Source organism: Genypterus blacodes, unplaced genomic scaffold (assembly GCF_046128005.1).
Source record: "Genypterus blacodes isolate CSIRO-AG114 ecotype Tasmania unplaced genomic scaffold, CSIRO-AGI_Gbla_v1 ptg000054l_1, whole genome shotgun sequence".
NCBI lineage: Eukaryota > Metazoa > Chordata > Actinopteri > Ophidiiformes > Ophidiidae > Genypterus > Genypterus blacodes.
Window position 1 is genome coordinate 2,952,066 of NW_027466866.1, and position 142,045 is coordinate 3,094,110.

A 142,045-nucleotide genomic window follows, 5' to 3' on the forward strand; every position below is an offset into this window, starting at 1 on the left:
GATGGACGGTGTTGGGTGATGGCTTCAGGGTCAACTTGAGCCGCGTGAGGAATTCAGCTGGAGAGATCACAGTAGAGAAACGTGGGTGAATTCACACGTCAACGCCACATATGCATCCTGAATAGGACTTCACATCCTGTCTGCAGTTTGTACATACGTGTTGTGCAGTTTGGTCCGTAGAATCCAGTCCGTGTGCAGTCACACTCATACGTGTCCGAGGCCATAGCTGTACACACACCCCGGTTCTGACATGGCTCCGAGCAACATGGGTTAGCTGGGAGAGAGAAGGTACAGTCAGGACTCACATTCACTAGACATGTGCAGTAACAGGAGGGAAATCAGTTGCTATTATCTTGACTTGTTTGCCCATAAAACTTAAAATCTACACAAAAAAAGCCAGAAATGTCTCACAACAAAAATCACATTAGTGCACCTGAGCTTTAACTTTTAGACTTCACTACAACATCTTTATAACCACAATAAAGCGCTACGATATAAAGCTTTACAGATGAAGACTCTTTCTTACCTCCTTCGCAGATTAGAAAGCGCAGTGCCAAACAGAAGAGCGCCGCAGTGTTTCTATTCATACTCCTCAGCCTGTTGTGTCCTCTAGTCGCTCGTCTTCTCGTGTCCTCTGCGCCTGAAGGCTGGAGTTCTTCTGAAAACCTGCGTGCGCCTGCTGCACCTTTTATTACGGCGGACCGGACCCTGCGGTGACGTCACCGTGTGTCAGCCCTCTTGGCTCGCCTCCTGCCGCGCATCTTTGCATCAATGGACTGACACACACACAGAACCAACGGACCAGCGGAACCTGACGGAGTGGAATGTTTTCTCTTACACAATCTACTTATATGAGTTTATATGAGCACCAATGCCAAACGTAAATGAAAAAAATAATAAAATTCTTCTTTTTATCGTTCTTGCGTTCTTTCTTTCTTTCTTTCTTTCTTTATCTTTTACACATGTTACATCTACATTATATGACATATTTGCATTTCAGTGAGAACGAACGAACTTTAAACTAATTGGATTGCCATGATTGACGCGATTTAATGAACATAAGAGCAACAGGATCCGATAACACACACAAATATACCGTGATGTTATGTCATTATGATTTTCGGTTGATTTGTAGGTTTAGGTGATTTTGGTGACATTACGACTTGCATATACACATGAACCTTAACAAACACAATGGAATGATGGTTAGTTTGTGTTCCTCACAGTTTAAAGCAGTTAAAGTGATTTCTATCTGGGAAATATTTGATTTGTTAATCAGAACAGATGACGTCATTCCTCAAATTGGAATTCACTCTCAATTTTACACAGAGAACACAGAGCTGCCAGTCTGCTGCAGTTAGACATGCTGCTTCCCTACTTTGATCCTTGATCATGTCTTGTTGTAAACATTAATAATAACTAAGAATAACTGGAGAGGAAATGACATGTCGTAGAGTTTCGGTCCTGTGTAAATTGAGGAGGACCAGACGGACTATGTGACCGTTTCGCCTCTTGTTGTCTCGGTGTGCTCGCGGTGTGACGCGCTAAACTCGCTCATGCGCCCCCTGGTGGCTGCGCTGCGCTGTGCTCTGGTGCGTAGTTGGAGAGGTGGGACGCGTTCGGCTCTAGGTTCGCTTTCCTCACTTTTCCACCACTCGATCTTCCCCTTAAAGCGTCTCTGTGCCGATCCTAACACACAGACACACACACACACACACTCTCTCCCTCTCTCTCTCTCTCTCTCTCTCTCTCTCTCTCTCTCTCTCTCTCTCTCTCTCTCTCTCTCTGACTGCCGGGTGTGTGCGCGCAAGTCTGCACAAACTCGTAGCACCTCCTCCATCTTCTTCGGTGGAACGATATTTTCCAACAGTATGACACATTTTTCAGGATAAGAGAGTTGATATCACTCCTCTGTCAGGTATGTACACACTTCTCTCTATTTCACTGCAGTTTGGGTCAAATACAGGCCGGGGGTAGCTAAAGACAGACTTGAGAGCTGCGGGGATTCCACTGCTTTACTTTGCGCAACTTTAGAGAACGAGGAAATTCACATCGTGTTATATCGGTTATTACATATTAATAACACTTCATTGAGCGATTTGACCTGTAATCGAAGTGAAATCTGATCAATGTGAGCAGCAGGGCAGGATTTAGTGAGCAAAGGGTTAATAAAGGTTCCATAGCTTTTGTATCACGGTGCTTTGTGTCAGATGATATAGTAGCGTTCGTCACATCGCTACACGCTACACACACCGGCCTGCAATTACTGAGATCCGACTCGCAGCTTCATTGTGTTTATTATTACACATAATGCGCCCATAACTCTCATGTGTCAGGTGGGACTTTATTCTTCTCAGCCAATCAGGAGCAAGCATAACCTGTTTCACTGTGACCCAATGACACGCTTTGTTTCAACCATTACATGTTACACTTCTCTAGAAACAATCACCACGTTCATTAATGTGACTCTTCATCGTTTATGTCTCAGGCAAGTGAGCACGTTTTCAGTGTTTACTTGTCTGATTCACATGGGGAAGAACTTTGATGTGGTTATCTAAGGAGACTGACAGCTGCAGTGATGCATCAACACACAAGAGGCTGCACTGTAGTTACACTGTGAGCTGCAGGAAAGAGGTCACATCCAGGGTCTATCCAGGGAGAGAGAGGGAGGATGGAGAGGGGGGGGGGGGGGGGTCGAGGAAGTGAAAGAGAGAGGGAGAGAGAGGGGGAGGGAGAGAGAGAGAGAGCGATTGTAACATTTGGGAAAATTGGACAACTGATGCAAACTACGTGACCAGAGCTGCGAACACACACACTACGTGCTCCCAGGCCACCCTGTCCACTCTGTGATGATACGCTTTGGTGAACAACTGAGAAAAGCCTCACTGACCTTGAGACACACACACACACACACACACACACACACACACACACACACACACACACACACACACAGCATATGCAAATATCTTATCAGCTCTATTGTCTCAGTGCTTCTGTTGAATTTACAACATTACTATCTTTGTCCTTGCACGTACTTAACCCCCCTACACACACACAGACACTTATCATATGGCATTTGCCACAGTCCTATCATGTGTTTGGGCTCTGCACACTTCCCCTAAACGCTCTCTAGATACTAAGGGCCTTCCTGATATCGCTTAGTCAACTTTTCTGTCTTCGGTAAGGTGATGGCAGTGGCCCTACAATGGGAAACACAGTACAAAAACCTCACTCAGAGTAACTTTACAATGCTATCATGCTCATTTCATGTCTTTTTTTTAAATTTATGAACATCACATGTGGTTTGTCTGTACCATTGCACTGATGTTACACAGTGTGTTTCCTCCTTCAGGCTCTTAATGGTTCCATTACTGACTGAAATGTTTTCCTGACTTCACATCCTGACAAAGACTTTCCCAAGAATCACTCTGCTGGCAGCTCAGCATGGCTTCCATAGATCCATATCAGTATATCATCGTGAGTATTGACTTGTATGTTTGTTCTTGTTCTTTGTATATAATAATAATTTGTAAAGCGTTTCTCTATTCAATGATTTTATAGAGTGCTTGTAGACATCGTGTCATGTACTGACCACTTCTCCGTGTTCTTGGGATCCTCCTTTGAATCAGCCTTTACAAGTCCACTTGAGTTAACTCTGGTCTGTGTTCTGTTGTGTTGCAGGTGGAACAACAGTTTTCTCACAAATTTAACGTGACTGTGGTCCGAGCAGAGGGCGTCACTAAAGGAGCTCTGGGTGACCTGTGTGAGTGTTGTTTTGATGTGATTTCTAGAAAAGTGTGCAGTACTCGCTACAGCTTTAACCCTCATGCATTTCCACAGTGACTAAGTTAAGTTATTGTCAGTTACTTTACTTGAAACCGTTAAAATCCCTTTCAAAACTTCTCATCTGGACAAATTGCCCTGTGTCTGCAGTGGACACTCCTGATCCGTATGTGGAGCTGTTCGTCCCCACAGCCCCAGAGAGCAGGAAGAAGACCCGACACATAGACAACAACATCAACCCAAAATGGAACGAGACGTTTCACTTCATACTGGACCCAAACCAGCAGAACACTCTGGAGGTCAGAGATGCATAAAGTATACAAGCACAGGCTGATGAGCAGGGATGCAGTGGAGCAAAAAGCAAAAGAAACACAACTAACCTGTCCAAATTCATATTACTAAACAATATATTCTGTTTCTATTGTTATTCTTATTGTTAAGATGTATCCAAAATATTAAGTTAGGGTCACTGGAGGTTTCCTGAATGTTTTAATGTGTTAAATTGTTGTTTAGTGTTATGACAAGATGAAACTTCAATGGACTTACACTGCTTATGTGTATTCCAATCAGTTAACATTAATGGACGCCAATTATGTGATGGATGAGACACTCGGGACGGCATCGTACGACATCTCCAAACTCAAAGTCGGCCAGCCAGAGACGGAGGTCTTCCTCATTGGCAAAGTAAGACATCCTCAATGCAGGGAAATATGAACAAAAGGTGTAAATGTTTATATTTTCCACAAAAACTGCACATTTTTCCTCCTCCTACTGGATGCACTTTGACATCCCTTGTGTTTAGCCACTGACAGCATTAACAACCTCACTCAACGGCATCTTTCCTGTACAATAACCACATACCTCCATGTTTTGACAGGCAACCAAAGTGCACTTAGAGATGTCCCTGGAGGTGTGGTAAGTATTTCCTTCAAAGCAACTTGTTTAAGTAATCTTAGCGCCGTTTACATCCGTATAGGACAATAATAGCTAAATTACAGAGGGAGCTTGACAAATGGATCAGCGACAGGCAAAGAATGAGCAGGAATTCACCTGCAGCAGAGGAGGAGGTTACAGCAGAATGCCTCTCCATTAACGCAGCAAGGTTAGAAGGCAGCACAAGTCCCATTGCATCATCAGTCAGTGGACATGCCAAGCATTTCTGACCCATCAGTAAGATTGGAAAAGGTTAGCGGTAAATGGTTGGAGGTCACGACTGTGTTTGTGTAAGAATGTTCACCGCAGACTGGACCTCCCTGAAAATACAGAAAAGGAGCGGAGACGGTCTGCAGTGAGATATGAGTAGTTGTGGCCGTGACTTATTAAGGCATGTTAAGGAGATAAATAAGGGATAAATTAGATATGCGTCATGTTATTGGGGTATGTCTTACCACCTTAAATGCATGATCAAAACAAAGACTTGTCAGAAGAGCTTGTGTACTTCATTAGTACACCAGAGGATCATCTGCAAACCTGCAACCAGGACCCCGTTTATGGCTGTGCCCAATATTGCATTAGTATTGTGTCCTGTGATTTATGGCCACGACTTAATGATCTGGTTCTCACACTTCCACAAGGTGTGGCCACGCATTATTTTTAGTAACACAGGATTTAACCTCTTACATATGAAACAGGTCTGCAGAAAAAGAAAAATATAGAATGAATCCAAATGTGTTTACAGTGACATCGTTCCTGTGTTCCTGTGTTTGTCCCCACAGTTCTAACTTGGACCTGCGGTTCAGTCTGGCTCTGTGTGATAAAGAGAAGATGTTCCGACAGACCCGCAGAGAGCGAGTGATGCTGGGCATCAAGAAGCTGCTGGACATGGAGAAGCCTCGCTTCCTCCCCAGCTCTCCACACGAGGTGAGAGCAGCGGATGCAAGGGAAAGTTTAACACAATATCTCTCTCTCTCTCTCTCTCTCTCTCTCTCCCTCTCTCTCTCTCTCACACACACACACATATAATGGTAAAGGTGTGTTGTGTGTATTAGCAACAAGAGTTGTATCTGATTGTTCGATAATTGTCTGAGTCACAATACTGTAGCTCGAATGATGGGAGTGATGCCAGTGTGTGTGTGTGTGTGTGTGTGTGTGTGTGTGTGTGTGTGTGTGTGTGTGTGTGTGTGTGTTAATGTTGCAGTAAGGATTCACTCTCATAAATAAGCAGTAGGATTTGTTTTATAAGGTGAAATTGTTACTATTAGGTGACGTGGCCACGAGTTCAGGACTTCCTGGAAAAGTATGGAATTTTATCGTCAGGTTGTGAGGGTCGATGTGAACATGACAAATTGTGAGCTGTGCAACAAGCTGTGCAAGGTTCCAACTTAGGTTCCAACTTCTGCTCTGTTTCTGTAAACCGAGCACACATCTGGTTTCTCACTCTGTGCATTCTTTGACAGAATCCCTTCGTCTGAGGCTGTAATTTTGATTTAGGCCCACTAATGTTTTTGTAACTAATGTTTTTACTCATGGAGTGGAAGCCTCAGATACTGAGCTACTGGCAGGTTGATTTAGTTTTGGAGTAACTCACTCTCCAGAATGAGTCTCAGATGGGGAAAACACTCAGATGTAGAGACTCCGAAATTGTCAGATTCCTCTGCTGGACTTCAGGAGAGATGGAATGTTGCTTCATGAAAATTGCGAAATAGTAGAAAATCTAAAAGCGCAAGTTGAAAAATGTTGCAAAAGTGTGACGCAACTGGCACAGCGCTTTAACAGTGTGTGTGTGGAGGCACAGGAGGGAAGTTGCTCAAGCTGAAAGAATGAGACGGCATGAATGTGAGACTCAGCTCCGACTAAACTGTGTATAATCCTGAAGTAATCATTTATGACACAGAACACAATTATGTGATTATAATTCTTCTCCACTCCTTTTTTTTGTATCACCTAAATCTAAATCTGCCTTTGCATGTGTGTGTGTGTGTGTGTGTGTTCCAGGTGCCAGTGATCGCCATTGTGGGCTCTGGAGGAGGATTCCGTGCCATGGTTGGCTTCTCAGGCGTGATGAAGGCTCTGTATGAGTCTGGGGTCCTGGACTGTGCCACCTATGTCGCCGGCCTCTCTGGCTCCACATGGTCAGCTCAGTTGACTTCTTCTCTTCTAATTCTCTTCTAAATCTCCTTCTAATAATACTTGCACACTTCTACTGTAATCCGCTTCTAATAATATTTGTGCGCTTCTTATCTTCCTCTTTCTCGTCAATACCATATTTCTTCTTCAGTCTTTTTGGTTCTAACCCCTCCCTGTGCTGAGGAGCTCTGCCTTCCTGCGCTGGTATGAAGCTGTCATCATGCGAGTATCTCTGGCTTGTTTCAGTCTCAGTTTTAATGTTTGTGGTTTTGCTTCCTGAATTCAATTCCCTTCCAAGTAGCTCCTGCATAAACCTTAACACCCTCTTCATCTGTGAAAGATGAATGCTTAATCCCTGTTAAGTATCATGGGACAACCATTTATCTTGCATCCAGATCCGTACCATACACACTCTCTCTCTCTTTCCTTTTCCCTTTAGGTACATGTCCACTCTCTACTCTCACCCTGAGTTTCCAAATAAAGGCCCGAAGGACATCAACATGGAGCTGATGAAGAGCGTTAGCAGCAATCCATTGAGGCTGCTAATGCCTTCACACATAACAAACTACATCCAGGCCCTGTGGACGAAGAAGGCTTCAGGCCAGCCGGTGACATTCACTGACATCTTCGGCATGCTCATAGGAGAGACGCTTATGCCAGCAGTAAGAGAGCAGATGTTTGTCTCCCTGTCTCTCTGTCTCCCTGTGTGCTTTAGGACACTTTTTCTGTCTCACCAACACTCAATTAACACAACAAACCAACATAAAGTTGTCCATTGTCTCCCACAGAGGATGGACACCAAGCTATCTGAGATTCAGGAGAAAGTGAACGAGGCCCAGTGCCCTCTTCCCCTCTTCACATGTCTGCATGTCAAGCCTGATGTGTCCGAGCTCATGTTTGCAGGTGAGCCTGTGTGCACGTTTGTGTGTTTATACTCTATATGTGTGTTTGTGTGCAGCCTTACTTTCTGGTTCACACAGGGTTTTTTTTTTTTAGAACTCGTTTGCATGTGTAATGTGCGACTAGATACATATGAGCTCAACCACATGTAAAACATATTTCCATAGAAAGCTGTACATTTACCACAGAGGGGCTGTCAAGATGAGGCAGCTCTATCAAGGAAGTGGCCATGTTGAACTCTGGGTTAGTCCCATATTGTACTGTACTTCCTCATTGTAGATTGATGAAAGTACTGTAAGTGACACAGCAGCTGCTCAGCTACATTTCACTGGAATTGATATTTGAATAGAAAATTCCCGATGTAGCAATGGACTTTGATTGTGTCGACAGGGTGGATTAGTGGTTAGAACTGTTTCCTGTCAACAAGGAGTTGACATGTCTGCACTACTACAGTCCAAAGACATCCAGGTGATGTCAGCTGGATAACCAGAATTACAGTGATTATTGTGGAATAAACTATGACATGGCGATTAGGTCAGTGTCACTTATCACCCTGACATTATATCTCAATTATTATACAAAAACTTACCAAAAAAGCCTCTCAGAATACAAAATTAATGTATTACTAATTACAAGCTTTCACTGCAAAAATAGCCCCATTGCTGTGCTTTGTTTGCTTTGTGCTAGCATAGCAACTCTCTTGCTATATAAACAAACGTGTGAACGGTGCTCATTAACAAGCCAGCCATTTCCAGCAATAAAACTCTGATACTAGGCACAAAGAAAGAGAGTCGAGCACTTTGCAAATGAAAGACCAAGAGTTGGTGGGGGACAAAAGAGCTGGAAGCAGGATTTTGTGTTCATCAGGTGGTTGTAATGTGGCTCCAGTCTGATGCTAAAGCTATAGCGAGTGTGGTGTGAGTCAGCGATTTCTTTGCGGTTATCTGTAACAACTTGATGCTATTCAAGTGGCCAAAACTTAATTAATTTAGATTTTAATGCACTAATCAAAGGTAGCCAGACTCAAAGAATAACTAACAAAGAAATTAAAGCAACAATGACGAATATACATGAAAACTAATTATAAATCTAAATGGTCCGATTACAAATCCTTGTAGGCGCATATATGAACTGGTCCATTGTTAACTGTGGTCCAAACAACAATAGTTTCAACAGCAAAGTGACAATAAGCATTTTATTTGTTATTTTTAGCGGCTGAATTGTTGGCAAGTTGCCTCTTATTGTTGACTGGGGTGTCATGTGTTGCGTGGATGTTTCTCAGGGCGAGGCTAACCTTTTCCTTCACCTAACATTTAGTGGTTCGCTATTGTTAGCTCTCACAATCACACATGGACAAAGACAACACACAGATGATACCTGACTGCTACGACATTTGGCCAGGTACTAAAATAGATGAGACATGTTCCTCCTCCTCCTCTTACGCTTACGGGCCTCTGTTTCGTTTCAACCTACTTAATGGAAAATACCTCACTGTCAAAAGAACGCTAAAGCTAGGAAATTATGGGCTTATTTTAGAGGCAGTTACGAGCTAAAGAGTGACAGAAATCCGAGCTAATGATTCCAAACTGACCTGTGTGTGTGTCTGTTTGTGTAACTATTGCCATTGCACATTTGAGTGTTCTTTTACAGCACATACCTATCTGAAATTCTGCCTGTCTATGTAGGGTTACAGTACAGTTTGTAACATTTTAAAGACACATTTTTGCCATTTGCGTGTCCCCTGTTCTGGGGTGCGGCAGGTAGGAAGGTCTCCACCCGGTTCACAGTGTTGTTGTACAGATCTTGATGTTTTGTCACGCTCAGAATAGACACAAAATACTAAAGAATGAAAGGTCTAAAATTCGGCAGTGAAAACGTGGACATATTTCTATTATTCAAGATCTTGTTACATCTCATAATTAGCTTTTTTTAAATTACCTTTTCCCTGAATGAAGGCTTTGTTTAGTTCAATGTGGGCACAAGATTCAGAGGCATATGATTATGCTTTTAATCAGCTTTGTTTACAGTTTGTCAGCTTTCAAATAGTGTCAGGGGCTGACTGAACAGATTTCTTTGATTGTCCATCCATCAATCCATCCATAGGTACTGTACATGCTTATCCTGTTCAGGGTTCATGGTGGGATGCAGCCTGTCCCAGAGTTCAATGGGTGAGCAGCAGGTTACCCACTATACCTGTTAAAGAGCCTAACACACAGACATAAACACACAGACATCCAGTTTAGTTTCCCCTGACTTAACATTTGTGTCCCTATAGACACACGGACGACACGTACTGTACAAAGGCTACACAAAAAATACTTCAGTTGGATTTGACGCCAGGACCTTTTGTTAAAACATCCTGTCACATTTCTCTTATCTGTCTTCCCGCAGACTGGGTAGAGTTCAGTCCGTATGAAATCGGGATGGCAAAGTATGGCACCTTCATGACCCCGGACTTGTTTGGGAGCAAGTTTTTCATGGGCACTGTGGTGAAGAAATATGAGGAAAACCCAATCCATTTTCTCATGGGTGAGACTGACGCATTCCTATATATGCAAACGCACAGCCTCCTACACACGCACTTAACAACCTACACTCAGACGTTCTGACATTATATTGCTGATTGATTGATTGCTGTGTCAGGTGTGTGGGGCAGCGCCTTCTCCATTCTGTTCAACAGAGTTCTGGGGGTCAAAGACATGGCAGGTGGCAGCACAATGGAGGAGGAGTTAGGTAAGACTTGTATTTTGCTTTCTTTGTGTTTTGATACAATAACATCAGTTGATAGAATGGCGAAAGATAATATGTTAAGGATGATTTCAATCTGTGTCAGGGCCTTGAAACTTATTCTTCTGTATCTGATTGAACATGATCCAATTTAAATGCCAACTAACAAACACACACAAAATGTCCTACAATTGACCTTTCTGTTATTGCAAATGGCCATATTCATTGCATGAATTATGTTATGGTATCTTATTATATTGTTCCATTGATTGAACAAGTCCTTCAAGGTGGATCAAGTTCTCAGTTTCTGTGACATTCCATTTTGTCTACTCAAGTTCCAGTTATTGGTGTCTTCTCTTTGACTGAAGAATAACTTTCTCCCAGCTACACTTGTAGTTATATCATCACATGAAATAGCTGGCCTAGAAACGCCACCAGACTTTGAATGTGTGTGAACGAGAAACCATCTTCCTGTGTTGGCTCTGACTGCTCATCGGATATTCATTTTGCCTCATTTGACCTCTTCCTGTAATATTGAACAGTCATTGCCTTTCAATGTGTGAAAGTCTGAACGTGTCTCCACCCAGTTAAACAATGCATTAGTGTATTGTGTAATATGCTCAGGTAATCGCACCAAATCTCTTTGATGGTTTATAGCCGAATTAAGGTAAGCAGTCTCTTCCTAAGTTGGATTTCGATGAGTAAAGCCGTCTCATGTCTTTCTTACAGAACAGATCAAGCCACAGCACATTGTTGGTGAAGACAGTTTAGACAATGATGAAGAGCCGCGCAAAGGTGAGACATCCACCCATCGCCACTTCGGTTAAAGTGCAATTTTAATGTGTGAGCTTCCGAAGTAGTGGGCAAACTTGGTTGTCACACTGGGAAACGCCTTAACACTTCTGTTATGTGGGAACACTAACATGCATCTGAAGGTGTGAATGGGCCGTATCACTGTCTATGAGAATAGCTGCTGTGGTTAGTACCCAAGTATGAAGAAATGCTGAACATCAAGGTGTCACTGCCAAGTTTTGAGTTCCTACATTCAGCTTTCTAGTTTACCGTCTCCATTCATCTTCATGGTTGGAGTTGGTAATTGCTTTTACTTTACACTGTGAGCCTTAGCTGTGAGTGGAAGAACAAGAGATGAAAGAAAGTAAAAGAGGAAAAGTGAGAAACATAGATAGAGGTGGGAGGAGGGTTGAAAATATAAAGTACGCATTTCCTGTCCTTACACACAGATTTTGCTCTCATGCATATCCTGTTCAAAACATGCCCAATAGTATCTAATGGTCACCTCTGTCTCGTTCAGGTGGCACAGAGAACCAGGAGGCAGAGGACGAGTTCCACCGCCATGCTCAGGCCAGCTGGGTGCAACGAATGTTCACCTCGCTCTTTGGTGAATCTGCATTGTTCAACACGAGAGAGGGCCGGGCAGGGAAGGTACATAATGTAACTGAATATGTTCACTGAAATCTCGGGCCTGATCGAACATCCATCTTAATATGGATCACGGCCCATAATAGGAATGTTAGAAAGTACAAATCCAGTGGGATACTGTGCATAGTATGATGACAGTGCTTCAATCATACAGTTTATTATAAAACATTTCCAATAAGCATTTTTTTCTCTCCATCTGATGCCTTAACATTACTAGGTGCATAATTTCATGTTGGGCCTGAACCTGAGCGCCAGCATCCCCTTCTCCCCCTTCAGTGACTACATGTGCCACTCAACTGCGCCTGAGGATGAGGTGGATGCTGTCACAGGTAAGAACTCAAACAAAATAATTATTAAAAAGAAAAGAAAAATGGCCCCAGAATGAGCCCTTGGGGCACACCAGAGTAAATGTGCTACTATCTGTTAGGCGTGTAACTTCATGTTCATTCATATTCATATACAGTATGAATATGAAAATAGTGCAAACAAATGTACTGTGATTAAGTGCTGCACTCTGCACATTGTATCAGTCAGTGAAGCAACACCATGCATGTGCGATAGGTTCTACAGAAACAATACTGATGGCAAAAAAGGAGTAGAATTGGAATGAAATTTTAAAATGCTTTTCAGACCCAGATGAGTTTGACCGCATCTACGAGCCTCTGGATGTGAAGAGCAAGAAGATCCATGTTGTGGACAGTGGTCTGACCTATAACCTCCCTTACCCTCTCATCCTGCGGCCGCAAAGAGGGGTCGACCTCATCATCTCTTTTGACTTCTCTGCACGACCCAGCGACTCGAGCCCCCCGTTTAAGGTCAGAGCCCTGCTGAGGGTCCAGTGCTTGGTCATTCTTTTGGCCGGTCATCTCAGATGGTTATCACCTCGCACAGAGAGTGCAGAAGAGACAGAAGTGTTTTGCTTGGACGATTGCTTTACTACAGGATGCGGAAAGAAAATTGTAGAGACTTGCTCAAGCATTATCAAAGTAGTGTAGGTGTGTTACTGATAGCTCAGGACTGTATAAGTGGTGTATCTATAATACATAATCCATCTTTGCACACAGGAAGTTGTTTTCTAATGTATTGTTGTAATTTACATCTCAGGAGCTTCTGCTAGCAGAAAAGTGGGCTCGGATGAACAAGCTCCCGTTCCCCAAGATCGACCCCAAAGTGTTTGACCGTGAGGGCCTGAAGGAATGTTACGTCTTCAAACCCAAAAAAGGCGAAAAGAACTGTCCCACCATCATCCACTTTGTCCTGGTCAACATCAACTTCAGGAAGTTCAAAGCGCCGGGTAAGTATGTACACGTGTGAGGGGGGAAAATATGCCACGGCCTTTTGTAAAAATGTTATTATGCCATTTTACCATCATGGACTATGAGGCATGATTTCCTCGAAGCAGCATTTGCGGTCAGTGGAGCCCTTTGTTAGTGTTTCAGGCTGCGTCACATGTTAGGACCCCCGTTCATCTGACTGACCTGTATACTTTCCCTGTGGTTTGGTGGTGGTGGAACTTTTGCGTCTCTGTTTCAGCATACCTGCATTTTACTGTGTATAGTTGTGTGTGTTTGTGTGTGTTCCTGCACAGACACGACTGCAGCGTGCGTGTTCAGTGTTTTATGAGCTGCTTTGGTGAATTATGGCCCGTTGAGGAGCCAGGTGTCTGGGGGAATCTCTCACGCCAGTGGGAGCGATCTGTGTGTAAACAAGCCATACATCAGCCATACAGAGAGATTAACCCTCAGCTCCTCCGCTGCACGAGGCAGAAACTTATTCTTTACATTCAGCAGCCCAAATACTTCCTCACTCTGTTTATGAATGTTACATAAACTTCAGGCGGAATTATACCAAAAATGGACTTCCTTTTAGGAAAAAAGGCATGAAAAGCTGCAGAGTCAGCTTTGTGTGGAAGCTTCAGTTTCATGAGCTGTTACTCCATGGAGTTTGTCTGCACTGCTTTGATAACCCAGGAGGGGAAACAAATCGGATACCTAACTGACTTTCTGGTCGCCTATGATCATCCTCATCACTGTACATTTAACTGCAGTATGGTTGCATCCTGGGTGGCTTATCATGCACCAGGGTCATTATTTTAATGGATTTTTAATGTCTTTGTTGGTGTATCTGGTTGTTTCCAGGTGTTGCCAGAGAGACCGAGGAGGAGAAGGAGGTGGCAGATTTCGACATATTCGATGACCCCGAGACGCCATACTCCACGTTTAACTTCCAGTACTCCAACGAGGCCTACATGAGGCTGCATGACCTCATGGAGTTCAACACTCTAAACAACCTCGAGGTTAGTGGAGATTTTTAATTTGGATACAAATTTTCCACCGAAAATGATTGTAGACCTGCATCATTGGAAACATTCATTGCGATTTTCTTTTTAATTTGAACATTCTTCAGAACGGAATCAATTGTGCAATATTGAAAACTTAAATTTTGCGCAATTGAGTCGCCTTGAAGAATGTTAAAATTAAAAAGAAAATCCCAATGATTGAGTTGAACGATTTTAACATTGTTTTTAACATTCTTCAGAACTGAATCAATTGCGCAATATTAAAAACTTCAAAAGTTGAGTCGAGTACATGTCCGGTCTAGTGTAGGTGTGTCACTGTGTGTGTGTGTGAGTGACTTTCACTGATTCACATCCCCGCTGACTAAAGATGGAAATATGATGCAGTGTATTTGTTTACAGTGAAAGGGCAGCTCATTCACTAAAGTCCTGCTTTGTCAATGAAGGTGTTATTTGGTAAACCTCACAGTCGAGTGCAGCCTGTAGCTCCAGGCATGGAAGCATCGCTCAGTGTCATTAACCTGACATGGAAGTAACCAGGGCTCATTTAGGTAGCAGTTACATGTTGGAAACCACATTCCAGTCTAAAGCTTGCGTCAGTCAAAAGGCATTAATGATCCTAGAGTTACTAATTTTACATTCCTCCCAGCCAGAAACCTACAACAAAAGCCTGCATGCTATATGGACACATCTTAAATTACGACCTTTGTGTGACGCTCCACTGCTGATGCGGCGGCGTCACTCCTCTTTTGTTTTTGTGGGGAAAATTGGCTGCAAAGCTGTATCATTTTTCCGGTCAAGTGCTTCTTTTCTATGCGAGCACTATACTAGGCTGTGTGTGTGTGTGTGTGCGTGAACATGTTTCAACATTCAGGCCAAAACAATACCAAACAAAGAAAAGGAGAAACTGAAACATAGAAAATAAATGGATCCTCCCTAAAACCTGAGCCAAATAAGTGACCAGCACATAATTTAACACAACAACACAAAAACAATAACTACTACTGTCCCAAAAACAACCACACAACACCAAAGCTCAGGCTGGAAGCTTTGTGCATGGCTGATCACAAACTCTCCTCAGGTGTTCAGCTCCAACGTCTACCAATCACAGACAACGCAGCTGCTTTCAGCTGTTGTGATTAAACTCATTAAGTCTTCGGCAATTAAACCATTAAGTTTAATAGTATGAATAATTAAGTATGAAATATTAGCCTGCATAAGACAAATAAATCATTAAAAAAACATGGACGTTGGCACAGGACTTCCACACTGGCACACTCTTACACTCACACAAGTGTCAGAGCTCCAGCACCACCCGAGAACAATCAGCAATACCAAACACATGATGGATTTGGAAAATTTCTGGATTTCTCCCAGGTTATGTTAATTTCTAACATTTTGTGTCAAAGGAGGAAAAATGTCTTAAATCCTTGTGAATAATTCAGAGTGCGAGTGGAAGATTTCCTCTCTTTCCCTAAACAGAACCACATGCTGTCAGATTCCCAACTATGAGTAAATTGAGTCATTCTTCACTTCCCAGAAATGTTAAATTATACAACAGTACAATATTTTTCTCTACGACGTTCATTGTGTGTTAACATTTCCCCATTATAATGATTAAGATGGGAAGATTGTAAAACTAAACTAAATATTCCACAACTACTCTATAGAAATGTAACTGATTTTGCATTTTAGGTGTATATAAAGGAGATCATGAAACTAATGCATTGTTATTATTTGTCCACATTTCTGTCCCTTCAGGTGATCAAAGATGCCATCAAGGACAGCATTGTGTACCGTAAAGATAATCCCTCGCGCTGTGCGATGCCGTTGGCCCTCAGTGAGATCCAGAAGAAGAAGTTTATCAAGCGGGACCTAAGGTCCAAACCCGGGAAGTGACGACCAGAACATCAATCTGACTTTAAGACTGTAAAGAAGTTGGACTCTAGTGATTTTTGAGCATTTTCTTTTTGGAAAATGCTGTCATGTTATTTTCTGTTTTACTTCAATCAATAGGTAATATCAAAATGTGGATTTATGGTAAGAAAAAATTACAAAAGGCCCTAAAGTTAGTTCATGATATGCTCAACCGCAAAATAATTTATAATGTGGTTTCATCTGTGTGAATCTGATTACTGGAACATATGTGTTACTCTCTTTTACCCAAAGCAGCTCAGCTAATGGCTGCTGGGTCGACTGTCATGGAAGCTTCATGGATGCTTGAGTGGAGAAGTGGAATTCTACAAGTAGAAAAGGACAAATTAATAAACGATCTGCTCCTGCTTCAACTTTGGAGAAATTTTTCACTTTGTGCCTGTTGGAAATCCTGATTTTCATCTGCATTCTGTTTACTGGATTATGTTAATTTCCAAAACAAACCTCTTCATCTCAGTTCAAGCGTTTGCCTTGTATGCATCCCTCCCGTCTCTAAATTTCGCTCTGACTTGTTTAAAGAAGTCTTGCCCTTGCTGAGCTTCCTCCATATCAAGGTGGCCGCGCAACGTGAGAACGGCGCGTCCGAACATGTAAAACCCATTTTGAAAACATGGAAGAGACGCTTGTAACCATTGGTTTTGTTTGATAGCAACTCCTAAATGGCCCCCAGCCAGGAGCAGCCCCTCTGGATACCTTAAACACCTCCGCTGTGTTTACCCGCCCCCAGGGAAGGGGCACTCCCTGCTCCCCTGAAGGGCGTGCCTCTGATTAAAGCCACCATTTTGGAAAAACAGAACTTGACACCATAGAAACGACCCCGCACCTTCTCCTCACGCACGTTCCTCTCTCCCTGTTAGGGTAAAGGTGTGTTTACTTTCCTGACCATGTTGTTTCAGGCCTTCCCCTCAGATACTGGCACGGCTTGTTTTTTCCCAGAGCCGCTTCCCCCTCCCATATGATAAGTGAGGGATTTATCTGATGTACGCTGGGCTGAGATTTGGGTGGAGGGATGACTGCGTGGCACAGGGCAGAGGAGCCACACGCAGCTTAACAGTGGCTCTCAGCGGCACTCAGTGGAATTTTACACACTACACCTACACCTGCAGCACTGGAAGCCTGGAATCTGACACGCTACACCTATACCTGCGGGGGCTGCACAGGGACGAGTGGAATTTTACACCCAAGCACTTCAGACTCCCATGTTGAGTTTCTGCCTGTGGCAAAAGTAGTTTTGCAGGATTTTGAGGTTTTTTGTGTCATTTTAAGCTGATTATTTGTGATTTGTGTTTTTGGTTGTTGTAAGATGATTGATAAGTTATGAGCCTGACAATAAGAAACTAATGAGAGTCACAATGATACACTTACACCTACAACATGAACAAACATGGTTAGCGTGCAGTGACTATGTACCTTCTCACTGGATCACCCGCATCACAATTTCACCTCTTACCAAACCTGAGAAAGGTTTTATCAGATTTCAAGCATGCGAAGAAAATTCTGTTGAAATCACCAGTGCATCACCTGTGGAGGTAGAGCGCTCTGTGTTGGGCTTAGAACTTATCATTCAACCAGAACTCAAAGCTGTGTACAACAAAACAAGCAGTGGTCAATCTATGTAAAATAAAACTCTGAGTTTCATTTTATGAATATAGAGTAGAAAATGTCTTTTTTTTGTTATATTATAATTATATGATCTCTGTTAATTGTTTACAAATGTATTGGACGTTAAAGTGAATCTATGGGACCAAGCTGTGTACAAACACATGATGATGATGAGCATGGACTCTTTGTGTTGTGACTGGTAAAGAAAGGCATGTGCAGGTTAAACGGAAATGATTAAATAGAGGAAATGTTCATGCGTCCTTTCTTTTAAAGACATTGGTAAGATAAAGACATCAGTTCCATTTCCTTCAGTGAATAATCACACACATTGTGCCTCAGTGTGTATTCAGCTGTATCATTGCAGTTGGACTGAGCAGGGGAGATGTGAGAAAGGAAATTCCTCCTGCTGCTCTTCCTGGCAGTCTGGCCTTAGGTGTCCTCATATTAGTTTCATGGGACTGATTCTGCCCTGAGAGATTTGATCTCATCATAACTGAGAGTGAAAAGCACAAGTTAAACTCTTCACCCCTAAGATTTGATATGAACTTTCAGCTCGTTTCCTTACAGACAGAAATGAAATGCCTCCAATCTCTATGAGAGTCTATATTCTACAGCTCTCAGACTCTTACAGATAATTTTATACACATTTTACACACATTCCAAATTCAGCCTAACGTGTATTGTATCTATTAATCATCTATCAGCTGTGGTGTCCTGCACAATATTGGCAGCAGGAAACTCATCAGCCAAAGCAAAAAGCAAAAATTTTGCAGAATCAAGCGTGTGTGTGAACAGGATTGAATCAAGATTTGTGAAAAGATTACTAGTAAGGGTAAACAATTTTAACATTATCTAATTAATATGAATAAATATTTTCTAATAGTTGTGCAATAAAAGCAATAATTTTTACACTGATAGAATAATTTAACTCTATAATTTGTTTGCCTTTGGATGACAGTTTGTACTTATAAGATGATTTTTCTTTATGATTTGATATAATCACGTCAAGCTGTAACATGCTTGTAAATAAATCTCAGAGCTTTGATCTGAGTTATGACTCTCTAAACCTGCCCAACATAAAGTCGGCGTGATATCAGCACACACCACAGCAGCCACCCACAGTCTTTCCCAGCCTGAAGTGAAGAGCTGCTTTCACGCAACACCTGGTAAATCATTACATTCCCCAATTAAATCCTCATCCAGGAGCAATATGCCCTTCATATGAGAGCATTAATTATGTGCTTAGGATGCTTTGCTATGGTGTCAGTCCTTGTCTCCTGCACGGAAACATCTGGCCCGACGCCCTGCAGATTTGCAGGCGTTCAAAGCTGTGGACCTCAGCCGCCTTGATGCTTCATCAGTTTCATCTCCAGTGCAGTGCCGGTGTGTCTCGGTGCAGGCGGGGGTGGGAATGGGGAGGGGAGGGTGGGGGTTGGGGTGCGCTCTCCATACTGAAGCTCTCTGGGGCTTGTTAATTGCACACTCACGTGAAGGTCATGTATGTGCCTGTACCTTTGCCTTTTGATGTGTTGAGTCATGCACATAGCAGAGACGGGCTGGGACACTACACAAAGCCCACAAAGAGGAGGACGCCTTTGACCACTGCACGCAAGGGGAGAGAGAGTGTGTGTGTGTAGGTTTAAGTATCTGTGTGTGTGTGTGTGTGAGAGAGAGAGAGAGAGAGAGAAAGAGAGAGAGAGAAAGAGAGAATGTTCACTATATTGATTGCCTGCAGGGTTACAAGGCTGTCTTCTGTGTGTGTGTGTGTGTCGTGTGTGTGTGTGTGTGTTATTTCAACTACAGGAACCTTATATTCCAGGAACCTTATAAGAGCTTCCTTTCCAGTTTCCGGGCACACATGCCCTGTACTTACTGTATCTACATCCCAAAACTAGAAAAAAAAAACTGCCTGGAATAAAATTGCAGTTGAAAAAAAATCAAATCCTTGTTTGTACTGATTCATACATTTCCCATCCATGGCTGAAAAAAATATCCCAATTTGAAGATTATGACGATTGGCACCATCAAATGCAAACCATAGGAGTTACGTGTCAGAGTGTGTGTGTGTGTGTGTGTGTGTGTGTGTGTGTGTGTGTGTGTGTACTCAGACCACACAGCTCCTCTGTCTCACAGTCTCACCAGCCTGCTATTCCGCTTGCGTTATTCCAGCCTCACAGTCACACAGCCTGGTCCACAGTGGGCAGTACTTCCTTGCACTGTTGAAAGACACGTGGACCAGGAGATATGAACCGAGTCTGTGGGTCTGCTGGGAAACAAGTGGATCAGTGGTACGGCTCTCCTCCCCTCCGAGCCAGAGCGTCAACAGTCTAGACAAGGCCGATGAGGAAATTAAAAATTCCACTTATAACATCAATAACATAAATATCAGACGTGTCCAGAAAAGGTTCATTGCTCACTCGTAACAGGGGCCTGGAGATCTGAAGGGTCCTTCATTTAGAACCATTTGTGTTTGAAGGTTTTATCTCTTAATGCTTCAGCCAAATAGTTTCAGTGATTAAAATAAAGATCTAGTGAAGCAGTCAAATGGAAAGTTTGCTTTGTTTCTTGAGAAGTGCACTTATAACACAAACTGACGCTTTGCATCATGGACGCAAAGACCATCAAGTTGGTAAAATAAACTCCCACCATGGCCATTAAATGGGTAGTAAATGCTGTGAGTGAACACACACACACACACTTTGGCTTTGGTCTCCATTTGTTTGGATTCCAGCAGACATTACCTAGATTTCCTCATTCGAGTGGATCCACCTGGGACTCATCATATTATCTGTGTATATAATCCTGCAGAATGACAGAATGACTGATTAATTATACAAAACACACACACACACACACACACACACACACACACACACACACACACACACCACAGAATGTCTCATTGTTTGTGTGATGTCACTGAAGATGATCACAAGTTTTAGGATGGACGTCCCCCTAGTGGTTTGTAGGGGATACGACTCCAAACCAACTTCTTTCAAAACTAGCTTTTTTATGTACAATTATTTATATTTATTTATATTGGTCACATAAATATGCACATGAAAAATAGAAAATGTAGTATTTGTCTTTGCTTTATTATTTTTTATTATTATTATTATTATTATTATTATTATTATTATTTAAGAGATTTTTATATATCCTGCACAATCTTTATTTATTGTTTATCATTATATAATACATCTATGTTTCTATGGAAAGTGGGATGACTGAAGACTGATATTAACAATAAACTGCACAAATGTTCTGTTAATAATTTGAATCAATTGCCGAAATGATTCAAAGTTATGTTACCTCTATTACTTAACGTTTAAAGTTATACATTCAGACCTCTGATATGATATGAAACACTGCCCCCTTCTGGAAAGACGCACGTAAAGCAACCTACAAATTCACATTTTGACCACTACGGGGCGATGGCGTGCATGCGGAAGTAAAGCCACGCATAGAGGAAAGGGGAGGAAGCCCGGAAGCAGACTGACAGGCGTAGCAGAGAGAAAAAAAGGGGTGCAAAAAGCCTCGATTTGACTGTTTCTACCTTAAATCAGACACCGAATCCCTCAAGAAAATGTCGAAGAGTACAGACATGGGCCGTTTCAGGCGAGTGGACGTGGATGAATACGACGAGAACAAATTCGTAGACGAGGAGGACGGAGGGGAAAACCAGCTGGGTCCCGACGAGGCAGAGGTGGACTCCCTCATCAGGCAATATCCTTTGAATGAGCGAACCTCCGATTTGCAAGTGGAGCAATCTGCAGATATCACTTTTTTAGCGTTTTAGATTTAGTTTTAAACGCGTTGTTGCATAGGGGCGTTGAGCCCGTAGGCCGGGCACTGTCCAGACTTGCCTGGCAGCCACATTCCAGGGATCACTGCTCCACAGACTCAATGTTCTCCGGCTAAACTAACACTTAACACTTATTAAACTACGATCGCATCTATTGATAACATTCTTCTTCTGCATTCACACATAATTATGACCCGTGACCTGATCGCGACGCCGCATCTCTCAGGTTAGTTTGTATGAGCTGCACTCCTTTAACGCGCTTTAGGTTTAAACTGTCTATAAACAGGATTCTGCTGTGCTAGGAGTTGTTGCAGTATAAGCCTGTAACCAGCTGAGGATTTGGTTTCTGTGCTCCAGACCTTATAAGGCATCATCCTGCAGCACTTCCTCATTGAATCCTAATAGTGCACACAGTTATCTGACTGCAAGTGACTGTAATACAGCAGTTATACTTACCAGTGTGCATGATAGTGATGCTCCACTGTGGTGATGAGGGTAGGCTGGTGTCTGTGTTTACACCCTTAACCCTCCTGGCTGCACAGGAAACCTCATGGAGGCTTTACAAGCAGTTCTGAAGAACCCGCCAATCAACACAAAGAACCAGAACGTCAAGGTGGGTTGGTACTGTTTCCCGGTGGTTGTGTGTTTGGATTGACTCACCTGGGCTGTAGGCTGTGTTTTGGTGTTGACATGTCTCTGTTTCTGTCTCCAGGATCGTGCTGAGGCTCTGGTGCTGAAGGTGCTCAGCGCCTTCAAGAGCAGCGACATCGAGAAGGGCGTGCAGTCGCTGGACAAGAACGGCGTGGACCTGCTGATGAAGTACATCTACAAAGGCTTCGAGAGGCCGTCGGAGAACAGCAGCGCTGTCCTACTGCAGTGGCACGAAAAGGTAAAACGTTCAGAGAGACTCCGTTTTTGTTTGTTTGTTTGTATTGTGTTTGTTTGGTTTAGTTTGAGCTTTTACAAAGACGAGAAGTGCATGACAATATGTGAGATAAGAAAAGTAGGTGTAGTGCCTTCAGAGACGATAAAGAGATGGTATAGGTGGACAGATGGGGAAACAGATGTCAGAGGCCATAAATCTCCACACAGACTGAAGCATCCAGGCCTAACGCACATGTGTCCTCTCTCCCCTCTCTCTCTTTCTCGCTCTCTCTGTCTTTTTCGCTCTCTATCTCTCTCCTTCTATGTGTCTCTCTCTCTCTCTCTCTCTCTCTCTCTCTCTCTCTCTCTCTCTCTCTCTCTCTCTCTCTCTCTCTCTCTCTCTCTCCAGGCTCTCTCTGCAGGCGGGGTGGGCAGCATCGTCAGGGTACTAACGGCCAGGAAGACGGTCTAACTGAAGAGCCGAGGAGCCACTCACTCCGACGCTGACACAGACAGACAGACAGAGGGTGTTTTGTACGTTTAACGTAATCAGCTGGCATAGGGACTTAAAGGGAAAAGAACATTTTTTTTTAACCCAGCGGGATCCATTTTGATTTCAGGTTTGACCTGAAACCAAAACAAAATCAAATCTGGGTCACATTCGGTTAAAAAATAGCATTCCCTCTTTTCTTCCCGTGCTCGTTCAAATCTACTAACTGGTATTCCTCACAGGGGGCTGCATATCAGATCACCTCACCCAGGTGGCCCCCTGATCTGTGGTCCCCCCCCTGCACACATACACACACACACACACACAAACACACATCCATTTCATCCACACACACACACACACACACACACACTCCTTCCTGTTTGTACACCATCGACACAAATCGTTTCGGCTTTGTTTCTCTCAGGAAGATTCTCCCTCACGGACAGTATTTGTTTCCCATCATTCTCTTTTTATTTGTTTTTGTTTTGTACACTTAAAGTCCTGAACAGAATGATGGAATAAAAACAAAAAAAAATAAAAGATTCTCTCTCTCTCTCTCTTAATCCTCTCATTGTCTCCATGAGGCTTTAGCAGCAGGAGTCTGGTGAAAAGCACAGTCACAGATGGAGCTGACAGATCTGCTGGTGTCTCCATCCTTCCTCGTTGTCCTCCCTTGTTATTAAGGATTATTACCCACAATGCAGCACATGCGGGTTGGCTCCGTCGCTCTTTTTAATCCCGCTCTGCCCTTTCTCATGTCTCTGAGCATCGTCTGCCTCTGCTGTCACTGTGCTTTTCTCGACTTTGTCTGATTTTCGTTAATTTTGGTATTAAACATAAAATTGTGACCTCTGCTTTTTACACACTCTTTTTTTAAGAATTACTTTTTTAATAAATATAAATCCTTCCCGAAATTTATGTGGTAGAATTGTCTCCATGAACACGTCGTCTTGCAGCAGGACATGATGTTACTTCCCCATATAAATGCATCATTCCCTTTAGTTAAATAAGAAAGAAATCTGTAAATCTGTCAGGAAAATGTTGTTATACCAAATGAACAAAGAAGGCCATGCTGCATCTCCTGCTGTATCTCCTCAAGGAAGAAGGGATTCTGGTACGCTGGCATTCCGGCTAGTATTCCCAACATTCAACAAGAATGTTTTTTTCCTGTCGACCTTGTTGTTATGGCGACACTTAATCTGTCTAGCTGTAAGATAGAGGAGTGCTGCTAGAATGGAGTACCGATGGGCATACTTTGTCGTATGAGGAGGGGCATTTTCCCTATAAGTATCTATGGAGTAGGTGTCGAAGATCAGTCGACTCAGAATGCAATTGATATCTGTATCATTGTAACTGACTGGACTCCTTGCAAGAATAAAGCTGTTTTCCTTCAACCAAGCCTGACCAATCTGAGTCCATCTAAAGACTTTCCCTAACAAAATCTCATAACTTCAATCTGTCGTGTCAGAACACTTTTGTTGCTTGACTTTGATATAAACATGAAAACAAAGTGTGTTTCCATTCCAATTGCTTCATAAAGTGAATTCCACTGTTCCAACTTCTGAAGGGATGTTGCTTAAAATAAAACAGTTATGTTTCCAACACAAGTTTAGGATCTGCAGTTCCGGGACATTAGATATGTTGCTATGGCAAAAAGAGGAACATCAAACGGTGAAAGGCTGCGTGTTTCTGTCTCCTTTCCATCAGCCAGAGGAGGAGGCCGATGGACAAACAGCCCTACACACACATAACACTTAAGATGTTTGAGTTTCTGACAAAAACAAATAAAAGGTGTGAATGTGAATCACAAGTGGCATCGTCTCACATCTTTGTATATTTGTTGTTTTATTACATTTTTTATAAAAAGGATACAATAAGTACAATATGGCAATACATTATGAGAAACAACACTTATGTACAAATGGTCAAAATAGAATACATCTTGCTTATCAAGGAGCATTATGGCACATAATGATGTCATCAGTGTAACAGTTAACATGGTTTCGATATGCTGCGTTTGTGCAAAGCTGTTATGTGTTGGTATGATACCTGAGGACGTGTTTGACAGTCAAGTTTCCTTTAGGTCAAACTAAGCACCACATCTGATCGATAAGGAGAACAGAGCTGCACTGCACAGTCACAAAGATGGGAACCGCCCCTCTTTCATGTTCAAGCACTTCCCAATAAGTTAACGATAGGTAGATGTAAATATAGGCTAGCTGAGATGATTGTGTGAGGAGGGGGTCGAGGCCCAAAATGCTGAACCAGTGGCGGACGTACCGGTGGCGGAGAGTCAACCGAGTCAGACGGGTGAGGACTCCTGGGATTTAGAGCCTCCAGGCCTAAAGTCGACCATCTGTGGAGTTTACCAGGCCTGCGTTTCATCCACGTTCAACCTACTTCACTGCTGTTTGCACTCACCGGCCCCTCACACACTCACACACAAGTCTTTCCTCCAGTCTATTTACTCATGTGGCTGCTTTCCAAAGCCACACCCACTCCCTCATAGTCACACTCCCCGCGGTGCAGCATGTGGAGGACACAAGTCGCGGCTGCACCCGCCCGCCTCTGCTGGTTAAAGTGCTCTCAGTAGGGGTAGGCAGAGACGGCGATGTAGACAATGAAGGTGGTCTGGTACTCGATGCCTCCGTCTTGGCTGTAGGACAGAGCTCGGACCTTCATGCGGTACGTGTGGGGCTCTCGCAGCGCCCGCGTGGTGAACAGCACCCCCTTCAGGTTCTCGTCTCGCAGGGCAAAAGGTAGCGTGACGTCCTCGTCCACCACCAGGAAAGTGGTCCTGGGGTGCATCACGCCGTCCTGCGTGTAGGCCACCAGCCGGATCAGGTCCTGGTTGGCGGCGATGCCGAAGGGAAGGGACAGCAGTTTGTACTCCAGGGCGTAAGGGCTCAGCGCACACTCCAGATCGTTGGGTGGGCAGTTCTTTAGGCAGAAACTACAACAAAGCAGGAGAAAATGTGGAAAAATCACTTTAATTACATCGTAAGTGATGAACTACATGTTACTGTGAGTCTTATATTCTGGGCTGAGGTCAAACATGGAGGGGAACATGAGGAACAGCAGGTTTCCACTCAGCTACTTAATGAACCTGGTATTCCAACATGGCAGGAGAGAAAACCAAGGTTACAAGGGGGGTGAAGGTAGAGTGACATGTTACTCTGCCCTCCAAACTCCAACATACAAAGCAAACACCAGCACTAAATTATGACGATGAAGATGATTAAGACCTCCCTGTAGCTGAACCTGAACCTGAACCTGAACCTGAACCTGAACCTGAACCAGACCTGCTGTATCTGAAGCAAAGTCCAGCTGGCTTTGATATCAAAACTTAATTGCTTTCACCTGCTTTGATCTCAGGTTAATGAGAGCAGATTGGGAACAGCAGGTGAAAGCAATCAAACACATGGCAGCATAGAAAATCTGCTGGAGTGGAACCTGCTGAACAAGTCCAATGATAGGAAAGTGTAGAACCTTGTCGAAATCATAACCTTAATACGACCATCAGAGAGTTACTGTATCACAGGTTAATGTTGGAGTCTTTACCCTGTGGCTGGATCCCTCTGGTAGTTTGGTGGACAGGGTGTGTCTATACACTGGTAGCTTCCCCTCATGTTGAAGCACATTCGATTGGCTCCACACTGGATATTCTGCTCCAGACACTCGTCGATATCTGCAGACACAACAAACAAGACGGGTCGGGACACGGAGGGGACACAGCAGGGGACACGGAGGGGACACAGGAGGGGAAGCGTCGTCGGTAGTTGTTGACATTGTGGACGGCGCAGAGAGCAGACGGAGAGTCTCACCTTGACACGTCTTGCCGTTGGTCATGAGGCGGTAACCAGCGGGACAGAGGCACCTGTGGCTCCCCGGAGTGTTCATGCACTCGTGCTGACACGCGTCTCTCACCTCACACTCGTTGATATCTGTTGATGTCACAGATATACGCAGAAAATTACACAACAACAACCGCAAGATTCAAACTTTCCATATTCATAACAAACCCTGGGGCGTCTGCGCTCGGCCTCTCTCTCACTCGACCCTGCCTGTCCCTTGATAATTACCTAAGCAGCGTCCACCCCTGGACACAAACCCCTGCTGACAAGAGAAGACGCCGCGCTGTGAGGTCTCTCTGCGGCTACGGCCCCTATAGCGCCCCACTGAGGCGGCCTCGTAGGAGTTGTAGCTGTGAGAGGCCATGTTGTGGTACAGGCGCTGGTTGGAGCTCCAGTCGGGAGACGACTGAGAGGTGCGGTAGCCGTACGAGTAACTCTCGTAGGTGGGCAGCCTCTCCAGCCCGGCACAGGACTTGCCGTCGCCCAGCAGGAGGCGCCCCGGCGGGCAGGTGCACTTGAAGCTGCCGGGGGTGTTGAGGCACCGGTGGGCGCAGGGCTGAGGAAGCCGCTCACACTCATTTATGTCTGCCCTCAGCGTGAAGAAGAGAGACCAGCACCAGGAAAAGGAGGGACAGAGTGATAGAAGAGGAGGTCGGAGAGGAAGAGGTGCAGTGAAGGAGTGTCGTTGAAGGAATAGGTAAGATTAACGGTGAATATAAGAAGAGATTGGGTACAAAAAAGAGGGAAAAAAGGGGATATGTCAATGACCCCACTGAACAACAATACATGTTCATGTCCCTAAGACAGAAATGTATTGAGACTGTACATATGTGACTAATTTGAATGAGAGATCGTCATTACCTCTCATATCAAATGTTGGTTTGGAGAGAATTATTTAACGTCAGGGGTTTAAATTCAGATGACAGAACACTGAGTCTCTAATTCACATTGTATCTGGCAGAATGATATCAAATACAAGCTGCGTCTGATACCGGGTACAACACCCGGTTGAAGGCAGGTATAGGACAGACATCAGCGTCCAATGTTAATGATGCACAGCGACCCCAGGAGGTAGCCAGACCCAAACGTAAACAAGGACGTGAGTAGATAAGTGGAAGAGAGTGAATGGTGACAGAGGAAAGAGTGACAGAGCAGTGAGGAGATGGTGCTGGTCTCACCCCTCAAAGAAACCATTCATCTTCAGCTTTCCTTCCATTGAAGTCCTCTCTCTCTCTCTCTCTCTCCCTTTCTCTTCTACTCCGATTTGACAATGTAAGAAGGAAGAATTAGCAACGGCATAGAGCTTTAGAGGACCTCACACCATGCAGCAGACTGTCTGAAAAGAAGAAGAGGATCTCTGCGCCTGACGTTACAGGAGTTAGTCAGCAGTCTGAACTCTGTGGCAGACGGCAGCAGAAACATCAGAGTTTAAACAGCGCAAACAAGAGAAGTGAGCCAGGAGGAAGCTGCTGGTAAGTGGAAGTTAAACAAGGACATGTGCAGAAAGAAAAAAGGACCTCAGCGAAGCAAAAGGACACATCACTTGCCTGCTCGGTGCAAAAAGTGCTCGTTTGTTTGTCTTAAAATACTGATATAGCGTTGAGATGTGCAGCTCATGCCTGGTGAGGAGTTAGGAGGGAGGAGGGAGGACACATACCTACGCAGGGCCGTCCAACACCCTGAGACCGGTAACCACGGGGACAGGTGCAGTGGTAGCTTCCTCGGGTGTTCTCGCAGATCTGGTTGTATCTGCACTGATGGGTCCCGTCTCTGCACTCGTCCATGTCTACAGGAGGCCGGCGACATTCAGATCAAGAGTCAGAGAGACAGACTGAAATGTGTCTCAATGTCTATCCATCAGTGTATTTACACCTCATTGACGCTCCCACTTACCCACACACGTCCCGTTGCCTCCTTTGGTCATGCCACTGGCACACAGGTCAATACAGGTGTAACCACCCCGAGTGTTCTTACATTGTTGATCTGATCGACAAACTCTCTGTCTGCACTCGTTAATATCTGGAGTGACAAAGACGGAGAAAGAGGAAGATGAAGCGAACGATAAACAAATGGCAGCGAGAGAGGGCCGAGAGGGACGTTGTCTCACCTATACAGCGTCTGTTTCTGAGCTGAAAGCCAGGCTCACAGGCACAGCGGTAGCTTCCGATGGTGTTCAAGCAGTGCTGATTGCAAGGATTGGACTCCTGGCATTCATTCACATCTGAGCAAAAACAAAGAACGCAGATGTAAAAACACGGAAATGAGCCTCTACACGTCCAATGCTTCGTTGGTCAATACACCATGTGGTACCTGTGCAGCTCAGGCCATCAGCCGTCCTCTTGAAGCCACGCCCACATCGCATAACACACCGGTAAGAGCCAATGGTGTTCTCACAGTCCTGCCCGTCGTGACACATGATGCCCCCCAGTGAGCACTCATCGATGTCTGAGAGGAGGAAGAGGAGCAACGGAATAAGAAAATACTGGTGAATCAGCAGGGTGTGTGTGCGTGTGAGTGTATGTGTTTGTACCCTGGCAGGTCCGGCCGTCAGCTGCGATGGTGAGGCCCCTGGGACAGGAGCAGTAGTAGGTGCCCATGGCGTTGTGGCAGTTGTGAGAGCAGGGGTTTCCCACCTCACACTCGTTCTCATCTGCAGGACGTGAACAAGCATGTTAAACCGCATGCAGTGAGCGAGTCTGAAACAAGTTTAATACATCGCTTATTACCTGCACAATACGGCCCAGCAGACACCAAAGTGAAACCATGAGGACACTGGTTACTACGTTCACCTGGAGGCATGAAGAAGAGCGTATAAGACTACCAGGATCACTGTGCCACAACTATTTTATGATCCTATAAAGCCAGTAAAGTTCTTATCCATGTAGCCTCACCCTTTGCTATATTAGCATTGATGACGTACTCCAACACCTCCTCCAGGGGGCTGTAGCGAGCGCTGATGGCTGTGGCGTGCAGCATCTCCACCAGGTACGGCATCTTGCCCTTGGCCAGGTCGTAGGTGATGGTGTGGTTCCAGGAGTAAGGCACGCTCTCCCTGTCGATGCTGAACATGCGTGTGGACAGAGCGTACAGCTGGCCCGGGCCCGTCTGGATGTAGTCCTCCGTGTAGTCCTGAGCGGATCACAGCCATACGTCCCTCAGGTCTCACTTCACAACTTTAACGTCACAATAAATCTTGTCTTTTGTGGTTTCTATACCTTGATGCTGATGTCGGCGTGGGAGGGAAGCTGCAGGATGTGTCCGTTCACTACAATGTCCAACAGCAACGCACCGTCTGAGTCCAGGCCCCTGGCAATGTGAGTCATTCTCAGGATCTCACCTAGCAACAGCCAATCACAACAACATCTGTCACACATGTCATATCTGTTTCCAAAGAAACATACGTCTTCTTGCTCGTTCTTACCTGTGGCGAACTCCACCTGCGTCTCCCGCCTGAAGACGCCTCCCGTTAGCGAGAAACCATTGATGGCCTCGCCTACTTCCTGCGCCGTGGTCCAGTAGACGGGGTTCAGGATGGAGATGAGCTTCCTCATGGCAGGACCTGAATTGAAAGGCAGGAAAAGGAAGTCTTTGATCGATCATAACACAAAGAAAACTGAACTTAACCTATTACTACAAATCGAAGCTATACAGATAAGAAACATGTGGAAAACTGACCTAATGTTCTCGGTATATTGGAAATCGTGGCCTGGATCACTCTGCTGCCGGTCGTGCTGTCTGAGATGGTGGCGTTGAGGATTGCGATGCCAAACTCAATGTCGTTAATGTTCCCAATTATGCTGCCTCGAGCCTTCTGAGGGCCACCTGACAGAGGGAGGAGGGCGCTTATGAATGAATTAAGACCTTAATGCTGTACACACACACACACACACACACACACACACACACACACACACACACACACACACACACACAAACACACGTATATACTGTATATATACCTGGGCATGCCTGATTGCTACACCTGGACAGTTGGGAGGAGTCCCCTGGACACTGCCGTCCACCGTTGCTAGGAGACGGGCTATTACAGAGCCTGGCACGTGTTCTCTGCCCACCCCCACAGGAGGCTGAGCATTCTCCCCAGGGCTGCCATGAACCCCAGTTACCATCAACTACAAAGACACACACATTGAACAGCATGAAGAGCAGACAGTTGTTTGTAACCGTCGTTTAAAACTATATTCTTTGCTTCTTGTTTCTTTTGAAGATGCTGACTCACCAGGACAAATGGCCGTGCTGCACCTCTGGATCTGTGTGTCTGCACCTGCACAGGCTCTGCCACCGTTAGCAGGTCTGGGGTTGTCACACGTCCTGTAACGCCTCATCTGACCACCGTTGCATGTTTTGCTGCAGCTGCCCCAGCTGTTCCATGGACCCCAGTTACCATTAACTGATGGGTGAGGATTAAAATGGGAAAAATGTTAGATTCCGAAAAGGAAGGTGCGATGCATTTGTGAAGCCAAGGCTGCTTTAAGATCGTGTTTAAAGTGACTCACTGGGGCAGGGGTCGCTGTTACAGAAGTCAATGTGCACGTCGTTGCCTTCACACTGCCTGCCACCATGCTGAGGGGCGGGGCTGGCACAGAGGCGTGTCCTCTGTCTGGTCCCGCCCCCACAGGAAACACTGCAGGCTCCCCAGCTTACCCATGATGACCACTTCCCATCCACTAGAGGAGGCATGAAGAGAAGAAATGGAAGATACAGCCACTTAGTCGCTCATAGGGTCAAAGTTATGGTCATGGTTTCTGTGGTGAAGCCCTCACCTGGACAGGTTCTCTCTTTGCACACTTGTGTCTGAGTATCTGTGCCCTCACACTGAGGTCCATCAAATGCCGGAGGAGGGTTGTTGCACAGCCGGATTCTGGACTGCATACCCTTACCACAGGTCTCACTGCACTGGCTCCAAGGCAGCCAAGACCCCCAGTTACCTGCAACTGTATGAGTAGAAGCACACGGAGGCCTGTAAGTCTCATACACACATGTGCAATGGATGCTTTGAAAATTTCCTTCCTTGAAATCCTCCTCACCTGGACATGGTCTGACGCTGCACATGATGACCTCCACTGCCTTCCCCTCACACGGGCGGCCCCCATGCTGAGCTGGAGGGTTACTGCAGGTCCGGACCCTGGTTCTGTTTCCTTGACCGCAGGAGCGTGAGCACTCCTCCCAACGGGACCAGTCTGACCAGCTACCATCCACTGCAGATGGAGAAAGAAGAGTACTACTGTCACATACACTCGATGTGTGTAAGTTGACAGGAGAGGACAAATTCTCCTTTGGATCACTCTTACCTGGACAAGGTTTCCCCTGGCAGTTGCGTGTCTCTGTGTCTGACCCTGTACAGTGATGACCTCCATTGGCAGGCAGAGGATTGTTGCACTGCCTCAGTCTTTTTTGGGTACCAATACCACAGGACACGCTGCAGGGACCCCACTCCACCCACTCAGAGTAGCCGCCATGGACTGAGAAACAAACACACGTGCAGTTAAATGTGACACTTCCTTGGATACTTCTTGGAACATGATATCACAAAAACAAACAATGGTCTCCTCACCTCGTACAGTGAGAGTGACCCTGGCGAGCACTGATCCCAGGAGGTTTCTGGCCACACATTCATACTCAGATGTGTCCTCCTTCTGGGCGCTGCTGATCCTCAGGGAACCGTTGGACAAGACAGAGAACCGGTCATTGCCCAACAGAGGGCGCCCTTGCCGGGACCATTCGATTACTGGCGTGGGCTCGCCCTCTGCCTGGCATTTCAACACTAATGTGGTTCCAGCATCCACCACCGTATCCACAGGCTCCACGATGATGGTGGGAGAACCTGGAAGAAGAGGAACGCCCATGTGATCTAACACCTTTAGGAATACTTTATATTATATTTGATGAGAGGTAGGATTGGTGTAGGCACTTACGCTGCAAGGTGAGTGTGACGCTCCTTTCCACCACCCCAGCATCGTTTGTTGCCACACACATGTAACTACCTGCATCTTCACTCTTTAAATAATAAAATAAAACATATTTCACTGCAATTCCTCTCCCAGGATGCTCATTACACGTACATTTTCTCATTTGCTGTCTTACCACTGTGCCGTAGATGGCCAGAGAGCCGTTGTCCAGCTGGCGGATGCGGTTGCTAATGTGGATATTTATCCCATTTTTGCTCCATTGAATTGTGGGTAGCGGGTCTCCACGGACCTCACAGTTCAGGATGGCATTACCGCCCAGAGGCTCAATGCGGTTGGAGTGGAGGTCCCCGTCGATGATAGGAGGCTCTGGATGAAGACAGGGAGAGCAGAATGAGACAGTATTGATCCAGAGTTCTATCTTGCTCTAGGCGTGTGGTCTTACCTTTCACATAGACAAAGGCCAGAGACTTGATGGCTCCTACGCTGTTTTCTGCCACACAGGAGTACGTTCCGGAATCATCCTTACTCACTCTGTCGATCACCAGCTCACTGTGGCCGTTCATGTGGTCGTAGTGAACTGCAAGATCAATAAGGCAGCAAAAGAGGGAAGTTAAAACACTCCTGTGGTGAATCCTGTCATCAGACGTCAATGGTTGCCACATACCCGGGATAATATTATTGTTGAAGGCCCAAGTAATTCTGGGTGTGGGGATGCCGTTGACCCCGCAGGCCAGCAGGAGGCGCTCCCCTTTGTTGAGGGCCACATCGCCAAGCAGCTCGGTGAAGACGGGGTGTGTGTGGACAGACAGGGTGACGGTGTGGCTGTCCTGACCGACCGTGTTGGTGGCAACGCAGGTGTAGCTGCCGGCATCCTCAGGCTGGTACAGAATGAGGGCAGAGCACATCAACTCTACTTCATTTACCTCCAAGGTCAGAAACGTTTGAAAGGAACTAATAAGATACTCACCCAAATGGAGTAAAAGATACAATAATAAGTCACATAATGCTTTAAAATGGTAAATATCTCTTTTTAGCTTTCAAATCTAGGGTATTCTTAGTACAAATCTACAAATGAACAACTTACATAACGAAAGAAAGTATCAAAGTACATCAGTTAGTTTACCAAGCCCTAACTGTAGGTGATTATCAATCAACAGGGCCGTAGCTAGAAAGCATGGGGCCCCTGAGAGAATATTGCCCTGGGCCCCCAAATATATACTTGTTCTTTGTCTCTGTTACCTGGGCGATGTCTATGACCAGCTCCCCAGAGGGCAGGATGGTGTACTCTGCTGTGGTTTCACTGATAGCGTGACCGTCCTTCTCCCATGACAGGCTGGGCTGAGGGACGCCTTCTGCCACACACACCAGCTGAGCCTGAGTGTTTTCCACCACGGCTATGTCTGACTCTCCCCCTCGGATGGCAGGTGGGACTGCGGGAGGGACGCTCACATTACACACTGTGTTTTATATCAACAGTAACATTGTATAAGAGAGCCAATCTTACTCTGTACAGTGAGGCTCATCTCCAGGCTGACTGTGCCGGCTGCATTGGCGGCGGTGCAAGTGTATCTGCCGGTGTGGCTGGGCTGGATGAAGGCGATCTGCAGGGACCCTGAACTCAGCACCCGCTGACGTACAGATTCACTCATTGGCTGTCCGTCTTTATGCCACCTGACAGAGGGCGATGGGAAGCCATCAGCTTGGCACTCCAGTGTCACAGAGGAGTCCACAGGTGCCAGGTAACTCCGGGTCCCTGAGCTGATCACTGGAGGGACTGGAGGACACAGAGTATGTCCATGAGCAGAAAGCATGGAATTGAGATTGTTTACATGAGTAATAATAACATAATGAGGTCGTCCTCCCTTGAGTGTGTGAGCTACCTTGTACTCTTAGTTTGGTCTTGCCCAGCGCAGTGCCAGCAGGATTCTGAGCCACACACATGTAAGCTCCTGAGTCTGACACAGAGGCCTTGGAGATCTGCAGGCTTCCATTGGGCAGCACTGTGAAACTGCCACCTACCATAAGGCAAGAGACATGATTGATTATTTATGAACGCAGACACACATTAAGAGAACACACACATGCAGAAGAGGAATGACCTCTGCTGGGGATGTTGATGCCTTCCTTCTGCCAGGTGATGGTGGGTCTGGGCGACCCTGTGGCCCTGCAGGGCAGCGTGATGGGATTGTTGACGATCACATCCAGGGTAGATGGGTGAGACTGGATCACTGGGAGCTCTGAGGACAGGGAAGCAGAAGAGAAACTGTCAGACACTGAACACTGTATATGCTCCTATAATTTGCTTTTCCATCATATCCCATAATGTTACCCTGCACTGTGAGTTGCACATGGCGCTGTGTAGACCCTGCAGCATTTCTGGCCATGCAGGAATAGCGTCCAGCATGACTGAGCTCAGCTGAGGTGATCTCTACTGGACCTGAGAGCAAAACAACACACACCAAAGCAAACGTGTTAATAACAAGAACAAGGAGTGACATATATGAGTTGCAACAATACATGTTATTGTAGTTTTGTGTTATTCTGACCTGTGGACAGGATTGTGTATCCTTGTCCCTCTTTGAGCAGCTTCATGCCATCTTTGCTCCAATGGAGTGTGGGCACAGGGACACCAGATGCAGTGCAGGCAATGACCACTGGGGACAGCCTGGTCACTACTAACTCAGTAGGTTCATCTGCTATAGACGGAGGAACTAAAGGGGCATGGAAGAACAGGCAGAAAACTCCATGAACACGTGTTAATCTGCCACTGAATAGAAATGTAATAAACAGGACAAAAACTTAGACGGATGAACAGAACTTGTACGTCTACATGTATTTATTAAACCCCTTCAGGATGTCTCTCACCATGGACAGTGAGGTTGATGGACCTTGAGTCTTCCCCGGCCTCATTAGAGACCACACACTCATATACTGCTGTATCCTCCACTGTCGGCGCTATGACAACCAGGGAGCCTGATGATAGTAACCTGATGATGGGCAGACAAGAGAAGAAGAAGAAGATGTTTTTAGGGCTATATTGACTGCGGTATGAGGTCACATCTAGAAAAATGTCAAACTTTACTAAATAATTCTTCAGGCAATCAAGAGTTATCAAGTAGAAAACAGAGAGGGAGAAAACCTGGATCAACCTGTACATATTCTGGTTCTGATCAGTGTTGATGGCTCGAGCGTTCTTGGTCCAGCTGACGGTGGGTTTGGGGATGCCGGTGGCGTCGCAGGACAGCGTGGTCTGAACGTTGACCGTGACAGTGATGTTGGTGCGGCCGTCGGCGATGGAGGGAGCCACTGGAATGAGAGGAGAACGGGGGATTAAAGATTGTGAGACTTGTAAAATCCTGGTGTTCTGTCGGCGCTTACTGGGTTCTGATCTCACCGTACACTTGCAGATCCACTCTCTTGCGCTGCGTCCCGGCCGGGTTGGTGGCCATGCAAAGGTAGCGGCCGGTGTCGGTCACCTGAGCGGAGTGGATGTGTAAAGACCCGTCCTCTGCAAACGTATACCTATACACAAAGGTGGAGGGATTGTATAATATAATAATGTGCAGTGTGTACATTTACAGTATTTGTTTGGTTTACACTGGTCGGTCATGAGGTCTTACCTGGGGTTGTTTCCTGCCAATATGGCGCCGTGTTTCCTCCAGGTTATACGAGGCGGCGGGACTCCCTTGACTACACACTCCAGCACCACAGGTTTGTTGATGTGCACCGACACAGACTGAGGGTCATCCTCTATAGTCGGGGCCACTGAGGGAGCCAGAGGAACAGATCATACACAATTTATGAGCTTTTCAGACTTTTAAAGATGTTTTTCAGCTGTAGCATCAGTGGATACAGGATGAAACCGTACCGTTGACCGTGAGGTTAAACTGCCGCGTGGTTTTGCCAGCGATGTTGCTGGCCACACAGGTATACTGAGCCCGGTCACTCAGCTCAGCCGTGTTGATCTGCAGGTAGCGCCCACTGGATAGGATACGAATACGGGCAGAGGCCTAAAGGAGAAGGGGATGTATTTTAGGAGAGTTATACGATGAACTTGTGCATTTCAATGGCTTAGAGCAGATATGCAAGATCCATTATACAGGTTCAGTAATTTACATCATGTTCATAGAAACCTGGGAGGTACAAGTGACATCTGACCTGCAGTGGTTGCCCGTCTTTGAGCCAGGTAAGAGTTGGCGGCGGGATGGCATCCGACTTGCACTCCAGTGTCACCTGTCTGCTCTTCAGCACCGACACATCCTGTGGCGTGCTCTCCCCCGCAATGTTAGGAGGAACTGGGACAGAAGTGCACCAGCATGGATATCACAGATCCAAAATTTCATGATATCAATTCCTCTCTATCTTGTAGTTGTAATAGGAACTGAGGACGGGAATTGAGAGATTTCCCTCTGTTATAGTACAGACCAAGCTAGCTTTACTACCCACCATGCACTCGAACCAGAATTTCCTTGTCATCATCTCCTGCAGGACTGTTGGCTAAGCAGCTGTATCTGCCTGTATCCTCCACCTGAACACAAGTGTGACATTCAGGTAAGATGGTGAAAACAATGTTAACTTAACAGCACAGATGAAATCTAAGCTTCAAATATGAGTCAGCAGGATGTGATGGGTGACTGTGACCTGTGCTGAGGCCACGCGGAGGACCTCCCCTCCCCGCAGGAGGCGCAGGCTGTCCGTCTGGGGCAGCGGCCGTCCGTCCTTCAGCCACGTCAGCGAGGGCGTAGGGATGCCTGAGACTTCACACTGCAGCTCCAGGACGTGATTGACCACCACAGAAACCTCTGCCTGGACGCCAGAACCTTTGATCTGAGGCGGGTCTGAAAAGAAATCAATCAAAGGTGAGCATTCTTAACATAATAGCAGAATCGGGAGCTGGTCCGTAAATTTCTGCTCTCACTCACCTAGAACTTTCAGGTTGAAGTGGCGACTGGTGTGTCCTGCGGTGTTGTTGGCGACACAGGTGTAGCGCCCGGTGTCATTGACCTGCGCCTGGATGATCTGCACGGTGGTGTTCAGGTTAAGCAGGCTGAGGTGGGGGTCAGGAAGTAGAGACGCCCCCTCTCTGAGCCAAGACACGGAGGGGGTCGGGGTCCCGTCAGCGATACACAGCATGGACGCCGTGTTTCCCCTCACCACCGTCACGTCCTCTGTGGTCCCTGCTCCATCCAGACCTGGGGGGACTGAGGACGGAACGACATGAATGGTCAGTAGATTCTCTCCTGTTACCAACTTGAAGTATAATGTTTGGAGTGGACATAAGGATGTTTTCACTCACCATGCACCTGAAGGTTAAAATGTCTGTTGTCCACTCCGGCCCTGTTTGATGCGACGCAGGTGTAGGTGCCACCATCAGACACCTGAGTGCGTGTTATACTGACAAATACACACAAGTACAACATGTAAATATCCTGATATATTTTGACATTACAAGGCATAACTTATTTATGATTTAGTTTGATGTATCTCAGGTCATATATTTCAATTTATTATGTCAATTACTGTAGTTTTGAATATGGTTTCCACTGTAAACAACACTGAATCACAACATCAGATTAGTTGTGTAAAATATTCTGCGCACAAGCATATGAACAGTTTCTAGGATGACGTAATAGTTTGCGTTGTGGAGGATCCCTGTCCACTGACCTACCGGAGCACCTGTCCAGCCGAGAGGAGGCGTATGTGGGAGGAGACGGGCAGCGGGAGGCCGTTCCTCAGCCAGTTTAGCTGAGGAGGAGGAGAGCCCGCAGCCACACACTCCATGTTGACGGAACTGTCCAGAACCGTCGTCAACTCCTCCGGCGTCTCGCTGTTACCGTCGATGGCGGGAGGCACTGGAGGAGTGAAAGGAGAAGCAACATCAGAGCTGGTACGTTCCTCAGGGGGTGAAGTGTATGTACTGTGTGTGTGTGTGTGTAGTATGAATGTATCAAACCCACCATACACATTCAGATTGAATATCCTGTCCTCCTCTCCTGCAGTGTTGGTGGCTACACATGTGTACTTTCCGCTGTCTGTAGTTTGAGCTCCAGACACGGTGAGTGTGCTGCCGTCTGGACTGATCCTGAACACAAACACAGAAAAATTACATTTTATATACTGCATATCTGTATTTCTGATTCTGTTATAATGCCGCTAGTATCCAAGGATCCTCATACCTGAGTCCTTTGTTTCTGATGCTGTTGATTACTTCCCCATCTTTCAGCCACTGGACGTTTGGAGTCGGGGTTCCTCGAGCTCGACAGACCAGCTGAATGCTCTCGCTCAGCAGAACCCCCATGTCACTGGGCAGTTCTGACCCAGAGATGCTGGGAGGGACTAGGGAACATTTACTGGTGTTAGTTGTAACCCAGAAATTGCATAGTTGTATCTTCTGTTGCGTAAGTGCTAGAAGTGCAAGAAGAGGTTGCGCCCTTTCATCCAGTTCACACTGTGCTTGTACCTTGTATGGTGAGGTGGTAGCTCTTGCGTGCCTTGCCCTCCACGTTGGAGGCCACACACGTGTAAGTGCCGCTGTCAGAGAGCTGCGACCGTGCAATCTGCAGCTTACTGCCGCCTGAGAAGATGTGCATCTCCAGGGACTCGGACGTCTCTAAAGAAAGAGAAATGTTTGTGGATGGTAAAATGATTCTTTAATGTGGTGTTCAGATTTACACCACAGAGTTTTAAGTGTGTGTGTGTCTCACCTATGGAGCGTCCATTCTTCAGCCAGGTGAGGCTGGGAGGAGGGACACCAGTGGCATCGCAGGCGAAGGTGACTGGATTGCTGATGGTTTCCACCACTTTCACCTCCGCCGGTCCATCAATACTGGGAGGCACTGAGAGGGGAAGAAGGAAGAGTTGTTCTTTTCATTAGCGTCAAATTCTTCGCTGTGTTTCAAAACATACAGGAGTGAACGTTCAGATGAAATAAATACCGTATATGTTCACATGGAAGTTCTTGTCCACCTGTCCAGCAACATTAGTGGCCTTACACACATATTGTCCCGTATCAGACACCTGCAGAACACAGAAGATGGTCGGTAAACTTACGCTTCTTCTTCGTGAGATTTTACATTAGGGCTAGAATGCACAAATACCACAGTGATGACCTGTTACCACCAGAGATGTTGCCAAAATACAGAAAGGACAGATAAGACGAGACGGCATCCACTCATCTCTCACCTCTGAGCCTTTGATCTGCAGCATCTGGCCCTCGGCTGTGATGTGCAGGTTGGCTGATTCTGTCACCATCCTGCCGTTCTTGTACCAGGTGATGATGGGAGGAGGCACCGCGTTCGACTCGCACTCCAGAGTGACCGAGTTCCCCACCAGCACGTTCACCACCACGGGAGAGTCCCCGCTGTTGTCACGGATACTGGGAGGAACTAGGAGAACAGAGCGATATAACGGTCGCCTCGTTCCTAAAACGACACTTGGAACTTTGCGTTTGAATGAAAGTGAATGAGTGTGGATACTGACCGAACACAGTGAGGTAGACGACCTTGTGAGCCTCTCCTGCTGGATTCATGGCCACGCAGCTGTACTTCCCTCCATCAGACACTTTTGCTCGAAGAATCTGTAGCGTACGGCCACCTGAAGACATACGAGTTCACACACACTACATAAATAAGGGACCCTATTGCAAATAAGCACCTTGTACTTTTTTTGAAGCCTCATTTGGCTACCCGGCATGATGAGTGCGTTGGCGTTGGCCTGGACCGGGCCCCGGTCACTGAGCCAGCTCAGCGTGGGAGGGGGGAAGCCCGTGGCCTCACAGAAGAGCGACACAAAGTTGTTTACCACCACGGTGACGTTCTCAGGACTCAGGCCTATAATGGCAGGAGGCACTGAGAAGAGGACGGGAACATAAGTCAGTATAATCAGCTAAGACTAGGGGCATAAACAATGACAGTGAGAAGGAGGATAGAGAGGATAAGAGGTGACTCACCGTGAACATTGAGGTGGAAGGATTTCTCTGCACTTCCTGCCACGTTGTCGGCCACACACACGTAGCGGCCCGTGTCGGACACCTGAGCCGTCAACACCTGAAATTTACACACAGATCGAGCACATCAGACAGAGAAACCAGACGTAACATTAACTAAGAAAGGTAAACACAGGATATAAATGACCCATTACCTATAAATTAACTTAATATGAAGTAGGATTTCTAATTGTAACCTCCATCTTATCACAGTCAAAGTGCATTATGGGTCGTCACCTGCAGCGTGCGCCCATTGGACAGGATCCTGTGTGGGCCGTGGGAGCTGATTGGCCGGCTGTCTTTAAGCCAGGTAATCTTAGGGGCGGGGCTTCCATCAGCGTGACATTCCAGCTGGGTGGTTTTATTCACCAGGACGGTGACCTCATCAGGCAGGTCACTGTCTGCTCCTCGTATGGACGGAGGCACTGGTACACACACACACACACACACACACACACACACACACACACACACACACACACAATGTTTAAGATTGCTTTCCCCAGCTTTAAATCAGCAGATACTAATGGATCAAAAATGGAGCTGCATTCACTTACATAACACTCTCACGTCATACTGAATGGAGTCTTCTCCTGCCTCGTTGACAGCCACACACGTGTACCTGCCCGTGTCCTCTGCCTGGGCCCTGGGAATCTGCAACACTCGTCCGCCTGTGATTGAAACGCTTGAGAGTTAGTCTGAACTCGCTCTGTATTGCTTTGTGTCCTCGCTTTCTTCTCTCTTCCTCACCTGGCAGGATCAGAACTTTGTCATTGGAGGCCAGCAGTCTTCCGTCTTTGTACCAGGTGAGCGTGGGAGGGGGGACAGCGTTGGTCTCACAGTACAGAGAGACGGGGTTGTTGAGGATCACGTCCCGAATATCTCCTCCGCCACCTGGAGGAGACGCAGTGTCACCGACCCCACCGGGCCTGCTGAAGTTAGGTGGAACTAGGAGGAAATGGACAAAGTATTCAAGTTGAAGACTTCAAGAATCAGCTTTGGAACCGTAATGGTCAGGAGTTAAAGCAGAAGAATAATCTCTGATCCCATGAAATGCACAAATAGTCTCAGCTGACACACTATCTAATCAATCAACCCAGTTCACCTTGTATATTTACATCAAAGTCCTTCTCGTCTTCCCCGGCGACATTTGTGGCTACACACGTGTAGCGGCCAGTGTCCGACACCTGAGCGTGTTTAATGCGCACAATGCGGCCGTTAGCTGTGATAGAGACGTGATCGTCCGCCCACAGGATCTACAAACAGGAAGAGGCATGAATGAAAGAATGAAAGAATGACGTCGCCACAGAAACAGACATCCAAAGTGCTACAGGTGGGTCATGAGGCTGAATGTCTCACCTGTCCGTCCTTGTACCACTGCAGTGCCGGGGCAGGGATGGCCTGAGCCGCACACTCCAGGGTCAACGTGCTGTTGACCTTGACCTTGATCTCTTTAGGAGCCAGTCCCTCCCCCGGGATGTCATTCTTATTGATCTGTGGGGGAACTGGCCGCAACAATTCAGCCATTTAGAGGACATTAGCTGGTTATTCATAATTATAATCATTTCGGCTCATCGGTAGCAGATTTCTCATGACTTTGTGTGTCTAGAAGCAACGATCATCGGGGCTGCAGATGAAAAACTCCAAATTTCAATCAAATGAACTCACCATAAACTTTGACCTCATAGTTTTTCAGTTTCTCTCCGGCCTCATTTGTGGCCACACAGGTATATCTCCCAGCATCCTCCTCTTTGGCGTTGAGAATCTGCAGGGTTCGCCCCCCTGTGGTGAAGACACAAAGATCAGACACACTATTCTGTTCTGTTCTATTCTGTTCTGTTCTGTTCTGTTCTATCCTTGCCATCCCCAACCTGGCAGGACGCGGACGTTGCGGCTGGATTCAAACAGCGTTCCGTCTTTGAGCCAGGTGATGAGGGCTGGGGGGTACGACTGCACCTCGCAGATCAGAGAGGTGGGGTTGCTAAGGGTTACTGTCACCTCTTCCGCAGAGCCATCAGGACCCGACCCAACAATGGTGGGAGACACTAAGCAGAGGAAAGTGAAGGATTGTGGGTGAGATATCTTATTTTATACATGTAGAAGTGAAGTTGAACAACTCTGTGATGAGGCTCCTCAGCTGTTTGTACCGAGGACGTTCAGGTTGAAATGTCTGCTGCGGTCTCCGGCGCTGTTGGATGCCAGGCAGCTGTACCGCCCAGTGTCTCCAACCTGGGCGGCTGTGATCTGCAGGAAGCGACCATGAGACAGAACCTGGTGGCGTCTGTCAGACACCAGCAGCTGTCCGTCCTTCAGCCATCTGATCTCCGGCACAGGGTTACCTAGGCGATTATAGAGATTAGGTTTAATGTCATCCATGTTGCAGGTTGATCACTTGGATGTGTTGTCAGGACAGTAAAGATGACATCGCTTACCTGAGGCTTTACAGGTGAGAGTGATGTTGTGTCTCTCCTTGACTTTGGTGTCCATTACCGTCCCCTCGTCCACAATGCTGGGCGGAACTGTCGGATTAGACTGAAAATCAATTAAGCGGTTCTCACTGTCTCTTCATTCAGACTGAACACAAATCAGTCAGGCCATGATGTCTCTCTCTCTCTCTTTACCGAGGATGTCGAGGTCAAAGTTCTTCCTCTCCTCTCCAGCGCTGTTCGACACGACGCAGGTGTACCTCCCAGCATCCTCCACTGCAGCATGCATCAGGCGCAGGCTTCTTCCCCCTGAGGATCATATCTCATAATAAGTACGTGTCCAACTCTGATCTCAGCGTGACTCCGCCCCCTCTGACTGCATAAATATCACCTCTTAAACTCTTAGTGTCTGTTTGTGTGTGTGTGTGGGGATTATGTGGTCCGCTTAGTTTGACTTATTTGGTTGCTGACATCATTCCCATCACACTGAGCTCACTGTTTGTCTGTGTTGTTAAGTCAAAAACCAAATGGATCCCTTTGGCTGAGTCGGGTGGCAGATATCCGAGCAAAGTTCACAGCCGTGGAATGAAGCGTCAAGAGTCACTGTTTCATTTGGAAGCGCACGTTACATCTTGTTAAATGTTTAAAAAGAAGGAAAGGCACATGTTCCCTCTTCATCCTCTCACACAGCTCTCTCTCTCCCTCTCTGTGTGTGTGTGTTTGATTGTTGACTTTGGCCCGAGTAACAATGATACCATTACCAACTAAACTCGTGATATTTTGCAGCAGTCAGGCCTCATTTAGAGCGTTGTATGTTGACATCCTCTTCCATCATGTGAAACGAAGCGAGCGCTCACCTGAGAGGACGCGCACTGAGCTCGTGGCTCTGATGGGCTGACCGTCCTTCAGCCAGGCGACGGCAGGCAGAGGAATGCCAGAAGCCTCGCAGGTCAGAGCGACGGGGTTCTTCACAATGACGCTCACGTTCTCTGGAACCTGAACCTGACCGATGATGCTGGGTGGGACTGGACAGAGGAGGTTTAGGGGAGGAAAGGGACGGAAAAAAGACAAAGAATAGGTTAGAAAGCTAGGAGCGAGGCAAATATATCAGCATTAATCCTTCAAACTCTTGATTCATACCATGCACGCTGACGTCATGCTTGCTGTCTGCCTGTCCTGCCACATTAACAGCGATGCAGGTGTAGCGCCCCGTGTCTGACACTCTGGCATCTTTGATCTGCAGCAGCCTGCCCTCATTCAGAACCTTGGCACCGTGCTGGCCTGTGATCGGCCGCCCGTCTTTCAGCCATGTGACCGCCGGCCGCGGCACCCCGTCCGCTGCACACTGCAGGGTGACGTCGCCTCCTTTTGTCACAGTGAGGTCGTCCGTTACGCCTTCGCCGCGTCTGATGGAGGGGCGGACTGAAGAGAGAGAAGCAGGTGAGTTGATGCTCGTGTCATCTTCACATTCATTAGATTTGAAGTTCTACACCAGGGAAGGGTGTGGACACTGCAGACGCACCGTAGACCTGCAGGCTGTACTCCTTTGAGGTGCTGCCGGCGGCGCTGGAAGCTGCGCAGGTATAAGAGGCCGCGTCCGTCCTCTCAGTGCTGGAGATCTGCAGCTGACGACCTCCTGATAGGATCCTGAGGCGTTGATCTGACTTGAGATCCACACCTGAGACAAGAAGCACACGTGATAAGACAACACATGACAAGTATATGCACACACACACACACACACACACACACACACACACACACACACACAGACAGACAGACAGACAGACACACGCACACAGCTAACTCTATCTCACATGTTTGTTTCTTTACACACTCACCATCCTTCTTCCATGTCAGACTTGGGGGTGGTATGCCACTGGACTCACACACGAGCGTGATCAGACTTCCCTCAATCACAGTCATGGGCGACACCTCCTCTGAGCCACGGATGCTGGGGGAGACTGTAATGCAACAGGACACCAAAAGGAGGCGCTCACGTCTCATTTCAAAACCAAATCAGGTTTCTAGTCACGCTTGCAACCTAAACCAAACTCTTCAGCTTGGCAAACACAAACTCTAAGGCGGGAATAGAGGGACAGACAGTAATACATTTGATCGACTCACCCCAGACATTCAGGTTGTAGTTCTTCTCCGTTTTCCCGGCGACATTAGTGGCCTCACAGGTGTACCGGCCTGAATCCTGCACCTGGGCACCGTCAATCTAAAGATCACAGCACATTCAGTGACAAACCCCATGAACAGCACCGGTAAAGCTTAACACACGCTGACACACTGTTGTTTCTCTGATGTCTGTACCTTCAGCAGGCTCCCGTCTCCTGAAACGGTCAGGCCGGGTTTCCTGAAGAGCAGGCGGCCGTCTTTGCGCCAGGACAGGGTGGGGGGAGGGATGGCGTCGCTCTGGCAGTGCAGCTCCACGGGGCGACCCAGCATCACCGTGGCGTTCATCTCCTCGCCTTTGATGTTCGGCGGCACTGTGGCAGAAAAGCGTATGGTGAAGAATCCCTTAGAATTTATGCGAAGCGCAACATAAACCATAAAGAAATGAATCATCTTTCCATTATTAATCTAGATGGAAGTGAATGGCTTCTTATGACCTCATGGCTGTTCTACACAACGTCCTCCTGAGGTCCACAGGCTCTGTGACGTTTGGCCCATCTGCTGCTCTTTAAGTTCTAATTCTTTCTTTGGCTTTGACGGCGCCATTAAACCAATTCAACATTTGTTTGCGGTATTAACAATCAAGGTAGCTTCATTTCCGAGAACTCCCTGAAACTTAATCCCCGTGGAAATATGCACACATGCACCCACATGCATAACGACTCAAAGGCAGAGAAACGGCAGGAAAACGTTTCAAACTGTTGATTTTTCCTGATTATCTGATCTGAAAACCTGGGTGTGATACTGATGAAGTAAACTGCTCAGAGTTTGACGACTGATGGATCTGATTTGCATCTGTTTCTGAGTATCGCTGGTGGCAAAACACACTTCAGACAGGCGGCGATCAGATTCCTAACAAAGAGCGTCTCTATACTTAAATATAACTTCTTATTCGAGCGGTAATTTGATCCCATTTCAGTCCGATTCCAGCTCTTTCACTCTGATCTTGCCTTCATTGATTCTTCATAAGCTCCTTTTTGTCTGGGCTGGGCTATTAAATGACTGCAGGCCAATTTGATCCACTTTAGGCTTATTGGACAGACAGAGCTCAAGTCAGAGTAGGGAGTCAGACAGAGACGGAGACAGAGACGGAGACAGAGACAGACCCTCAGCTCCGCGTTTGTCCAGACACAGGAAGCTGACCAAGAATGGTAGCAATTACCAAAACAAATCTGCCTTTATGTCTCTGGAACAAGCTCTTTTTGATCTATCAGGAGAAACAAACACACACACACACACACACACACATCTCCATATGTGACTGAGACGTCCAGCTCGGCTCATTCTGTTCTAAACCCGACCTGGTTCACTGAGCTGCTGCACTTCCTCCATGCACATGTTCTCCTTCAAATACCTTTGCATTGTTTCCACACTTGTTTCATGCTTGGCTGAACATTTCACACGTTCATCAGCGTTCTAACGTTCTGAGGTGAAGAATTCCAGATAAAAATCCTTCCCATGACAGTGAAAAGTAGGAAAATATTTCAAGCGAATACAAGGAAATTAGTTGAATGCGGTATTTGATTAGGTGAGGATGATGATGATGATGATGATGCATAAATGTGTGTACTCACTTGCTCTCTATAAAAAGCAGCAATAACAAGGAACACAAAGAAATATGCAGTGAGCAGGATCCTTCCTTTTCCTTCCTTTTGCAGTATTCAGGTTCTTTAAAATGGAGAACATGAGTCATTTCCTCACCGTAAACCCGCATGTCGTACTCTCTCTGCTGCTCTCCTCCGGCGTTGACGGCCACACACGTGTACCTGCCCGTGTCGCTGACCTGAGCACTGCGAAGAGACAGAACCCTCCCTCCAGACAGCACCTGAGAGGGACACACACACACACACATCAGGGCTTTGAAGTGTAGTGTTTTGTGTATTGTAATAAATCAGAATAAAAGTGCCACCAAAACACAACAACGCTTTGCTGAGACACTAAGACTTTGACTTTAAACTACTGGTTGCCTGATGTACCTGGATGCCGTCTGACACGCTGGCCACTGGGCTGCCGTCTTTGAGCCAGGTGAGGCTCGGCAGGGGGACGCCGGTGGCCTCACACTCCAGCCTGGCAGCCTCATTCACCACCACTGTTACCATGCCGCCGCGGCTGGAGATGACCGGAGGCACTACAGGATTACAGGATACAGATTAAAGACACATGAGCAGGCTCCCAGGCTCCCAGGCACACACACACACACACACACACACACACACACACACTGACTCCATAAATACATATGAAACATGACATCATCGCATATATTAAGGAATCCAATTTGAGTTATGTTTTAGATGACATCTTGCTTTGGAAAAGTGTCGTAGTTCTTCATTGTAATTTTCAAACCCAAACCCAGATAATCCTGCACTTTTCAAAACATATTGTGTGTTATTTTCCCAAAGCTCTAAATTGTCAGATTAGTCATCACTGTGCCACTACGTCATGTTTCTTCAGTTCAGTAAATATGAAAACTTGGTCCACTGTCTTTGTCTGTAGAAGACTAAAGACCATTTCCTGTTCCTTGATTGATTCATGGACAGATTGGTTGACTGCCTATGTCCTTTGTGCAGCACTGATTCTGAATCAGTGTGATAAAGGTGAGAAAACATACAGATCACAGTTCAGTACACAACAAAACATCTGTTTCCCTCCCCCGACCGCACTTCCACTCACCGTACACCTGCAGGTTATGGGAGCGCTCAGCAACGCCGGCCAGGTTCACCGCCACACATCTGTACGTGCCGGCGTCGGACAGCTGGGCTCGCTCCACCTCCAGCACCTGGCCGCGCTTCAGCATGGTGACCCCAGCTGCACTCGTTAGAGGGCGGCCATCTTTGTACCAAGTGATAGCTGAGCACACGGGGAAAAAAAGGAAAAAACGAGCGCACTGAGACGGGAAGATCGTAATCTGTGTGTCCAGTGTTCCATTGTAAAAACATGTAACGTGAGGAAAATGGAATTTAGGAGATATTTCCCTTTATTTCCCCCTTCCCCCACAGATACCAGAGCTTCTTGTGAGGACTCATCTGAGAGCAATTTTGCCCCGGTTCCGTTAGCGGTTAAAGATAAGAAACTTAACGGCAGAGCCAAGTTGTTGCTCAGTGGAGCTTTACACCTCGGAGCTGTGAGGAAGAGGCCAACTCACCCGGCAAAGGGCTGCCTGTGGCTCTGCACTCCAGCTGGGTGGAGAAGCCAGCGAGGATGGTCTGGTTGAAGGTCTCTCCAGTGTACGGGAAACTAGGAGGCTCTGAGAAACACGCGCACACATAAACACAATTACACACTAGCGCAAGAATTCACCCGTTGATACTCTCACGTCTCCGCCTAGTCTCTCGATAAAATGCAGACAGTGGAGCGATAGGACATATAAAAGGGAAAACAGGGAGGAAACTAGTGATGAGGTTATGATAAAGGGAGACGAGGGACGGAGACGTGCGGAGAGTGTTGTGTTTATCTATACGTTACCATGGACACTGAGACGTATGTGCTGCTGAGCTTCACCAGCTGCGTTGGTGGCCAGGCAGGTGTACTTCCCAGAATCCTCCAATCTCGCCTCTGTGATCTGCAGAATACGCCCTGCTGAGGCAAGCTAGGAGACACAAACACACACACACATACATACACACACACATGCATACAATTTGAATACTTCTGACACAACGGTGACTAATCTTTAGTTTAGTTGTCTGATTGAGCGTGAGACTTGATGGACCGACCGTGAGGTGCTCCTGTGTTGTGTCCACAGGTCGTCCGTCCTTCAACCAGGTGATGCTGGGAGGAGGGATCCCACTGGAGATGCACTCCAGGCTGGTGGGTTTATGAAGGACAGCTGAACGCTCAGCAGGCCCGGTGGTGCGAATGGATGGAGGAACTGGACAGAAGTGAAGGTTTAAGCATTTCAGCTGCTAAACTGACCTAATTCATTCATTCGAAATAAGAAGACAATCACTACATTTTACTACCGAGGAGATAAAGATGTTTTACCATGGACCACCACGTTGAAGCCCCTGTCGTGGTCCCCGGCTTCATTGGAGGCCACACACTGAAAACGAGCCGTGTCAGAGATCTGAGCACGAGACACGATCAGCCGCCGACCGCTGGAGGCTACACGCAACCCCACACCCTGCTGGACGGGCTTCCCATCCTTAAACCACCTGGAGAACGACACATTTAGAGCTCCACTTTCCCTGTGTGTGTGTGTGTGTGTGTGTGTGTGTGACTGGTATCAGGTCTTACGTGATGGTGGGTGCAGGGGTTCCGGAGGCGATGCATTCCAGCTCCAGAGGGCTGTTGATGATCACGGTGCTGTCTGTCACTTCATCTCCTCCATTGATGAAAGGAGGCACTAGGATGGAAAATAACACATGTCTGTAGCTACAAAAGGGTATATGTAGTGTTGTATACATCTGATTTTTGCGCAGTTGAAACTATTACACTCCTTTTGTCAACAGTTGTCGTGGCCGAGTGGTTAAGGCGATGGACTAGAAATCCATTGGGGTCTCCCCGCGCAGGTTCAAATCCTGCCGACAACGTGATAACCCTTTTTTGACTCATCCAAAGCAATGAAAAACCTAAATGCTTTCCATAGCCTGTAAACCGCTTTTGCAGTCCAATTTTACTACTTTGTATTGATCATAAGCTTTTCTCTGCATGAGAGGTGAAGTTCCCGTTCAGAGCCGTGTGCACTCAGTGACCTATGCAGCGGCTCAGTGACACGGCAGGTGTTTGCTTCCCATGTGAAGGGCGTAGTAACTGCTGAGTCAGTCCACAGTATCATATAACTGAGGCCAGCAGTTGTCGTGGCCGAGTGGTTAAGGCGATGGACTAGAAATCCATTGGGGTCTCCCCGCGCAGGTTCGAATCCTGCCGACAACGAGGCATTCTTTTCATATCTTGTGAGGCCCCGACACAATGCAGTGTGAAGGTTAATCAGAGGGATTTACAACCACAACACATGACCAAAATGAAACAGAAGAATTGTTTGTGCACTGTTAAATCCTACACCACTTTGTAGCAGCATGGCCTGTATAACTCAACAGTATTTTGTGTGTTTATTTACCTAACACGCTGACGTCATACTTGACCTCCTTCTCCCCGGCGATGCTGGTCGCCACGCAGACGTAGCGACCCGAGTCTGACACGGTGGCTGAGAGGATTTCTATTTGTCGTCCCTGCTGGAGGACGCGGACGCTTACTCCGTCGCGCACGGGGACGCCGTCCTTCAGCCAGGTGAGGGACGGGGGTGGGTGTCCCCCGGCCTCGCAGTCCAGGGTCAGAGACTCGCTGAGGACCACTTTCCTCTCGCTGGGGCTGTCTGCTCCTCCTGCGATGGTGGGAGGCACTGGAGGGAACAGATGCGGAGGAAAGGAGGAGATCAAGAGGAGCATTAAAGCTTAAAGCCATTTCTGCTTGACTAACATCTGATACAAGCTCCAGCTTTTCCTCCTCCACTCTTTAACCGTTATTTATGCTCTTCAAGCATTCGAGGAGTTGTAGCCAGCCGTCCGCAGCTGTTTGAAATTACTTCGAAACTGCTACAAATGTCTTTATGCTTTGAGAGCAAAACCAAATGCAGCAAAGTGCCAACGAGCTCGACAACACAAAAAGGAAGACTTACAAACAGATGACAGTTGGAAATTCAGTTAATTCTGTGTGCGTACATGGTGTGAGGACATCTAAACACTGACAGGATGTTCATTCTTACAGTAGACGTCCAGCTCGTAGGGCTTCTCAGCAGTTCCGGCCACGCTGGTCACCCTGCAGGCGTACTGGCCGGCGTCTGAAGCCTGTGCTCGGGGGATCTTCAGGTAGTGGCCTCGCTCCACGTACTGAGCCTGCCGGTTGGAAAGGATGGCCTCTCCGTTTCGGTACCAGGTGATGGCAGGCAGCGGCACGCCACGCGCTTCACACTCCAAGGTCACCGTCGTGTCCAGCAGGGCCGTCACCTCCGTGGTCACGTTGCCGCCTCTGATAGACGGAGGCACTAGAAGGAAGGTAACAAAAAGAAGGATTAAATGAGTGCTCTTGTTTTGTGTTTGTTCTGATCCTCTTAGCATGTTTGAAGTCCATCCCACACTCACCATACACACTGAGGATGAAGTCCTTGGACTGTTTGCCAGCAGTGTTGACAACACTACACTGGTAGCGTGCCTGGTCGCCAAGACGGACACTTTTGATCCTGAACACCTGACCCCTGTTAGTGACCTCCAAGTTGGGATCGCCGAGAAACACCAACCTAGGGAGGAAGGAGAAGATTGAAGGAGGAACCCAGAGCGCAGAAACAGATTCACCACCAGATTTGTCATTTCAGTTTGTTACCAGGAGAAACTTACTTTCTGTCTTTGTACCACTGGATTGTGGGAAATGGAACTCCTTGTACTTTGCACTCCAGAGTGATTTCCTGTTTGAGTATAGCTGAAACATCGTGAGGGGAGCTGGACCCTGTAATGGTCGGCGGCACTGGGACGCAAAGAGGACAAAGAAATGAAATGGAACTGCCTTTTGTTTTAGAGTTGCTAGAGATAAACCGTGTGCTCACCTAACACATCCAGGAAGAAGCCCTTCTCAGTGTTGCCTGCGATGTTGATGGCTTCACAGCTGTAGCTTCCACCATCTGCTATGTCGGCCTTCAGAAGCCTCAAGGTTTTCCCCGAATCAAGGATCTGGACGCCGTTACTGTTGACAACCTGTGAATGAAATCAAATTGAAGACATCACGATAAATGCATCTTAATTAATCTGCTGCAGCTTTCAACTGAGGCCGGAGTGAAGAAGCTGTGCAGCCTGCAGACGATCAAACAGGATTTAAAAAAGCATAAAGGAGTTAAGTAGATTTAAACTGTTGATTAGAGCCAAAAACATTGAGAGCACAAAGAATCCTTTAGTTTCAGATTTCTCTCAATTAGCAGATTAAAATAACAGCGGTGTGATTTCACCATCTGGGCTTTAAAGGAAAGATTATCACTGCTGCCAAGGCGACAGAGAGCAGAGAAGTGTGTGTGTGTGTGCTGATGCTACGTTCTCATATGAACATGATCATAATAATGCTAAAAAAGGACAGCTGAGAGCATGACATCATCACACACAGCTCCATTCTGGTTCAGGTTATGCTTAAGGCTCAATGTTATTTATCTTTAGTGCTTTTGCGTTAGAGAAGTCATTTTAGTATTGTTTGTACGTCCAAAGAAGTTCCACCTACAGGACTTCCATCTTTGTACCAGGTGATCACTGGGGTTGGACTTCCTGTCACGTCGCACAGCAAACTGGTGGGCTGGCTCAGCACCACCGACACGTTGCCTGGTGACTCGTTGTCACGGAAATCTGGAGGCACTGAGGTGAGATTTATAGGATTGATGCTTTAATTCTACAGGATCGGATGTAAACAGTACATTGAATATAAGAAGATATGCACACACACACACACACACACACGCGCGCGCACACACACACACACACACACACACACACAGAGTGGTCAGGATACTAACCATTGACTTTGAGCTGGTACTTCCTCTCAGTGGATCCTGCGTCGTTGACAGCCGCACATACATACTCTCCATTGTCCAGCGGTGACAAAGAGGCCAGAATGAGCAGTGTGCCGTCCTCTAGAATGGACACACCAGGCTCATTACCCGTCAGCTCCTGACCATTACGCAGCCACCGAATGATTGGCTTAGGGAGACCTGGGAGACAGAGGAAGACACAATTAACAATGACAGAAAATTACTGGCGGAATATGATTAATGAAATGTGGTACGGCACCTTTGGCAGGGCAGGGGAAGGCAATCTGCTGGTTTGCAACTCGCTCCTGCAGGGGACTGTTGAATGGAGGCTCCAGCACCTCCACCACAGGAGGCACTGAAGACACACACATACACAATCAGAAAACTAACGCACACTATGGAAAATGCACCCTGAACAGTTTTTCACAAAATATATTTCTAATCATTTAAAAATCATCCATCCGACATGAGCTGACCCCCACCTTGCACCAGCAGCTGAACCTGAGCCTCGTCCTCTCCTGCAGTGTTGGAGGCCGTGCAGATGTACGTCCCTTCATCATCCAGCCCCACGTGGTTCAGCATCAGGCTGCCGTCATGCGACACCGGGTAGCTCCTGCCCTCCCTGGTCCAGGTGAGAGTGGGCTCAGGGACGCCTTGCACCAAACACAGCAGCTCCACAGGGTAACCCACCTGGACCTTCATGACCCGGGGGCCTGCCTGGATAGTCGGGGGCACTGGAGGGGCAGATAGAGAGACGGAGGGTTAGATTTTGGTGCAAATGCAGCAGAAATACAATGCATAATATCAAAATATCATCGATTTGTGAATGCTGCTTCTAAAGTGATGACACGTTTGAAAGTGTGTGTGTGTGACCCTCTGACCTTACCCCAAACACTGAGCTCAATGGACTTCGTCAGGTTGCCAGCAATGTTGGATGCGACACACACGTACAGTCCAGTGTCTGACACTCTGGCCTCCAAGATCTTCATAGAACCAGAGGGAAGTTGGGAGTGTCTGGGAGGAACACACACACACACACACACACACACACACACACACACACACACACACATTTATTACTCTGGATTCACACTTCAACTTCATAGCCAAATAATTGGATTACAGCAAATGTGTATTCAAGCATTTCTCTGTGTGTTTGTGTCCGTATAGGTGTCGTACCTGGGAGAGTACGGTGAGATGAGCTGCCTCTCCTTGGCCCAGGTGATGCTGGGAGGTGGGACACTGTGCACTTCACATGGCAACACGGCCTCCTCGCCCTCAATCACTGACATCTTCAGTGGCTCTGCAGACTCTCCAACGTTTGCAGTCGACCGAGGACGGACTGGAAAACACAAAAACACCAAAATAGAAATTTGAAATTACAGAGAGTTTGATAAATAACATTGTGTGACAAGACTTTGAAGAGTTTCTCCCTTTATCTTGGCTGTACATGTTCCTTTACCGTAGACAGTGAGCTGAACCTTCCTGGAGGCGTAGCCGGCAGCGTTGGTAGCCGTGCAGATGAACTCTCCGGTCTCGCTTCCTGACGTGGAGGCGATGCGGAGGCTCCCATCAGAGTCCAGGGAGAATTCGGGACCACCCAAGTTCAGCAGCTCCCCACCCTACAAAACAAATCACCCAGGGGAAAGGACAGAGGCCAGAGTTCATTTCATTAACTCAGCTTTATGTACACGAGACGACGCCGGAGAGGATGTGCGTGTTGACATTCTGATTGTGCTTTCTTTGCTGCTGTTGGAACGTCGGCTACTCCGTTAAATGAAGCGAAACATGACGCGAAATGTGATCTCACTGCATCAGAATTGGGTTGATTAAATATGAGGTGAAGGGCGGCTCTGTGATCTCTCCCCGTGGAGTGGACATGACTTCATTGATACTGAGAGGAGGCAGAGGATTCATATTTTATCAGCGAGTGCAGAATGTTCTGGTTTTACATCTCCCAGCAGCCCCGTTCACTTTAAGAGCATCGCTTTTACAAGTCAGAGAAAGCCTCTGTAAAGATGGGGAAAAAAGGTCACGGACTTATAGAAAACATTAACAAACACAAGTACAGGGAAAGGTGATTTCATCGCGCGGCACATGAGGCGCACACATGCCCTGACACAGACACGCAGGCGTTTTCCTATCATGCATTTCTGTCTTTCACAAGCTCCTCAATGGAGACGTCCCAGTGCTAAAAATACATAGAAACCATATGGCACCCTGACCTATAAAAGACCTGTTTCCTTCTTGCATCTGCGTCTGAAGGCTTAAACTACAGAGCAGCAGTATAAATACAACATATCCCCACTTTATTCCATTTAAACGTAATGAATCTGCATTTAAATATTGCAGAAACATTTTTTGGACACTTATACAAATGCCTGACCTTGGCCCAGGTGATGTCGGGGTCTGGAACTCCACCGGCACGGCAGGGCAAGGAGATGGGAGAACCTTCGATGGTGCTGAACACCTGAGGGCCGTGCTGAATGACAGGAATCACTGGAAAAAATAATTAAATAAATAAAGTTCAGCCTAAAATTAACAAAATAACACAAGATTCAACAAAATAACCAGATTGTATTATTGCATTACAGTTATTAAACTTTGTGTACCGGTGGAAAATATTCCTCCTCGGTTGTGGGCACTTAAATTATAACCTGAAACTACACACAGTATGAATGCCAAGTCTACTGTGTGTGTGTACTACATCCCAAAATGACCTAATTACCAAAGCAGGGGGAGTCGGTGCATTTTAACATCCTGCTAACGATTCTTATTTGAGATGTTGGAATTTGGCAGGATCGGGCATAAATGCAGAACACATTTCTAACTCTCGCCGTCTTCCAAAGTCTGCCATTAAAATCGTCTGCTTCTGTTATTATGCAAACTCAAATATAATCCTGTTCATGAGGTTTAGAGCCCACTGGCAAAGGCACACAGCACAGAGATCATATTTTCAATGTGTGTGTGTGTGTGTGTGTGTGTGTGTGTGTGTGTGTGTGTGTGTGTGTGTGCGATATAGCAGGTATTTTCCATCATATTGTTTTGGTGACACAAAGCTCAAATCAAGCAGTTTGCGTATGTGTGTGTGTTTGTGGTTGCTACCGTAAACGTTGAGGGTGGTGGTGCGGTTGCTGGCTCCGACTGTGTTCTCAGCCAAACATGTGTAGTCTCCATCATCCTCCAGCTGGACCCTCTCGATGTGCAGACTGCCGTCCCTCCTCACCGTCACATACTGGTCTGAGGTCAGCTGGGACAGAATTACAGCCGCACAAAAACGTACATAGTATGAGATTTTGTTTTTGTGATATTTCTTTGTTTCCTTCCATTTCTAGTCAAATATTGTTAGTGTGTGTGTCCTCACAAGGCCGTAGTTGTGTAACCACTGTCTCTCAGGCAGGGGATTCCCAGCCAGCAGCACACAGGACAGCGTCACCTGCTGGCCCTCGATCACACTGAGCACGCCCGGGCTCATCGCTATGACAGGCGTGACTGCACATATACACACACAAAAAAGGAATCATTACATTTTCTGGAAATCGACAGAGTATTTGACAAGCTGTCTTAAATATGAATGCTTGCCAAACAGTTTTTGATCCTAGACAGAGAAAGAGTTAAGTAAAAGAGTCATGATAAATGTGTGCTTTGTGTGTGTGCGTGTGTGTGTGTGTGTGTATGTGTGTGTGTATTATGGGGTGACTTTGTTTCCAAACAGGGCAGTGGGGCAGTAATATAATGTCAGCTGGGCGTGTCTCTACTTTCTAACCTTTGGCCCATATATAATGTCTCTGTGTGTTTCCAGTGGAGACACAGAGGTTAACAAGGCACACGTGTTCAAACACACCCACTTAAACCTGCTAATGAACTCACACTCACACCGACAGACGGAAACAGACACACACATAGACACACGTGCATGTTGATGTGAACGAAAGAAAATTAACCCAGCCACGATTGAATCTCGATATGATCCTTATTAATGACTATGTATTTCTTTCATTCTTCAGGTAATAACAGTCTTGTTTACCCTCACAGCCCCGGAAATATCAGCAAATGTCTGCCAGCTTCTTATTGTTTTGCTGGGTGTATTTTTCCAGATGGATGTGTGTTATTAAATGGCAGAGAGAGAGAGAGAGAGAGAGAGAGAGAGAGAGAGAGAGAGAGAGAGAGAGAGAGAGAGAGAGAGAGAGAGAGAGAGAGAGAGATGTAAACACACACATACGTATAACGCTGCACTTACCCAGTCCGGTCACTGTGATGCTGACCTGGGTCTGGATCTGACCAAAGTGGTTGTGGGCCTCACAGATGTAAACAGCATCATCCTCCACCCACAGATCTGAGAAAACAGAGACGGACATTAAGGTACATTTGTAAGATAATTATCAATATACTTGCACATGTTTTTATACAAATCCATCACTAAAGCTCACTTGTGATGTGCAGATCCCCCCTGGCCTGTGTGATGCTGCTGTGTGTCCCGTGGGGCCTCTTGCGGAGGGGCGTGCCGTCCTCTCTCCTCCAGGTGACCTGAGGTTCTGGGTAGCCTTGGGCACGGCACGACAGAGTCACGTTGGAGCCGATGTCCGAGGCTACGTCGGCTGGCTCTCGTGTGAACGTGGGTGCGGCTGTCGAGAAGGGAGGAACGCGCATGCATCTGTGTCGCATCTTAACATCTTTATTTTTTGATTCGCTGAGTAATTTGCACCGGAATCTCACCTCCGACATCAAGAGAGATCGTTCCTGACGAGGATCCGGCGGCATTGATGGCGACACAGGTGTAGTCGCCTGAGTCAGTGTGCTGCGTCTCCTTGATGGTCAACGTCCCCACGAATGGATCAACGTCCATGAGGAGTGACGAGTGCAGCTGCAGGTCACCTAACAATGACAAGAATTCCATCTCATTTGGGTCGGCTCAGTTCTTTCCTCTCATGTTGGGGTTACACAAGGACAAACACAAACTTGAAGTGCATTTTTGACTGTAATTGAATTTGGATGTGTGTTGTTTTCTACCATTCCGTGTCATTTCTACAGCCATATGGGGGCAATAAACTGGAGTCTGTGTCTGGAGAGCAACTTTGTACACATGTTCTATGACAACAGACCAGAAAATGCCAAAGCCAAAGGATTTTGTCTCAGGCGAACCACAAAACGTTTCACTTCCTACAAACCTCCTATAATAAGTCACTGTCAAAGTCAACGTGTAATGTTTCCAATGAAGTGTAGTGTTCTTCTCTTATGAGTCGTTACCTTTGTACCAGCGGATCTCCGGCTGAGGGACTCCAGATGCCGAGCAGGCCATAACCGTGATTTCCCCGATACCGATGAGAATCTCGCTCAGTGCCACCGTCACCACAGGGGATTCTAGGGACGCAGGAAATGTTGTAGTTTAAACGTCTTAAATGTCTTAACACGCTCACCTAGCTGTGTGCCTGTCTGATAGCTCACCTATATAAGCAACAGTGGAGGTCATTTGGTCTGTTCCCGCCTGGTTGCTAGCCAGACATCCATACACGCCTCCATCCTTCTGCTCCATGTGTCTGATTACCAGGGTGCCATCGGTACTCATCCTGTATCTGAACATGAAAGGACGAAAAACGACGCACAAGGATGTTAAGGGAAGTTCTCAAAGGTCTGATTTGCTGACTGTTATGATGTCTTCACCTGCTGGACGCCATGATGAACATGCCGTTGTGGGTCCAGACCAGACGGGGAGCAGGGTAACCAGTGGCCGAGCATCTGATCCTCACTTCCTGTCCTGTTGTGAAAGTCTGGTTGTGAGGCTCCACTGTCACCTTAGGCACCTCTATAGCAAAAGAAGAAGAAGAACTATAAGTTAACAAAAACAGCGATATCTGTAAGATATCTGTCCTGCATCTGTTTTCTTGAGGATTCATTGTCTGGGATTGTTGCTTCCAGTGTTCCGGCTTACGCCAGAATGCTCCAACCATATTTGACATTGATCTCTTCCAGGCCAGTGCTGACATCACAGCCCTGACTGGATCGAAGATGTAACCCCAGCATAAAGTTTTATCATCAGTAGCAGGGAGAGTGATGCCTGTTACGACAACTAATAATGTTTCATGGTTTATCATTCACTGTCATTTCCTCTTTATTGGTAAAACAGTGAGGACAACGGAATCCAGACACTGCAGAGCGATTTTCCAATTGATTCACTCTGTGTAACGTAACTCATCTCTTTCAGGATGTGTTTTCTCTATCTTCGATCTATCCAAATGCCAAAAACTGTTTTCTATCTCCAGTTTCTGACTTCCTCCGCGTTGTGAAGATGGAGAGGGATTGATTCCAAAGCTGCAATATCAAAGACCAAAGACGAGCAGTGAGGTCGTTGCTAAACTCGTCTGCGTCTTCAGGTGAGATGAATGAAATCTTCAAACGGTCGAACAGACACAGAGAGGTACAGTAGGTGTAAAGGAATGTACAGAATTTTCTACAGATGTTCCAACTATTCACACTTCAAGGTTGACACACATTTGGAAGATGTATAATGTACTGACCAGATGCTGGCGATAAATTACCGGCAAGTACTTTTGATGTACGGCCATTCTGACTTGAAACGAGAGAAATGAGATATTTGCTTCAATGTACGGCTCCTATACGGTCAGGAGCGAGGCGCCTCCCTCTCCTCACCTGCCTCCCTCCTCCCTCCTGAGGTCACACTGCTCTGTGGGGGGAGGGGAGACGCATTCTTCTTCTTCTCTTACTCGGAAACACCTCTTTAAGTGTGAGGAAGAAATCAATCTTCATCACTCCTGCCATGTTTCCTTCTGCGTCAGCTCCCACTCACATCTCTACTTCCCTGCCCATCTGTCTCTCTGCCCCCCTGTCTGTCTGTCTGTCTGTCCATCATCCCTTCCTCAGTCCCTCTGCGTCGGTGTTACAAGGTGTCAGCAGAGCCCTGGCCCACTTCAAAGACAGACTAATGACTAGGATGGGACCTGACCAAGGGGTGATTAGTAAACCCCAGGGCTTGCTGACAGCTGTTTGAGAGAGACCATCGGACAGACAGAAGGAGGACAGAAAAGAGGTGAAGAAACAGGAAAAATAGGATACATTCATAAAAAAAGGATAGGAGTCACTGGGAGTAAATTATCACACACACACACAGGTGAGGAAGATGTCCACTGAAGCCTAGGAGAATGTTTTGGCATCAATTGAAGCGACTTGTCACTCAGTGAGACGAGTCAAATGACCTGGTTGTCATGGCAGCAAAAGCTTTCAAACAATCAAAGTTAGGTCAAGTAATACCTTCTTTGGATTTTTACATCATCAACGCTCAGAGAGGCCTTTTCTCTTTTTAAGACAGATAGAGGAAGCAGCATGTGGCCTTTGAATTAAAGGGACATGATGTGTGTTTGGACAGGTTGGATGACGTCGTCCGGGTTCTTGCCTACACCTTCTGGTTTCTGGTATCGTCTGCTAAAGCCGCTTGGACTTCCTGGACAGGCTCTGCGGTCACAGTGTGTGCGTCTCCAATTCCGCATCAGTGAAGTGTTAGGAGCCGGAGTTGGAACGCTCCGGAGTCGCACATTAATCATTTTCACACGTTCCCATAAAGCATTAGGGTGAATTATAGCGACCAGGGGGAAGAGGGGAGAGGGTGGGGGGCACTTGGGAGATGATGGTGTGTGTTGGGGAAGGCGGTTATGTTTGCCAAGAGTCATATTCCTCCCCCACACACACACTGTTAATCTCACAGAAGAAGCAGGCCCACTCACAGACATACATACATGTAAAACACTCACACACACAGAAGTGGCAAATCACAATAAAACAGGTCAGTGCTTTTGAAATACCTCAATTTAGAGTCTAACATGTTGGCACTAAGAGCTCCATATTACACACAATTTACTAAAACCCAATATGATGACATCGAGTGCAGATAGAAGAGGTATCTGACACCCACACACACATACATAAACACACACTCCTCACCTTGCACAGTGAGGTAGACGCGGTCCACCGTCGCCCCTCCCTCATTGACGGCGCTGCACTCGTACCATCCCGAGAGGTCCGGGGTGACGGCGGACACTTCCAGCGAGAGGTTGGTCAGAACGTGTACCCGTGAGTCCAGGCGGGCATCTTGTCCCCCCCTCAGCCAGGTGAGGTTGAAGCTGACCGTGCTGACGACGTGGCAGGTGAGGACGACGCGCGAGCCGGGGGCGGCCGTGGCGTTGCCCCCTGCTGTGATGGCTGGAGGAGGCTCTGTTTACCAGAAACAGAGATCTCATCTTGTTATCAAGTTGATATCTGCCTTCAGTGATGTCATAGAGGAAATGAAATCTTCTAACTTGAGTGTAATTCATCAGAATGGAGGCGATCTCTTTCGCTTCCTGCCTTTTCTCTCTCCCATTATCTCCATCTATTCTCCTGTCGTCATGTCAAAAATGCTTATACCTTGAGCCTCAGTACATCATCCATCATTTTTCCACGAGGCGAGCCAGAGCAACGCAGAATAGAGAATGAAGGGAAAAAGTGACCGGTAGAGAGAGAGAGAGAGAGAGAGAGGATGCTGAGGATATTTCAGCATGGCTCCTTGGGATTAGGATGACATAATTCTGGCAGCTGACTGCCTGTGTGTGTGTGCAAGTGTAAAATGTGGGGGCCTGCCATACCGCTAAGACCCTCTGGCCCTGTAACAAAGCTGTAAAGAGGTGGCTGAAGACTTGAGTTCAGCTAATCTGAGGCGACATCCAAAAACTAAAGTAAACTGCAGTCACACTAAGCTCGGCCTGCGAACACGGAGCGACAATAATGATGAGTTATGTTCATGTGTTGCACAGATCTCCCCGTTTGGCTCCCGCTCTTTCAAATATCTTTCCCTCTATTTGGCATTCATCAAGTTAATGAAACTCCGGTGGATTCCACGGCGCGGGAGAGTAAGATTGCGGACGAGAGAGACTTCTGCTCACTGTTCTGGGACTCAGGCGGTGTCAGCACCGGAATCCCATCACGGAAAGGTTAAAGAGGGAACAATGCAACGGCAGAGGGTTTTAGAAGCAGAGTCAAGCGTGTGTTTGTCTGAGCTCATAGCTTTAACGTCAGTGTGTACATGCAAGCAATACTGAAAATGTGTTGACACTGCATGCAATGTACCTACTGAGTCCTTTCATATTCTCTCACCCTCTATTGTAACACACAACTATACTAACTGTACGCAGGCGTGTTATGAGTTACGACCCCATTCTCCATTCAGCTCCATCCCTTCTGCCACCACACAGGGTCTCTGCATGGGATGAACATCAACACACACACACTGAGTCTAATAAAAACCAAACCCACAGCTTTGGATTCCAACCATGTGTGTTGTCGCCCCCCCCCCCCCCGACCCGTGCGCATGTGTGTGTAAACCTATTGAGCATGACGTAAACTTCACGGTTACAGTTGCCGCGCAATTTCACAGGAGGTATTTTGCGAGAGCTTATATATGTGTGTGTGAGGCTTTCAAGTGCTTTGGTCCATACATGATACAGCACATTAAAGACAATACTTTAAAACGGCTCGCTGGCCTGCGAGTACAGCAGATCCATCACGCTGTAATTGCCCTCGCTGACAGTCTAATGCTTGCCAGTCGCATAGTCTTAAACATTCCTCACTGACAGTTCTAGTTCATTACACCTACTGACGGTTTACCCACCATGCACTATTAACTACAGAATACTGACAAACAGCAAAGCCTTTCTGTCAGGCTGTGCTAATGACTTAATACATCACATCAGTCTGTAAATTCCTTTTTTCTTCACTTTAGTTTGAGTACTGAATGTCATTGTAGTGCACAGAAACACCTCCGGTCACAGTGGTACAGTCTCGAGGAGGGTTTGGGATGTGTACGTACCTGATACATCCAGAAACGTGCGAGCTCTTCCTGTCCCGGCATGGCTGATGGCGATGCACTCGTAGTCGCCCTCGTCTTTCAGAGTGACCTGGGCGATGTCCCATGAAGCGCTGTCTGATTCCCTGGAGTGAAATCGTAAAACTTCAGAAGGAGAACAATAGCAAAAACTTCTGTGCAGGCTGAGACAAATGTTGAAACAATTGTGAAAGTTCCATCACAGCTGGAGTGTCGATATAAAAACACATGAAGGTATTTGACCTCCTGGGAAAGACAATTCTGTTTGGCTTTCATGTCAGAACGGACTCACATAACACGTTTGGAGTACATTTCACATTTTGAACTTCTTTTGTAACAGTCCATGAATCAGGACAGTCCTCCTCCCCCTCCTCCCCCTCCTCCTCCTCCTCCTCATGTCCGACCCTACATACCTGAAGAGTTGGTCCTCCCCAAGTCGTCTCCCATCCCGGGTGAAGCGCAAGGTGAAAGGAATCAGGCTCTCTATCTGGCAGTCGATAGCCCCTTTCTGGAGATAGTAACCATGAGTTGTGGCTGGCATCAACACTTTTGGTGCATCTGGCAAAGACACAAGAAAACAACAAAATCCAATGAATGTAATGTTAAACCTTACTTGTAGATATGTCAACAAACTTCCATTCTGCATTACTGACCGGGTATGATGCTGGAGAAGGAAACGCTTGAGACTCTCTGGAACAGGAAGCCATCGCGATCGTACCCTGTCACCCGCAGGAAGAAGGCCTCACTGGGCGGGATGAAATCTGTGATGTTCCAGAGGCCGTACGGCTCTCGCTCGGGGAAGTACCGGATCGGCAAGGTTTTGATCGCTTTCCCGGTGATGGACAAGAGCTCTAGTCTATCAGCACGAGCAGGAGGCAAGAGCCCAGTGGTGTTCAGAAGGATGTGGGTGGGAATACCTGGAAGGACAAGTTCACATATAGCCGACTGTATGATGTTGCTGTTCCATTGCATCAAAAACAAGGTTGACCTCACTGACCTTGAACCGGCCTACTGAGGGTCTTCTTGAGGTCAAATGTGGGCTTCCTAGAAAACCCGGCGCGGAAATCAATAGTGCTGAGCCCTGAGATGCGGACTGAGTGTCTTCCTTCACTGGACGTCTGCATAAAAAGAGCAGAAACACACAAATACATTTAGATAAGTCAAGGATCTGTGTTGTATTCCTGCTGATCTGACTCGAAACGTACATCCACGCCTGATGTCTTTTCATTATCAGGTTTTACTGTAACCATGCTGTCAGATGTTGTTGAGCACTTTGAATGAGACACAGTCTGATTCCTGTGGCGGCCTTTTGTTTGCAGCCACATGCTCAGACAAGAATGCAACATTCTCCCCCTGAATAAAACATCTTCAGCCTCATAAAACCTCCACGAGTCAGAGATGATCCACTTAGACTGACATTCATACTTTAATTAGACAAACACGACCACTATAATCAGCCAGCTATGAATAGCCGCTGTGGTCTTCATCGTGCCGACGTCTTTTGAAGCTTTTCAGAAACACAGACAGACTAATTACAATGAACTACAGGTTGGTGAGAGGTGGAATCTCCTCACCTCAGGTGAAACTTTGGAAGTGTGAGACACTGAATCACAATACAGAGTGAGATATGTAAAAATAAACATTAACAATTGCCTGCAATGAAAGAGAACGAGTGAATTTACTGTATTTTACACTTACTAAGACCTGACAAGAAGCTTCACTTAAATTCCCTGTGGAAAATAACATTTAGGTTACATTTTAACGGCGTCCATGCAGGCAGAAAGATCATTTATTACTTTAGGGCTTAAGTATTTATACAAAAAGGACTTAGCAGGGTTCTAATGTAATGCGTCATTAGCAAGATAGTAAATGTGGTCATTAAACCTAACCTTATGTCTGCCACGGAATTATTCATGGTCTAATTAGTGATCAATGGGGCTGTAATTGTGGGCGTGGCTTGTAAAGGTCAGGCTCTAACTAAAGACTAAAGAGCAGCCATTGCAGAGTTCCTGTCATTAAAGCTGCTCATTGTCACGCTGACCCTCATTCGGCTTTGGCATTGTTCTCAGGACTGGTGATGACAGATCTTGGCTGGATTTGTGACTTGGATGCACTATTACGAATTAATATGGAGATGATTAAAGCTTTTACCCCAAAATAAATCTAAATCTGCGAACTGAAAAGCCTATATTCTGTCCTCTGCTTCATTATTTCTTCTGTTTGAGTGGTATTAAATGTTAAAAACAGCCTTTAGTCTCTCTGGTCTGGTCTGAGGAATCTCCAGCTCCTTTTCCTACATTTCTTTTTATAATGTGATGTAAATTGTGTTCTGCAAGATCTGGCTGGCTGCTGCCTTTAACACCAACACAGCAGAAAAGCAGAGACGGCAAGAGAGGAACAGACAGGAAGAGAGAGAGAGAGGGCGAGGTAGAGGGAGAGGCAGAGCAGTTCACTACCATGACGATTCCTTTGAGCTGTTGGCATGCTTTTAAAATTACAGACTAGAGAAACTATCATCACAGGCTATAAAGTTCAATATGAAGTCAAGTTGCTCTCATTATTGCTGAGGTCACAAAGCCTCACCTGGAGGAGTCTTAGTGCTGTGGACGTACTCTAACAGAGTTTGGGGTATGAAACGCGTGCAGAGAGGCCAAATGACAAAATGAAGTATACTTATAAACACCTGCAGGATGTGATGAAGCTAAATGACACGATTATCCTACAATCAAGAGGACAAAAGCTGCTCAAAGCTAAAAGAAACCACCAAATTGGCTGTTATTGTTGTAAAGTCATAGTTTTCGTTATGGGACTGAGAAACATTTCATGTATAATAGCAAAGCAAAGCAGAGGCGGGGGGCTTTAGTGGGGCGAACCTCCCTTCCACAAACACGGCGATATCCAATTAAAGGCAGATTATGAGAGATCCGATTCTTTTTTCGCACATTCTATGGCCGCGACCTTACACTGGGGTGTCACGGGCCATTAGTCTTACTGAAACTCAGCATGGCAGAACACTGAAATCCCCCCCCCCCCCCCCTAAAGTATTTATCCACATTTCTTTGGCAGGCCTGGGAAACACAGCCGCGGATGAGAGGGAGATATTTAGAGCCTGCGAGCCAGATAGAGCGACGACGTGGGGACTGAGGCAGGAAGAGAGGAGTGCAGATGTCCAAGTGGAGGAATGAGAGAAGCAAAACCTTGAGAGAGGAGAGAGACTTTAGGTAGAGAACCTTGGGGGGGAAATAAACACCGTTGATAGGAAAATGCAAGACGAAAGAAAAAGGGGGGATAGAACAGAATCATAGAGAGAGAAGTGAGTTTAAGTAAATAGGGGAGGAACAAGAGAGGAGAAGAACGGGAAAAGCTACGAGTCCTGTGTGCTTCGGATTTGAATCTGTTCGATTTCCCTCACCGCTTCTATGAGCGTGGCCTAAAAAAACAAAAACGCTCAGTGTGTTTAATAAATCCCAGCCATAGACAAAGCATAACATAACATTACACAAGCAGAATAAACAATGAGTCCAAACTGAATCAGATCAGCCAGAGGAAACAAAGAGTGCTGGGTAACAGTATGACTTCATGCACATTTAAAACTTTGATCATACTGTGATTAAGGGCAATAAATTAATGTTACAAACCAGAACACAACTGAAGAATTGAGTCCCAAACCTAGATTATGTGTTGTTCAAGCTGGTTACATCATATTCTGTGTTTCCATCTCATCTCTTCCTGTGTCGCGTTGGGGTATGAACACACATTGGGCCGTGCAGAGGTGAGGGAGAGCGGCGCTTAACTTGACCATCTCAACAAATCACTCAGGTAAAAATGCTCCAACATCTGGTGCTGACAGAACAAGCACCCCGAACGCGCGCCCTTGTTCCGCTGCACAACCGAGCGTGTTCACACAAAACCCCGTAGCAGGAGACAACGTTAAAAAAAAAGCCACTAATGGCCTGGAACATACTGTAACTTCCTCTAGCACGGGCTATAGCTATTTCAGCGCGCAGATCGTCTCTCTGATTCCGTCTTCTCGTGACGAACAGATCCTTCCACCAGACTAGTCGCATGTTAAATTGATTACATATCCCCCCGTATCTGAGCGCGCTGATATATAACTGCAGTAATTCAACTTAAGATTCTTTGCGAGAGGCGCTGCTCCCTCCTGGGGGCCTGGAGTTGTGACCTCATTTCAAGGTTACACTACTGAAGTGTTTGCAGTAAGTCATTTTAAAAGACACACGTCAGCTCTGGGACCGCTTAGGGAAAGCCTATAATTCTACACAAGTTTCCAGGTAAGGAGTGAATTGTTTACCTTAATAGACCATATCCCAGGCTGCGGGTCCTTGATGTTGACCACTTTGGCCGAGTTGGGAATGTGAAGGAGCTCGGTCAGGCCATCACTCTTCCCCACCACCTTCCCTGGAGGCCAAACGTGGACATTGGGATCATTATTTGCCACAGCTGAACCTTTTCACTGTAACAAATTCATTTTTAATGCTTCTCAATCAATGGCGGCGGGTTTATGTTTAAGTAATAGAGAGTTAGCATAAAATTAAAGATGGTTTAAGCATTAAACAGCGATACTAGATGATCGAAACAACATATGCCGGATGTGAAGATCTTGTTGAGACGTTGGAATCAGTCCTGTGTTTGTGGAAGGTTCTTTTGTTTTTCTGTGCACTCATTTTACTTCAACTTTCCTCAGCTTGACCTTCACAGCATCCTATATTTCTCCAGAATGATATCTTACACCCTCTGCAGAAAGATCCCGGGCTTTCAGTTTTCAGTTATGTGGGGAGGGCAGCAGTGTTGTTGTACGGTGATGTAATGATGAAGTCATACGAGCTGATTGCTGTCTGTTCTTTTCCACAGGTGCACACACTGTATCTTACCCTGGGGGTTCTGGATCTGGATGTCAGGTGCTGGGCCGCTGAGAGCTACAGTGACCTCCTTGAGGCTGGGGTCAAAGGGCATTCGCCACGTGTTGCTGACCCCGCTGAAGTGATCGGTGGACAGCAGGTGGACCTTAGATGACTGCACGGCCTCTTCTACCCACTTCAACACCTACAGAGCAGCAAAGGGAAGGAAACGGAAACACAATGAAAGCACACCCGTAAGACTACTAATCACCGAGCTGCTCTGGCACACACACATACACACACACAGGGTTGTATTCCCATAGGTATAAACAGACAAACACAACCCTCCCCTCAGCTGCGTACAAGGTCATCCCCACAGCATATGTAAAGCTTTCATCAGGAAGTGCCTGGGATTCCCCTCGTGTCCTGACCCGGCCTCTCTCCGCTCCATTCCTCCACTCTCCCTGTGGAGACCCCCTAAGCTACTGTGTAGACCCTGGACCCAGATGTTGTTCAATCCAGAATGGGTGGAAGAGCCAACAAGAGTTGCTACAAACATATTTGATTTACTTCCCTCTTTTGGATCACAAGCAAATTCATGCGGTTTGATCGTTACGGGTTTGTGTGCAATGTGACCTGATGGTGCCGATGAAAGACTGATGATGAGTGAATGTAAAACAAAGAGTAAAGGAGAGAGCCAGTTGGAGACGTAGCAATGAAAGTCTTTTGAAATCTGGCTTTGACTCGCTGCCTGAACCAAGAAATATGATTTATATTTCTTGAAAGTGCTGAAAAGTCATAATTCAAGTGAATGTTTCCTACATATTTGATATTTGAGTCCCAAAGACGCAGCCTAGGACATGAGCGAGGCTGTAAAACCTTCTACTCTTATTCACTATTATAGGGTTTATTATAGGGAGAAGCCAGGCAAGATTGAAATGATTTTAACACTCCGACTGACTTGTGAGAGTCCAATGAAACCAGAAAGCTTCTGATTCTGGAACACAAACCAACCTGAAATCAAGAGTGAAACGCAGAAAACAGCTGATCCCTGTATGAGAGGAGAGGAGAGGAGAGGAGAGGAGAGGAGGAGGGAAGACTCTTACCTCATTAACCTGTTTCTTATCTAGATGGAAGACCTGCCCAGAGCTGGTAGAGGCGATCTCCTCGTAAACCTTGTAGCCAACATGATTCCGATCATCACAGTCTCCAGTCAGCACAAACACCACCTACAACACACACACACATACACCCACGCACATATACAGTATGTATGACGACATGATGGCATCTGAGCTTTGGAATAATACAGCGTGGATGAATTTCCCCTGACCTGTGATTGTTTCTGCTGGATGAGCTGCAGGACCTCGTGCGTCAGCTTGTAATCTTTGGAGCGGGCGTCTGTGAAGACATAGATGAAGGACCCCGGCAGAGAGATCTCCAGGGCGATCTTAATGGCACCGACGCTCATCTCTGGACAATCTCCACCTCCCTGAGGATTAGAAGGCCGTCATCAGCATAAGGTGTCAGTTTGATTTTAGGTTTTGTAAGATAGAAACAAAGAAACTTCATCAATTTTTAACATCTTATTGCTTCTTTGAGTGGAGTTTCATATCAACTTCAGTCAAGATCTCATCCCAGGTGACAAATCTTGTAATTTTGTGCACCTTGTCTGTGTTCTGTTCTTAGACTTAGGCCTTGTTTGATGGAAATGCAGAACCTACCTGAACATAAAGCTCCCTCAGCTCATACTGGAACTTCTTTGGGTCTGTTGTGATAGTCACAGGTCCGATCTCTGCAAAGGAGAAGAAGAGAGAGGCAGTGATTAAGTCTCTTTCAGATGAATAATTGCAAGCATTCCTGCTCCCTAAATTCTTCTCTGGGGCCAAATATTAGTGTTGGCAAACGCTGACCAATGCTCTGATTAAAATGTCACAATATGAACCGGAGCGCATGGAACTTCCTGGAGGAAAGTTGATATTTAACTGATAAAGAACAGGAAAGAAGGAAATCCGAGAAAGACGGATAAAGAGAGACAGACGATAAAGACAAATATTAAAGGAATGAGAGGCGAGATAAAAATGTCTTGATTAGACGCTTTGGATCTGGAGACTGTGGGGATTCATCGCTCTTTTTCATTTACACTAATAAATGATGGAGTTCTGCCACTGAACTTCCACAGCTGTGATCATCTACATCAAGATGAGGACAAAAAGTTGGACAACAGAGCAAACTAAAGACTTGATGAAGCCCATGCTGACTAATGATAAAACTATATAAAACTACTTAACTGCAGATCATTTACTGAACGTTTTGCTTTAATCTCTCCTCTCTATCCCTCCTATGTTCTTTAATATGGGCCCCAGACGTATGGCACCAACACACAGACACCGCAGCATGTCTGCACCTCCGTCTGTGTCAGTAGTCACCGCTGTTTCTCTGCTTACTTCACGTTATCCATTAATGAGCTGCTAAGTCCTTCCTTGAGTCAAACTGTGACTTCAGCCACTGCAGCTGTGCTGTGGAATGAGTCTGATGAGCGGCTGCAAATGCACACACACACACTGACACACACCTACACGCACACACTTGCACACAGACTGCAGTTCTGCACAGGCAAGCAGATTGGAAAACAAGGGTTCCCTTGTTGGAGAGACGGCAATTACAAAGGATCCCTGACTTTTGAAAATGGATACAGTTTGACCTGTTTTACAGCACTCTGTCTTGAACTCTGTCAGGAGGCCAGGACCAGGTTGGGCCAGTCAGGCACCAGCCAGGCCCCAGTCAGGCACCGGGGCGCCTTAAACAAACTCTTATTGTAAACTTATTCTTACTGTAAAGGACTCATTGTTCTCCCTCTGTGATGTTTTCTGTGTGTCAAATATTTATGGTTAAGGAGGTCAACGTGAATATGCAACAAATGCAATAAGAGAAACATTTACTTTCCCATCTATTTGCACCACCAAACATTACATCGCAATACTTCTTGGAAAAACCCTTTCTGTAACAACATATGTGAAGAAGTAAGAGGTCTTTTTTCCAAATGGCCCCGATTCTGGTGTCTTTGTTAATCCTCAAGGTGCACAGACGGAAGATTTGTGGCATTCAAAGACACTTTTTAAAACTAACATGGAAATGTGTCTGGCTGCGCTGCGTGGAACATGGATCCAAGAGCCAAGCCTCTCAGAGATGGAAAAGCTGACATCCTCCTCCTTATGAGAAGCGTTCTCATGGCTGTTGTGAGTGTTTTCTGCACTGTTTTGGCTACAGTGTCCCCTGGCCACAACCATCCGCCTCGCACCAGCACTGTGGGAAACCCTAACTAACACTCATCAGCTCTTACCAGGATCAACAAATGAAAAAACCTTCAAACTCTTTACTTGTAAGTAAAGAAAAGAATCTACAACCACTAACGTATAAAGATACAACCGCTATTCACTGCACTGCTCTCTTCTCCTGCTGCTAACAGTCATCTACTGTTTCCTGGACAACTGGAAGTGCTGGGAGTTAAGTGCCTTGCCAAAGGGCTCCTAATGAACAGCGTTAAAGGGACAGACACTTTCCACCTCTGCATTTTCCCCTGAAGCTTTGCAGACTCAAACCGCTTGTTTCTAGCACACATTGGTGCATTCTGTGGTAAACAGACAGATATATTTTAAGGGGGTAAGAAGTGAAGGTATTTTGTACTTGGTTTCATGCGGGTGTTTTAATAAAAATGTGGTTGATGATGGCTGGCAGTGTCTCAGCTGCCACACAGGAAATAGTTTTAGTGCTTTCTCAGTGATAACAAGCAACACGTAAGTGACACGCACAGGGCCAAAGGGATGAACTCAGTGTGAAAGAATGTCTGACAAGAACAATCAACAAAACTGCCCAAAACCACCAAAATAAACACATGGAGACATTTCTGTGCTGTGACATCGACCTGGAAGGACAATCAGAGCAAAGAAACACTTTGATATTCTCACTGCGTTCATACCAGGTATTCACAAAGAGACTAATGGGATGGAAGAACCTGAGCCGCTTCACTTCCACAGGGATTCATCAGCCGGAATCACTCCTGCATCTCTTTCCTCACTGCATCCACTGGAAGGTCACAGCCACTAATGGCCGACCAAATAAGTCTTAAGTACTGGCAGCAGCATTTAAGACATTCACGTTTCATAAGACGTTTCTACAAAGCTGTGGGCATGGAAGGTTGTAATCCCCTGTGTGCACGTTTCCATCAAGACCTTTGGCCAACCAGGGAGTTTATGGAAATCGCATTTACAATCTAGAACATTTGTTTTCATTTTTTCATCCCTGAAGGCAAAGTTCTCGATGTTCCAAACGCACCATTACTCCTGTTTATAAAGGCTTAATCACAGGGCTCCTCCAAAACCAGCGCCGCGACAATATGGACCCACCATAACCAGAGGAACCCCTAAACTGAACCTCCTGCTAATCAAGAAAAGCTGCACTGCGCTAATAAAAGGTTGTGTTCTTTGTTCTGTACGGTTGCCAGGTAACTCAAGGGAACACGGAAAAGGTGAAAATCATATTTATCTGCATCTACATTAGGCACGTTATGTTGGACTGATCATTGAAGCATCAGGTAGCTGCAGCCATAACACACAGAAAGAGAGAGAGAGAGAGACGTTGTTAACACACTGCTTTCTGTCAATGTGCTGACTCAGGTGAATATGTGGCAGCATGAGTGTGTGTCTGTCATTCTGACCCTCAGCTATGGGGATAATTCACTTAATCAGCCCCACTGAGAAAACACATGTGAACCAGCACACAGCGCAATTAGTGAGCCCGTGTGAGGAAAGTGCCCAGCATGCACTGCAACAAGTGTGTATACAGTACATGTGCAGGCATGAATACGGTGTGTATTACAAATATGTTTCAGCTTAAAAAGAAATGTCAAACCAGAAATGAATCAAGCAGCCGCAGAGTAACTAATATGAGTAACTGTCAGGCCTGATGTATGGTGGAAACATGTGTCGCTGCTGCCCTTTGGGTCAGAGAACAAAGATACTTATTGATATTTTTTTAATATTTCAGTGAGCTGGAGGTAAATATGAAAGTTGTGTGGTTGAGATGCTGAATGAAGTTTCTGGGCTCTGGGTTCATTTCCCACTGCTGCTGTTCTTAAACACTGTTAAGTCTTTCAGTGTGTGTGTGTGTGTGTGTGTGTGTGTGTGTGTGCGTGTGTGTGTGCGTGTGTGTAGGTTAACGCTCCGGCTGTTGCCCTTGACCAAAGCGTTACATTATGGACTTGGAATGGTTTCCTGGCAGCTTACTCGGCATTTGTTGTATAATGAGGATGAATTTCCCCACAGAGCTTAATAAAATGTAACCTAATTAAGTGAAATTAGGTGAAATTGGCAGCTTTACAGTCCGACGTTCATCTGAATGGTGCTGCTTAGTTGTGAAATCCGGCCATTAGACTTTCCCTGCAGCCTTGAGAAAGCTTTGTAGCACTAAAAACATCAAATTACACTAAATTGTTTTGTTCTCTCTGCATTAGAATGTTTCCTTTATCTAATGAGGTCACTTGTAACATAAATACGCAATATGTTTACACATTTCTATCACATACAGGCTTCATATTGCAGCAGCTGAGGACCACCAACCAGCACAGCCTCAGTCACACACACAGCACAGAGAGATGGTGAGTTTGGTTCATGCAAACTGAATGTAATCAATATCACTCTGACTTTTTCTCTTTCTTTTCCCAAGGCCCTAATTATTTATTTTACATTCTGAGCTTGTCAGTCTTCATGCGGCTCAACCCGGGCTGAAACTGTTTGCGTCATTCCGCCTTTCTCTCTCCGTCCCTTATGACCTCCAGATGTGAATCTCTCTCCTCTCTCCTCTCTCCTTCTCCTTCCTTCGCCTCTCCCGCCGCATTCTCTCCCTCTATCTGACTCCAGCCAGCTGCCATCTAATGACCGAGATTTAAGTCCGAAGCCGCAGAGTTGACAAACGAGGGCTTGGTTTCAAAACCGAACCTGCGATGGAAACTTTTCTCCCCTCACAGCACCAGAACAAGGAGGACCACCGGGCAGTTAATCTGGTGCTGGTCGCGGGGGCCTGCCTCTGTCGTTTGGCGTCACTCAGCGCGATTGGATGTGTCTCGGGCGCGAGGGGACGCAAAACCGCAGATCTCTAATAAGGGAGGGCTAACAACAGACCAAACACACGCACACGCACACGCTGTATATGGAGCCTCAGCCGACACGCACGCACGCCACACGCAGGCATGTAATCCCTGCCAGATGCACGAGCTGCCAGGGAGCGTGTTCCAGAGGCAAGACGACAGCTCGGATCCCTGCACCGCTCATTCCATCTGCGCTGAAAGACTGGTGCAGGGTGACACGAGGCAGAGGAAGATACGGGCTAAGTGGAGGTCTTAATTAAGTGTGTGTCTGTGTGTGGATGTGTGTGTATTTGTATTTGCATTTATTAGCTCGCGTGGATCTGCGGTATGGCTGTACAAGCGTCCAAAGACACGAGGCAAGACTGCGGAATATGATGAAAAAGTCATGGATGCAGTAGAGTGTGATGAATGCAAAGACTGCACAGGAGGAGAGTTACCACAAAATGGAGAATAAAAGACCAAAAGCGATAAATAACAAACTCAAACTCTCTCTCTGTCATCTGCCGTTACTGTCACTCTTCTCTTTTAGTCTCCACTGACAGCGTTGTTGATTTAGTGACGTGTTCTTCCTCTTGGTGATAAGTTGTTTGTACTTTGAGTGGCATTGACACCTGCCTCAGTTTGTGTGTGTGTGTGTGTGTCACTGTGTATCCAACAGTCGCAACCAGCTGCTGTTGTACAGGGAGAGACAGGGTAGGGGAGAGGAATCATGAATGTATGGCCCAAATATCACATTATCTTATAGAAATAATGTGAATTCCTCATCTGACCTTTTTTGCAAATTTCATTACTTGGCTTTCATTTATTAGATTGGTTTCATTTCATCTAATTTACGAGACAGCTGTGAGCCTCTAACATCTGAGGGGATAATTGGATCATTAAACTAATGATTTTAGATGCAAAATATGTTAATGTTGTTCATCCAGACCACATGTTTTCCATTGTCACTTAGTGGAATTAACATTAAAATAAAAAAATGCACAAAAAGCAAGCGGTTGATGACTTCAGCCTTGTGTTGCGAACGTTTTGATGCCCAGTTTACATCTGTTGTGAAGAAGCGGTGAGGTCATAGGCATCATCACAACAATGGACCAGGCAGTGCAGAGCTCCTCTCAGGGATCCAGATGTTGGCAAAGAAATGCCTTCAGTTTCATTCTCACCACAAGCTCGACAGCAGCCAGTGCGATGTTCGATGGAGAAAAACATAAAAGGTTTTTTTTTGGGCAGAGCGGGTTGTAATCTATCTGTGTGGTTGGGTCACCGCACAGACTCTGTGTCTGAACGCTCGCCGCAAAACACCAGATCACAGCCAAATATGAGGAATATGAGGGAAGGAGGGCAAAGGCGAGGCTGCGAGCGAGCAGAGCGTTAAAACCGTCTCGATGTGTTTGTACGTGCTGTCACAAGTAACAGATCTAATGCATGACACGTTCAAGCTGTCTGATGGCTGAATAGGATAAGCCTAGAGTCCAGAACCTCAGAGGCGCCGCCCTCATCTTACGTTTTGCCAGAAGTTCAAAGATCTGGTATTTCTCTCATGAATGAATTTTCCTGTTTGGAGAAGCAGCAGCGCATTCCTGAGCAGGACTGAACTCAAATCAGAGGCTTCACACTGTGACACAAGCAGACGGACTGCAGCTGCAACCAAACACGCAAAATAAACACATTAATGACCTGACTTGGGATGTTTTTAGTGAAAGAAATGTTAAAGTTAACAGTAAAGTGGTGTTACTTATCATTATTTTGATGATCAATGTATTCTATGTATTCATTCTATGAATTACGGGCCAGTCTATAAAACACAATCAGTGATAAATGTGTGTCAGAGGAATGCATGTCACTGATTGATGGTGAAGTTTCTAGGCCAAGCTTCCCTTAAAGTTCACTTCAACACAAAAACACACAAATCACAGTCAAACGACCTTTTGACCACCAGGGCCGCAGCCAGGGTTCGGAAAATACTGAGACCTCCGGGAAGGTCTGGGGGGTTAAAGGGGTTAATTTTGCTTTAGAAATTGAAGGTTATTTACTGCATATCTGGTTGACTTAGAGGCTGTGCGCAGCTTACAAAACCAACCGCGTTCCAGGTGATCGGTGTTACACAACGCCTCCCTTTTACCCAGCATGCATCACAATCGAGGCAGGTGAGACAGGTGCTCTTTAGAATGGAGGAGTGATGATAGGGAGGGGATAATGAAGACAAAGCCCCGGCCTACACAGAGATCATGGTTGTGATAAGTGCTTAAATGTCTCTCGCTGCAAGGCTGAAAAAACAGAGATGTGCCTCGTCTGACATTTCCACTGACGGATTTCATTGCAGAAACAAAGGCAAAGCTCCAGTTTGATTCTAGCGCTCACTTTTAGAAGGAAATCATCTTAAATCTGCCCTTTTAAATGCAGAAATTGGTAGAATTTGCCAACAAATGGCATCAAAAAGCTCAATATCACAACAGAAAAATTAGACAGTACACACTTTTTTCCCTTAATAACACTAGCGACTGATGTAATCCCTGAGCGCTCTGATTGGTTGGTTGGTAATCCCTGAGTGAGACTAGTTGGTGTTTTCTGTTTAGGTTGCTTCTTTTGTTTTACTGAGGAAACTCTAACTGTGCTGCAGACAAAGGAACCTCAGATGCAGCAGATCAGCACTGTCGACCGACCACACACACACACAAACAGACACACACACACACACAGATGCATGCATAGAAGACTAAATAAGAAGGTGATGGTCGGCCAGTGCAGCATCACACCATCACGCATTGGGATTTTCTGAACATAGTGATTCATGAAAACATTGGCATACTTGGATCTAAAGCGTCCGTCCTTTAGCTTTCCCCAACACATCCCCCTCAGGGCCCAGGGGGCAGAGGGCACCGACAGCTCGACCTTCAACCCCGCAGTGTGTAACTCAGAGTCCCTCAACACTTGTGTGGCTCAAACACATATGCTACAGTTAAAAACCATACAGGCCTTGGTGCCAATCAAACCCTTAGGATGCCCTGTTGTTTCATTCCCTCGTTTAGTCTTTTTCTGCCTCCCTAGTGCATGTTTTCCTCCTCTCCTCTGGTCTAGACGCTAGAAGTCAACAGTTTTGCAGTTTTACAGCCTGTCAGGAAATGTTTCAGCAGTATGCAACAAAAAAACAGGTTTCTCTCAAGAAGCGTGAGAGGAGTGAGGAGTGAGAGATGAGAGGGTTAGAACACCCACAAGAGGAGACCAAAGGGAGAAAAGTGCTGCTGCCTTGCTCACTGGTACGCGGTCTCATCTAACCATGGAGCAATTTTGACCAGGAATAGTAGGACAGTGAGTGACAGAACTGACGATTCTTTATAAGTCTGAATATGAGAAATAAATTGATAAAGTCATAAAAATAAAGAGATCATCAGAGTTTTTGACACGACAGCTGAACGTGAGATATTGCAAAAGATTTCCAGACACAAATAGTTGTCTGTGGTGAGTAATGGGATGAATCCACTGTGTCTGTGTTTACGCTCTATGTAGGCAGACACCGTACATGTTTCGGCACACACCAGCCCCTTTTCTTAAACCTTACATGTGTTTTGACTAAAACATACATGAACATCTTACAAAGTAAAGAAAAAAAAAAGCATTCCTCTGAAAGGAGGCCAAAGCGAGCACCACGTCATACATAGCCATGGGAATGTGCGTGGTACTTTGGCACAGGATCAATATGGAGGTACGTCTAATGTGTTCCAAATGAGTCCTGCAGATTCCAAAAGTATGATGAAAAACTATGAAATCAAATGAATCTGTGCTTCAAAGTCCTCTAGGAACACATTTTCTCCCACAGTAATGTCTAGACATCAATCTGTAGACCTTAAATAGACTATAAAATGTTGATTTGAGGAAAGCCCTTATGGAGTGCCGAACTGTAAAAAACTTAAGTTCCTGCTTATTATTGTAGGTAATAAAACACATAACATGCTGACTGGCAAATACTGACACACACACTGTATGTCTGTAGTTAATATAGCAATGAGCAGCTGGAAACTCATGGATTCCAGGGCAGTGACCCAAAAGGTTATTATAGGGACGTTAAAATGGGTCACCGCAATATTCATTAATGTATTTGAAGTTTCTGACAGTATTATGAAGCCCAAGCCTCTGAACTACCCTACTGCTACTGCTACTGCGAGTACAAGTACTACTTCTAAGGTTTGAAGTCTTCTCCTCGCCATTGGCAGCTCTTATGAAAATCACCTGAGTTGCCTCAGGGGCTTCAGCTCTCAGGAGTAAATGGACTTGGAGTGACACACAACTTGTGGTGTGGACACATGGTTGTAGTTAGGGACAGGTCAGGTAAACATGTCTACCCAAGAAGGGGAAAAAACATGTTATGGGGACACAAAATTGACGTTCCACCAAGACAAAGAGGGTAGCAGTCAGACCATTGTTCATGTTGTATTTACCCCGACAGCCTACTTCCTGCTCTGTTTCTCCACTCATTTTACCTACTGGTGTCCATCCCAAGTTCAGGCCAGTGATGCTTCAGCACAAAAGCCAAGTAAGAGCCAAAGTGTAAAGAGTTCTGTAATTACAAAAATGATGATAAGAGCCAAGATAGCACAGCCAAAGAGCACCAAAGGTCACAGCCATGGCGCCTGAACTCCCAGGACCTCAGGACGAGCCTTGGAATTCAAGAGAGGCTTCAAAACAAACCCGAAGCCTACAGGGAAACATGGTTGGGAGCACAAGGTAATAGAAACATTTGATGAATTGCTCTAGAAACGGATGCTTATTCCATATGGATCCATGTCAACCTATGCATCCATACGTCAGTAATCTAAACTTTGTAAAGGCTAGTGACAGCGTTTTGACAAGAATTAGCTCAGGGATTACTGAACACTTTAACATAAATGCTGAGCCACTGAAGCAACATGAAAACTGCCCTCAGGTATGTGCAGCCATCCAAGATGAAAGCCAGGGGGAACAGCCCCCGAGCACCAGCTACAAAGCTAAATGGAGTTGAAAACGGTTGCTCTAAGCACGCCCGAGGGCACTTCAGAAGCTGCATGTACACTCCTAAAAATTAAAGGCCATTTTAATATTCCAGGTCAGCGCTAATAGAACATGAAACACACAGACAGACATTGTAGTCTGCCACACTCCACACTCTTCCTCTAATTCTCCAGAGTACTTCATCTCTTCCTTTTGGCATTCCTGCCTAATAGCATCATTATTGACTGTGTCCAACTTAAACGCAGGCTCCTTGTAATCTCACACGGGTGGGTCGGTTCAGCCGAAGAAGCGCAGCTCTAAAAAGTAGAAAGAAAACAAAGGGAAAAGGGGAGGATGGCAAAGAACGACCAGCACCAACAAAGGGAGATGAGTGTCTTTGATCATGTGGAGGGGGTAGAAGCTATCCCGTCATCTCCGCTCATCGCTCCACACCCACAGCTTTGGTCCATCTCCTTCTAACTACAGATAACTGGCAGGCAAAGGGGGTAACGAGGAAGCCTGTCAACCCAGTGGAACCAATCTATAAAGCACATAGTTGACTCAAGCGGTAGAACGGATTTGTTTCAGAGAACGTCAAAGCCTTGAGTGCAACATTCTTGACGTGATCTTGCAGGTATTACTCAGTCATTCTATGGTATAGAGAGCAATGACTAGCCAAAACTTTGATCCTGGCTCTACATTCGTCACAACACAGTAAGACGTCAACTGTCAATGTGGGGACCAAGCAAATACTAGCAAGTACACATACCAGCTAGATCTCCCATCTATCCTGGCTTGAAACCATTGTACTAATGTTACTCTTAGGAGCTGTGATAACTTTGCAGTTTCAGTTGTTTCAACCGTGCCTAAGAAAGTACAAACAGCTGTGCTATGTTTTGGCTTCTTGGTTGGGTTTCAATCGTGTTTTAACAGAACAATGCTGTACCTTTTGGTTCTATGCGTGACTGCTGCTGTCGGTCTGAACACAAGCTCCAATTTTCCAGTCCCAGAGAAACCTTTCTGATCTGGATCTTGAATGCCATGAGTGATGGTCTATGAGAGGGGGAAGTGACAAAAACAAGTCCTCCACCCAGTCTCTTTTGTTTTAATTTGTTTCTATACAAAATAGTGTACATACTTGAACATTGGAAGCGCCACTTTGTTTGAGTCCATACTGCCAAAGTCACAGTGACTTCTTGTGCTTAAAGTTTCATAACTTTAAGTTCTAGTTCTTTCATAACTATAAGTATCTCCTCCCAGGTGAGAGATCTTATAATGGACCTAGCCTGTAGGGTGGTAGTGGTGGAATGCAAACCGACGTCACCAACAGATTGTTGTACATAATTTGAGGGGTTTAGACATTTGGGGATTTCTGAGGTCACAGTTTGAGCTTGGCTTGTATCTTTCCTTTCGTTGTGCTCTTCCCCATCCTCGCTTCCTCTCCTACTGACCAAAGACACTTTGGCCTCTCCAACCTCAACCACAACCAATTAAACCCAAAGACACAAGTACATACAAGACAAACACACACAAACACACACACACACACTCTCTCACAGCTAGGAAGCATTTACAAGTGCCATCGTGTGTGTGTTTGTGTGTGTAAGGTTAGTAGAAGCCAAAGTAAATTCTGAGTGGACATTGGAAACAATTGCGAATGTATACACACACACACACACACACACACTCCTGATTCCGTGTCAACTTCCACATGAGAGCGCTTTCCTCACGAATTATGGCATGGTGCAGGTAATCAGAACACTTCAATGTGACGTTATGACACTTTCCTGGGATGAAGGACGCCATTTCCTGGCTTGGGAATGGAAGCAGCAGCGTGGACTCAAATTGATTTTGATGTGACCTTCCGTGATTTGAGTCTATTCGTGTTACAACTGTTGACTTGTACTGGCAGAACTTTCAGGAGGAACACTTTGACTAAGACAGATTCCTCGATGAAAGATCTCTGTCATTGTTCCCTGGTTTGTTGTTTTTGCGTTCGCAGCTATTATTAGAACGGCCTGAGGGACGGCGGCGTTTTACACTGGATCTTCTCATTAAGTGAAAGTCATTTTCAATATTACCAGCTAATCGAAAAGGCGAGCCTCAGTTCAACCTTCCTTTGACGGTGTTATTGTACCGAGTGGAGTGGGGTCAGACTGTAGTGCTAAACACACAAACCCCTGTGCCTGGCTGAAAGGACTTGTGAAGTATCCTCTTGCTTTCTTTCTTTCTCTCCCTGCAGGATGGAGGAAAGAGGGGGGGGGGGGGGGGCTTCCTGACTGATCTTCCCACACAAGCCTGACCCCAATATCCAGCCGGCCTCCTGACACTCGCCACACACACACACACGCACGCACGCACACAGACGAGCAGACACAGAAACCAACTCACAAAGACCTACACACACACACACACACACACACACATGCTACGATGTTTACTGTGTCAGATTGCAGTGTAAATAAAGAGGGAGCGCTTGGCTGTCATTTAAAAGCAAGCCAAATCAAACAGGAGGGCCTGCGTTATCGCTCTCAGCCGGGGCGGAAAGCAGGGAAAGTGGACCGGCATCAAACTGGAAGAAGCGCTAAATAAAACCCCCCTAGAAAAACAAAGGCGAGTCTCTGCGAGGGTCCGGGTTTAAGGGGCGAAAAAAAAAAAGAGGGAGCAAGGGGGAGCAAGAGGGGCAGGACAACATTTGTGGAAGTGTTCAGCTACCCCTTTTTTGCTCGCAGTGTGCTGTGCTAATCATTCCTCTATTCCCCGGGGGGGGGTTTCGGAGAACACATTCTGACATCCTCGTAAACATTTAAAGGAGCAAGTGAACGCCACTCGGTTGTGAGAGAGGGCCAAACACAAAGACGTGAAGCCAAAACGTTGAGGCTCTCAATCAAGCCACCGCAGCCTGTGTTTACCGAAAAGGAGCAAATCCTGTAATTACCACATGGCAAAGGTAGCATTTGCAAAGGATTACACTTTTAGAGGGGATACAGACTATAATCATGGTATTATTTCACTACTCAAGCCAAAGATGCAGCACATGACGGGTCTTTTATCAGCTGCTAATGATCTGAGGTTGACTTTCTCTCCAGGGGCCACACAGTAATGGCCTCAGCGTTTCTTACACTCGGGCGTATGTCTCTCTTTAATTATGATTTCCACGTACAGAGCTGAAGGCCGGAGCTACCTCAGAAGAAATTGTGCTTTATCAGAATTCCTGTCCTGGTGAAATTTAGCAGACGAGAGGCAAACATCTGGAATAGGGATCTGCTCAGTGCACTTCTGCTATCCATCTCTTTGTCTCTCTCTCTCTTTCTCTTTCAGATCTCTCGCATTGGGTTTTGAGTCTTAAAGCTGTCAAGTTTATTCAGGTTAAGATTCCAAAATTCAAGCATGATGAAGTGAAAGCCTATAGCTGCTGTATTATAGAAGCATTACAGTGACATCATTGACATCTGTGGTGCCATAAAACACCACAGAAACACTTTATGTGCCTACGGAAAAGATTTTATGGACGTCTTGAGAGGTTTGGTTGTTTGCTATAATGAAAAGCTGGGCACAGAAGAATGCCACTTCCTTCAATTCTCTCTCTCTCTCTCTCTCTCGCCCCTAAACTACTACTTTAATATGATCTTAATGGTGATGTGTTTCTAGCTCCTGCAGCAGACACACACACACACACACACACACACACACACACACACACACACACACACACTCAGAGTCACTTCCAAGCTGTTGTTGATGGAGAGTTTTCCACCTGTGGATACCTTCTGGCCTGGAGGTTTGCCTTTAGAACCAGACTCCACTCTCTCTCTCTCTCTCTCTCTCTCTCTCTCTCTCTGCCATTTAATAACACACATCCATCTGGAAAAATACACCCAGCAAAACAATAAGAAGCTGGCAGACATTTGCTGATATTTCCGGGGCTGTGAGGGTAAACAAGACTGTTATTACCTGAAGAATGAAAGAAATACTGCAGGTCACCAGTCACATCATAACTGGGATGACACACACACACACACACACACACACACACTACCTAGAAGTCCCCATTGTTCTATGCCTCCACCCTACAGCTACCGTAATTGTTCCAAATAACCCGGTGATATAGTTTAGCAGCATTAGTTGTAGGGTATGAGAGAGCACCGGAGAGTGTGATGATAACCATCAAGCTGCGTTTCCATCCACTAACCCGAGCGGAATGCTAATGATAGTGACCGCCAGGCTGAACATCTGTGCGCGGAGACAAAGTCCCCCAGAGACCCTCGGAATGGAGGTGTGAGGGACATTAGGCATTCAAAGGGCGGATTGTGAGCAAACTATCACATTTCTCACTTTTCTGTGTGCTTTTGTTTTCAAAGCGACTCAAACTGATTTCAAAGGTGCAAAATACTGCAAACACTTTACGCAACAGCAAAGAAAAGAGGAATGTTGTTTACTAAGGTGTCATATGTTGGCAGCGTTACCTGGGTCGTGGAAGGGGACCAGGGCGAAGTTATAGAGGGGTCTCTTCGGTCTGCTCAGGGACGTTTCCAGGATCTTGGATGCGCCCTCGATGACCTGGACCAGGTCGTCGTACATGGAGCCGGTCACATCAAAGACGAACGCCAGGGTGGACGCGCCCTCCGGGATCTCCTCCCCGGAGGCCCCGGGCCCCGCGTCCTGCCCGCTACCGGGGGAGAGCGCCGCGGACAGCGCCAGAGAGAGCCACACAAAGCGGGCACCCATCTCAGATCCCTGCAGGCTCCTTCTCCAATAAAGTTCTCGGGTATCTTGAGCTCGGCAGTCGGGAGCTCAGGGGGAATCTCGGTATGAAGGCAGAGACATCGGGCTCTGGAAAATGGACAGAAACTATAGAGGGCTCAGCATCAGAAGAATTAGAAGAAGAAGAAGAAGAAGTCTCCTTTTGGTGCTTCTGCGCTTTCAAGTTCGCAGCTTCTCGCCTCTTCTCCTCGGGCTCTCTGAAGCGCTCGCAGCTCAGCACCTCTGTGTGTGTGTGTGTGTGTGTGTGTGTGTGTGTGTGTGCAGTGAAGGATCTGCAGAGTCAGGAGCTCCTGGTGCAGCTCTGTCATACAAAGACCACCTCTCAGCTGGGCACAGAGCCTCCAAGACGCTAACTAGCCCATGCAGAGCAGTAGGGCTCTGATTGGACGAGATGTTTTGTGGGGACTTAGAGGAACCCCGTGTGTAAACACCAAACTGTGATCACACCGCAGCTCCACACGCGGTCTTTACTGAGCGACACACATCCTATAAAACCTATTATCAATATTGACCATCACCGAAAACACGAATGTGCTTGTATTTACTTGTTAGAAGTCTTTAAGTTGTACTTTTAACAGTTTTGTTGAGAAAGACTTGTGCATAATTGCTTACATGCATCTTTAGAAAGGACAAATAATGCTTAACGAGCTGCTTTTGTTGCATTTAAAGTGGAAGTTCTGAACCGCCAAACTTCTATAGCAGAAGAAGAGAGCAACCAGAAGGCAGCTCGCAGTCACCTGGATATCTATATTGCCATCTAGAGGCCATAAGATGTCACTGCACTTTGCACGTTTGTTGTGAAAATGTCCCAGTTTTGTGTTTGTTCGTGTTTGTTTCCATTGAGAAAGTTTTAATTTCTTGTCTGGGGGGAAAAGCAACCGCAGGCTCGTTAAGCTGCCTTGGTGTGATAAACTTATTTTATTAATTAAACTTCTTAAAGATGAAAATGTAAAATTCTATCAACAAGAAAACAAAAAATGATCAGTCAAAAAAGTAAACAAAACACAAATGAGGAGGCAAAAAAGGTCAGAAATACATTAAAATGTAAAGTTTAATACAATATATGCTCTAAAATAAGCTTGTGGCTCTGTACGAAGCAACAATATTCTGTATTGTTTCAGCTAAAATTGTTCATCCGCTGCATCTTTAGTCCAATAGAACCTAGTAATTTCCCCAATTTTTCAGGAATCCTGGTCTGAATCAAAACCGGACACTTATTGTTTCAGCATTCCATGATGTCATTCCTGTAGAGCCGAGTGAAAGGATTCCCATAGAAGTGATTCCTGTAAGAGAAGAGAAGAGAATCATTCACTGATTATGAATAAACAACAACTTCCTGAGTACTGTTGGAGTTTGGAAACACCTCAACTCATTTGACCTACAATTACTTCACAGTCTCCACTTAATTGTTGCATATCCTGTTACTTCCATGTCAAATGAGGTGATGGGATTGTTGTTTTCAAAAAATACTTGGCGTACGTGCTGAGAGCAGGAGTGCACAGCTTGCAGCTTGCATATAGTGGCACTAGAGGGAACTGTTCCACCACTGCTGCTTCATTGTAATGGCTCACAAAACACAAAAGTAGTGCATTCAGGTCAGGAATAGATTGAAATAATATGAGTTTTTACAGTTTTCAGTATGGAAGATGATATGAGCAAAAAAAGATAGAGAATGTTGAAGAGATATCAACTTAATAAACTGTGAGAACTGTAATCTTCAAGGGATCAAGTGTTGGCTGTCCACGTCTGTACTTGGAGGTGTGGATGTAAACACCACATGGAAACATTCAAATAAGAGCCCAAACCTCACAAACCAACATGCAATCAAATGATGAAGGAAGGGAGCAGGAGATGACGAGGAGGAAGAGGAATTTTGCATGCTAAACAAATAGGGACACTAAAGCTTTTGTGTAAATTCACCGTGGTAAACTGAGCATGCACGCAGCGATTACGCAACAAACACATTTGTCTTACGCCAGGGGAAATAAGAGAAGTGGCAGATAACCTATTTCAACAAGCTCATACAGGAACACAATGAAGAGATCGTTAACACACATCCGGACCAATCCTCACACCAATCTAATGTCAATGTTGTGTTTGGCGTATGTGGTGGATGGAATACGAGTGCGAGGAGCCGTAAGATGATTGTCTCTGTATCATACACAACATGTGTCCTTTCAAATGTGTCCATTTGAAAGGACACATTTGCAGCTCCTAAACAGGATGATGAAGTTAATCTGTTTATCTGGTTGCATCACTCATCTCAATTACGTGCTGAACCCAGTTATTAATGTACCTCACTAGGTGTGTTTTCACCTCTTACTCATAGAGCTTTGTGTGCCAGTTTGTCCACTCTGACTCAACATACAGGTGCACACTAAACAGGGTGATTCAGATGTCTCCTTTGTCATGTCATAGGGGTGACTTATTAAATATGTGCCACTCCAGCACATTCAGAAGGAGACGTGCCTCTCATTCACAGCTCAATCACTGTCTCTCATCATGAAACCATGTGAAACTGGAGGCCAGCTCATCTGCTTTGACAGTCAGAGCACAAACTTTCCCATCGCTCATTAGAAAGATGATAATGCCAGAAACAGGTGTGTATGGAAAACACGACATCAACATTTCAGGTTTTTCCTCTACAGAGAGTGGGCGCGGGGGAGGGGAGTACAATGCCTTGCAACCGGTTGGTACATGACAGATGTGGTGTGTTTGTGCCTTGGCAGGAACACACACACATTTAAGGGAACCGATACAAAGGGTTACCAAACCTGTCCAAACCAAACCACCCGGTCATCCCAAAAGTATAATTGCATAACTTCCTTTTCCATTGCATAACTGCCCTCAACTTCCAAGAGCTTCACTTTCACTAGAACACTTTATTACAGACCACAGTAAACTAATGATTGTGTTCCTTTTACTGTACATATGAATCCACTGCTGCTGAAACATTTCTTCAGTAACTGACAATGACAATTGTATGTGGAAGGTTTAGTCTAAGTGCACACTATGTGCTGTACCTATAGAGCCCCTTTGCAATGTGACAAAAATAGGGAGACAGAAGAAGAACAGTGGGTGGCTTCACTATCCCTCAGGATTTCATTAGTTTACAGGCAAGGAAGAGGAGAACACCAGGCATGTAACGGCATAGCATCACACTGCTGCAGGAGCTTCCAGCTTTTTGAGGTATAGTTTTTTTGAGCACTCAGTGTTTTCAGATCCCTATATATTAAATTGTGCAACTTCTACTGATTAGGTTGGGTTGGGGTTATTAGTTGCAAAATAAAGACAGAAGAAGAGTTTCCATCCATCCCTCCCTTCTCTACACTCATTTATTCTGATTGCTATGCTATGCTATAATTCTTAATAAATATATTGATAAAATGTGTTACACTGCCCATCCTCTTCGTCTTTCTGTCTCTTCTTTTCACTCACTTGTTCCTAAAGAGAAAACACCCAGGATTGGAGAAAGACTGTCATCTGTGTTTGTGTGTGTATGTGTGTGTGTGTGTATGTGTGTCTTTCTGGAAGTGTGTGCTGCTTTGGATTTGTTTGTTTAGTTTGGAGTCAGCGCATTTGCAGGCACCATTTGTATAAGCCTCGTCAACCACATGACTCTCTCTCTCTCTTGCACTGAATCTCTCTCTCTCTCTGTCTCTCTCTCTCTCTCTCTCTCTCTCTCTCTCTCTCTCTCTTGCTCTCTCTCTTGCTCTCTCTCTTCGATGTACTTTTCCTTAGCTGGCAAAGTGCAAATTACAGGCCTCTGCTGCGTGCAGCCTCACAGGGTGGCTCGAGCATGACGGCAGCACAAACACGAGCTCGTCTGTCACCTAAACAACACATGCATGACACATAGGCTCCGTCCATGGAGTAAACCGAGCACAAAGCCTGCCCAGAGGCCTGTGGTTCTGCCGCCTAACAGACCTAATCCCAGGATTTAGGCTGGGTCTTGTCCCCCTTTTGTAGTGAACACAGCTCATCTGGCCAATGAAGCTCCCTGCTGACCCTTTGTAATCCCCCTCCATTCTCTCTTTTTATCTCTCCCTCCCTCTCTGGGTCTCTGGCTTTCATAAACGCACAGTGTACAGTATATATGAGGGTAACCACGCGAATACCAGCATTACACATAAACAATCATCCTCTCTCTCCTCTCATCCAGTTTCACCCACGCAAACGCCAGAGATGAAAAGATGACTTCATGTCTTTGCTATTTTTATCCCTCCATCTATCGCCTTCAGTTGTCTCATTCCTCCTTGCTCAGCCCCTGATAATGCTGCTCTCGTAATTTAGCACTCATCCGTGCTTTGTTTGCAGCGCACCGGGAGCCCAGACGTTGCCAGAATCACGTGTGTACGTGTGTGTGTGTGTGTGTGTGTGTGTGTGTGTGTGTGTGTGTGTTTGTGTGAGCAGGAGGGTGAGAGAGCCAGATTGTAGTTTACCTAGCATAAGGTGGGTGAACGGCAGTAACCCCTGATGACTCTTACACATATGGATAATGCACCTGTTTGTCTCTATCCCCTCCTTTATGTGCTTAAAGCTACAGTACGTAACTACACAAAGAAAAAAAACACTTTTTGCAGAATTTGTGAAAATCCACATTACATCCTGATGGTTCTCTTTATAAATTGAGTGTAGAGTGTCTCTGCCTTGCTCAAGGGCACCCCAGCAGTGCCCAGGAGCAAACTAGTAAGTCTTCATATGCCAGCTGCCGGTCCATGTAGGGTCTCCGACCGGCGACCTGGTGGTACCTTAATCGAGTCCCCTATGGACTTAGCTATAGCAGCCCCCAAAATAGTTCAACGTTGTCAGCAGGATTCGAACCTGCGCGGGGAGAGCCCAATGGATTTCTGGTCCATCGCCTTAAGGAGATGGACTAGAAACCACTCGGCCACGACAACTGAACACCTCTGACCGATAGAATCTGATTCGTTCAAAACCTTCGCAGCCCACAAAATATCACCATTTTATTTGATTGTCACTCTACCAAAATACATAACAATGTGGTGTAGTTTGTATACTGTATTCAAAAATCTAATTCTAAAAGCAACAGCTATTTGGGTAAATAAAATGTCCAACATTCACACACACTTCCTGCAGCAGAAATGGATTGTACAGTTATTCCGAGATTGTGAAGAGGATATGAAACTGACTACATCTTTACAGCTCAGGAGGGGAATTTAGGTCAGTTAGATGATTCTTCCAGTCTGATCAACAACTAACCCTTCCCCCTACTTTGCTACGCACCAAGAACAGACCAATCAGCACGCGAGGACAGGGACACGCCTCTCTTCAATGTTTTCCTTCCTCTTCTCAATCTAACCATGCGTGTATGACAGAGAGTTTCTATGTGGAGGATTGGAGGACCAGTGGGATGCTGCATGATGGATGTACTGGTTGTTATTGACCAACGGGCCAGAAATGACAAATGACTTGATGTGGCATAAATCATGACGTTATAAAGGGATGGATAGACTACGGCGAGTGAGCAGGGCTGTGAGTAGAGGAGTGTAAGCTGGTGGGGAACTGAAGGAAGGGAAGTATTCAAATGTCTACACACAAGATAAGTGAGTGGATTATGCAATAAAAGCATCTCGCCTCTTTATCAGCCTGTTTGAGTTCCTCCTCGTTTCCCTCTCAAGTATCTGCAGCCGCAAAACACATCCACACAAAACAAAATTGAGATACACACATGTGTGGGAATCGTATGGGAAAGAAGACTGTATCTCATCCCATCACCGTTTTCTCACAATATTGAGCAGCACCCTTGAGCAGCTGCAGCTACAAACATGGTGGATTTTCTGCATATAATAACAGCCCACCTATGTGTTCTCATCACTTGGAGGACATTTGTTATCTATATTATTAAATTGTACAAACAGAATTGAACCACATGCTCCCCAAAAGCTTGAGAAACCCATTTTACTGTCACAAAGATTCTAAATGCAGAAGTTCAGCTCAAGGACAGCTACCTAGATTTTGTATGTATTGTAATGAACAGGTATTTTAGAATTATTTATTTATTTATTTGGTGTATTGACATTCGAATCAGGCCTGGCAGTGGAACGCTCTGCCTGTTTTTGTAAACATTAGTACTACTTTGCATGTGCTGTATGTGTGTGCATGGAGCAGACATAATGCACCCATGACCACTCCCGAGTTTCATCAGTCGTTCTCACTTCCCGTGTCCATGAGGAAGCTGAACCGTGGATGTTTATGTAAGACAGAAAATAGAAGAAAATGCAGAGTCTGCACGTTCACAGGACATAGTGACTGTTACAATCAGGCAGAAACACTTTTTTCAAGTTTACAGGTTTGTTATTTCAGCTCTGTAGGTGTTTATAAGAACTTCACTGCTGGTCATAAAGTGAAATAGGCCTTCAAAGTAGCCACAAGCGGCCCTTGAGCACAAACACCCTTTCAAGCATGCAATATATCTGTATTCAAACGCCTTTACGCCTCGTGTTTGGATATCTGTCTGTCTGTCTATGGGAGTCTCATGAGGGTGATTCATGCAAAACACAGCTACATGTGTGTGGGAAAAGAAAGGCGAGCTCATACATGTCACCCCCATCATATTAACCTGTCAAGAAAATAATTGTTATGACAAATTGGACTCACATGCCTCACATGCCTCACAGAGACATGTGTCTGGCATAGTTCAGTGACAAACAGAAGCACCGAAGCTATGTGACAAAGTGGTTGCTTTCAATTAAAATGTTCTGAATATTCAGGAGATAATTGCTGTGACTTTTAGTGTTCATTTCTTTCATATGTTCCGAATTCTTCAGCATTGTTCAGCTGAGAAGTCCCCATTAAAACCAATTCAAATCTCTTTCAAATGTCATTGAGGCACTTTAAGTCCTTTTCACTTCTTCATACTTTCAGGCATCTAAGTGTTTTCTTTATTTCTGGCCTTTTTGGCCCATACAGCATTCTTTTTGTTTTTGTATATTTTTATGGAAGAAAGAATTTGACATGACAATAAGCATACAGTTATGGGACATTTTGGAGTTAGTTTTTTAATACAGAAAGAAGAGGAAAAAGTTGTCGACTTATGAGGAGACAAGGAGACAGTGACTTGGATAATAACCTGTATAGTCGGGTTGTTTATACCAGTGTTGTTGGAGATAAGTAGTTGTGTTCAGTGCCAAAGGGAAACATCAAGGAACTGTGTATGTCTTTGTGATGCTTTACTGAGAATCAATCCGTATAAGATAAGACTGAAGGTTCTTGCGTGAGAGCCTATTCAACTTGTGGTTTTCAGGCATTTTCTCCCTTCACACTGACTGAGCTCTGTGTCTCTGCTGAATTGGCTGCACTTGTTGTTTATATACAAGCACCCGCTTCGAAGGATTTGACCTGTCACTCAAACTGCTTGTAACTTCTTTATTCATTCAGGAGCAGAAACCATTCAGACATTTTTCAACACTTCAAGCTTCATTCTTTATTTCAATGTTATTGATAGAATTTAAACGTGAACAGCACACTGTTAATGAGTTTTAGGCTGGAATTCAAATTGCGTTTGAGTAATTTTCTTTGAGGAAACCATTAACTCGAATGGACTTTGGTCAGTTGTGAACATTATGTCTAAAATCAGCCATAAAGTTAACAGAAAACGAATACATTGGTCTTTGATGGAGCTCGAAATAGCTTTTATGTTTAAACCGAAATATCTCTGTAATCTGTATGGATGTGGAAATGCAAAATGTGTAAGATCTCCAGTCCTTCCTGCAGTGTGTGATGTTTAGTCTTTATTCAACATGTGCTCTTCATGTGCTTGTGTTTATGTAATGTAATGTCACATCATACCGATGTCAACAAAAGTGCATTGTGTCTTATTCCAATCTGCTCCACCTCAGTGTCACATGCAGCTTTCAGGTTACTAATGTTCCTCACCATGGTAACACAGTGATGCAGTGGACAGATTTATACACAACAGAAGAAATGTGGACAAGGTCACTGCATGCTTCATTGACCATGTGAGTCATGTGTTCGCATGTGTTCAGTGTGTGTGTGTGTGTGTGTGTGTGTGTGTGTGTGTGTGTGTGTGTGTGTGTGTGTGTGTGTGCGCGCGCGTGCGTGCCTGTGTGTGTTTGTTTGTGTGTGTGTGTGTCAGTGGAGCAGAGGTGACACACTTCTATCTATCTATCTAGAGAGAGAAACACAAACGTTAATCCTAGTTTGCTTTTGTCAAAATAAAAAACCTTTTCAACCAGCCAAGCAATTCAATTCTCGTGACCCAAGCCACTGATTCAGCGACTGGGCAGACTGACAGATGAAGTTTGTGAGAGTCAATGTTCCCTTGTGTGGTTTGGATCAAACTAGCAGGACGTTGTTTTGCCTGTTCTAAATCATTTCAGTTGATTTACCCAAACACCCTCTCTAAAAGGGAACAGGCGTTTGAGGCCGGACAGCTGTGTTGCCGACTCTGTGGGCTGCAGTCATCAATGCTGCATCTGTTACACAACCCGAGGTCAGAAAGTTCCATTTTAGCTGAGCCAAAGCACAACGTGCTGTTTTTGTTTGCTTCTTTTATACCAAAAATACATTCAACCTGCAATGGAAAAACCCAAATACTACTTAATATACCCACTTAAAAATGAATAGTTCAAGCGGACCTCTACTCCTCCATCTTGCAGACCCGACGTTTACGTGACTTCACTCTGTTGAACATAAAAATAATGTGACAAGACCTTCAGGAAGGTCAAGGAAAGGAATCATGGAAGTACGTGACTGTTTTGAGCCAAAACAGACGATCGTGGTCAAAACATCAACACCCTCTGCACTGCTAGAACGTGGCTCTAAGAATACAACGTAACAATGGAACAAAGTAGCAACACGGAACTGTTTTTAAGACATGCATCATTAATATGTATATAAACAAGGCTGCAAATTCATTTTAAGAGGCAGCTATGATCACAGTTTCATAATTGCATCTGAGTCACTGTTCTCCTCATTCCATTTGCTTTTAATGGAAGATGTAACTATGTAATTATAATTATTTAGGCATGATTCACACAACCTTTTCCATGATCCCTTATTGTCACATTCTAGGTTATACAGAGCATAGAGACAACCTCTTTCTATCTTGTGACCCAGAATTGTCTGATAAATATTTTCGCTCCACCTTGGCAGACGTTTACTTTTTGGTGCCATAACATTACATTACAGTCATTTTGGCAGACGCTTTTATCCAAAGCGACTTACATTACATACCACCCTTCGCAGAGGGGGGAGCAATTGAGGGTTCAGTGCCTTGCTCAGGGGCACCTCGGCAGGGGCTCGAACCGGCCAGCCTTAGGTTCCCAAGCAGAAGCTCTACCCACTAGGCTACTGCCTCCCATAACAAAACACACAGGGGACAACTGTGATAATAGAGAGCACGACTGCTGGCATAAGATAAAAAGCCAATGAGTGACAATGTTCATAAGGTAATCACAAAAGAATGCAGACATACAGCACTGCTGAACAGAAACAGGAAGCGTTGAACGAGTTAGGCAAAAAAAAAAGCAACCTGTGGTCGACCTCTGGGAAGTAATATAGTAGCGAATGTAGGTCAGACTGCCCTGCTGTACTACATGATTGTGTTGTCATACTAAGCTGCTGCCATAGAAAGGACATTAATGCAAACACCAGCTACATGGATAAAGTTTACAAATCAGACAGCTGAGGTGATGAGATGGAATCTTTCTATATCAAATGATTTTCTACCAGAGGCTTGAACTAGACCACTGGTGTTGTTGGGTTGACCGTTCATAACTGGATTACGGGTCACAGTGATAATAAAAACTTTGTTTAAAAGTTAAACAGGTTTAAGGCAATGTCTCATAATTACGAGCCGCTGTGTGTGTGTGTGTGTGTGTGTGTGTGTGTGTGTGTGTGTGTGTGTGCGTGTGCGTGCGCGTGCGCGCGCGTGCGTGTGTGTGCGTGTGTGTGTGTGCGTGTGTGTGAAGTTTGACCTAGAATCAGAGACAATATGTAGTTTGACCTCAGGTTGCTGGTTTTCTCTAGAAGCGACTGACTCAAGTCCTGGGAAATTCCCTTTGATAGATTCTTGAGTTGAGCATCATCATTGACTCAAATGTCAGAAAGTGGCTGATGCTCTACTTTTTTTCCCCACAGAATCAAAAATGTATTGTTCCTCACAGGTCCTGTTCAGGAATAATTAATGGAACAACTTTAGAACCTTCCATATATTGCATATGGTTCGAGTCCCTGCCAAGGTGCCCCTGAGCAAGGCACCGAACCCTCAATTGCTCCCCCCTCTGCGTAGGGTGGTAATGTAATGTAAGTCGCTTTGGATAAAAGCGTCTGCCAAATGCTCGTAATGTAATGTAATGTAACAAAATGAAGCCCAATAACTTCATGGTTTCTTTGAGGATAATCAACAATGTGATAACACTTAAGACATAGAGATAAATATTTGGATCAGTTGGAGTCGGTTTCTTCAGACTCTCATGTCAGTGTATCTTTGATGTACACAGGTTATTAAAAGGCCACATGTCCTTTTCTCAGTCGATTGACGCATGTTTATGTAGCCTTCAGACACACCTAACCAGCTGGTGACAAGATTGTTCATTGTTGCTGAATATTTTTTATTAAAGAAACCATCTGGCATTACAATGATCATCCAGTTATGACACAATTATTGAGATTTCATACATATTGAAAATGAAGAGAACACAAACAATGAAGAGAGCAAGGATGTATGATGCACATATAAATAAAGGCAAAGAAATAACAAACAAGAACGACGGCAACCAACCACAGCCTGCAAAGACGTATTGAAACGACAAGGCCATGTAACCATGGAGACTCATATGACATCAGTCTTGCTTGTATGATGATCTCATGTGCAAAACACATCATGGGCTGAGACACAGGTGGGGAAGCAACACCAAAAAAGGGAGAGAAATCATCATCATCAGAAATCATGAAGCAGATCATTAATTTGATGTGTTGGCTGAAAAGAATGATGTCTACTTTTGTCCAATTTTGTCTGTCATTGTCAACAGCTCACAAAGCAAATGTGTTATCATTACGCAAAAGGGGATACACAGTGCTAAGCAGTTCATTAATAGCTGGCCGTTGGTACACAACTCATTAGGTCTGGCTTTACAGCTCACCTCAGCATCCCCACTGTCTCCATGGATGCCCAGATGAGTCTGTGAGATACTAAGATGCTCATTAGGAGTAAAAACCACGTAGGAATTAAACAGCAAAGGATGAACAGACGACAGGCACACAGAGCCCAAGCACGACAACATAACAGAGAGCATTAAACAGGAGACACAACCATCTAACATCTGAAATTTTAAAAGAAATTAACAAGTGTGTGTGTGTGTTTTATTAAAGCTTCCATTAAGAGAGGCTGCCACATTTTTCTCTCTGTTATGCAAGCAGGCTGTTGTCATGTTCTGATCTGCAATTCCAATTCTGACATGTTGCCTTTGCTCCTCTGGTGTTGACTTTGGGTTTAAAATTTTTATGAAATGATGGCTCCTGTGTAACACACACGTGGCTGTGCCAGTTCAGATGAGGTAATCCTGTATTAATAGCAGTACGGATAAGAGAGGAGAGCGTGAGAGTGAGAGACGGCGTCTGATTGGTCAGTGTTACAGACAGAAGGTTGGCAGAGTTTGAAAACAACTCATCTGACGTTCCAGTGAATTTTCAGTACTTCAGGCTTAGTGTTGCGCACACATTTCATTTCCTCCTCCTACTTCTACTTTGAACAATGCTGACAGTTTGCCTCAGATAAATGATGCAATGCAGGACAAAGAATGGGGATTTGATTGAAAAGTACAGAGCTGAATCAGGTTTGAAACAGAGATAGCAAATGGAACAGAGCCCTTCTAATGTAATTGTCTGAAACAAATCACTTGGTCACGTGTGTGTCCACATATTTGCATGTTGAAATCTGGTTTCATGTGACCTCACCAGCGTGTGTGATTTAATGATTAAACATTTGCACATACAGGGTTTGACAACAGTCTTGGCAATGCAGTGGCACACTTAACAAGAAATCGTTGAGTGATATTAGAGGCTCATCTTTCTTCCTCTTCAGCATAGGTGTGCCACTTGTTGGAAGAGCATTCCATAGGTCCCAGTCAACATTTCTTTCTTCTCTCTCTCACAACTACACAAGCTCACTTTCGTTTATATTTAATTCGAAAACACAAAATTACAAATTCAAATGGATGTTCTAATGTGCGATCAAATGTCGCAACAATATCAGACTTTATCAGCTAATTAAATAAACAACGTTGATGATCTCAAACTAACAAAGTGATGTCATCATACTTCAGACATCATACAGAGATAGAGCAATGATGACATACTGGCAATCCAAAGTTACAAAGTTCATCTTTGGCTCTTAACAGGTACAGTATCTATCAAAGCTATTGATCCTATTGACTTGGCCCAGGCACAGATCCTCTCTGGTTTATCTATGTTCTCCCTCACAAAGGAGGCCGGGGTGCTGAAGGTCAAAATGTGATTGCTGACATTTCAACAGAAAATCCTAAAAGTGATGAGAAAAGGCAAGAAAAGTGTGTTAACTACTCTCTCTGTTTTCCCCTGTTGTGTTAGCAGTTATCATGTGATTTATGAAACAAACACATTGGTTAAAACTGAGAAATTCATTATATTGTTAAAATGATGTGGGGATTTTTGGGAATGTCACATTTACTGTACTCACGCATCTGAGGAATACAGTCTGTAGTGAGTAGTAGGTGAGTTTGTCATTGTGGCACATGCCTGACGGCTGTATGTAAATGTCTGAAGAGGCATGTAGAGTCTCTTGGCAACAAATCAAACGCCTGCACAAGCGTAGAGAACACGCAAAAAGCAGAGTGAAGCACTTACTGTGTATTAAGCGTATTAAGCATTTTGTTTTATTCTGACAAATGCAAGTACACGTGTGTGGCGTGTATGTCCATGCGACGCCACACGTGTAGCTCCAATCCAGACTGACCCACTTCCTGCATGGGGAACAGACAGAAGGGTGGAGGGTTGAAAAGTGAGAGGATCTGGCACTATTAAGTATGAGAGGACTTTTGTGTGCTTCCACACGACACAAAACTGGTCCATTGTGTTCCCTAGACTGGAGGACAACCTGTCATAGTTCTGTGGAAAAGATCTGTGTGGGCGTATGAGTACAGTGAGTGTGTGTTGTTTTCTGTGTTGTTTGCTCGCTCACTGTTAACAGTTTGCTGTCTCTCACAAAGTTTCTGCTGGAGCTGAGAGGTCACATTATTGGCATTATGAGGCTAGAACATATATCTCAGAGAAACATTTAAAGGTTGAAGTTATATTAGAAATTATTCATCTGCATTGTATTTGTTTGGCAATATATAATGACATAATGACAGTGTGCTTATGAGAGACTGAGTGACAGCAGCAAAATGAATTCCATCGTTCCTAGCTAAATTATGTCTCCAACCTCTTTGCATGTCTGGTCGCTCCAGATACTCTTTGTCGTTAGACTAGACCAGTCCTGAGGCGTACACATAATGTTTGAGTAGAAGATAAGTTGAGTGCAGTCCCCTTGAACTCAACCACACAAGTCCTGATCAGATCATATTTGTGTTACAGGTAGAAACAGTATGGAACTGTTTCTCTAAGGTCTGGTGCCTCTAATTAACACATTTGTGAGTTATCATTCTGACTTCAAGGGCCATAAAAAAAGGGAACCATTTCTCTTCCACGAATACCAAAAAGGCCTATTACTCTCTCCACCTTAGTGCTGGGGCTCTTTGAAAAGTAGACCATAATCTCTCTGCCTCTGTTTGATCAAGGTCGCTGTGATGTCATGAGAAGGTTAACATCATACCAGTTCCAGTTTATCATTCCCTTATCAGAGGACTATGTAACTGCGCTAACGTGGAACCATTCTCCTTTTCCAGTGCCTCAGGTGTTAGTGTGAGGAGAAGCGATTAAGTGGAAGTAACAGAACTGGTTTGCCCAGTTTAGTCTAGACAAACCAGTTCTACTGAAATTCCTGAAATGGAACAGAACACTCACAAAATTACACCTCAAAAGTGATTTGGTCAAGATTGTTTCTCTCCGCTGTTGGAGATTTTTGTTTTGCTTGCCTCCCAGCCTGTCCGCACAGCTGCTCTGTCCACATGTGACTGCTGGACCCAGACAGCTGAAACATTCATAATGTCCGTCTCACTCTCGGAACACATGTCTGAGGAATGAAACGATGAAGGGTCAACAATCCCCGGGGCAGAGAAATACAAAGTTTACTCAGTAAGATCAATATGTGAGTTGTCCTTTGTGTTTGAAGTAGATACATGCAAAACAGCTGTCACACAACGATGACTAGACATTTTATGTATTTTACTATATATTAATGATTCACCTGCGATTATTTTGTGTGTGACGCTAAAGAATGGAAGATCACAGCCTGTTCAGTTACAATTTGGTGATGTTGGCCGTGAAGCATTCGTCCTGTGTACTGCTGCAGAAGCTGAGCATGGAGATAAGGGGGATGACTTGCCTGTTCAAATGCTATATCCGCTTTATACAGTCTGAAAACCAGAAAGGTCCACAGTACGTGTTGAAATACTGGCAGTTGTGACGGACATTAACCACAAACAAACAGAAGAGTTTCTGTGCCTTCATGTGGCCTCAGTTAGGCGTTTGTGTCTGTTTGTTTTGTGCTGGAGTTGGACGCAATCAAATAATAATAATAATAATAATACATTTTATTTGTAGAGCACTTTTCATAGTTAAAAACAATCTCAAAAGTGCTACTAAATCAATCCTTATGCAATACTTATGTCATGATGTTGCTGTTAAATTATCCCCGTACACCTTTATGAACCTACTCTCAGCTTACACCATCAATCCTACTGTGCTCAGGAGTATTGGCGACAATAAGCTGGATGCCAATTCAGCATGAGTCTGTTTTTTTCAGTTGTCAACTCTTTTCAACCCTACTAAGGCCACTTCCTGAAAAACAAACGTGCTTAAGAAAAGGATAAGTCACACATCGGCTGTGATCTATCACCGTTTCTGCCCATGCCCTCTAACACAGCTGAGTAGATAAGACTGCTTGCCAAGAGATTGACCTCACCTCTATGCTTCTGCAGAACATCAATGGAATGTTTAAGAGAGACAACTTAACGGTACAGAAAGGACAAACTCAGCGGTGATGGAGTCCCTCATGTGAGGAAACCTATGTTAGCATCCTGGACTCTGCTCATCAATATATTTGGCAGTCACCTCAAATTTGTAGATAAGGTGATGCGTATATGCTGATGCTGTGCATCAATCTGAAATAGCTGATTTTAAAACATCCTTGGCAATATGACCTTAACGCTGGTTGGTTTCCAAGACGGTTCAGGCTTTTATTAGAGGTGAAATATGATGCAGGTACCCTTTTGTTGGCAACCAGCCACTCACTTTCTTGAACGTGAGCCGGCAATGAATACTTTCACCTTGATTGGAATGTCATCCCCCGCGGCTTTGTCTGACTGTGGTACAGTCAGTGTGCTTTTTTGGGTTGTTGGTGTTTTGTGCTGCTCTCACCAAGTTGCATTGCACGCACACACACACACACACACACACACGTAAACACACCTAATGGAGCCTAACGAGGGGAAATCCTGTGACTCAGATTTCAATCCAGACTCTGAATATGCCAAGGATAACAAACATTTTTATCATGTCTGGTCCCCATGTTGGCTGCAGTCACATGACCCCGAATTTATAACAGTGTCTTTGCCCACACATTCATTAACACTTGACGGTGGAAAGGCACCATGAAGCTCCAAAGGCTGGCTGACACTTTGGTACTGAACTAATTCTCATCCCCTAATCTAATTACTGACGTACTGAGGTAGTTGTAAGCTCTATTTAGTCTTGGGGGGTGAATGGGTGAGTCAAGTGGCGGACAATGCTGAGCCCGGATGTTCCTTCTTAATGGTTATCAAAGGTCTTAGACTGTGGTGCTTCACTATCATAGAGGAAAGTCTTACTGTTTGACAGAGGGATAGAGTAAAGATATTTCACACCATAGTATGTACATAAACTGATCAATGATCAAGGGGGCATTCATAGCATGTAAAACACACACACACACACACATATAAAGTATATACAAATATACATAAATATATAGATATAGATATAGATATAGATATAGATATAGATATAAAGAGATATCACAAGCAAAAGGGAGAGGTGGAAATGAAAACCCTGTGTCAGCAATCATGAACTCTGCTGAAGAGGCCTTAAACAAGTTGCTGAATCTCTGGCAGGAGCTCCAGAGTCTGCAGCTGACCCTGTTTTCTGACCTCATGGCTGAAGGACTGCGGCAAAGATAGCTTTGCTGATTTGCATGTTGGAACATTTCTAGATTAAAGCAAGGTTTAGTCTAAAAATTGACGTTTATCAAACCTGCAACATATGGGTCTTAAATTTGTTACATAAATAAATGTAGATTAATCACCATGATTTGATACCATGGTGATTTCAGTCAACATTTGTAATAACATTCACACTTTTTTTATCGTGGCAAATAGCACACATCTGAACACACGCCATCTAAATGCATAAGGAGTTACAAGAGTCTCTTTCATTTCATTTTATTTATTCATAAAGCACCTCTCATAGTGTGGATCTAGGTGCTTTACGGAATAAGAAAGGGGTGACACATTGTAATCTTAAAAGGGAAAAAATATGACTTTCAGGTCATTCTAAACTCGGCTAAACAGCTGAATAAGTCGCATTTACGTGGTTTTACTGTATTTCATCATTATGGGAGTGGAAGTGGGCGGAGTCAAATGCCACTCCTGCTGACGTCAAAGGCGGCGTGGCGGTTCCCGCAGCTTTTGTCGGACGCGCGCTTCCCGGTCCTGCTGCTGCGCCGGTGCGTCCAGTCAGTCAGAACGAGTCAGAGCTTATCACAGGCTGCACGGTGTCTCCGGTACTGAAGAGTCGACAAGCTGCTGCTAGCTCCAAGAGCCGTGCCAACAGCCGCGTTTGTGTTCTTAATCCGAATCAACCAACTGTGAATTCACATTAAATATGTCTAATATCGCCCGCTGTCAAAAGCCTCAGGTAAGAATGAATTTTCATCTTTTTTTAAGTTTTGAAGCGGGAATCGTGTTTCTTGGTAATGTCTTTGTTAGCTCGCGAAACCATTAAATATGACATTGGTGGTGGCGGAGGCTAATGTCGCTTAAATTCCTTCACTCTGGATGTATTCATTTGGCGCTGCCCGGTAGCGTTAGCGGTGCGGGCACAATGTCACACAGCCAAACCGCCGCTTTCCGCATAAAAGCGGCAGCTAGGCGTCAATGACAAGGACATTTTGCCCATAAAGATCCCAAACGCCTCACTGCCGCTTTCTTTAAAGCCGTAGCTTACAAAACGGGCGAAACGACTAAATATAGAGACGCCGGCTTCGATTCATCCCCCATCACGGCGAAGACAACCTGTCACACCGAAGCATCTGGCTGTGCGGTTAGCAGCAGGCTAACACGCGTTAGCCTCCATGCTTCTACCCCGAGCCCTCTCTTCATCTTCCCCCCTACCGCTCAGCTTCTCTCCGCCGGGAGAGCTTGGTTTGGTTTTATAGCCCATGTATTTGTGTTGCTACCCGCGGAACAGTCGCGTTTATCACATTCCTCGGGTTTGTTTCTGCTTCCTGACCTAGTTTTCGTGGCGGGATGTATGTATGGCGCGTACGAGGCGAATTTACTGGCACGTCGCCACGCATCATGCCTTCGGATTTTTTTTCTCTCTCTTTCCACCCGGAGATGGGTAGGCGAGGAGATGAATGAGAGACGTGGGTTTACGGCGAATAGGCACATTGCAAGCCGCCTGGTGTCCAATCGTAAGACGATTGTCGGTGGGGTGGGCTCCTCGGCCGTGGTTACATACCGGCCGTGTTCTGACGCCACTCTGGGTCAGATGTATGGGCCGTGACCATCTTTGATTTAAATGTATATGCCGATCGATTTTGAATCTTTTGAGTTTTCGAACAGTACAGTATCACCCTATAGTAACATGTCACACGCTGTATCCTATAGAGAACGCCCTTATTGCCGTTGCGAATCCTGCCCTTGATTCCCCATCAATTATTTATTTATTTAAGGGTGATTGCTGATGTCGCAGTATGTTTCACGGTGTTACAATCCCCTGGAGTCCGCATCTCATCCGAGAATTTACAGTCTCGTTTGTCGCAACTCCGATCGGGGGATGATTTTTATTTTACTATATTGTATTTTTGGACACACACAGTTGATGATCGATCCCATTCTTTTCAACATCTCACATCCCAGCGATCTCATTTCCTACAAGCTAAATGGTGTGAAATATCTGAGTTGACCTGGCAGTCCCTTTCCTTACCACTAGGGGGTTCCACAACAAGCTCTCAGTGTCCAACCTGCCGCTTTGTGCGTGACTAATCAAATGGAAATTTGGGGAGAGAAATGCTTTGGCTCCTGTCCTCTGTGACAAAGTTGTGAACGTTCTCGTCCTCTCTTTTATCCTTTTGTCCCATTGTTGTGTTGAACATTCTCAGCTCAATCTGTGGAGCTTTTTTTGTCCTGAGGCTTGCAAAAGGGCAGAAGCACAGCAGCACTGATAACGAAGCCTGTGTGATGTGCGTGACACAAGTTTTCTTTGGCTTTTTTTGTCTAGCTTCTTCTCTTGTAATTTGCTGAGTAACTGCCGATGGCGTGAGGCGAATTTATCGCTTTACAAACGATTGTTATTTCATCACAACCACGAGGCTGCAGCCTGGGCTCCAGAAAGAATGATCTAGATTTGGAGGGGTGGGGGAGGGAGGGGGTGTGTTATCTGGTAGGACATTAAGTTACTGTCGGGTAGGTTGAGAAAGAACAACAAGGAAGCTTGAGTGCTGAACTGGACCACGTGGAGGGGTTGGGTTGGTTGGAGATTTAGAGCCATTATAAAGAATGTTTTGCCAGACGTTGCATAACAGCAGAGAATTGGGTCAGTTCTCCCTCTAACGGCACACGGCTTGAGTTACTGCGTCTGATGCCAGCCCACACCGTAAATGCCATGCAGTGCAATAAGAGAGCCACTATACAGGGTTTACTCTCCCGTTTTAACGCCCTCAATTATTTCCTGCATGCTTGGTTTGTTTTCAGACGGTGCTCAGGACTGTTAGAAGCGCTGCTCGGTTAAAGCTTGAAATCAGACGGCGTAGAGGCCCTCGTACGAATATCACCTGGGAAAGACGCGGCACTAAGTCAATTTTGTGGTTATCCGCCGTGCACAGACCTCAACCCCGCACTGCTGCGCACCCCCTCCATGCAGCAGTCCTGTGAGGAAGGGGGCGCGGCACCTAGGACCTAAGAAAAGCTGAGGAGAACCCTGCACTGTAGTCTAACGTGTGCGGTTTGGGTTATGCATGAGCCAGTAAAGACCTCCCTGGCCTGGTTCCAATAGTCTTTGTGCTAAGTATATTGCACGCTTGAAGCCAAGCCCTATACAGTAGCCCTACGCTTATACTCACGGGACGTTTTACTTAACACACTCCACACAGCATCTGTCCCGCTGTGGGCCCCACCCAGATCTAAACGCGGCTCAACTGTCGGCGTTAGTCATGTAATGCTACGTTCTCTTCCAGTGCAGTGCGATGAATTTTTCATAGTTCCTTTTATTCCACCTCCCCCTTAGAATGGATGCGTCTATCATTCTCCTAGTACACTTTGTCCTTTTCTTTTACCCTCTTCCACCACACTGTGCTATAATGCTGGGCCGCTTTTTTTTTTTTTTTTGAATGATTTGATAAGATTGTCGAGGTCACGAGCCGATTCTCGATTCAAAATCGATTATCACTTCTGTAAAGAGATTACAGGCGCGATGCTGCAAAGGCTGCTGGCTGTCAACGTGTCGTAACAGAAACTGTAAAGGTCATCATTGGCTTTGATATTTAAAAATTCATCTGACCAGTTTCAATTTCTGTTTCCTTTTTTCAGTGCAGCAAATTATCATAAAAACACTGAATGCATAACATTGAGTGTTGTTTCAGCTGCAGACGAGATGTCCCAGAAGCAGATAAACACAGCACAAAAGTGCCTTTCACAGGAGACCTTGGGTTTGCAAGAATGTGTTTGTCTGCCCCTGTGTTAGTCCGGCCATCGTGTCCATTGTCTCTGTAACTCCTCAGGGCAGCAGATTGTTCTCTGCACACTGCTCATGACTTGTGCACACACAGAAACTGGACCTGAAGTGGTTCCACATCAGGCCTCTGCCTGCCTGATGGGGCCGCTTTGATTGAAATGTTTGCTTTTAGAGAGCGCCGCTGTCGCCTGTTACATGACTTCAGGCCTCATCATTTACAAGCACACATGACTCATGCTGGTTTCCTCTCTAAGCCACTTATAGCATCCAGAGTGACACGGATATTACAATAGCAGTAGTTGAGTACATCACAGCCTGTTTCTAATGAGTTAGAATCTCTCTCTCACACACACACACATAGACAAATGTTCTTACACATATAAGGCGGGCAGACACGCCCCTCACACATGGCGTGTATACTATTTCACACAGTGTGACAGCTGCCCTGGCCTGTCTTGTTCTCCTTCCCCACGTGGACTCAAGCAGTAAAACAGCTTCAGTGTGGTTATCTCTCAGTTCCTAGCAGTATAGATACTTGGTGGTGACAATTTGCTATTCAATTAGCCTAATCCTGTGTATCTGCTGCGGGCATCTCGTGTGTGTTGTGTAGACGTGGGTCTTAATTTGGCAAACGGAGCTTTGTTTGTGCTCCTAAATTCCTACTCTTTTGCAACTGAGGGCAAAAAATACTTCGGTGGGAGGGGTTTATGAGCTGAGGGTACAGCGAGTGCCCTGATGGATGTGAGGCATTTCCTCACAGCCAACCAAAGTTCACGGTGTAACTACATGATGTCTCTAAAGACGGGCTGTGTCTCTGATCTATCCGCTGACTGGCTGGGGAACTGCAGGAGGGGACAGCACAAATTGTCGCCTCCCGCATTTCCCTTATAGGGGGGGAACTTGAATGAAAGCGCTCCCATGGGGCGGGGGCGGGCAGAGGGGGCGGAGCCAGGCAAAGGGGGCTCGCCATAAGAGTGAGAGCGTGACTTTGCTTCAGAGAGGATGGACACGGAGCAGAAGACATGAGATGGATTAAACAGTTTTGCTTTTGGCAGCAGGTGTGGAAATTTAAATGACTGAATGGAGTGTGTAGTGAGGGAGGAGACTGAAACTCATGGGCTTAGGTATTGGTGATCGACGCTCGGCCTGCAGGTTCAGATCATAGCAGGACAGAAATGCTGTTTAGACTTTATTTGACGGCGACATTGTGGGATCTACGACACGGGTATAAGATGACTAAGAGATTCTGTCAGAGAGGAGGGGGAGGGAGGGGGGGATTCCCAGCTGCCGTTCCATGAGCAACGCTGCCTCGATTAACCACATGGACCTGACTCCAGCTAGTGCGACGCGGGTGCCAAGAACAACTGGCACCCGACTTCAAATCGAGCCGTTTTGTTCCTGTTTCCGCTTGTCAGAAATATGAGAAACTAATATTCCCTCTGTTTTCCTTCTAGGTTATAATGTATGACCAACACAGAATAAGTACAACTCTATAGCCAACGGGTTCCCAAGGACTTGATTACAGTCGCTTGAAGCCTGATAGTTTGTCTGTGCGGCTGCTCCCCTCCTCCCTCCTGCTCCAGTCGTCTGCTGGCATTGCTTCTAACGGCTTCTCCATCCTCGGGTGAAGAAGACTGGAGTTTTTCCCCCCCTCGTGGTCTCTGTTCTACTCACAGCAGTACTGCTCCCCCGGATTTGCGTCATTCTTTATTAGGTAAGACCATAACTAATGCACCGGACACATAATCATGCACAATGCAACATTACAGGCACTTAATCCTAATCCTCTCTGTGATCATGTCATGAATGAATGCAACACGATGTTCACACACGCCGCACAGTGGAGAGCCTGCTGGACAGACTGTGTGTGTGTGTGTGTTGTCGTCGCCTGATATGACGCAGGTTTATTCATTTTATTTCATTTTTTACTTTTCAGGCTAACCATAAAATTAAATCAAACATGATTCCAAACGGCTATTTGATCTTTGAAGATGAGAGTTTCCTGGATTCCACCGTGGCCAAAATGAACGCTTTGAGAAAGAGCGGACAGTTCTGCGACGTTAGACTGCAGGTACGGACACACACACACACACACACACACACACACACACACACACACACACACACACTGGTGGAGCTTTAATCCTCACTTACAAGCGGTTGATGATGTTGTGTTCAGGAACCCATGTGAGTCATACCAAAGTAAGAAACTAGGCACAGAGTTGAGTATTTACTTTCCTGTTTCCTGTTATGTTTCCATTGCTCCAAAGTGTGAGTAGCTGTTCCCACTCTAGAAAAGCTTCCAGGACATTCTCTACCGCGGAGCTTTCTCCCCGCGATCCAGCGTCATTTTTTGACTCATTTCTCAAAGGCTCTATTAATACACGCTGTGCCGGGCGGTGTCCTTCCCCTCTGAGACAGGTTGTGTAACGTTGGTTTTTGTTCCTCCGCTCCTCCAGGTGTGCGGGCACGAGCTGATGGCTCACCGCGCCGTGCTGGCCTGCTGCAGCCCCTACCTGTTTGAGATCTTCAACAGCGACATCGAGCCTCACGGAGTCTCGCATGTCACCTTTGAGGACTTGGACCCCGAAGCCGTGGAGATCTTGCTCAACTACGCCTACACTGCACAGTCAGTAGCACAACTCCCACCACCTCTTGACCTTTCAGCTTTTGGCCTTTGCCCCTTTTGGTCTCACCTCACATGCATGTTTTAACAATCCACCCCTGAAAAGCAACACAGCCACATCACGTCATCTAGTAACCGAAACTCTTGTCTAGCATGTCAGACCCGTCACAATATTTAACAGCTGATCGTCTCTGTCTTCTGTGTGTAAACCAGACTGAAGGCAGATAAGGAACTGGTTAAGGAAGTTTACTCTGCGGCTAAAAGGTTCAAGATGGAAAGAGTCAAGCAGGTACGTGTGTTTCTCTCTCTGGTCGGGCTGTTGTCAGGTCGCGTCCCAATTTAGCTCGACCCATCTGCTGGACTTGAAGGTCACGTCCTCTGTCTCCTGCTCTCTGTCCAGATTTGTGGGGACTACCTGCTGTCTAAGATGGGCTCCCAGAATGCCATCTCCTTTCGGAACTTTGCCAGCTCCATGGGAGACGGCAGGGTTTTGGCCAAAGTGGACGCCTACATCCAGGACCATCTACTGGAAGTGTCCGAACAGGAGGACTTCCTCAAACTTCCCCGCCTCAAGGTGAACCTAGGAAATAAATCATTGCACGTGCAGTGAACGTAGACATGCTTGCTTGAGGACCCTGGTTGAATAACGTACAGATAAGCTCAGGTATTCTTAGCCTGCCTGGACGTGAGATCAGCTAAGTTTATACAGGTGTGCCTCCTTATAGATCCTCCTATAGCTGAAGGAAAATGTATCCAGGCTAAGCAGCTTAAAGACACATGTCATCAAGAGAGACTGAAATGTCACCCGGTGTAAATGAATACACTTGTTTTTATGTCCGTGTTGCATCTGGTGATGCGGAGACGCAACCTTCCAGGCAGCCGGCGCACATTCGTTAGTGCCTGACTGAACTTGACTTGATAACCCGATACGGGCTTTATTCCAGCCTTAACGCCGTTTCATGCCGCCTTTGTGTTCGCAGTTAGAAGTAATGCTAGAAGACAACCTGACCCTGCCCAGCAACGGCAAGCTCTACGCCAAGGTGCTCAACTGGGTGCAGCGGAGCCTCTGGGAGAACGGAGACCAACTGGAACGCCTGATGGAGGAGGTCAGTACTCGGTTGCGGAATCTGAACTCTCTGGGGGGGGCTTGATCTCTATTCCAGCCTCGCCTCCTGTTTCTCTCCTGCTGTCTCCTGTTTTTGACATTAAGAAGTCGCTAAGGGGCCTAAAAATAGACGCAGCATGCCACCATGTCAGGATTGTTCTCTCTCCCCCTCCTCCCCCCTCCCCCACCCCTCTGATTTGTTGAGGTTTTTGCAGTAAGACACTCTGTACCCCTGAACCGTACGACAGATTTAGAGGTGAGCAGAAAAGAGCTGCCGTCGGATCTTGCTTTGTGTTTCCACTGTTCTCTTTTTGAGTTGAGATACAGCACATGCCAGTATTAAGGGTGTTCCTCCTGTGTGAAACACAAACGGGTTCTTAAAGGTCTGAATCACAGTACCACTTTACTATCTTGAGAGGGCTTGTGTTTGTTGCACCGGTACTAACAGGTCCTCCTCCCCGTTGATTTATCTCTCCTCTAGGTTTATTAGCAGCAGCAGGGGACCAGACTGAGGAGCCACGACTGAGCCACCGGGGTAATGAGTCAGAGAAAAGGGAGAGAGAGAGAGAGGGAGACACAGAGAGAGAGAGAGAGGGAGGGAGGAGAGGAGCACTACTGCCTCTCTATGCAGCAGCCTCTCTATGCAGCCACACAACAGTGTGCTCCCATCTGTCCATGTCGCTTATACAGACGCATCCCATTTCTCTGTTTACCCAGAACGCATCACACACACACAGGAGCCTTTTGGCGACGCATTGGTCTGATCAGGTTCCCCTTCACTTCATACCAGCACACATGCAAGTAATCAACCCATCAGGCAGGAAACCTCATCACACATAGCATTGATTCGGACTTTGAATTTGAATTAACACTAAATCAACTTCTAAAGACATATCTCACATTTTGTTTGACTGATCAACACTCACACACTCACTCATCTCCCTTTTGGATACGGTTCCACTGGTTCCTCTGGATGCAAGTTCCTGTAGCTCTGGCGTCACACTGACCTCTTCCTCTGCCACAGACCTGCTTTCAAAGTAGCAGAGGTCAAAGAGGGTCGCCCCCGGCAACCCTCCCCCCTTCCTCCTCTTTCTTATTTATTCCTCACGCTGAAGATCTTTCCAGATGCTGCGGCGCATTCTTCACCAGCTCGTCTCCCTGTTTTAGATGCCAGCTGAGGGGAGAGCCACAGTCACACACCCCCACACACACACACACACACACACAGCAGATATTTCCTCGAGCTGAACTATTAACCACTGTGCAGTAGCAGCAGTGTGTGTGTGTCTTCTTTTTTTTTTTTTTTTTTTTTTTTTTTTTCATTTTCATTGAAAAGCCTTCGAGACAAGCGACTGAAGATCCGGGCCTTCATCCCTCTTCCCCCCCCTCCTCTTTCCTCCCCCCACATATGCTGGGGTTCTTCAGTGTGTTACCATGGAGACAGCCACATGGGTGTGTTGTTGCTCTGTGTCTTTCAGGTGCAAACGCTGTACTACTCACCTGACCATAAGCTGGTGGATGGAGGGCTGGTGATTGAGGGGCACAGTGAGGTGTTTGGTGGCGAGGAGGACCACCTCCAGTTTGTGCAGGTACTGAGCCCTGGCCTCTTTGTGTGAGCCTTTTTTTTTGCCTGGCAGTGTGTAGCTTTGTTTTACAGCTTGTGCCTAGCCATGCATAAAAATATTCCACAGCCTGCGCCTCGCTAGACGTAGATATGGCTCATTTAGTACTGCGATCGGGCCACGGTGTAAAAAACAAAATTTGGCAGAGTAGAGAGAAATGAGCTGTGAAGCTGCTCAGGCCTGCTCTGCCTTCTGTCGAGCCTCTAGCCACACAGAATCTGGATAAGTAAACACTAAAACGCTCCAGTGGCTCTGGGCTTTTCTCCTCCATTTGGGTGGGGTGTGTTGGGCGTATGTGCTTGTAGGTGTGGTGGACTTGGTCTGGCACTGTGCGGTGCTGTGTTGTTAGCTCCAGGAGGCGTCAGCTCTTAATTAGTTGTGTGTAGGTTCATTAGCTGAGGCATCTGTACGCCAGCCTGACGAAAGGTATGTGGGGTTATGATGAGCTGGCGACGGCCACAGGTGGGCCTGCGGGGTTTGGTTAGCTCGGCTCCTGCAGCTGCATTGTGCTCTTGCAGAAGAAGCCCCCACGGGAGAGCACCCAGAGACAGATGAGCTGCAGCTCCTCAGGAAGCCTGTCGCCCTCCAATCAAGCGGCAAACGTCCCCAGACAGACGGCCAGGAGAGAGTGGAAGTACATCGCCTCTGAGAAGACCACCAGTAAGTGTCACACAGCTGAATCAAAGGCGTGAAGGCGAACATTTTCGGTAGAACTGGAGTAACTAGTCTTTCTTTCCAAGCGGTTGACATAGCAACAGACGGCCTCACTAACCTGCTCCTCTTGCAGACAACACCTACCTGTGTCTGGCTGTGCTGGACGGCGTGCTGTGCGTGATCTTCCTGCACGGCCGCAGCAGCCCTCAGACGTCTCCCTCTGCCACCCCCTGCCTGACGAAGAGCCTCAGCTTCGAGGCGCAGCCCGAGGAGCTGGAGGAGCACCCGCTGTCACCCATGCAGTACGCTCGCTCCGGCCTGGGCACCGCCGCTCTGAACGGGAGACTCATCGCAGCAGGAGGCTACAACAGAGAGGAGTGTCTGAGGACTGTGGAGTGTTACAACCCCAAAGAGGATCGCTGGACCTTCATCGCTCCCATGAGAACTCCTCGGGCTCGCTTCCAGATGGCTGTGCTTATGGTAAATCTTCGTCTTCGTCAGGTTCATTGGCGCAGCAGTTTGTGGATGTGTCCAGCTTCACTAATGGTTTGTAATCCCCGCCCACCCTCACAGGGTCAGCTCTACGTGATCGGCGGCTCAAACGGCCACTCGGACGAGCTGAGCGGCGGGGAGAAGTACGACCCACACACTGATGACTGGGCTCAAGTGCCAGAGCTCAGGACCAATCGCTGCAACGCAGGTCGGTCAGCCCGGCATGAAACAATGAAGACTTTGAGTTGAATGTAGAGCTCGACTTTATAACGGATGCAGATAACAAGGTTCTAATTGGTTTGCTTGTTTTCAGGCGTCTGCTCCTTGAACAACAAACTGTATGTTGTGGGAGGGTCGGACCCCTGTGGGCAGAAGGGCCTGAAGAACTGTGATGCTTTTGACCCAGTGACCAAGACCTGGTCCAACTGTGCCCCCCTTAACATCAGTACGTCCCCACATGCTCCCATGAACGATTCTGATTCTTTTTGTGTCCTGATACTACGTAATTCGAGGATATACCGTATGTGTTAACCGTGTGTGTGTGTCATCAGGGAGGCACCAGGCAGCAGTGTGTGAGCTGGACGGCTTCATGTATGTGATCGGAGGCGCAGAGTCATGGAACTGCCTGAACACTGTGGAACGCTACAACCCTGAGAACAACACCTGGACCCTGATCGCCCCCATGAACGTGGCTCGTAGAGGGGCCGGCGTCGCTGTATACGCAGGTAAACATGTTGGGAATGCTGCAACTCCGGCTTTGACAGAATGCAAATTATTCAGGAAACCTTCTGTATGTCACATGGGCACATTGTTTTTGTGAAGGATAGTTTGGGCCAATCAGACGTGTCCGTGCTTGACTCTCGCGTGTCTCGCTCTCTCCAGGCAAACTGTTTGTAGTTGGCGGCTTTGACGGCTCCCACGCGCTCCGCGGCGTGGAGGTGTACGACCCCAGCCGCAACGAGTGGAGGATGCTGGGCAGCATGACGTCCTCGCGCAGCAACGCGGGCGTGGCCATGCTGGGCGACGTCATCTACGCGGTGGGAGGCTTCGACGGGAACGACTTCCTCAACACGCTGGAAGTGTACAACCCCGAGACGGACGAGTGGAACGACTGCACCAACACCCTGTCCCCTTCCTCTGACTGAAGGAGTGGACGGGGGTGGCGATGAAGACGTTGATGAGGAGGGATGAACGAGGGTTGGGGAGTTTCACAGTGCTTCACTTTTTCCCAAACTAACAGGCTTAGTGACGTAATCGTGTTTCGTGGTGTTCCGTGTGTGGGCGGGGGGGGGGGGGGGACGTTGAGCTGAGGGGTCTTCAGTGAAGATCGACTTATAATTGGCGGGGGAGGGGGGGTGGGAGGGGTTGGTTGCCCAAAGCAACATGAAGCCTTTGCATATTGCATACACTGTTTTCTGTGCTGTATATACATTTCTTTCCTTTTTTTGTCAAATGCCAACATTTAATACACATTTAGAGCTTTTTTTGTTTTCTCAGACAGTTTTGTTTTTATGGAGGGTTTTCAGAGAAACTAGCAGCTCTCGGTTCACATGAAGGTTGCAGTCTGCCGTGCCGACGATCGACTTTGGAAGGTTTAAGTTAATTCAGAATATTTCAGTTGTGAAGCTGTCGCTCCTATTTTAAGGTTGGTGGTTTTTGACGCCTTACGCTCATGAGTGTGAGAGCAGGAACGACCCGTCACGGCTTTTTGTCATTTCAAAGTAAAGCTGGTTTGCTTTATGGATTAAATGGCCTTTTTTATATTTTTTATACACGGCTGATTTACCAGTGAATAAAAGTAGTAGCAGACAGTTCAATGAATCTAACCAGTGCCAGTTTTTAGTTCAAAACATTTTCTGTACACACACACACACACAAACACTTGCGCACACGCACAAACGATGCTTCTGCTAACCAAATGTTTGTTATTGTGATTTAACTAATTGATGTACGTAGAGATGCAGTTTACTGAAGCTCTTCTTTTGTTTTCCTCGTGTTTTAAAGTGTCAGGCATTGGCATAGATTCTCTTGAAAGAATGTTAGGATGAAAAATGATCACATTTGTAACGACATTTCTTAATTAATAAATCATTTAAATCCGATTTCTCCCTATGGTTAATTTCTGAGGTGCAACATAAAAGAATATAAGTGTGTCACAGGGGTTTGGTTGAAATGGTTCAAGACCCATGAAGTACAAAGCCAACAGCTGAATCACTGAGCCTAAACTCCTCCCTCTTCTTCTGTCAGTGTTACATAGCTGCTGTCTAGGTCAGCGCTGCTTAATCTTTCATTGTCACCATTTTCATCGGTGACTCAATCTTAATCCAGGTATTTTCTGCTCCTCTTTAAGAGTCTTGTGTGGTGGTAGAGGGGGATTACACTTAGACTAAGACCGGCTGACTGAGCTCAGCAGGAAGTGAGGAAAGACGGTGGACCTTAAGGGTTACGGTGGCGACCTGGTCATGACCCAGCACCCATCTGAGCTGGCTGCATCTGTCTGACCTCATGACATCGGTGACTCATGAGGTCAGCCACCCACTGTAATCTATGCTCACACCTGATAAGAGAAACCAAGAACATGGGCCATATGTTGGACACCCAAAGGGGTCCGGTCCAGAATAACCACAACACATCCAACTCCAATAAGTCATGTGTTTAAACAAGAGGGTCAAGATCTTAATGTATTGTGGAAACTGAAAACAAAAGCAAAAATAAAGCAAGATACAGTGTATACATTTATTATTGCTTGGATAATTTCCACCAATTCAGGTTGCTCTGTATTTCTAAAACGAGAACTAAATTAAATGACCTGGAGGATGATGTCACTTTGGCAGCACTGAGTGTGAGTCAGTGTCTGAATTAAACATTTGAGACACGAGACAGGAAGTAGAGTGACCTGCCGCCTCCTGCCTGACGTCTGAAGCTTTTAGCCGCTCACTATGTCACAGCAGCAGCAGAAGGTGTAATCCCAACCCGTCTGTTGTCATCACCTGGGCTCTAATCCCCTTATTCACCCACGCAGTCAGTCAGTCAGTCACACACACATGCGTGGGTAGGTCACTATCTCACACACACACACACACACACTGCACAGCAGAGTGTTTGATGAACCTGTATGAAATGCATCAGTTTACAGTCTAAAGAGCCTGAGTTACTGTAATCAGTCTTCAAATTACAAGACACATTTTTCGAAATAAAAGCTTTCCACTGTGCTTCCAAATAGAAATGAATGGAAGTACAGAGTGTTACAGATTCCCGTAACAGCATCAGGCACATTTAGTTTTTATTAACAAATAACTTTTGACTTCAATTAGACTACAATTGACTTCATTTAAATAACGGAAAACAAAATATTTCATGTCCATAAATGTGTTTATAAAACTAGGATTTGTAAAATAAATCTTTAAAAAAATTACAACGTTGAACTTGAAATAAAAACAAACTAACAAACTGAACACTTTTCAAACACACACAAGGCACAAACACTCATTCAGCAGGGAAAACAGAACAATATCCCCCACATAATTGTATAAAAGCAAATAAAACACGATAAAAGGTAAACAGGGTCTGTGGCAAATGCTACTTTGCCTGATGCCTTCAGCTTTTACATCAAGTAAAGAAAGTCAATGTGTTTCAAAGGCGTGCGGTGAGCTAGTGTGCAAACATCCTCATACTGCTCCGGTCAGGAAGATGTGCCGTGAAGTCTTTGACCTACAGCTTGAGCGCAACAATCCAGGGAAGCTTTGACCTCCAGCAACTGGTTCCCTCCGATACACAGCTTCTCCCTGCCCATGCAAACCACACAGCACGTTACATCCAGACACACACACGGGGGGAGAGAAAGCCGAAAGGATGAAAACTGGTTGAGCCACGAGTCAATAAAGTGAAAGTATTAAAAACACACACACACACACACACACACACACACACACACACACACACACACACACACACACACACACACACACACACACACACACACACACACACACACACACACACACACACACACACACACACACACACACACACACACACACACACACGTATCAAGAATAGGTCATGATGGGATTTTTTTTTTTACAATGTGTGTATTGTGTCACAAAACATATTCATCCAGAACAGCAGCCTCATCTTCTGTTAATGCATCAAGTCAGTGTTGGGATATATTACAACATTCTATAGCCCTAATAAAGGATGCCATCAATGAGAGCGGCTGTTCGTCATGGTAACGTACAGCCATTTTGTGAGTGTCACTCACTCCTCAAGCATGGTGATATATCTTTGACAAGCGTCAATCTGATGTCTTATTTCGGCTCACTTTCCTGTAGGTGAGCTAAGAATGTTCTCTCTGTGTGTGGCAGGATTCGACAAATAAAGGAGTCTACTTCAGCAGAAATGCGGCAGCAACATCTGGGATGACGGTGCAGTTTTGTGTTTGGTTCCGTTTATCATGGGACTGCACAAATAGCCGTGTCAGGGTGATGGCAGCCAGCAGGATGTGTGTCTTTTCCTGTTTTGTTTCACTTGGTGTTGAACAGCAAAAAACGCCTCCAAGCTCACAACAAACGGTCTGGTTTAATGTCCACTTCCTGTTGTACTATGTGGATGAATGAAATGCCTCTTCACTCACACATGCGCATCTCGACGCCTAAATGTTGTTCAGAACAGAATGTACTGGTGAGACACAATGGAGCTTCTGTGTGCAGCTCCCCAGCAGGCCCGGGCTTTAAAAGCACCTTTCTGCAGCATGCACACGGCTATCCAGCCAAATGACATCATCTGCTTTAAATGCCATCATATACAGTGCAGCTCCATGCCATTACTAACACACAGGCTAACCAATCCGTCACAACCAATTGTGTCTTCATCTGAAGTACACACACACACACAAACGGGCTGCTGCAGTCTAGGCAACGGCTCCTTAGCAGCAGAGACACTGAGGGCGCTTGTTGCTTGTTTGTTTCCTCCTCTGCTTTGTTTCCATTGGAGCGTTACATAACTGTGGAAGAGAGAAAGAGCAAAGGAAGACTGGACTCCACCGCCTGCTGCTGCCGCCTCCTCCTCCTCTCTTTACCCGACTTCACGCTTCCTCATCCAATCATGAGGCTGTTGAACCATTGTACACATCTGACATCACCTATGTTGGTGTGTGTGTGTGTGGACAGAGGAAGTGTTCCTCCTGTCATGTGCTCCCTGATACGACACCCTGCTCCTGTCAGAAGGCATCACAGCTGTTACATAAAGACACATTGGACTTTGAGTTGTCACAAAAAAAAGGCAATGACGCACTCAGACTGTGTGTGTGCGCTCGCTCACTGACCCAGAACCACAATGTACACAAAGTGCGAGCCGGGTTACTTCTTTTGTATGCGTTATTAACATCAAACAGGAGACAGAGCCACGTGAGGCTATGACATAACAACAGCTGTTACCCAACGCTTACTTTCAGATCCATTTTTGAAAGAAAAGCACCAATTTGATCAGCTTTCTTTCCAGTACAATGAAGAAGCCACTGTGCCCTCATGAGTCACCGCCACAGAGAACGACTCTTTGTCTCTGCAGCCTGATGCCCAATATCAGTCTTAACACGTACAAGGACACAAATTGGAACAATGACACTACAGAATACTAATCAAATATCAAAATCCAAGAAAGATTTTTGTGTTAAAATGTGTTAAAACGTGTCGTTGGAAACAGGCCTCAGGTCCCTTTAGAGACAAATACACACACACACACACACACACACAACAGCATTACAGACATGTTTCTGCATTACAACGTGAAATTTTGAGCCATTTTGAAGCAAAGCAATCTAGCTGAACGGTGAACAGGTGCGTCTGGAGAGCCCGGGCCGGTTTGAACGTGTTTGAGCTACGAGGACATTCTTAACCACACTGTGCACCTGCAACTACTGAGATAATATTACACTTTAAATGTTCGGGGGGCGAGTGTCTCAGTTGATAGATGAGAAGTTTCTTTGGCTTGTGCCGTTTTTCCAGTTTGAACCATGTGCCGCTTCAGGCAGGTTGCAGTTCTCTTCTGGGATTCATGTTTGACTAAGTAATTGGTAATTGCCGTTTCAATATTATGAAAGAAGATAATGTAGACGGGGCGACCGCAGAAGATAAGGAAGTGTTGTTTAAAAGTTTTGCCTGAGAGGGTGAATTATGTAAGACTAATGATATGCAGGTTAAACACTTAATGCAAAGGAAAAAGCACCAGCGGCAAAAGCTCATATTCATGTATTTACAAACTAAAAGGCTCATACATATATAGGTTTCTATGCAGCTTATCTGATGTCTAAATGCGGTCCGCAGCTCGGTGCACGTCCCTGGTAAAGACTCCCTGAGGCCTTACATAACACATGACATCACTGCGCCGCAGAGAGAGAGAACAGAAATCAAATATTTAACAGCGCGGATTGAGCACTTGTTGTTAAGTAAGTAAGTAAACCCGGCTCACTTCACAGTCGACTCGGCCGTATCTTTCACCTGTGACCACATTTGAAATAAAAGCCGGAATAAACAAACCCCACAGCTGCTCCACAAAGTGACACAGCAGATTTAGATTTATTCTCTAATGCTGAATAAAAGCTTTACTTAATCACTATTCTAGGGAAGGAATTAGTGCTTGGAAACGCAGGGGAATAAAAACGTTTCTATCGTCTTTTTAAGGAGGTTTATGAATGAAAACATGGCCGACAAACTGATGGCGATGGAATCAAATCCTCAGGGTGTATTTGTTCCGCTTGTGGAGAAAGTCAAAAGTGATCAGAGGCAGGCAGACGGTCACACGCAGACACACAGCGGGCACACTCGATGCTTTGGAAATAGATCATCTGTTGAATAACCAGAAGTGTGGTTTGTTTCCATGGCAGCAGCCAAGTTCAACCCGCGGTCATAAATTCGGCAGAAGCTCATCGCTGAAGAACCAAATGATGGCCCGCACGCGTGTGTTGAGCCCTGTTTACATTTGCTTTCGTTAGCTTTTTTTTCGCTTCAATTTTGGCATTAAAGCTAGATTGTAACGAAACAAGAAAGCCCTTAATATTCTAATTGCAAAGCAGGAAAGTGGGGGCGACGATAAGAGATTAAATCAGAGCTGTTCACTGTTCAGAGTCTGCAGTATATTGAACAAACCATCGAAGTTTCAAACTGCTGATTGGGTCTAAACACAGCACCTGTTTGGATCTTTACAAACTGACTGAAATCTGTCAAACTGTTCAAACCTGTTTAGTCTTCTAGGTTAGAGGTTAAAGTCCCATCATACCTATGCTACTCATTACTACTCACAACCGAAACAATGTGTGTGTGTGTGTGTGTGTGTGTGTGTGTGTGTGTGTGTGTGTAAAAAGGTGACAGATCTGAGCTCCATCTGAACAAAAGATAATGATGGGTTTGTAACAAATGTGGGGACTGTTTGGAATCGTTTGCATGGTGACGTTCATTGTCCCGGCGCTGCTGGGGGCATCCAAGAGAGTTCCAAGGACTCTAATGACGCTGGAATTCAAACGCTCCGACCTGCCTGGACATGTCGCAACGGCGCGCACAAGAATGTGGTCCGGTGGACGGTTATATTGAGTGATTAACAGCGAGAACACACTGAAACAAACCTAAAAAAACGTTACGACACACACACATCTTCAACGAACACAAGACCAGTCGTACTTTTTCACATGGGTGTCAAGTTCTCTTTGCTGCTATCCAGGAAAAGGCTCAAAAGGACGGTGAGGTTTCGTACAATTTGTGTGGTGTGCTATAAAAGAGACAAAGTGCGGTGGGCTCATCTGCAAAGAGTGGGAACCCATTAAGAGATGGAGGCGGCATAGGCTTCATTTGTGCGATTGTTTGGTATCTGTCCTTGTATGAAAGAGTTTAAACAAATAGAAAAACAGAACGTCTGACCCAGATAACCAATCAGATCAAAGTCTTCCTTGAATGCCTTACGAGCTCCTGAAATTCCTGAACTTATCACTAATTAGGTTAATGATCACTAGGTTGTAAAACAGCTGTGTGTGTTTTAGTGTGTGTGTCTGTGTGTGGTGGGGGGGCACGTGTGTGTTCTACCTGTATTCTTCCTGTGAAAAACAATCCAGCAGATCTCGGGCTGTCAATCTGGGATCCACGGTAACGATCTGAAAGACAACAGGGGATGTGGACAGAAGACAGCGGGTCAGCGAGACGTGATGAAGGTCCACAGCCTTCGTTTTAAGGTGGAATTTTCATTGTGATTGGTGTCAAATAGCACCGACCTCGCAAGAGTGAATGAAGCCGAGCAGTGCTTGGACGTCAGGTAGACCGGCGGCTGAGGACAGGACGCTGTGCGGGACAAAAGACATGAATTAGAGATGAACGCAGTCCCGTGTGACGCATAAGGGGCTGTGACATCATGCGTGTCAGAGAGAAAGTGAGCCTGGGGTTAATCTACACACACACACGTCCTATATACTGTTACTGAGTGTGTCTACCCAACCATCTATATCGCGCACACACACACACACACACACACACACACACACACACACACACACACACACACACACACACACACACACACACACACACACACACACACACACACACACACACACACACACACACACACACACACACACACACACACACACACACACACACACTCTCTGAATGATCCATATCTGCCGTCCAGAGAGAGAGAGAGAGAGGAAGATGGAGCCACGTAAACTACCAATAAACACACATGGAAATAGGTCTGGCCGTCTCCTTGGCAACTACACGGGTGCAGCCTCAAGCCCACATGCATAGCAGCTAGGAGCGTGTAGTAAACAAGACGCAGATACACGAGGCAGGAGGGGGCGAAATGCAAATCTGTCACGTTAAAAAGCTCCATCATTTCAATTTGAGGCACGTCAGGAAATCATGTGTGACGGGAACGCAAAGTCCTTCTGTAGTGTGTAAGCAGTAGTGTGTGAGGAGTTCAGAGTCGTGGGGATGAAACAGAAATGTGCCCTTTAGTGTCATAGATACCCGACTTCAAAGTGACGACGATCGATGATGGATCAACTCCCAACACATCTGATGTTTGTGAGATGTTCTGTGTGTGTGTGTGTGAGTGAGAGTGAGCGAGTGGGTGTGAAGGGTTGACCGTAAAGAGTGTGAATGAGTTTCAGATGCCAACGCGAGCTCGGGCACGTACGCTGGAAAACAGGCAGCTGAGTCCAAGGGGACGACGGTGACGTTTATATCTGGGAAAAGTACATGGAGAGATAAAAGACAGAGCTGCCCGCCGCCGCCGCCGTCACATGGGGCAGGAGATAAGGCCGATCTAGAAGGTCAAGCACATTACAAGTCCTGACCAATACCCACTGACGACCAGACTGGCACGCCAAGACACACACACACGCACACACACACAGAGGTAAAGACAGGACAAGGCCACTTTAAAGGGCAAAAGAGGCGAGAACGAGAGAGAGGAAAGGTCAAATCAGAGGGTTCAGAGAAGACCAACAAGCTCAGGAGATAAATGAGATCATTACGGTGAAGAAGAAGAAGAAGAAGGAGAAGAAGAGGAAGAAGGAGCACCAAGGAAGCGATGCAGATGACTTGCTGCTCTCTGACACTTTCACTCATTTGTAAGGAAGGCTAAAGTGTTACGAGCTCAAACCCAGACGGCCGCATTAAAAACAATAAATCATTCGCCGTAGGGAACGCGGTGGTCGGAAGCCGGCGAGGCAGAACAAGCAGAGGAACGTCTACACTCAGTGTGTTCCAGAGTACATACGGCGTGTTGACAGGCAAGGCGAGGCAGAAGGAGGCAATTTACACGTCTTAATAAATCAAATGACAATCTCTGTTACCTGACATGGACGTACTTCACATATTCACCACCTCACACTCCGCATTATTAATTTGGCTTTGATTGCAGTACAAGTGTGTGTAAACATACGGATAGGGAGCAGCGATGGGAGGAAGCTGAGGTACCTGCTGAAGGCTTGGAGCAGCAGTGACACCAAGGATGACAGGTTGTGCAAACAGGTCAGAGCATCCTGTGGCGGCGGAGGAGGCGGAGCTCCCGAAGCCTCCACGCTCTGCCCGCTCTGGGGGTCGAAGCACAGAGCTTCAAACAGCGCCGACCTAGAACAGGACAGAGAAGATCAGGACTCAGTCTGGACCGCTTCACAGTCATGATGTCGTATCTTCACCTTCTCGCACCTCAGCTCGTTCATGTTGGACCACATGTTCTCAAACAACAGCCACACGTCCCGGTGAGACACTGGAGCCGACGCGTCTTCTTCCTCTTCATCACCGTCGTCGTTCATGATGACGTCACAGGCGGTTGGGGATTCCTCCTGTTGCGCAAAGAGACGTCACTGTTACACAATAACAACGCATCCTGCTGTCAGGGGGTTGATCTTCATACGTGCTGTGAGCTGACCCGAGGTTTGGGTTGGAGTCGGTGGAGGATGTCTTCCAGTAGGCAGAGGACACCGGGGACACGGCCGGAGCGTCTCTCAAACACCTTCAGGAACTCCTTGGCCTCCCACACAGCCTCCAACGTAGTGCACAACTCTACAGTTTTATCTGAAAGACACAGTTGAACCATCAGATCAATGCACCCATACACACATGATGACACACACACACACACACATATATAAACACAGCAGACACACTTTGATGACATATTTTCCTTATTTAAACCAGAGAGGTGTCAAATTGTGTTCTGTATTATACATAACAGTTACATAAACACTGAAGTGTGTGTTAAGTGTCGCACTTTTTGTCTAACTCTGTAAAATAGGATGAGGAAGACAGAAGACAAAGACAAAGACAGACCACATTTCTGTCAATATGAGTCCTCCCAAGTAAAGCCACACACACAAACACGCACGCACGCGGGCCAGACCAGGAAAAGGCAGCAGTACTTTTCCACTCCTAGATTTCCTCTCACACAGTCCGTCACTACTACCCTCCCTTCCCTCCTCCTCCCCCCACTCCTGAGTCCTGGCACAGAGCTGTCCGTGTGTGTGTGTGTGTGTGTGTGTGTGTGTGTGTGTGTGTGTGTGTGTGTGTGTGTGTGTAATGCCATGGAACCAATGATCAACAAAAAAGCAACACATACATTATTTCAGCATCGACTTTCTTATATCTGGATTAAAGACACAGCAGGGCCGACTGGACATTAGACCCCCTCCTCCCCCTGACCCACACCCCCCTCATACATATGGACAAAGACAAATGAGCTCAACCCTGTAAGCATAACATAATGTGATTACATCCAGGAGCTGCAGTGGAGCAACTCAGCATCTTTCTGACACACATTTAAACGTCCTGTTTTAGCAGATGACCTGATTCTCTATATAGTTCTGTAGGGCTCTAGCACAACACACACACACACACACACACACACACACACACACACACACACACACACACACACACACACACACACACACACACACACACACACACACACACACACACACACACACACACACACACACACACACACACACACTTGCGTTTGTAGGGATGACTCAGTCTTCACTGCTGAGCACAACAAAACATAGATTTCTCTTGGTATATGAGGTCATCATGACACAACCGCAGCATCACTTTAGGTTTGTGTGAGTTAGCAGGAAGAGAATAGCAGCTCGGTCCTGAAGCTGTCGTTTCTAATCACATCTCTCAAATCTGCGTTCAAATCAATACAGAGCTCTTAGGCCGCAGCTTAGCTTTACTGTACAGAAGTGAACGACGTTTGAGGCCTCGTTCAAAGCTGGAATGGCAAACTTGATCTAGTCACGCTGTCTGACATTTTCTGGCACATTCCAAATGTTTCCTCGCGGTTGTAAGTTCAGGAACGTGCCGGAGGGACAACGTGAGAGAAGCAGGAGAGAGTCAGGTGTGACAGGAGACACTATGTCCAACCTGTACGGCATCGGCTGTTCTGTCACACACACACACACACACACACACACACACACACACACACACACACACACACGTTCGAGCGGCGTTAGTACACAGGCAAAAGCTGCTGACCTTTCACTGCCCACACACTCACTGTGTACCTGATTTGAAGAAATCAATGAGATTTGAGACGGTTTGCTGGCTCGTCCGCGGGGCGACGAAGCCAAACACAGCAATCCAGTGCTTTTTAAGACACTGCAGGATGTCTACAAGCGTCCAGGGCGGCTTTATATAAACTATCTGTGTGAAGAAAAACAAACACAGAATGAGAAAATGATCTTAATCTTTCAGAAACTATAAATACAATAACTAGTTTCACCTCTAACCACAGCTCATCGTAGGCGGCCTTCATTTCCACCTCCAGGACGTCGGACAGCGCCTCCCGCAGGCAGACCTCCAGCTCAGAGACACACGTGCTAAGCTCTCTGCTCCTCTGCTGCTCCTCCTCAGGCGTTCCTTTGCTGGGCCACACGCTGTCTGTGATCAGATACATCATCAAACTGATTGATTAAGGCATATTCTCCTAAGACCCTGTGTCCTCATATGGGGACATTACATTTTTCGTCAGTGTGCTTAATTTAAACCTGTTGTCCTCATATCTGGACATTTTCCCTACCCCCTACATATCACATAGTGTGTGTGTGTGTGTGTGTGTGTATATGTATCATCACATAATTGCTGCAGAATAACAGAGGTAGTTTCCTGTTAAACACTGGCTCACCATTTTGTATCGGCCCTACAGGAAGATGTGTTACGTTAGATGTGCTCTGCCGCTGGCTTTGTGTTCTCGGTGTGCAGCTCTGGCTCATGATTGGTGCGGGAGCCTGTGCGTTGGCGTGAAGAAGCATGGAAGTCTGAATGCATTGTGAGGCGAGGACGCCATTGCTGGAGCTCACAGATTCCCTCTCTAAATCAGTCTTGGAGGAGGCCTTGACCCCGCTCAGCAGGGCCTTGCTGCATAGGTTCTTATCGTTGCTATAGAGGAGAGAAGGAAACGAGGAATGACATCATGACAGACTGATTCATTTGACTGACAGTGAATCCTGGACTGTTTAAGTATCGGTACAACACTTACACAATGTGTTACCATCCATTTTTTTTTATGGATGGAGAGAAATATAGCAAAAGAAAGAAGATTGACAGATAATATGAAGCCATTCGTCCTACGTGTGCAGAAATATTCCTAAAGACAAAATTCCTAGCTCAGCGTGTCCATTCTTCCCCCGTGACTCTGTGTGTGCCTGACTCTCTTTATCTCATCCCAAACTGGAACTATCTGGCTGGACCGACTCATAGTCACATGCATGTGCATTATTTGCAAAGGACACACAAACACACACACACACACACACACAAACACAAACACTGCAGCAGAACAGCACAGCGCAGCATTAAGAGTGTGTGGCTGTGGACTGGGGGGAGAGAGAAAGGACTCACGTGCACAGGATGAGAGCGCATTCTGGGTACAGACCCTGGTACTGCAGGCAGCACTGCAGCACTCGGTCATCATTACTCTCAGCATGCAGACCATCTGAGGACAAGGAGGTGCAGACACAAAGAGTGAGACACAGACACAGAGAGAGGGAGCGAGCGAGAGAGAGGGAGAGGGAGAGGGAGAGAGGGAGGGAGAACATTCCATAGCTGGAACAAAGAGATCCAGGCTTACTTTATACTACCTACACACAATGTACTTTGTGTTTTACAGACAGAGAGTGAGACACAAAGACATCACACAAAAACAGAAAGAGAGGGACATTTCAGGTCCCTGTCACGAGAGAAAGAGAGAGACGCCGGTAAATCTTTAGAGACTCCCAGTAGTTAGATGTCCTACTTCAACATTTAAGATATAAGCTAATTGTTGATTCTCGGAGAAGAGATACTAAACTCATGGGTGCTTCCCTTTAGATCCACTGACATCCACACTCACTGCTGCTGTGTGCGGCCTGCTGCATGGACTGGCCCCAGAGACGAGGCTCCTGCCTGGTCAGACAGTTGTAGATGTATGAGATGGCAGGGGAGGCCAGGTGAGCTACGGAACCTGAGAGGCTCTTCCCCATCTTGAGGTAATCCAGCTCCTGCAGCACCACCCAGGGGATCAGGAGCACAGGGAAGCCCAGCGCTGACCAACGGAGGGCAGAGAGACATGTTCTTAGATGAGGTTTGTGAAATAAGGACATACTGTGTAACTTTGACAACCCTGTGATCAATACTGGGCGCTCAAATATATCAATATAAAAACCTCCAAGGCCGTGAGTTTGGATCTTCTTCACATAATCCAGGTGAGAGAGGAGGATGTTGGTGTCCAGAATGAGGATTAACTCCTGCTGAAGAGACTGTTTGCCTGCAACAAAACACACAACACACTGAACGTTGAAGGAGGTGAAACATGAACACTAAAGTCTCTCTCCAGTTCAGGAACACTCACACTGTGTGCTGGTGTTTCCCTCTTCTGGAGGGTCTATGACCATAGAGGTGAGCTCTCCATAGCTCTGCATCACGTCCATCTCCAGGGTCTTCTCAAAGCGAGCCAGCTGCAGCTCTTCAACCACTTGCTTCTACAAAATATATATTCATAAAAACATGTTTAACTGTACTGTGTTTGTGAAATTATGATAAATAAAATAATGCATAAGGTAACAGTGTATGTTTTATACCTGATCATCCCTGTGGACGGTGTTGGTACTGCACTGTGTTGGCTGCTGGCCTGACAGAGATGAGCTCTTATCTTGTCCTTCACATTGAACCTGAGGTGTGGAACTTGCATGGCTGCGAAAAGGTCGGGCGGTTTCCTGCTTAGTGTTGTTTCCTGAGACCACAGGCTTTGGAAGCTCTGGAGGCTCCGGCGGCTCTGGAGGCTCCGGACGCTGCACAGGCTTCGGAAGCTGCACAGGCTTCGGAGTCTTAACAGTCTCACGTGTGCAACTTCTGTTTGCAGAAACACCTCGATGACCAAACCCCCCGAGTGGCTGCAGTGTTGCCTTCTTTGGTATCTTGAAGCTCAGAGGACGAGCTGCAGTGAGGGGACATGGCTTCTTGGATGTGTGTGCAGACTTAGCTGGCGTATCTGATGTGACGCTCCCTGGTTTTGTAGTGGAAAGCTCGGAGTCGCAGTCTGAGGTAGTGTGTTTGTCTGAGGTGGGGGGCCGCTGTATGCTGGTGCTGGAGGACGTCTTCGCCCCTGTACACTGGCTCTCTTTATCTTTCAGATTCTGTTTCTGCTGCTCCAGGAGCTTCTTCTTCTCCAGGCTCTTCAGTATTGATATGGAGCGTCCGACTAAGACGGGCACCCTGACGATGGTGTATTTCTCTGAAACATCAGGCTTCTTCTCTTTGGGTGCAAAGACGCTTACTGGCTTACTCACAGGCTTCTGCTCTGCTTCTCGTCTGTCTCGGCTGTAGTGAGCTTCTCTCATCGGGCGGCTGCTTTGGGAAACGTCCTTACTGCTACAAGAGGCACAAATTCCTTCTTTTTCCGGTTTTGTTGTACATCTTCAGGATAAGAAGCAGAAGAGAACAATGGAGTCTCACAGTGACAAATACTAAAACATTTATATCACCGCACAGCAACTGAGTGTTTGGTCACGTTTGCTTTACCCTTCATGTCTGCTGCTGTGCTGTCTCCTCTCAGCACTTGTGCAATTTCTGGTCCCATCTTTGGAAGCCTGAAAATAAACTCAGTCAATATGTTGTCATCAACACGCCGGCAACTGTTCTTCCCACAGAAACAAACCGCCACTTTGTCACCTTCTCATCCTCCTCCTCTCTGGATGGAGACTTCCTGCTGCTCCTTCTTGGGGACCTTTTTCTAATTTCTGGAGATTTTGTTCTGTTGAATAAATGGTGAAACATTACAGATGATTGTGTGTATCACTTATCCTCATTTCCTGCTGATCTGTAATGATGCACATCTACACGGTCCTGTATAGTGTGTTTTGTCCAGCACATGTACTTGTACCTGTGGTGTCTGCTGGAGTGTTGCCTCCTTTCAGCACTTGTGTGTTTCTTGGTCACGTCTCTCTTGGACGCCTGTAAATAAACTCATGTGAATAGCTTGTTGTGAGCTCAGTGAGGAACTCTTGACTGTTGATGACAGAAACACCTCCTCACCCTCTCATCTTCCTCCTCACTGGATGATGAGCGCAGCGTCTTGCTCCTCCTTTCTTTTGACCTTTCAGACATCTTCCTGTTAAGTTAAGAAAGTCTTAATCATTGCCATATACTAACTTTACATTTTCTAAACTGTGTCAGTTGGATCTCAGTGCATGATTCTAAGAAAAGCTTAGAATAGAAATGTGAATTGTTGTGGGAAATCTTTGATGGATTGATCAGGAAACAGTTGGATCGCAGTTGATATATTTTCAGAATAAGAGTAAACAGAATAGGTTCTGATAAGGAGGTTGATCAGTCAAACAGAGTTCAGAGAGTCTGGTGTTTGTAAAAATGCGGAATAGAAATGTGTATGTGTACATGTAACCACAAGTTTCCATTCCAGTCACAGAGCCTAATATCTCGCTGATGTTTGGTTTCATTCATTTGTTGTTGCAGGTCTCGGCTTTGTTACTTATGTGGAGGAATTCCTTTACGTCTAAACATCTGTTATCTGCTCTCTCCTCTCCCCTGTTACCTCCTGGATTCCGTTCTCATGCTGATATGGAACAGAATCTCAACTCCCAACAGCCTTGTTATGCCGTTTCATCAAGGTCAGCGTCCTTCTGAGAGAGACGAGCTCGTTAAAGCTTTATACTTCACCTGTCATGGCTGCTGCTGCTGCTGCTGTGGTGCCTCGTCTCAGAACTTCTGTGTTTCTTGGTAACATCGTCCTTGGAAGCCTGGAAACAAACTCATGTGAACAGCTTGTTGGGAGCTCAGTGTAGCATCTTGATCACATCTGCCACCTGCTCACCTTCTTAGCTTCCTCCTCACTTGACGATGAGGACAGCTTCTTTCTCTTTCTTTTTTTGGGCTTTGTAGACATTTTCCCTGTAGAGACAATGTTAAACATGACTTTCAGTAAAGACACAACAGAGAGGATTTCCAAATAATCACTTTAAATCTTCCAAATCGAATTTGGTAGTAAACTGTAATGCGCAGCAACAGACACAGGAATCGAAACTCCTAATATAACAGAATCTAGAACAGATCTGCTGTGTGAAGTGGTTCACATCAGCATGTAGTAGGATCTGACCGAGTTAGACAAAGAGCTGGGCCCTCTTTTACGCTTTATAGCATCGATTCACTCCCCAGTCAAAGAACATATAGATGGTACATACCTGAGATACGACTACAGGAAAGAGCCTGAAGGGAGAAAAAACAAAACAACCATCACTCAAACTCTGAACCAAAGCAAACACCAACTCAACTCTTTCCACATGTGTGAACCTCCACAGGACCTTCAAGCTCTTTACTTTTCTTTCCCTCAACTACAAATGTGTATATTGGTTTTATTACAAATTGTTTTCCAAAATTCTAGCTTTTGTTCATTGTGTTTTGTCCAGCACATGTACTTGTACCTGTGGTGTCTGCTGGAGTGTTGCCTCCTTTCAGCACTTGTGTGTTTCTTGGTCACGTCTTTCTTGGACGCCTGCAAATAAACTCATGTGAATAGCTTGTTGTGAGCTCAGTGAGGAACTCTTGACTGTTGATGACAGAAACACCTCCTCACCCTCTCATCTTCCTCTCATCTTCTTCACTCAAACTCTGAACCAAAGCAAACACCAACTCAACTCTTTCCACATGTGTGAACCTCCACAGGACCTTCAAACTCTTTACTTTTCTTTCCCTCAACTACAAATGTGTATATTGGTTTTATTACAAATTGTTTTCCAAAATTCTAGCTTTTGTTCATTCCTGATTTGAAATACTTTCATACCTAAATTACTAATGCAATTCTATCGTAAACCATCTGCGTTTATTTCCTACTAGTTTCATTCGTATCAAATCAATAACAGCCTCAAAAATCCCGTATCGATCAGCTCTAGTATCTAACAGAACAGCATGACATCGAAATGTAGCCTAGAATCAAACAATTAGCCTGCAACATTGTGCAAGAGTCCGAATATTGTGTTAATGTAACAACACACACTGTGTAATGAGAACAACATAGCAAGCGACCTGCCATTCAAATAAGATCACCTAATCAAAGCATGATCTTCTATTCATGTTCGCTATGTGAGTCATGTGTAAGCTTACTGGTACAGTGTCAGCACGCCGGAACCAAGCAGCGGAGCGGAGTTAGCAGACTGGAGTTTGCCGGAGAGAAACTCTTTTCTGGCGAGTCAACCGGGAAAATATATGTTTATTCACATATTCACTGTCTAAAAGGTTTGTGAGGAGGTTTCGTTCAGTCCTCGATTGAGAAGTAACGTCCAAAGTTGTCAATGTGTCTCCACTGCTATTGCGTTTCCGCCATTCAGCTGTTGTTTGACGTCACGCCTGTTTCCGGGTGATCCGGCTCCTTCAAAATAAAGGCTTATTTTAGACAAACTAAATTGAGTAAAAGTCAAGGCCGCCATTTATTTATTGTGATCGGTGGTGCACATACTATTTAATACCAGTAGTGCACTTATAGCTTATAGGAAAAGCTGGAGCTACTAACTCACTTATGTAGAACATAATATACCTGGGGACATTTTTATGTGGAACATAATAATGGAGACGTCATTCTGTAACATCCTAGAGACATCCTGCATACATAGAACTTTGAGAACATCTGATCAAAAGGGCACTTCTACTGTCTCGGGTCATGGGGACATACAGTATGCAGGTTTAGAGGCAGGACCCCTCTAAAGACAAAGAGGAGCACACCCCCCTGCAGGCTCACATGTTAGAAATGGAGCTGCAGGATTGTATGAACACCCTGGTTGTTATTTAAGTTGAGATGTCTGCTGTGAGTAAAGTTGATTGCACAGTAGTTGCATGGAGTCCTGTTATTCTGCTCTCAATCAATCCATCCCTTCTCTCGATCATGCTGGATTGTTACAGGGGCTGGAGCCTATCACAGTATTTACTTTGTGAGAGACAGGGTACAACCAGATGGACAAACATGTGTGTTAACGTGAGATTAAACTAATACCCAGAGCTATGGGTGTATTGACTGTTAGTATTAAACCTACAAAAAAAACAAAATCTGTCGGTCTGAACCTGTAATTGCCGATTTGTGCCACACGGGGGCACTGCAGATCCATTCAGGGGACATCCAACCTTCCAGCACAGGCTGCACTGATCAGACAGAACAGGCAAACTCCCTCCCTGATGTATACGTTGTGACATAAAGTGGTTGAATAGTTTGAGGGTAACAGACAACAGACAGTGACAGATTATCTGTGAACCATTACAGTTGTAAGGAATCATTCTTGACCACTTCAGTAATCTTCACCGTGAATGATAATAGTAGGTCCATACAGGGATTATGACATGAACCAGTTAAATGCACCGGAATTCAACAGATGAAATAGTTTGGATTATGTAAGTGACATGTAAACTATGAAGAGATTATGTTTAGTATTGGAAGCAGCTTCTCTGTTTCGTAGTTCACAGAGATGTTAATTCTAGGAGGTTTAGCTGTGACATAAAGCTTATACACTGACTTGGTGCGGTGGAATGAAGTCGGACAACAGCCAGATGGACTGAATGCGAAATGACATCGTTACAGCGCTACGTTCAGTGAACTGCTTTTATCTTAGGTCACAAAACCGATTATACCCTATAAACAACCAAATAAAGAGAAATAAAGATCATTAAATAAGTAAAACTCTGACCTCATGTCATTCTTATTAGACTTGCCCAAACAGTGAAACCCGACCATATTGAGCCAATTAGTCTGTGAAGAGGAGGGAGACCCCAAACTTACAGCAGTTCTGTACACACAGATCTCTACACACAGATGTCCAAAAGGAACTGACATCTTGCCACATTTATTCAATCGGACATCTCTGTGTCTGCGTCTCTGTGTCTTTGTGTCTCTGTGTCTCTGTGTCTCTGTGTCTTTGTGTCCTTTTTCCTGGCCTTCTCTCCTTCCTTTTTGTTTGTCTGTCATTTCCCTTTCTTTCTCTAATGCCTCCTCCCTCTCCAGCCAATCCAAACACATTTGGCTTCAATCAATGAGCAGATTTAAACAGACAGTAAATGCTTCTGTTACGCGCGCACACCAATGCCTTATGAGTCTGTGTGTGTGTGTGTGTGTGCGAGTGTGAGCCTCTCTCTGTGTTTTGATGTTTGAGTATGTGTTAGGGAGGGGTCTTTACTGGCTTATGGGGAAATCTGAGCAGGGTGTTTTATGAAAATAAGAAAATGCAATTTCTGTCATGAGGATAACCACCATCTATTGTGTGTGAATGTGTGTGTGTGAGAGAGGCAGAGGGAGAGAGAGAGAGCGTGAGAGAGTGTGCGTGTGTGCAAGTGTGTAAGACGCGAGAATCAATTTTATGCTTTGTGATTTAGGGACAGTCTAGGTCCTCTGAGGTCACAGTCGCAGACACAAATATACACACCCACACAACCTGATGACAGATGAGCACAGCATGGGTGCCGCAGTGTATTACTTCTTCTTCCTCTTCTTTTTCTTCTTCTTCCACAGTCTCCTCACATTTAACTCTGCATCCCTGTGTCTCTTTCACAGTCCCGCCACTGATACGATTCTGACCAGAATGAGATGCCGTACGGGGGCCAAGCAGCCTCCTGCCAATAGTTGCTAAATATTTATATGACTCCATTTCCCCTAAACCAAAACGTAGCGATTCTTTCTCCATCTTTGTGCCAATAGGGATGATTCGTCATTTGTGAGTTACAGCTTTCTATAAACAAATGCAACTTTCACCCCTGTGTCCTAAACATCTCGACTTGGCCTTTGTCCTCATATGTTCCCCCTTTGCTTTGGTGTTGTTGTCAAAATGTGGAGACTAATATGTTGCTTTGCCATGGGACAGACACTTACTTCAACACTTTTTTGAGTCTCTCTCCAGTTTCTAAACATTGTTTTATTAGTCTGTTCTGATAATTACACTTGGAGAGATTTCCCAGACTATACACAATGTTTTTTCCTTTCAGAGTAGCATCAGGAAAGTGATGAGAGACTGAGAATCTGAAGAGTCTAATATTTTGTTGGACTATGACAATGGTGGATAAAGTGCTGTGAAGTTCTTGAGGTAAAGTAGAGATATCTCCCTTTAGGAAAACATACTTAAGTAAAGATCATTTATATAGTGATGTAAATTTTATGTTAATATCAAATAGATCCTCCAAACTAAAGCAGTATTCTAAGCCAACACTCCACATGTCTTCAGGACGAGATACAGACCATGTCGAGATGAGGAGAAGCAGTTGCAAGTCTTACCAATCGCTTCAGTCAAACTTCTTCTACTTCGTTTAAAAGATGAGCTCTTCAAAAGTTCATGATCTCAACATGCAAACTACTGCAAGAATGTGACGTAATCACACATATCTATAAATGGAAGTGACAAGGGCACATCGAAGCTGAGAAGAGCCAGAAGTTACTAGACGAGGATTTTCAAAGTCAAGATTCATATGCAGCGTTGTGTTTAAAGTTTACAGGGGAATTAATTTACACAACTGACACAGAGATATGAACTCAAAGTGATGCATCAGAATCATTGAGTTCAAAACAAGTGATACAAAATTAATAGTGCTATTCGTGTGATTTTAATCTTTATAACTTTCTCGAAACATTTTGACCTTTTTCTCAAAGTCTCAAACTTTCTCTTTTATTTTTATTTTTCACCGTGGTGCAAATGTTGCTTGTAGTTTTGACTAAAATTCTCCAGTAAAAGCATATGTTTTACTTTGGGCATGAAGAGAAATTAAAGGAAATATTTGCCAAGTCGTTTATCTTTCACAAAAAACAAATTCTCCAAAACAAACTTAAGTGCAAAATAGTGTTCCTACCAGTCGTTAGTACATTAATCAAGTTTTAGCTGGATTGAAACCATCCAAAAGGAGACTGACTCTTGTGTTTAGAACTCCTCTTGGTTTTGGATCTGTTTGGTACTGATGATGGCGAGGATGATGATGATGATCTCTTGCAGGTGAACTGATGAAGAGCACCTTACTCAGGGTTGAGGCTGATTGTCGCACGTGCACTGGCAGTGGGCGTGTCCGCGCGCGAGAGAGAGAGAGAGGCAGAGCCGCTCCGCTCGCTCTCTCTCGCGCGCGCGTGTCTCCAGTCTGAACTTGGGGTCGCCGGAGAAGGAAGCAGACAAACCGGACAGGAGGAACAAAAAATAACACGCCATTTAATTTAACCACCACCTCCTTTAAAGAAACAAAAACGTCCGTCTTCTACCAGCTTCTCCTCTCGCTGTCATGTCTACTCGGCGTGCCGGCTTGGTGCTCCTGTGCGCGGTGTTGGCAGCGACGCGTGCCCGCAGGAGTTCACCGGAGCTGGAGGATGTTCAGGAGAAAACCAACAGCGCCAGATGCTCGTCCAGGTGCCTGACCCTTCACATGACCCAGCTGACGGCCACCTTCAGACACCTCCAGGTACCTGCAACCTCCATTAAGGCTCACATATCACTAAACAACAGGAGACGAGAGGACAAGACAGAGAATTTGAGGTCGTTTTGTTGCTTCAAACACTGGCTGAAGTCTTGATTTGATGCTAGCCGCTATCTCGTCTCTGTCACCTTGTCCAGAAAACAAAAAACAATAATTGCGTAGTCAGTTGTTGTTTTTTTGGGTGCAAATGTTTGATTAATTATTTGAAGTAAACAGTTTTCTGAGGTTAATGTGCTTATTTGTGTCGAGCATTCACAAATCCAATCAACACAGATAAGAAACACCTGGCATCTTATCCTAACTATATTTGTGTTTATGCTGTTTGTTTGCCAGGTGTTACCAACCTGAATTACTAATGTCTAGCTTTAATGTGCTATTTATATGCAGTCATAAATAGATAAGCAGTCTCCAAAACAGGGCGGGGATGAGCAGCCTAAATGATTAGCCTGCTGCCAACTATTGAGGTTAAATTAAGCTAAATATTAATGTGTTAATGTTCAGTATTCAGGGAAGTCGTGCGTCACTACACAGCACACTGAGGGCGAAGGTTTAATAGAGCCATTAGAAGAAACACACACACCTCTGGTCACCATTAATTCATTACAAGTGATTTATTTCAGTACTTTTCAGGTTGTATTGTATTTGAGGATGGACTAGTGTATTACTAAGCACTCTACAATGTGTGGTTTCCATGGTTTCGTGATCATTTCGGATGTTTTTGTGTTGCCGAGACATTGCCCTGTGTCAGGACTCGGGAGGAAACAAAGGTAACGTGAAAAATGTGAGGTTATGAGTTTGTAATAGCTGCCAAAATAGCGGGTCCATATATATATGTGGCCTTTGTAGTGTGGAATGTGAGATTAACGGGGACATTAGGACGTTACCAAGTTCGAAAAACCACTTATCGTTAACGGCTTCAACATGTGCACGCTGTGTAGTGGGTGGGAAAGTCATTAACCACGGAGTTCAGCCCCAATGGCTTTGAGGTGTGTAGGAGAAAGTGTGTGTGTCCACGTGTGTGTGTGTGTGTGAGAGTTTGCATATACGCATGCATAAAAAGAAGGTTTGGTCTGGGCCTCGGCCATCTAGAATAGATTCCCAGCCACCTGTGCATTGGGTAATGAGCGTGGCCCCTGGATGACTCTTTACCATTGGGATGTGTGTGCGTGTGTGTGTGTGTGTGTGTGTGTGTGTGTGTGTGGTGGGGGTACTGGAATGGAGGTGTTAGAACGGGAACATTTGGTTTGAACTTTATGGAGTTGGAGTGCAGTAGTCAGATGTTGATCATCAAACGGCAGCAGGAGCTCTTTTGGAGGTAAGCGAGCTGCCAATGTGTGAAGCTTCTACATGGATTTCATGTTGAGGGGGGTGAACGTTCCGCTCTGCTCTCCTATTAGTCTTCATTAAAGCCGCTAATTATAAGATTGTGTGCGATTAAGCTCCTGTCGTCAGCTTACTTCCATCATTTGTTACACCACCAGGAGTTTCTCTCTGTGTCCAGTTTCATTTGAATTTGAATTTAAAAGAAAACAATCGTAGGTCGCCATCTAAAATTTCACTGACTGATAACAATAGAAAGCAAAAAATCGATTGGAGTTTTAAAACCATATGGTGGTTGGACCCACCAGTGAGCCCGCCCCTAGTGGTGGGTTTAGGTATTAAACACTCAATCTGTTTTTTTAATCCCAAAGAAATTAGAGCTCAAATGAGAGTGTCAAATAAAAAGCATAAATCTTTCTTTATACTGCAATTTTCTCCAGTTTACGTGATGACATTCCTATTGACAGGCCAGTCATTAAGGACAGTACAAGTTGCATATGTTAAATAGAGGAAAGCCACGAGTCGAAACATCCCCTACGTAATTGGAACGATGCTTTTCGATCACTTCAATTCATAATGTTTCCAATCAGTAGGTATTTATGAGGATGAAGTCATAATGAAATAAAGCCGATCCCTATTGTAAGCACGGAGAAGATTGTAATTCATTCATAAAATAATTGAAACCGGAGGGGGTAATGAATCATCGGCTCTTTGTTTGCTGCTGGTTGCAGTGAAACACATCGACAGAATGATAAACAGGCAGAGCTCCTCTGTGACGCAGAGACTGATTTGATTTGGAACACAAAGTGGTACTGAACACTGCATTTCACATCATTGTGACGGGCCATTTCATCCATCAGCCAGAAGAACCAGGGACTCAAATTTGAGCATAAATTTACATTTTCCCACAGCCACATCCAGGGTGTGTGTGTGTGTGTGTGTGTGCGTGTGTGTGCGTTCATCCGTTGAGAGAAACATTTGATAACTGCCATAACGTCAGCAAGGGTGAAGAGAGAGAGCTTTACTCATCCTTCTCTGTCACCACCCTCCGACACACAAACAGACGTTGCCTCCTCTGGGTGCGCTGTGTGTCACTGTGAACCCTGGGCTTTTTGGATCCATCTCCCTCTCTCTCACTCAGTGTGTGTGTGTGTGTGTGTGTGGCGAGTGTGTAGCCACTAGTATGTGACTCACCAGTTTTCTATTTACACCTCTCTCTCTCTCTCTCTCTCTGGGTTTTCCACTACTTTCCCTTATGGTGTCATCACAGCTTAATTATAGCTCTGTGTGTGTGCTTGTGTGTGTGTGTGTGCTCTTGGGTTCATACGTTGGTATTTTGTCATAATCCCAGAGACCTCCTAAAAATGTAAACTCCTAAAAATAAGGAGGTTCCATTTGTCGTGCAGCGTTGGAGGCTTTTTCCACGCGGTGCTTCCGACTCCACTGCGCGTCTTAAACACTCGCGGTTCTGTGGCGCTGATGAGCGGATGGTCGGCGGTTCGAGTCCGGGACGATGGCCAGTGCGAGGCTGAATGAGCCGCCTGTGTCGGGGAAGGCACGCGTGTTTATGAGCCTGTTTGTCATAGAAAAAGTGTATGTGAATGTGTGTGTGTGTGTGTATGTATGTGTGTGTGTGTGTGTCTGGGCTGCTCTGCGGTAGGTAACACTAATCAGCTCAGGGGTCGGTCAGTCAGTCAGCCAGTTATGCTCTGAGAAAGAGCAGAAACAACGGTCAGCTCGGGTTGCACTCAGGCAGCCGGGGAGATAAAGGCAGGTAGACAGACGCGGCCGAGCGGGGAGATGGAGAGATTGGTCGGCGGGCGGGAAGACAGGCGGGAGGAATAAAAGACTGATACATGGTCAGAAAAGGGACTGACAGACAGACAGGTAGGCAGGGGAGGGGGGCGGTGTAGACAAAGGCTTGTTTGACTCCCCCCCCCCCCCCCAGAGATAAGGCTCTCTCTCTCCCTGTCTACAGCTCTGCCACAGCCCTGTCATTCGATCGGCGGGAGCAGGGAGACGGCTGGTGATGAGGTCTTAGCAGGGTGAGGAAGAGGGCGAGGGAGAGGAAGAGGGAGAGGGCGAGGGCGAGGGAGAGCCTCTCACCTGAAACCAGAACCAAAAACATTCAGACGCCGTAAATCACAGCTGGAATGGAGAGACGCTTGCATGGTGCTGCTTTGTTCTTTCAGGAGAGAGAGAGAGAGAGAGAGAGAGAGAGAGAGAGAGAGAGAGAGAGAGAGAGAGAGAGAGAGAGAGAGAGAGAGAGAGAGAGAGAGAGAGAGAGAGAGAGAGAGAGAGAGAGAGAGAGAGAGAGAGAGAGAGAGACGTATCTGATACTTGGAACAATAAAAATCTGTTCCTCTTCCTTGCTGGACGAATCACGAATTTAACCTAATTTGTTGTTGACGGCTTGACGCGTTCTCCATGCCGATCTCGTTTCATCCCCCCCGCTCGCCGCTCGCCGTGCATCCGCTCAGCAGGGCGAGAGGAATGCTGGAGCTGGGAGTGAGAGGGAGAGACAGATGTGGACGTGACGCTCAGGTGAGGCTCAGCGTCTCGGGGCGACGCAGCCACCGCTTTGTTGTGATGCTTGTTGTTTACAGGATGTGGGCCGCCGCCGCCACCGCAGACAATAACGTTGACACACACACACACACACAAACACACTCTAATTAGAGGCTTCTGTCGGGAAAGTTCAGACCTCAAACTTGAGCTTTTTGGGAAGAGGTTTTTATTCAAAAGGGTGGAAGTTAGTCATAATTCATTCATTAATATGGACACAAACACACACACTATACGTACACCACACACACCCTTGTTTACTTCTGGTCATCTGGGTGTGATTAGCAGAGTTAATGCATCGTGTTAAGTTTTCTACTGCGCCCTCACCGCAAACACTGACCACAACACACACACACACACACATGTAAACTGTATGTAGACGCACAACACAGAAGTTCCTCTCTCCTCGTACACACACACACATTTTTATCACTGCATCTGGAAGAAATGTGATTTACATCTCGCTCTCTCGCTCACAGACTGAAAGCAGTGCAGCTGTTCGCACGCACGCTCTCCAGTGTGTGTGTGCGTGTGTGTGTGTGCGTGTCTTTTCTTCCTCCCCGCTGTTCCATCCAGTAAGAGGTCGTTCTCCTTTAGCAGTGATTGCTGCGGACCTAGGAGCCGTCAGAGCCATGTGGAAATCTTTGAGGTGCAGCCGTTGGGTCGGCTCCTCTGCTGATGTTCTCTCCCGTGTTCCACCTACGGGACTCAGAGTTGTTGTTTTTTCGGGCCCCGAGTTTAAAAAGAGTCTGTTTTTACGATACACAGTAGGTAAGAAATCGAGACATGTGGAAATCCTTCATTGTGTGCGTTGCGACAGACCGTAAGCTGGAGCGAAGAGCGTTTGCAGTGATCTTCGTCTTGTATCCTTTTAAATTAGTAGCGCACCGTGTCATAAAACAGAACACAACCTGACTGCAAACGGCTTTTGTGTTCATTATAAGTGTTTACACGGGTTCTGTAAACGTTCTTCCACTATGCATGAAAAACCCCTTTACTTTATTGTCGTGTCGGCTGCCAGTAAATTAGAGAAATATGAAGACTCCAGCTGAGCCAGAGGAAGAACTGTCACCAGAATTTATTGCTCCCGGTTTCATAACTTATATCCACCTCTCCTTGCCAGTCGTCCATCTGTTCCTGTTACTAATATTTATCTCCATCTTTCACCTTCTCCTCGCCGTCTCAGTGTTCCCTTCCTCCCTTTCCTCCCTTCCTCCCTTTCTCCCTTGCGTTTCCCCTCCCGTTTCCCACGTCAGCTCCTTTTGTCTTCTTTCAATTTCCTTCTCCCAAACCTTCCTCTCTTTCTTTCTCTCTCTCTCTTGCTCTTACTCTTTCTGACCTGTGTTTCTCAACATGTGTAGCTGTTTTACCAGACACGCATCAAACACACACACACACACACACACACACACACACACACACACACACAGGACTCTAGGCTCTCAGACCTTGTGAGACGCCTTTTTGACCACCGTTAAACAGCCATACGGCACACAGACCCATCTAAACTGCCTTGATTGGCTCTGACAGCAAATATGTCCCATGAAATTGACTTGGGATGAGTGTGTGTGTGTGTGTGTGTGTGTGTGTGTGTGTGTGTGTGTGTGTGTGTGTGTGTGTGTGTGTGTGTGTGTGTGTGTGTGTGTGTGTGTGTGTGTGTGTGCCGGAGTGTGTGCTGAGGGGCTGTGGGATGAGATGGGGAGATAGCGGGAGGAAAGGAGAGCTGAGTGACAGAGGGGGGGATGTTATGGCACGGGAAACAGAAAAAGAGAGAGAGCGTGAAAGAGATCAAGAGGGAGGATGAAGATGTGAGGCCGGGGGTGGGAGTGGGACTGGGAGTGGGTGGGGCTGGGGGTGGGGGTGGGCTGGGGTGTGGGCCGGGGCAGCTTTGTATCTCCAAAGAGAAAGCCTGTGAGAATCTGGAGATGTTTAGCCGGCCTCAGCCCTGTCTCAGCTCTCTGAGACCAGGCACCTATGTGGTTTCACAGGATCATCTTGTACATCATCGCAGGCATCTTCATCATTATTAGCAACATTCTTAAGGTATCCTCTTTTGGCAGCAGTCGAGGGAACCAGAGAGAGAGAGAGAGAGAGAATGCCTTAACCTCAAACACTTTCTGGACAAACTTTAGATTGTTTTGGGTCAGACAAAGTGAAATTTTGTTTTGTTTTGTAGACTGTGGTCGTCCTCGCCCTGGAGCAGAACACTGTAGCGAATACATTTGAGTGTGGTCAGGTTGAACCAATCTGTTTGTATAACTCTGGGCACATGGGAGACAGGTTTGAGTCCCCAGTAACTCCTGCTTGTTGTGCATCCTACGGAAACAATTGTCAGTATCCAGAGGCCGGAACATCCACATCCACTGGTGGGTCCGGGTACCTACATGGACGAGTGACAGGCTCTGCGGCAACGGTGGCAGTGCGATACCATGGACTCATAACGGCAAGGAGGAAGCTCGACTCTCTGTTTTAGATTTGTAGTGGTTAATCTCTGCCACCTGTGGAAGGAGGAGCGCAGCCACGTGAGGCCTGAAGGACACCTGCTGCCTTCCACCTGGGAGGACCCAGTGCTTAGCTCCCAGGGTTTACGCAGGAAGTTGTAAGAACTACACTGAGACATGTATCCATGGCGACACGTTCATCTTATTTGCAACCACCAAAAAGAAAACATGACTTTCCCAAGGCGTGTGGAGAGGAAATGAGGCAGGATAACAAAAAGGAATTGTTAGTCTCTTGCTTCCTCAGCACTTGTTCCTCTGTTTGCATCCCCAAAGACCTGTTGCATCTACTCAACAGGGATTTGACCCTTAATTTAAGCCTCTGCTGCTTTCACCTTCCCTCCCCTCTCACTCCCTCTCTCTCTCTCTCTCTCTCTCTCTTTTTCTCTTTCTCAAGTGGGGGTTGGTTGAGAATCAGCATTATCCCCTTTAACAGCGCGTATCTGCCACTCTTAAGCCGAGTGTGTCGACCCCATCGCTGCTCATTTAGTCTCTAAGTTGTGCTGAATGAAGAAACACTGCAAACCCATAGCAACATTTAAATACAAACCAGACCCTGGGTCAGAAAAATAACAAATAATTCAGTCACTAACTCTGTGATTCAGTCTGGATCCTGCCTCCAGATGCACTTCACTCTGACCCAAACCACCTCTGCATGGCTCACCAATGCCTGCACGTCTGTGGCGGTGATGAGCAGCTGAGCAATGAACACGGACAGAAAGCAGGAATGTCAGGAATGAGAAGGAAGATGTTTTTTGTAGCATTTGAAGCTCTTTTTTTATTCGCAGGCACATAAGGGCCTTTGCCAAACCGTTAGAGCTTGGATCTGGTTTGTTTTGAACCTGTATTCCTGAGCGTGTGCCGCTCCGAGTGCGACCTGACCCGACACGTGAACCTGAGCCAGATCACGGTCCCGGCACAGAGCAGGTTTGGGTTTTCGAATCATAAACCTAACGTCTGTGACCTGACAGTATTCTGTCAGACGGACCCAAACACGACCAGCTGCCAACGGGGGAAAACTCCATCTTCCCGGAGCCCGTCAGTCTGAGAGTCACGGGCCAGCTAGTGTGTATTCAGGCCTTAACTCCTCGCTCCCACTCTCTTATCTTCAAAGAAAGCCCACCGCTGCTCCGGTGACAGGGAAACGCTTCTGGCTGCCACGTCTCTATGAGGGCTGGAAGGTTCTCCATCTTCACACATCAAAGTCCAATTAAGCCGCTTCCTTCTCACCACAGTTGATTTGCATCTGTTTTTACATGTGGAAAGTCCCAAACTCATTTGTACCGCGAAAGACCTTAAACCCTAATCTCCAACCTTTAACCCCCGACACTTCTACTCCAACTCTAACCCCTTAACCTTTGTCATACCAGCAACACAATGGCTGGCTAGAAACAGGGTGTGTGTGTGTGTGTGTGTGTGTGTGTGTGTGTGTGTGTGTGTGTGTGTGTGTGTGTGTGTGTGTGTGTGTGCGTGTGTGTGTGTGTGCGTGTGTGTGTGTGTGTCAGAGATTAAGATAGAGGGAGATGGAAGAAGAGAGAGAGTGATGAGGTTAGTTCAGGCAAAATACAGATCACTCAGGAGAGGGTTTAGAGCTCGTTAAGAGGGCTTATCCCACATACACACACACACACACACATATACACACACACATGCATACACCCATGTTAGCACACACTTGGCTCGCACACCCTGGAGGCTCGCACTCAACACAACACGTCGCACCGGGCAGATACACACATGCATACTCACCGCTGTTCTAATAGTTGTTTTGATGTCGGGCGATGGCATCACGGTTGTGAACAGAGCGAAGCAGCGAGTGTGTGAGCGCAGTGTGTGTGTGTGTGTGTGTGTGTGTGTGTCTGACACGGGAAGATGTTAAAGACGTCTGACAGCTCTTTAACCTGCACTTTAAACTTTTGAAATGGTCCGATACTGAAAAACAGAACAACTGTATCTTTCCTGGCCGCAGGTTTAATTGAATCCCCATTTTCAAAAGACAAAAGAGAAAAACGTTAAGCATTCAAAGATGTCCGCTCTTTTTTTTTTCAGATTGTTTAAATTTATCCAAGTTCAACAGAGAGGAGCCAAGTGGGCTTGATTTACCCGTTACTGAATATGAGAAAAATGAGGCGTTGAATGCATTGCCATAAGATAAATAACCCGCTCTGGATGGATTTACTCTTTTCTTTATACTTTCTACAGACTAACTCCTGCTTTTAATAATAAGACTCTTAACAACCGACGCTGCGAGACGGAGCAATTATCACACTTTGAAACGTCAGCTGAATACATGTGGATTTAGAAATCATAGCAACAAGAACACAGGGTTTCATTTGTGGATATTCCAGTGAGTTGTAATGGAATGTAAGAATGTAAATCTGTCTTTCAATTGTCTTGATCGTTGTTTTATTGTGGTCGTTATATTCCACACGTAATGCTTAAAACGCTGCACGTTATCCATGAAGGAACAGATGGGACAGACACTCCAAAGGTCTGCATTGACAGGTTTCGCATTAAGTGTGTGTGGAAGAGTGCAGCTTTGTTTGCGTCCTGGTTTATACGTTGAAGTTTGAATAACCAAAGAGTCTCTAAGGACGCGGCGCGGCGTGTTTCATCTGTATTTCTGTCCTCGTGGTCGCGCGATGACGTCTCCCTCTCTCACGGCTCCTTAGAACAGCCGTGTTTACCTGTGGTCTTGACTCAACAAGAAGGAACTCTGCTCTCTCACACACACACACACACACACACACACAAACCTTCATCTCACCGAGTGACGTGGTCCCTGTCTGGTTCAGCAGCCGCAAACACACACACAAATCATTTTACACTTAGAGGATAATTAAGTAAATAAAAATGTGGAGTGTGTGTTTTTGACTGCGTCTGTGTCAAGTTGTGCGACTCTCAGACCGAGACAGTGACGGTGACGACTAACGACCGACTAACTCACGTGAGCGCGTCAGACGCGGGCCTCGCTCCGCATGTGATTACAGAGTGTTTCTGTCTCTGTGTGTTTTCTTTAATCTACGTCTGATTTGTCTCCTCCAGAGTGACCAAGTCCTGGTTTGGTGTGAGAACCACCGACGCTGCTCACAGGTACTCACACACACACACACACACACACACACACACACACACACACACACACACACACACACACACACACACACACACACACACGTGCACACAAAATGTAGTTTAAT

The 142,045-nt window shown here is 45.9% G+C and overlaps 7 protein-coding genes and 2 non-coding genes across 12 annotated transcripts in view; 6 read left to right on the forward strand and 3 right to left on the reverse strand.

Moving 5' to 3' along the window:
- ptgs2b (prostaglandin-endoperoxide synthase 2b) overlaps positions 1–657 on the reverse strand; it is a 4,039-nt gene extending 3,382 nt beyond the window's left edge. The window contains exons 1-3 of the mRNA XM_076151359.1: positions 527–657; positions 158–274; positions 1–57 (exon numbers count right to left, since the gene is read on the reverse strand). The exon at positions 1–57 is cut by the window's left edge and continues 87 nt beyond it. Coding sequence (XP_076007474.1) covers positions 1–57; positions 158–274; positions 527–587 — 235 coding nt within the window. The 5' untranslated portion in view covers positions 588–657. The remainder of the gene's footprint in view (positions 58–157; positions 275–526) is intronic.
- Positions 658–1,593: 936 nt separating this feature from the next.
- Positions 1,594–18,004, forward strand: pla2g4ab (phospholipase A2, group IVAb (cytosolic, calcium-dependent)). Of its 2 annotated transcripts, none has more exons than XM_076151322.1 (19): positions 1,594–1,918; positions 3,339–3,480; positions 3,685–3,766; positions 3,937–4,085; positions 4,357–4,470; positions 4,664–4,701; positions 5,502–5,646; positions 6,721–6,857; positions 7,292–7,514; positions 7,641–7,755; positions 10,144–10,281; positions 10,396–10,485; positions 11,209–11,274; positions 11,792–11,922; positions 12,137–12,248; positions 12,550–12,734; positions 13,024–13,213; positions 14,058–14,215; positions 15,977–18,004. In XM_076151322.1, exons 2-19 carry the CDS (start codon positions 3,448–3,450, stop codon positions 16,112–16,114), a joined length of 2,244 nt encoding a protein of 747 aa, XP_076007437.1. In that variant the 5' UTR covers positions 1,594–1,918; positions 3,339–3,447; the 3' UTR covers positions 16,115–18,004. The 2 variants fall into 2 exon arrangements, with proteins under 2 accessions (XP_076007437.1, XP_076007436.1); XM_076151321.1 differs by having other exon boundaries at positions 3,356–3,480.
- A 3,194-nt stretch (positions 18,005–21,198) lies between these two features.
- Positions 21,199–24,308, forward strand: arpc5b (actin related protein 2/3 complex, subunit 5B). The gene is made up of 4 exons (XM_076151334.1): positions 21,199–21,478; positions 22,098–22,170; positions 22,270–22,446; positions 22,831–24,308. The coding sequence occupies exons 1-4, from the start codon at positions 21,339–21,341 to the stop codon at positions 22,891–22,893; spliced, it is 453 nt and encodes a 150-aa protein (XP_076007449.1). The 5' UTR covers positions 21,199–21,338; the 3' UTR covers positions 22,894–24,308.
- Positions 24,309–24,740: 432 nt separating this feature from the next.
- On the reverse strand, positions 24,741–83,685 carry hmcn1 (hemicentin 1). The gene is made up of 107 exons (XM_076151310.1): positions 83,088–83,685; positions 69,239–69,309; positions 68,848–69,006; positions 68,621–68,743; positions 67,548–67,719; positions 66,968–67,074; positions 63,653–63,773; positions 63,309–63,572; positions 63,069–63,213; positions 62,641–62,762; positions 60,741–61,010; positions 58,449–58,590; positions 58,233–58,360; positions 58,035–58,148; positions 57,504–57,662; positions 57,218–57,412; positions 57,028–57,123; positions 56,152–56,279; positions 55,893–56,037; positions 55,174–55,286; positions 54,250–54,409; positions 53,967–54,129; positions 53,674–53,801; positions 53,270–53,521; positions 53,047–53,142; positions 52,773–52,967; positions 52,484–52,614; positions 51,825–51,972; positions 51,619–51,745; positions 51,367–51,521; positions 50,991–51,269; positions 50,346–50,627; positions 49,523–49,631; positions 49,271–49,440; positions 49,003–49,157; positions 48,752–48,875; positions 48,432–48,533; positions 47,960–48,136; positions 47,263–47,414; positions 46,988–47,111; positions 45,425–45,600; positions 45,233–45,329; positions 44,947–45,069; positions 44,628–44,783; positions 44,246–44,527; positions 43,963–44,130; positions 43,301–43,414; positions 43,112–43,198; positions 42,827–43,018; positions 42,551–42,724; positions 42,348–42,461; positions 42,039–42,184; positions 41,785–41,935; positions 41,430–41,627; positions 41,237–41,350; positions 40,917–41,104; positions 40,644–40,740; positions 40,381–40,542; positions 40,175–40,288; positions 39,878–40,080; positions 39,631–39,712; positions 39,400–39,531; positions 39,156–39,305; positions 38,872–39,031; positions 38,653–38,777; positions 38,364–38,547; positions 37,992–38,089; positions 37,618–37,896; positions 37,337–37,533; positions 37,142–37,223; positions 36,854–36,990; positions 36,564–36,705; positions 36,316–36,460; positions 36,090–36,217; positions 35,845–36,001; positions 35,561–35,682; positions 35,242–35,406; positions 35,025–35,132; positions 34,795–34,932; positions 34,576–34,710; positions 34,200–34,469; positions 33,935–34,125; positions 33,360–33,573; positions 33,138–33,272; positions 32,871–33,061; positions 32,702–32,783; positions 32,341–32,610; positions 32,078–32,248; positions 31,814–31,984; positions 31,550–31,720; positions 31,283–31,453; positions 31,006–31,176; positions 30,728–30,898; positions 30,444–30,590; positions 30,190–30,327; positions 29,984–30,105; positions 29,660–29,897; positions 29,495–29,557; positions 29,299–29,418; positions 29,079–29,213; positions 28,876–28,989; positions 28,662–28,787; positions 28,426–28,554; positions 26,997–27,353; positions 26,739–26,858; positions 26,476–26,602; positions 24,741–25,867 (listed from the first exon to the last, which is right to left on the reverse strand). Exons 1-107 carry the CDS (start codon positions 83,347–83,349, stop codon positions 25,501–25,503), a joined length of 16,869 nt encoding a protein of 5,622 aa, XP_076007425.1. The 5' UTR covers positions 83,350–83,685; the 3' UTR covers positions 24,741–25,500.
- On the forward strand, positions 49,737–49,818 carry trnas-aga (transfer RNA serine (anticodon AGA)). Its single transcript has one exon. It is a non-coding gene; the product is annotated as a tRNA-Ser (tRNA).
- On the forward strand, positions 50,080–50,161 carry trnas-aga (transfer RNA serine (anticodon AGA)). The gene has a single exon. It is a non-coding gene; the product is annotated as a tRNA-Ser (tRNA).
- Positions 83,686–100,250: 16,565 nt separating the features above from the next.
- ivns1abpa (influenza virus NS1A binding protein a) lies at positions 100,251–112,101 on the forward strand. 2 transcript variants are annotated; one of them, XM_076151343.1, is made up of 14 exons: positions 100,251–100,461; positions 104,955–105,214; positions 105,437–105,571; positions 105,960–106,129; positions 106,340–106,415; positions 106,527–106,700; positions 107,107–107,232; positions 108,710–108,820; positions 109,372–109,513; positions 109,641–109,987; positions 110,081–110,207; positions 110,313–110,444; positions 110,551–110,724; positions 110,882–112,101. In XM_076151343.1, the coding sequence occupies exons 3-14, from the start codon at positions 105,461–105,463 to the stop codon at positions 111,142–111,144; spliced, it is 1,953 nt and encodes a 650-aa protein (XP_076007458.1). In that variant the 5' UTR covers positions 100,251–100,461; positions 104,955–105,214; positions 105,437–105,460; the 3' UTR covers positions 111,145–112,101. The 2 variants fall into 2 exon arrangements, with proteins under 2 accessions (XP_076007458.1, XP_076007459.1); XM_076151344.1 differs by lacking the exon at positions 100,251–100,461 and adding an exon at positions 104,462–104,558.
- A 513-nt stretch (positions 112,102–112,614) lies between these two features.
- swt1 (SWT1 RNA endoribonuclease homolog) lies at positions 112,615–128,376 on the reverse strand. Of its 2 annotated transcripts, XM_076151341.1 has the most exons (22): positions 128,143–128,376; positions 127,224–127,248; positions 126,857–126,933; positions 126,703–126,782; positions 126,061–126,136; positions 125,909–125,979; positions 125,698–125,779; positions 125,548–125,615; positions 124,608–125,442; positions 124,379–124,508; positions 124,193–124,294; positions 123,881–124,072; positions 123,391–123,484; positions 122,675–122,928; positions 122,273–122,430; positions 122,055–122,193; positions 120,416–120,561; positions 120,193–120,329; positions 119,962–120,114; positions 118,254–118,320; positions 118,069–118,136; positions 112,615–113,784 (listed from the first exon to the last, which is right to left on the reverse strand). In XM_076151341.1, exons 3-22 carry the CDS (start codon positions 126,926–126,928, stop codon positions 113,682–113,684), a joined length of 3,027 nt encoding a protein of 1,008 aa, XP_076007456.1. In that variant the 5' UTR covers positions 126,929–126,933; positions 127,224–127,248; positions 128,143–128,376; the 3' UTR covers positions 112,615–113,681. The 2 variants fall into 2 exon arrangements, with proteins under 2 accessions (XP_076007456.1, XP_076007457.1); XM_076151342.1 differs by lacking the exons at positions 112,615–113,784; positions 118,069–118,136; positions 118,254–118,320; ... (1 more) ...; positions 120,193–120,329; positions 120,416–120,561 and adding exons at positions 121,214–121,778; positions 121,809–121,930.
- Positions 128,377–132,151: 3,775 nt separating this feature from the next.
- The window catches only part of LOC143001608 (anosmin-1-like), a 31,747-nt gene continuing 21,853 nt past the window's right edge, over positions 132,152–142,045 (forward strand). The window contains exons 1-2 of the mRNA XM_076151306.1: positions 132,152–132,447; positions 141,891–141,938. Of these exons, the coding sequence (XP_076007421.1) occupies positions 132,271–132,447; positions 141,891–141,938 (225 nt within the window). The 5' untranslated portion in view covers positions 132,152–132,270. The remainder of the gene's footprint in view (positions 132,448–141,890; positions 141,939–142,045) is intronic.

Excerpts from the sequence above, each read along its gene's own strand:
- pla2g4ab (XM_076151322.1), top strand. The coding sequence starts at position 3,448 with ATGGCTTCCATAGATCCATATCAGTATATCATC. Across the intron at positions 3,767-3,936 it reads AGGAGCTCTGGGTGACCTGT|TGGACACTCCTGATCCGTAT; the intron begins GTGAGTGTTGTT and ends CTGTGTCTGCAG. Across the intron at positions 13,214-14,057 it reads CAGGAAGTTCAAAGCGCCGG|GTGTTGCCAGAGAGACCGAG; the intron begins GTAAGTATGTAC and ends GGTTGTTTCCAG.
- swt1 (XM_076151341.1), bottom strand. The coding sequence starts at position 126,928 with ATGTCTACAAAGCCCAAAAAAAGAAAGAGAAAGAAGCTGTCCTCATCG. Across the intron at positions 122,431-122,674 it reads TGTAGGGCCGATACAAAATG|ACAGCGTGTGGCCCAGCAAA; the intron begins GTGAGCCAGTGT and ends ATCTGATCACAG. Across the intron at positions 122,194-122,272 it reads ACGATGAGCTGTGGTTAGAG|ATAGTTTATATAAAGCCGCC; the intron begins GTGAAACTAGTT and ends TTCTTCACACAG.
- ivns1abpa (XM_076151343.1), top strand. The coding sequence starts at position 105,461 with ATGATTCCAAACGGCTATTTGATCTTTGAAGATGAGAGTTTCCTGGAT. Across the intron at positions 106,130-106,339 it reads AACTACGCCTACACTGCACA|ACTGAAGGCAGATAAGGAAC; the intron begins GTCAGTAGCACA and ends TGTGTAAACCAG. Across the intron at positions 106,416-106,526 it reads AGATGGAAAGAGTCAAGCAG|ATTTGTGGGGACTACCTGCT; the intron begins GTACGTGTGTTT and ends CTCTCTGTCCAG.
- arpc5b (XM_076151334.1), top strand. The coding sequence starts at position 21,339 with ATGTCGAAGAGTACAGACATGGGCCGTTTCAGGCGAGTGGACGTGGAT. Across the intron at positions 21,479-22,097 it reads GTGGACTCCCTCATCAGGCA|AGGAAACCTCATGGAGGCTT; the intron begins ATATCCTTTGAA and ends TCCTGGCTGCAC. Across the intron at positions 22,171-22,269 it reads CAAAGAACCAGAACGTCAAG|GATCGTGCTGAGGCTCTGGT; the intron begins GTGGGTTGGTAC and ends TTCTGTCTCCAG.
- hmcn1 (XM_076151310.1), bottom strand. The coding sequence starts at position 83,349 with ATGGGTGCCCGCTTTGTGTGGCTCTCTCTGGCGCTGTCCGCGGCGCTC. Across the intron at positions 44,784-44,946 it reads TCTGACATGGAAGAAGGATG|GTGTGGATCTCAAGTCAGAT; the intron begins GTGAGTGTGTAA and ends TTCTTGTCTCAG. Across the intron at positions 37,224-37,336 it reads TCCGCGTGGCCTCAGCACAG|GTGGAGGATACAGGCAGATA; the intron begins GTCACAGTCACC and ends ACTTGTGTTCAG.